We start from the raw sequence: 122,500 nt of genomic DNA on the forward strand, positions 1-122,500 counted from the left end.
CTCTCTCACTCTCTCTGTCTCTCTCTCTGTCTCTCTCTCTGTCTCACTCTCTCTGTCTCTCTCTCTGTCTCTCTCTCTGTCTCTCTCTCTGTCTCACTCTCTGTCTCACTCTCTCTGTTTTTCTCTCTCCGTCTCTCTCTCCTCCAGCTGATGGATGGCTCCAGCGAGTGGCGATTGTCGGATCTGAGGCTCATGTGATCGAGGAAATCCAGCTGTTTGATTGGCCGCAACCAGTCGACAGTCTGACCATCTCGCACAGCAAGGTAACACACACACACACACACACACACACACACACACACACACATGCAGCAAGATATGAATCTAATTTGGTTTCTTATCTGATCTCAACAGTGTTGTTTCTCTCTCTCTCTGTGTGTGTGTGTGTGTGTGTGTGTGTGTGTGTGTGTGTGTGTGTGTTCAGAAGTACTTGTATATCGGCTCTCGGTCGGAGGTGTTGCAGTTGCCCTTGGCTAACTGCAGTCGTTATCACTCTCAGCCGGACTGCTGGCTGTCCCGAGATCCGTACTGCGCCTGGGACAGCGAGGGACGAGCCTGCGTCCGCATCGACCTCCACCGCGGGTACACACACACACACACACACACACAGTTTTACACACACAGACACGCACACACGCAGTTGCAAACACACACAGACACACACACACAGTTACAAACACACACAAGCAAGCTGAGTGTTTGATGACACGCCACTTGGCTCCATCACTCAGCATCATCCTGTACAGACGTACGCATTCATCTTCTCTTTCCCTCTCTCTCCTCTTTCCTTCTCTTTCCCTCTCTCTTCTCTTTCCCTCTCTCTTCTCTTTCCTTCTCTTTCCCTCTCTCTTCTCTTTCCCTCTCTCTCCTCTTTCCTTCTCTCTTCTCTTTCCTTCTCTCTCCTCTTTCCTTCTCTTTCCCTCTCTCTCCTCTTTCCTTCTCTTTCCCTCTCTCTCCTCCTTCCCTCTCTCTCCTCTTTCCTTCTCTCTTCTCTTTCCCTCTCTCTCCTCTTTCCCTCTCTCTCCTCTTTCCCTCTCTTTCCTTCTCTCTCCTCTTTCCTTCTCTCTTCTCTTTCCCTCTCTCTCCTCTTTCCCTCTCTTTCCTTCTCTCTCCTCTTTCCTTCTCTTTCCCTCTCTCTCCTCTTTCCTTCTCTCTTCTCTTTCCCTCTCTCTTCTCTTTCCTTCTCTTTCCCTCTCTCTCCTCTTTCCTTCTCTCTTCTCTTTCCCTCTCTCTTCTCTTTCCTTCTCTTTCCCTCTCTCTTCTCTTTCCTTCTCTCTCCTCTTTCCCTCTCTTTCCTTCTCTCTTCTCTTTCCTTCTCTTTCCCTCTCTCTCCTCCTTCCCTCTCTCTTCTCTTTCCCTCTCTTTCCTTCTCTCTTCTCTTTCCCTCTCTCTCCTCTTTCCTTCTCCCTTCTCTTTCCTTCTCTTTCCCTCTCTCTTCTCTTTCCCTCTCTTTCCTTCTCTCTTCTCTTTCCCTCTCTCTCCTCTTTCCTTCTCTCTTCTCTTTCCCTCTCTTTCCCTCTCTCTTCTCCTTCCCTCTCTCTTCTCTTTCCCTCTCTCTCCTCTTTCCCTCTCTCTTCTCTTTCCCTCTCTCTCCTCTTTCCTTCTCTTTCCCTCTCTCTTCTCTTTCCCTCTCTTTCCTTCTCTCTTCTCTTTCCCTCTCTCTCCTCTTTCCTTCTCTTTCCCTCTCTCTCCTCTTTCCTTCTCCCTTCTCTTTCCCTCTCTTTCCCTCTCTCTTCTCTTTCCTTCTCTTTCCCTCTCTTCTCTTTCCTTCTCTTTCCCTCTCTCTTCTCTTTCCTTCTCTTTCCCTCTCTCTTCTCTTTCCCTCTCTCTCCTCTTTCCCTCTCTCTCCTCTTTCCCTCTCTTTCCCTCTCTCTCCTCTTTCCCTCTCTCTCCTCTTTCCCTCTCTCTTCTCTTTCCTTCTCTTTCCTTCTCTCTTCTCTTTCCTTCTCTCTTCTCTTTCCTTCTCTTTCCTTCTCTTTCCTTCTCTCTTCTCTTTCCTTCTCTCTTCACGTTGTTTTCTCCTTTTATTTCTGTTTCTTCCCCCAGCTTCTTTTCATTTCCTCCCTTTCTTCCCCCATTTTTTTCCTTTCTCCTCGCACCTCCTCTTCTTTTTTCTTCGCACTTCTCTTCTTTCCTCTCCGCTTTTCTTTTTTTCCTCTTCCCTTCCTTTTCTCCTCTCGTCTCATTTTCCCATTTTCTTTTCACTCCTCTTTTCATTCCTGTTTTTTTCCCCTCTTCATTCGTCTCCTCTTCTCTTCGTGTCTCTTCTCCTCTCTTGTTTTCTTTTCTCTTCTTTTCTTTACTTTCTCTTCTTAATTGACTTTTCTTCTCTCCCCTGGTGCAGCGAGTGTGTGTGTGTGTGTGTGTGTGTGTGTGTGGCGAGTGTATTAGAGTGTAATGGATGTCTCTCATCCCCCGTGCAGGTCCACGTCGACTCTCACTCAGGATCTCACGCTGGAGAGGTTCAATCGAGGGTCAAAGGCGAAGTTTGATAAGCCGGTGTCCATCCCGAGTCCGGGTGAGTCTCGGTCCTCAGGCCACCGCCCCCTGCTGGCCACTTGTCTGATGCTACAAATAATCCGGAGATTTTTATTTCATGACCTGTTCCATGTTTTCCAGAACATTCCCGGCTGAGGAATGTGACCGTGGTGGTGGGTTCGGACCTCGTCCTGCCGTGCCAGCTGGTCTCGAACCTGGCGCGTCCGTCGTGGGCGCTGAACGAGCGCGAGTTGTTGCTCTCGTCTGACTCGGATACTTCGGGTCCCCGTTTCGACCGCGCCCTTCGTGCCCTGGTCATCCCCCGGGCGGGGACCCACCAGGGCGGACGCTACGTGTGCTACTCCGAAGAGCAGGGAGTGAAGTTCCAGACGGAGCGCTACCTGGTGGTGGTGGTGACCAGCGCGCCGGTGTTTATGGAAGCACGAGAGCCGGATGCCAGCATGGGGCTTTTCTGGGTGCTCGTGATTGCGTTAGGCGTCACTTGTCTGGTGCTGCTCATCGGCGCCCTCTACCTGCGGCGGAGGCTGAAATTAGCGCTGGGGAAAGCGGGAACTGCCGAGATGAAGCCGTTAGAGAGTACGCTGGTCTACCCGATCACGCTGCCCAAGGAGACGCCGAGCTTCGTGCCTAGCAAGATGCCCACCAGCTCAAACAACGACGAGGATCGCTTCTGGGAAACCGGAGCCAATTTTTACTATTCGGACGGATCGTTGAAGATCGTGCCTGGACACGCGTCCTCGTCTTCGCCGAGCGCCATTCCCGGGCAGCCGCTGCACTCGCCGAGCCGCCTGAGCCTCACGAACATCCGGAACTCCGGCACCAACGGGTACGTTCGACTCAGCCTGAGCGTGGCGGGCGAGGACCGGCCGAACGGAGGGATGAGCGCGGGAGGAGTGGGAGGAGTTGGAGGAAAGCTGGGGATCGGCGCCAGGGAGAACGACTACACCAGCCCTTTTAAGGAGGAGCTACGGAGGACACTGCAGCAGAGAAGCGTCCTGCCTGACGCAAACCCGGAAGAGTCGTCAGTGTAGAGCACAAACAGAGACGCCAAACAGTCGCCTACCTCCCTCCTTCACGGAGAAACATCCTTCCTCTCTCTTTCACTATCTCGCTCCTTCCTTTCTTCCATCGGACACATCTTCTCTCTCTCTCTCTCTCTCTCTCTCTCTCTCTCTCTCTCTCTCTCTCTCACCCTCTCTCTCACTCTCTCTCGGCTAACGCCATCGACCCAATCCAGCAAGTGGCATGCTAATGCTAAGACAGCGTCATGATCTCTCCATCAACAAAACGGTTATCATTTCATCGTGACGTCTAACCGGGGGGGGGGAGGCTTTAGCTGTCACTCAAACAAGTGGGAGGAGCCACACCTATTTTTTGCGTTCTGTTTCAGGATTGGACGAGGAAGAGAGGGAGGGAGGGAGTGAGGGAGGAAAAAAATTTTCAGCAAGACGACAATCATACTTTTTGAAACAAAAAAGTGTGAAAGCGAAGAGAGAGGACAAAGTAAAAAAAAAAAAAAAAAAAAAATGAAGGGAGCTGTAAAAGAACGACAAACTTTATACTTCAGACTTTCTGAACAGCTCGTGTGTTTTTTTTTATTATTATTGTTGTTTTATTTTGAATTTTTTGGTTTTCTTTCTCCTGAGAATGTCTTCAGACTCAAAGCACTAATATATTGCGACGTTTGTAATTTAAAGATTTTTCCGCGTATTTCTGAGACTTTTTCCGAAACGACGGAGAAGGACGCACGGACGTTGCGTCGCCTCGGGTGGAATGTGAAAAGCAGAACGGGCGGTGTCCTTTATCTCGCCGTCCTTCATCCACGGAGCCGAGCGTTTGACGCCGACTTGGGGAAACTGATGAACTGCGCTCGTGCTAAGCCAACAACTGTACATCATCACTGTAAAAAAAAAAAAACAAGAAAACAAGGATGTTTCAACAAGTGCATTACTGCGTATAAATCACTTCTGGATATTTACTTCGCCGTGGATAAGCTGACCCTGATTGGACGCCAAAGGCTGGATTGATGCCACATTATCCGATCAGAGCCTGCGCCCGATTCGACACGGGTAAGCGTTCCGAAAAGCTAGCTAGTAAACTAGCTCACGTTTGCTACACGAGTCGGTTTTTGTTTTTAACTGTTAGAATCTTGTGAGTTATTTAACAACAGCCGGACCTGTCGAAGCATAAGGTTACCATGACAACCACCATTTTGTTCCGTACCAACTTTCAGTACTACCCTCTGACGTTGGCTAGCTTACTACTAAATTAGCTGACATTTCTGACACGAGTGGGATTCCAGTATTAGAGTCTTGTGATTTACAGTCCAACCCGTTGAAACAGTGTTACCATGACAACCAACAGCTATTTGGCTAGCTAACAGCTAGTGCACTAGCTTACCTTTGTTATCCGATATCACTCTCCGTATGTTTGAAGATTGATTTAACAGCCAAATATCTCAGAATATAATGTTACTATGACAACTGCCCTTTTGTTCATGCCTAACATTAGCTAACTTTGCTACTTGGCTAGCTAACCTCTACTAAACAAGCTCTAATTTCTTACACAAGTGGACTAACCTGGCCAGAGTCTCAGTTCTCATTCGTAACTTTTGCATCCTTTTGATTCAGCCTGTTGAAACCTAATGTTACCATGACAACTGCCATTTCGTTCACCACTGACATTAGTTAACTTAGCTGGACAGCTAGCTAACAGCTAGGAAATTTAGCTAATTTGTTACACGAGTGGGTTTTCAGTATTCGAGTGGTGTGATTTATTTGTCAACAGCCAAACCTTTCCAGACATGTTACCGTGACAACCGCCATTTTGTCCAACGCTGTTAGTAAATAACTTTTCTAGTTGGCTAGCGAACCGCTAATAGATTAGCTCGCGGTTGTTATACGAGTAGGATTTTAATATCAGAACCTCGGATTTGTCATTTTCTTAGGAATTTATTTAACCGCAGCCAAAACCTGTCGAAACGTAATGTTACCATGACAACCAGCATTTTCCTCATCATTACCAATAGCTAACTTAGCGAGCTGATTAAACTAACACACGTTTGTTCCACAGGTAGTATTGTAATATCAGAGACTCGGATTTGCCTTGTCCGAGTGTAATGTTACCATGACGACCACCATTTTGTTCATCACTAACATTAGCTAGCTTTTCTAGTTGGCTAGCTAACCGCTAGTAGTCTAGCTCATATTTGTTACACGATGGTATTTCGATGTAAGGGTCTCGATCTGCATCATCCTTTTCTTAAAGATTTATTTAACGGAAACCGAACATGTCCAAAATTGAACGTTGCCATGACAACCACTATCATTAGCTAACTTAGCTAGTCATCTAGCTCACTGCTAATAACCCAGCTCACATTTGTTACAGAACTAAAATTTCGGTATCAGAGTTCCGATTCGAGTCATCTCAAAATATAATGTTATATAACGAATATACATCGCTAACATTAGCTAACCTAGCTAGCCATCAAGCTAACCACTAACAGACTAGCGACAGAGTCACATTCGTTACCGGTTTCTGTCTCGATTCGCGTCAGACGTTTTTTTCCCGTTCTTTTTATTTAACCGCAGGCAAACTTCGAAAAGATATTTTTTTTAAATAACGTCACCGTGACAACGACTAACTTCAGCTAAATCGGCTAGCTTTGCGCAAAAGGTTCTGCGATTCCAAACCGTCGCCAAGGATCCTACACGCGTTTGATCTAAAGCTTATTTACAGGAAGTGAGGTCATCCATAGCCCCGCCCCCCCCCACACACACCAGTTTCATGCAGAAGTCTCTGGAAACTCAGTGACTATGTTTACATGGACAGCAGTAATCTAATTATTGAGCTTATTCTGAATAAGACAATATTGTGATTAAGGTGTTTACATGAGTCGCTTTTAGAATATTCCTTTCATGTTCCTGTGTTACATGATATAGAACATAGATCGATTAACAGCACACGTCATTACGTCCCCACGTCACGCCGTCCGACGGCCCTCCAGAACATACAGTTGGTCTTCGTTATGGGACCGTATACAGTTTTGGGTGTTTTTATTTAAAAATTTTACGAACTCTTCGAGTGCGGTTAATTATTTGTCGTGCTGTACGTGCAAATAGACGACTGCTTGAAGCTGTGGGCTGCGTCCCGAACCGCATACTTACCGTCTATATAGTAGCCGAGATACATGTATTTCTCCTACTACAGGCCTATAGTAGGCAAGTACGCGGTTTGGGACGCAGCCGTGCTCTCTCGTTTGCCGTCAGACGGTTGAGCGCTGCCGTGTGTGATCGTGTCCTGTCGTAAAAATGTGGTGAAAACTTTCACACGACGTTAATAGTGTGATCAAAGTGTGAACATGTCTGTAACGTGACTAAAACAGGAATACTCCACACGTCTTAATCCGAGTTGTGTTTACTTCGAGTAGGACTTTAGTCGGATTAAGGAAATGAAAAATCGCTGTTTACGTGCTAGTTTCTTAATCAGAGTATCGTCTAAATCGGAGTAATATCGGATTATCGTTGTCCATGTAAACGCGCTGAGTGTTACGCAGTGGAGCATGGCTCAGATTTAACAACAAATCCCTATCATCTGAATCAGGGTCCAGGAGAAGTGCTTAAACATCAGGTTTTAACGTGTCAGAGCTTCCGGTATAAACGATGTCAATAAATCTGTCTGTCTCTCTCTTTTTCAGTGTCTCACACCTCACAGACTCAACCGCCAGACAAAAGACAAGGACATTTTCTCATTTGCGTATAATAGTTGCTGATGTACAACCGAAGGAGACGTGGGGTCATAAATCCGTGAGGAGGTACTACAGCGGACTCTGGCGCCGGTCTCCACTTTCTTGCATGACGTTCTACAAGCCGGCGATTTTTTTCTCTTTTTTTTTCCCGAAGTGCATAAGTTCACCAAGTCTTACTCATGACTCAGACTCTTGGAAGAAAAATAATAATAATAAAAAGACCTTGTGATTTGTTTTTGATTTTGTTCATTTCGCTGTGCCTCTTCAGCATGGGCTAAGCCAAAGTAGACTGCAGATGGTTTTCTTCTTCTCTTTCTTCTATCCATTTTTTTTTTTTATCATTCCTTTATATTTAAGTCCGTCCACTGCACAGAAAAGAACTGTTCTGCTACAGAAGCGTACCGAGTGTTTGCTTTTTTTTTATTAATCTCTTTTTTTGATGGAGAAAAAAAAAAATCAATATATTTCGTGGCATGACAGCTTTATTTTTTATTTTTTATTTTTTTTCCCTCCAAGCAGCTCTCCGTTCTGTTGTCCAAACGTCAGACGCGATAAAGGGAAAGAAAAGGAAAGAAAGGAACTCAAAAGTAACGGGAATCCGATGGAGAATCTATTGTTGCCTTTCGGCCGAAGATTGCTGTTTCTTAATTTGTTGTTTGTGCGCGCGCTTAAAAATAACGGAACGATTTGTCAGGGTGGGGCTTTTTTTACACGTCTTCAGACTCGACGCGCGCTACAGGCAGGCGTGTGCCGATCGTGAAATATAATCGTTATTACGTGGTTATTAAATAATTATTGCGTCACACTTGTGTGAGCGCTTCAGAATAGGTGACCGTTTGGGTGTTTTATTTCTCTTATACCGCCGGGACATGATTTACACTTTCTGTTTATTTAAAGAACGTTAGTAAGACGCGATGATGTTGTTATTGTTAAGTTTCGGTAGCATTATTAACACTGTTACAGAAAAACCGCGAGGAAGTGTGAACTCTGTTCTTAAAGCTACAGCTGTACTGTTACAAAGCGCTGACGCCGGAGACTCCTTCCATAATGGAAAACTTCGGCGTGTCAACGTTTGTCCCCCCAAACAGTTCCCGTCGAACGACGAGTTTTTTCCGATCAGTTCACGTGGAACGACGTTTTTTTCCCCGATCAGTTCACGTGGAACGACATTCCCCCCCCCCCGATCAGTTCACGTGGAACGGCGTTTTTTTCTGATCAGTTCACGTGGAATGACGTTTTTCCGATCAGTTCACGTGGAACGACGTTTTTTCCCCCGATCAGTTCACGTGGAACGACATTCCCCCCCCCCCGATCAGTTCACGTGGAATGACGTTTTTCCGATCAGTTCACGTGGAACGGCGTTTTTTTCTGATCAGTTCACGTGGAATGACGTTTTTCCGATCAGTTCACGTGGAACGACGTTTTTTTCCCCGATCAGTTCACGTGGAACGACATTTCCCCCCCCCCCCCGATCAGTTCACGTGGAATGACTATTTTCCGATCAGTTCACGTGGAACGGCGTTTTTTTCTGATCAGTTCACGTGGAATGACGTTTTTCCGATCAGTTCACGTGGAACGACGTTTTTTTCCCCGATCAGTTCAAGTGGAACGACATGTTTTCCCCCCGATCAGTTCACGTGGAATGACGTTTTTCCGAACAGTTCACGTGGAACGGCGGTTTTTTTCTGATCAGTTCACGTTGAATGACTTTTTCCCCGATCAGTTCACGTGGAATGACGTTTTTTCCGATCAGTTCACGTGGAATGACGTTTTCCGATCAGTTCGCGTGGAATGACGTTTTTTTCCCCGATCAGTTCACGTGGAATGATGTTTTTATTTTTCCGATCAGCTCACGTGGAACGCCTTTTTTTTCCGATCAGTTCACGTTGAACGACGTTTTTTTTTCTCCAAACGGTTCACGTGGAATGACTGCCGTTCAAGTCCCCGTCACAGCGCTGTTACTATAGAAAGGCTAACGTATTAGCACGAGCGCGCTAATATAAACCTGCGCCACCGCCACCGTCACTGCTGTTATAGAAAACGAGCGTATTTTCCGACCAATCAGAATCGAGAACGCAGTGGTTTAACTGCTTTCGTTCACGTGTACGCGAAATAGTTGCCGAGTTCCCTAAATCGCGTCACGCATATGCAAGTCTTCTGGATCTTTTAAATCGGTAAACGTATTTCTGTTGGTCTCGTGGCAGCAATCACGACAACGGCGGAAAGTTGTAAAGGAGTCCGTGTACAACGAATGTGCGTCCGGGGATAGGTCATAGTACGGAATCGCTCGACTGTTCGCTGGTCGTCATGGCGACCAGTGGAGATCGCTTTTCGTTTTTCGAGAGGTACAAAAGGTACGCAGGGAGCAAGGCTACAGCAAGCCGAAAGCCACCGGTTTAGCTTCGGTTATTTGTTTGCGACTTCCTTGTGGAACTTCAAACGCCGAGCGTGTCCATGCTAATCGACTACGTTTGGCACAAAGAAAATGTAAGTATATCTCGTAATATATCGGTAATATCGGCACACGCCAAGCCACGAGGTGGGTTCAGTTTTGAAGGATTGTTTAACGCCGCTGCCATTTCCTTGATCGAGAACTAATCTGTACAACAACGTGGCCATATTTATTACTGCGTTTAGTGCACTACAGTTGGTTTCCCCTAGCAACGGTGCCACGAGGGCCTGTGATTGGTTAAGGATCTTAAGGATGCTCCAGTTAGTTCAGGTTAGTCGAATTGCAATTGCATGCAAGTCATGTGTGCAAAAACTACAGCCGTTTCTCATTCAAGTAATGTAGCGTACTGGCGTTTGGGACGCAGCCCTGCAGTGTGCTAAAGTGTACGACGAGGTGACCGATTTAGTAGAAGAGCGACGGCGATTGAGACGCGGCCTGAGTGCCGCTCAGCCACGTTTACAAAGAGGCCGACTCTCATCGAGTCGTCGAGTGGACTTCAGTCACTAATTAGGAGGTGGTGCGGGGCACTTTAAGGGGTCAAGTGCAGAAGGGAACTCGGAAAACCCTCGCGTCTCGTTCGTCCACTTTTACAGCGCGACTGACTTTTTAAAGTGCCCTACGTTTACTTTTTAAGAAGTAATAGAGGGCACGTCACAGGTGGCAAAGGAAGAGGATTCGGGATTGAGACACAGCCTCAGTTTTCGGTATTCCTGGTCCGTGTTTATAAAGCGACTTTAAGGTTAGCAAGTGCGCTATATGCTGCTGATTCTGTAGTGAGGTGGGGGGCGGAGGATTGAAACACAGCCCATGTGCTAAGTAAAGACGTTGGAAATTCTGGCCATTTTTTGAACCGTACTGACTTTCTCACAAGTGTTTCTCTCTCTCGCTCACACACACACACACACACACACACACACACACACACACACGCATCGCATGGCCTGTGTCATGTTATAAAGACACCATTTCTGCTCTTCTTTTGTGGCCAAATGTTAATCTGCTCTTTTACGGTTCCTGTTGTTGTTGTTTTGTTTTTGTTTTGTTTTTACGCTTGTTTGTTTGTTTTTACTTTATTGCCTGCTTTTTTAATAAATCTGTCTCGTGATTGTTTTTTTGTTTTTTTAACTATTATTATTATTTTATAATTTTAAGTATAATGTTTAGTAACTTATTTCGCTTGTACAAAAACTCCAAATGTCGATATTTATTATTAATGTACATATGTCCTTATTTTTTATATATATATGTACATATTCACATGAAATAAAGTTCAGTTCGCTAAGCGTGAGACGCGTTCTGCAAACGTGGGTCGCGTCTCATTACAACATCCGAGCCTCCACACGTCCCTAGGGCTCTGCCGACGCTAGCTGTGCGACGATATGATGTTTACGATGACGTACAATCCTGTTTGTTTGTTTGTTTGTTTATTCATCCTTTATTTATCCGGGAAGAAACCGGGAAGTTGAGTTAGCGCTGGTCCTGGATTGGGATGGAGCATTTCCCCGATAGTAAAAGCAAAAGGAAAAAACTAACCATGTTCTCCTCGCCGTACCGACGGTAGAATCCTCCCGAAGGATCGGTTAGGATGAAAGGAAGCAACAAACGACGTATTTCTAAACATTTCCCCAATGGCGTCCTGTCCCGAATTCGTCAGTTCCTGCACTCCTGGCTGCAGGAAGACGTGACCGATTTTTGAAGACAGGTCGAGCGTAGGAAAATGCGTGTAGAAGATATTTCCGTATGATTTTGCAAGTCGAGTGATGCTCTGACGTGATAGCTGGCGATCACGGTGTTCAACTCACGATGAAAACCTCCTTCACGTCACGTGGAAGCCTTGCACAGATGAAGAACCGTCAAATAAAGTCAGTACTAGGACGACGGACACGTTAAGTACGTTATCGACTATTTCTGACTGAAGAATGTAAAAGAAATCGTATGTAATAGCTGTTCTTGAGGTTAATAAGACGGGGGGAAGGGGAAGGGGGGTAGGAGCGTAGCTTGTCGTGTTACCAAGGAACCGCAAAGGAAAAAAAAAAAAAAACGTACAGATTTTATTTACATCGAAGAGGTACGAAGTGCTGACACCGGAGACTCCTTTCTAACACGTTCGATAAAAGTCTTATCGTATAAACACCAGGGCTGTTTCATTAAAATGAACCCCTTTTTGCCATTTCTTTGCCCAGGTAAAAATGTTGGTGCCAAAATATAAAAGAATTCAATTTTCCATGCGAGCATGAGAACCGTTAGTGTTTTAGAAATAACACTGAAATGCAAACGTTTCATTTTCTTCATCGTATGGGGAATTTCATGGCCAGAATTCACACCAACTAAAACGCTAATAGGAAGAAGAAAATGTAGCTTTGCATTTTCTTAAAGTCCCCGTGGAGTGCCTTGAAATGCGTAGCGTTATTAAACGTGTCTGTGTGAGTTTCCACTGAAACAGGAAGTCAGGGCGGGACATACAGGAAGTCAGGGCGGTGCCAATAGCGTTCAGCGTACCTCACAGCAAGGAAACTTACAACTGTTGGAGGCGGGACACTTCAGGTTCTAGGTAGAACACAGCTAACCTAAAAAAAATAAAAAATAAAAAAAAAACCCTGATACTGGCTAGTACAGTTAGCATAGCATTTCCTTCCAGCCCGAGATCAGAGCTGACCGTGATCCGTGGCCTGCGAGATGGCTGTTGGTTTTCAGGATGTAAGAATTACAAACCTTTCGGTCCTGATCCGCATGGTTCAATTACAGCGGGCTTTTTGTTTTAGATCTCGGCCATCGATGTCACTCCGACAATATCACGCCTTCACTCATTCTCACAACCAGTCTAACGTGACCGCTGTGCGATCCGTTTTCATTACCCCCCCTCCTCCATCCATCCCTCCCTCCCTCCTTCTCTCCGTCTGTCCGTCTCTCCATGGTAGCTTTATTGACGTGACGTTGTAGAGTACAGTGTGACTACGGATGTTCTGCTAGCATGTTTAATCCTAATTATTAGCTCACGATGATACACGCACACAAACCATCATGATCTCCTCTTTAGGAGTGCGAGTGTTCTAGAAAAGAAAGAAAGAGATTCAGGTTGGTGCTTGGCTTCATAGCAGATGAAATATCTGCCTTTATATATATATATATATATATATATATATATATATATATATATATATATATATATATATATATATATGTCTGACTCTTTTCCCCCTGGTGTGCAGGTCATTTATTTACTCTTCACTGAGCTGCCAGACACGATTACCCTCAACCTGCAACACAGGACTTGGCTCGTTAGTCCGGATGTTGACTTTTTGGCAAACTCAGGACGCTAGCGCAGACTGACCAGAGGGTATGGAGGTGAAAAAGACCATCAGTGTTGTGGTGACCCTCGAATGGTGCATTACCCCGCAGGGAACGTCCTGTAGAGCCAAGAACACCTCATCATGCAATCAGTGGTGTATTTGCGCCAAGCCATCGAATTTGTTGAGCAGCGCTTCTCACTATTTGGTTCCCTGCATGCATCGAATGGGCGTTCGGATGGGAATGCCAAGCAGAGCTGGCTTGCAGGTGGTTGGGATGCAATCGGATCCTCCTCCTCACCCAGCAAGGTCAATTGGTCCTCGAACACGGTGAAATTAATCCCACGGTGACCAGCCACATCCCTGCATTTGGGATGTCGGACATGAGATCAGATTTGTATTGACTTAGACTTGTCTCAGATTAGTTGACGTTTTTACTTGGATTTTTCTCACTAAATATGGTCTTGGTCCTGACTTGAGGGTTTGTAAAAAAAAATAATGCTAGTTCAAGATTCGGCCTCGAAAAAGGATTCAGCCTCGCTTTCAATTCGACTCGATCTTGACTCGGCCTCGACCCTTTTAAGACTCGTTCTGCGTCCTAATTCGCCTACTTGGCACCATATCATGCATACTCTCTTTGTGAAGAAAAAGTACATACTTTTGAGTGTGTCGCAAAAGAGTACGCAAGTACTGGGACATACTAACCCGTCGTGTAACGGAAGAGAACGCTGTTGCCTAGTTACGCACACCCTCACCACATTTCAGCTGTTCTTCATTCGTTATACCTTATATTATAGAATTTATACTATTCTTTCTACACAACGTCCAACCCTTAATCTTACACGACGATACAAAAAACAAAAAAAACTTTGGTTAGTTCTTAACATTTAAAGTTCTTACACTTAAATACCGAGGCATCTCCGACGTTACCGACGTGTTTGCTGGTTCAATTCAGTGACGCAAACCGTCACAAAAACACGTTTTGGGCAAAATTTTCTGAAAAAGTGTCCACGGATCCACACTTTGAAAACGGTGGTCTTGGCGACAGCCCTATCCGCAAGGTCCTAAATATCTACTTTTAAGTGCAGATGGAGCCTCATGTGGATCACAATCCCCTCAAATTTTAGGTTATATCTCCAGTGTTATTGCGACTGAAGACAGAAATATTCTGTCAATACAGGCGTGACAGAAAAGTGTTTGCTCTATCATTATGAGATCTCGAATTCGAATCCTGACGGTGCTACAGCCATCTGTGGCTGGGAGTCCAAGACAGCGAATCCAACCAATCGGGGTCTTCCATGAGCTTCCGTGTGCAGAAGAGGGTCATTAGTGCTATCCTCTGACCGTTAAGCTGCTCTACTACGTAGCATGAACAGCAGCGCACCATGTTCGTCCAAGGATGCATGTTAGCCTCGGAATTAACAACCGACCTAATTTGGAGAATATGAAGTAAAAATCCAAGAAGAGAAAGAAATGCTACCTATCTATCACTCTCAACTGTCTTTATCTCTCGCTCTGTCTCTCTTATTGGTCTCCATCGCTCAATTACTGCAGACTCGGTTTCCTCTTTAGTCATTCGCCAGACGTACGCACCAATCTAACATGACCACTGTGCAATCCGTCCTCATTAGCCTCTCTCTCTCTCTCTCTCTTTCTCTTTTAACAGTGGATTTATTGAAGTGACTGTGCAGAATACAGTATGACTACAAATGCTACACACACACACACACACACACACACACACACACACAGCGCATGATGACCCAGCTGCCACATGCTGTGTGAGTGTGGTGGTCACAGCTGTGTGAATTAGCAGAGCAAAAAGTCGCACTGAACACAGCTGGAGCTCCACCTGACCTAATCACCCCTGAGAGAGAGAAAGAGAGAGATGGAGGGATAGCACAAGAGAGAGAGAGGGACAGAGAGAGGAATGTAAAGGGAAGGTGTAGGGAAATGCATATAATTCAAAAATGGAGAGAGAGAGAGAGAGAGAGAGAGAGAGACAGTTAGAACAAGGAGAAGAACAAACCGGATGGAGGAAGAAAGAGAGAGAGAGACAGAGAAAGAGAGATGGCGGGATAGCACGAGAGAGAGAGAGAGAGAGGGACAAAGAGAGGAATGTAAATGGAAAGTGTAGGAAAATTCTTATCATTCAAAAATGGAGAGATAAACAAAGGGGAGAGAGAGAGAGAGAGAGACTGAGAGAGACAGTTATAACAAGGAGAAGAACAAACCGGATGGAGGAAGAAAGAGAGAGCGAGAGAGAGAAAGAGAGGGACGGAAAGAGAACGAGAGAGAGAGAGCGAGAGAGAGAGAGAGAGAGAGAGAAATATAAAGAGAACGAGCAGGAGAAATGTATAGAAGAAAGAGAGATAAACGAAGGAGAGGGAGAGAACGAGAGAGACGATTATAACAAGGGGAAGATAAAGCTGGATGGAGGGAGAAAGAGAGCGAGATGGAGGGATAGAGAGAGCACGAGTAAGAAAGAGGAATGTAGAGAGGGTGAGAAATGGAAAAAGAGTCGAATGAAGGACATAGAAAGGAGAGAGCGGAAAGAAAGGAAGAAGGAAAGACAGATGGGAGAAGGAGGGAGAGCAAGAGAGAGTGGGCCATAGAGATACAGAAAGAGACATGGAAAGAGAGAGACAAATGAATGAGGCACAGAGAGAGAGAGAGAGCGAGAGAGAGAGAGAGAGCGAGAGAGAGAGAGAGAAGCATCGATGCTAATCTCTTCTGTTACTCTCAGTAGCATGCTAATGTTAGTGTTCATTTACCATACTGGGTGGCAAACTAGTGTAACGTCTGATTCCACATCTAGCTAGCTTGTGTTAGCTTGTTACCTCAGCTAGCTAGCATCACAATGAGTGTAGCTAGCTAGCTAGGTAGTTCACTGCATAAGGGTACTATCAATATTACTTTAAAATAAATAGCTAGCTAATATATTTAGGTCATGTGGTTTTATACTTGAATTCATGGAGTAACAGTATGTATTTAACCAGGTTGGAGTAGCTTATTATCTCAGCAAGCTAGCATCAAAATAAGCTTAGTTAGCTGGCTAGCTTTTTAGTTAGCTACACGCTGTTACTCTATTATATAAAGTATAAAATTGCACTAGCTACAGTAAATAAACCTACTGAAGCTAGCTAATGTTTCATAGAGACATACAAAATGGCTGTGAATTTCTGGTGCATATTTGTGTGTGTGTGTGTGTGTGTGTGTGTGGCAGAACAGGTGCACAGAAACAAAAAGTGCTAGCTAAGATGCTAACAAAGTATTGTTCATTCTCTGCTGTAACAGCTTGCCTTGTTTTATTTATCTGTATTTTTACAGGAAAGTGCTGTAGCATGCTAATGTGTCGTGTGAAATAATGGCTGTGAATTACTTCTAAAGACCTTCTGATGATGATGGGTGAATGCGAGAGCATGTGTGGGGAAAAACTGAGGGGGGAAAAAAAGAAGAAAATGTTCTCTGCTGCTTGACGTAAACAGGCCAGGCTGAGTTAGTGAGCTGCTCTTCTCAAACAGCAAAATCCAGCTTATTCATAAGTGTTTTTTAATCTGAGCTCTGATTGAGGAGAGAAAAACTGACGGAGAGAGAGAGAAAGAGAGAGGTAAAGGTAGAGACAGACGGGGAAACATGGACAGATAAAGAGAGAGAGAGATGAAATGAGATGAGAGGGTGGAAAGAGTTTGAAGAAGACAAAGAGACAGAAAGATATAGATGGATATAGAAGGAGAGACCAAGAAAGAGAGGCCGCTTTGGGGAGAGAGACAGACTGAGAAAGATTAAGGTGGAGATAAAAACAGACGATGGAGAGAAAGAGTGATGGAAAGAAGTGGAGAGGGGAAGAGAGATTTTGAGGGAGGGAGAGAGACTTTTAGAAGGAGAGAGAGAGAAAGAGAGACTGGAGTAAGGAGAGATGGAGAGGGAGATGGGTAAAAGGAGAGAGAGAGACAGGTAGAAGGAGAGAGAGACAGAAAGAGAGACAGGCGTAAGGAGAGATGGAGAGAGAGATGGATAGAAGGAGAGAGAGAGCGACAGGTAGAAAGAAAGAGAGATAGGCGTAAGGAGCGATGGAGAGAGGGAAGGATAGAAGGAGAGAGAGACAGGTAGAAGGAGAGAGAGATAGGCGTAAGGAGTGATAGAGAGAGGGAAGGATGGGTAGAAGGGGAGAGAGCGACAGATAGAAAGAGAGAGAGAGAGACAGGTATAAGGAGAGATGTGAGAGAGACAGGTATAAGGAGAGATGAGCGAGAGACAGGTAGAAAGAGAGAGAGAGACAGGTGTAAGGAGAGACAGAGAGAGAGACAGGTAGAAGGAGAGAGAGGCATAAGTAGAGATGAGAGAGATATGGGTAGAAGGAGAGAGAGACAGGCATAAGGAGAGAGGGAGAGACAGGTAGAAGAAGAGAGAGACAGGTAGAACGAGAGAGAGAGAGATATGGGTAGAAGGAGAGAGAGACAGGCATAAGGAGAGAGGGAGAGATGGGTAGAAGGAGAGAGACAGGTAGAACGAGAGAGAGAGAGATATGGGTAGAAGGAGAGAGAGACAGGCATAAGGAGAGAGGGAGAGATGGGTAGAAGGAGAGAGAGACAGGTAGAACGAGAGAGAGAGGCATAAGTAGAGATGGAGAGAGATATGGGTAGAAGGAGAGAGAGACAGGCATAAGGAGAGATGGAGAGAGATATGGGTAGAAGGAGAGAGAGACAGGCATAAGGAGAGAGGGAGAGAGAGATGGGTAGAAGGAGAGAGAGACAGGCATAAGGAGAGAGGGAGAGATGGGTAGAAGGAGAGAGAGACAGGTAGAAGGAGAGAGAGAGGCATAAGTAGAGATGGAGAGAGAGATGGGTAGAAGGAGAGAGAGACAGGCATAAGGAGAGAGGGAGAGAGATATTTGTAGAAGGAGAGAGAGACAGGCATAAAGAGAGAGGGAGAGAGATATGGGTAGAAGGAGAGAGAGACAGGCATAAGTAGAGATGAAGAGAGATATGGGTAGAAGGAGAGAGAGACAGGCATAAGGAGAGAGGGAGAGATGGGTAGAAGGAGAGAGAGACAGGTAGAAGGAGAGAGAGAGGCATAAGTAGAGATGGAGAGAGAGATGGGTAGAAGGAGAGAGAGACAGGCATAAGGAGAGAGGGAGAGATGGGTAGAAGGAGAGAGAGAGGCATAAGTAGAGATGGAGAGAGATATGGGTAGAAGGAGAGAGAGACAGGCATAAGGAGAGAGGGAGAGATGGGTAGAAGGAGAGAGAGACAGGTAGAAGGAGAGAGAGGCATAAGTAGAGATGGAGAGAGATATGGGTAGAAGGAGAGAGAGACAGGCATAAGGAGAGGGGGAGAGATGGGTAGAAGGAGAGAGAGACAGGCATAAGGACAGAGGGAGAGATGGGTAGAAGGAGAGAGAGAGGCATAAATAGAGATGGAGAGAGATATGGGTAGAAGGAGAGAGAGACAGGCATAAGGAGAGGGGGAGAGATGGGTAGAAGGAGAGAGAGAGAGACAGGTGGAAGGAGAGATGGAGAGACAGCAGTAGTTGTAAAACTGAAGGAGTAAAGCCGTCATGGCTGATGGACTGCGTGTGGATTAACAGGAACATTGTGTTTGATTTTTTACCGAACGGTTCTTTCAACTAGTTCATAAAGTGTGTGACACCATGACTCAGTGTGTGTGTGTGTGTGTGTGTGTGTGTGTGTGTGTGTGTGTGTGAGCTGCAGAGGGTCTCATGTGGGATCTTTAACACAGTACCACGTCTCACGGACATATTATCACTCTGCTCCTGTAAACGCAGCTTCCCACGAGGCGGCCGTTCACGTTTTCACCGTCACTCTGCCGCACTTCTAATAAAAGCTGCAGTAATGGCCAGGAGGTTATGAGTTCAAATCCCAGGAGAGCCGCTACTGAGCCACTGAGAGAGAGCTTTAAGATCGGTGCTTGGAGGAGATTTTGCCTCGATGTCTCAGAGAAGGATGGAGAGAGATTTTATGGGAAAACAGATGGAAGGAGAGAGACAAATGGAAGAATATAAAGACAGGTGGAAAGAGAGATATAGGTCGAGGGAGACAGGAGGAAGGAAAGAGATAGGGAGGGATGGAGAGATGAGAGGAAGAAGAGAGATGGATGGTGAGAGAAACAAGTAGAAAGCGGAAAGTGAAAATGGATGGAGAGAGACACTTTAGGGGGAATAATATAAAAGGAGAGAAAGCCAGATGGAAGAATAGAAAGACAGATAGAAAGTGAAATGAGGAAAATAGACAGATTGAGGGAGGGGGAGAGACAGGTGGAAGGAAAGAGATGAATGGAGAGAGGTCGAAAAGAGAGATGGAGTCAGAGAGATTGTAGGAGAAATGGGTATAGAAAGATAGACAGGTGGAAGGAGAGAAATGCATGGAGATACTGTATAGCTGGAAGATGAGAGAGAGAGAGAGAGAGAGAGAGAGAGAGAGAGAGACAGGTGGACGAATAGAAAGACATCTGGAAAGAGAGATACATGGAGAGTATAGATGGAAGGGGGGGAGAGAGACAGGAGGAAGGAAAAAGATGGAAGGACAGAGACAGGGGAGGGAAAGAGATGGATGGAGAGAGAGCTTATGGATAAACAGATGGAAGAATAGAAAGATATAAGGGAAGAGATGGAGAGAGACAGACAGAAGCAAAAAAGAGACAGACGAAAGGAACGAGATGGAAGGATAGAGATACAAGAGGAAGGAACGAGATGGACAATCAGAGAGAGACAGTTGGGGGGGGCAGATGGAAGAATGGAAAGATAGATGGATAGACGTGATGGATAGAACAGAAAGATATAAGGGAAGAGATGGAGAGAGACAGACAGAAGCAAAAAAGAGACAGACGAAAGGAACGAGATGGAAGGATAGAGATACAAGAGGAAGGAACGAGATGGACAATCAGAGAGAGACAGTTGGGGGGGGCAGATGGAAGAATGGAAAGATAGATGGATAGACGTGATGGATAGAACAGAAAGATATAAGGGAAGAGATGGAGAGAGACAGATGAAAGAAAAAAAGAGACAGACGAAAGGAACGAGATGGAAGGATAGAGATACAAGAGGAAGGAAAGAGATGGACAATCAGAGAGAGACAGTTTGGGGGGCAGATGGAAGAATGGAAAGATAGATGGATAGACGTGATGGATAGAACAGAAAGATATAAGGGAAGAGATAGAGAGAGACAGACGGAAGAAAAAAGAGACAGACGAAAGGAACGAGATGGAAGGATAGAGATACAAGAGGAAGGAACGAGATGGACAATCAGAGAGAGACAGTTTGGGGGGGGGGCAGATGGAAGAATGGAAAGATAGATGGATAGACGTGATGGATAGAACAGATTATTTATCTGCTTGGGGACTTTTATTTATTTGTAAACTCCTGGTCTAGTTTGTCATGCATCTAACTAAATAACTAACTAGTTTGGAAACGAACGAGAAGACTTCAGCTAACCGCTGATTGGGTGTTGAACAACACGTGATTAAAATCTCGCGTACGATTGGTTCATTCATATCAAAGGCGGAAGTGGCTGTGCAGCTGCTGTCCACCGTTAGTTTAGTTATGTTGGATTGGATTGGATTGTTGGAGTTTGCGAACTTTAAAGAATATTATTAATGTTTTTATGAGCTGTTTGGTAACAGAAGAGGTTGTTTTAACTTTGGTTTGCAGCTGTGTTGTAAGTTTACTCGGAGGCGGAAGACCGGTTTGAGTGGCGAATCACCGACGCTGTGGCTGTAAACGTCCGGTATGGAGCCAATTTTGAAATTTAGCCCCGTTAGCTTAGCATAGTTGTGGTTCAGCTCAGACAGATTGTCAACAGTTAAACCATGCTAGCGAAATAATATACAGTTTCTCGATTAGTGATGATACAAATGATCAACTTTAATGCACCGGGGCTTAATTAAGCTTTATTAGATGATAAATTATTTACCTATACTGTATTTGTGCATTTATTTGTAATATTAGACTCCTTAAATTAGCTAGCTAGTCAGCTAGGCCGAAAAGAACAAAACATAAGACTAAATATAAAATATAATATTATCTTTATATCTTACCGGTGCAAATAATAAGACATGGATATATAAGTATGTCTAGGTCTTTATGAATGCACTCCTGTATGTGTTTATTTCTTAGCTTGTCCTACCGTTCAGTGCAAAAGTTTGTGCACCCTCGTTTTCACGTTCCACAATTATAGTTCTGAATACATTTCACTCGAGAGTCTAAACATCTTTTCAGATCTCATGCTGCTTACTGAAGGAGCAAGAGACAGGTAGAAGAAGAAGAGAGAGAGAGACAGGTAGAAGAAGAGAGAGAGAGACAGGTAGAAGAAGAGAGTGAGAGACAGGTAGAAGGAGAGAGAGGCATAAGTAGAGATGAGAAAGATATGGGTAGAAGGAGAGAGAGAGAGAGACAGGTAGAAGAAGGAGAGAGAGAGACAGGTAGAAGAAGGGAGAGAGAGAGGGACAGGTAGAAGAAGAGAGAGAGGGACAGGTAGAAGAAGAAGAGAGAGAGACAGGTAGAAGAAGGGAGAGAGAGAGGGACAGGTAGAAGAAGAGAGAGAGAGACAAGAAGAAGAGAGAGAGAGACAGGTAGAAGAAGAGAGAGACAGGTAGAAGGGGGAAGAGAGATGGGTTGGAGGGGAGAGAGGCAAAAGGACAGAGAGACAGGTAGAAGAAGAGAGAGAGACAGGTAGAAGAAGGGAGAGAGAGAGGGACAGGTAGAAGAAGAGAGAGGGACAGGTAGAAGAAGAGAGAGAGACAGGTAGAAGAAGAGAGAGAGGGACAGGTAGAAGAAGAAGAGAGAGAGAGACAGGTAGAAGAAGAGAGAGACAGGTAGAAGAAGAGAGAGAGACAGGTAGAAGGGGGAAGAGAGATGGGTTGGAGGGGAGAGAGGCAAAAGGACAGAGAGACAGGTGGCAGGACAGAGAGACAGGTAGAAGAAGAGAGAGGGACAGGTAGAAGGGGGAAGAGAGATGGGTTGGAGGGGAGAGAGGCAAAAGGACAGAGAGACAGGTGGCAGGACAGAGAGACAGGTAGAAGAAGAGAGAGAGACAGGTAGAAGGGGAGAGAGATGGGTAGAAGAAGAGAGAGAGACAGGTAGAAAGGGGAAGAGAGATGGGTTGGAGGGGAGAGAGGCAAAAGGACAGAGAGACAGGTGGCAGGACAGAGACAGGTAGAAGAAGGGAGAGAGACAGGTAGAAGAAGGGAGAGAGAGAGAGACAGGTAGAAGGGGGAAGAGAGATGGGTTGGAGGGGAGAGAGGCAAAAGGACAGAGAGACAGGTGGCAGGACAGAGAGACAGGTAGAAGAAGAGAGAGAGACAGGTAGAAGGGGAGAGAGATGGGTAGAAGAAGAGAGAGACAGGTAGAAAGGGGAAGAGAGATGGGTTGGAGGGGAGAGAGGCAAAAGGACAGAGAGACAGGTGGCAGGACAGAGACAGGTAGAAGAAGGGAGAGAGACAGGTAGAAGAAGAGAGAGAGAGAGGGACAGGTAGAAGAAGAGAGAGAGAGAGGGACAGGTAGAAGAAGAGAGAGAGACAGGTAGAAGAAGAGAGAGAGAGACAGGTAGAAGGGGGAAGAGAGATGGGTTGGAGGGGAGAGAGGCAAAAGGACAGAGAGACAGGTGGCAGGACAGAGAGACAGGTAGAAGAAGAGAGAGAGACAGGTAGAAGGGGAGAGAGATGGGTAGAAGAAGAGAGAGACAGGTAGAAAGGGGAAGAGAGATGGGTTGGAGGGGAGAGAGGCAAAAGGACAGAGAGACAGGTGGCAGGACAGAGACAGGTAGAAGAAGGGAGAGAGACAGGTAGAAGAAGAGAGAGAGAGAGGGACAGGTAGAAGGAAAGAGAGAGAGGGACAGGTAGAAGAAGAGAGAGAGAGACAGGTAGAAGAAGAGAGAGAGAGACAGGTAGAAGGGGGAAGAGAGATGGGTTGGAGGGGAGAGAGGCAAAAGGACAGAGAGACAGGTGGCAGGACAGAGAGACAGGTAGAAGAAGAGAGAGAGACAGGTAGAAGGGGAGAGAGATGGGTAGAAGAAGAGAGAGACAGGTAGAAAGGGGAAGAGAGATGGGTTGGAGGGGAGAGAGGCAAAAGGACAGAGAGACAGGTGGCAGGACAGAGACAGGTAGAAGAAGGGAGAGAGACAGGTAGAAGAAGAGAGAGAGAGGGGGACAGGTAGAAGGAGAGAGAGAGAGGGACAGGTAGAAGAAGAGAGAGAGAGACAGGTAGAAGAAGAGAGAGAGAGACAGGTAGAAGAAGAGAGAGAGAGACAGGTAGAAGGGGGAAGAGAGATGGGTTGGAGGGGAGAGAGGCAAAAGGACAGAGAGACAGGTGGCAGGACAGAGAGACGGGTAGAAGAAGAGAGAGAGACAGGTAGAAGGGGAGAGAGATGGGTGGGAGAGAGAGAGGGACAGGTAGAAGAAGAGAGAGAGAGACAGGTAGAAGAGGGAAGACAGATGGGTTGGAGGGGAGAGAGGCAAAAGGACAGAGAGACAGGTGGCAGGACAGAGAGACAGGTAGAAGAAGAGAGAGAGACAGGTAGAAGGGGAGAGAGATGGGTGGGAGAGAGAGGGACAGGTAGAAGAAGAGAGAGAGAGACAGGTAGAAGAGGGAAGAGAGATGGGTTGGAGGGGAGAGAGGCAAAAGGACAGAGAGACAGGTGGCAGGACAGAGAGACAGGTAGAAGAAGAGAGAGAGACAGGTAGAAGGGGAGAGAGATGGGTAGAAGAAGAGAGAGAGACAGGTAGAAAGGGGAAGAGAGATGGGTTGGAGGGGAGAGAGGCAAAAGGACAGAGAGACAGGCGGCAGGACAGAGAGACAGGCGGCAGGACAGAGAGACAGGCGGCAGGACAGAGAGACAGACAAAAGGGGGGAGAGAGACAGGTAGAAGGAGAGAGAGAGAGAGACAGGTAGAAGGGGGGAGAGAGACAGGTAGAAGGGGGGGGAGATGGGTTGGAGGGGAGAGAGACAGACAGGTAGAAGGGGAGAGAGATGGCTTGGAGGGGAGAGAGACAGACAGGCAAAAGGGGAGAGAGATCGGTTGGAGGGGAGAGACGCAAAAGGACAGAGAGACTGGTGGCAGGACAGAGAGACAGACAAAAGGGGGGAGAGAGACGGGTAGAAGAAGAGAGAGAGAGACAGGTAGAAGGGGGGAGAGAGATGGGTTGGAGGGGAGAGAGGCAAAAGGACAGAGAGACAGGTGGCAGGACAGACAGGCAAAAGGGGGGGGAATGGAGAGACAGGCAGGACAGAGAGAGAGACAGGCTGAGGGGGAGAGAGCGCGACAGGTGTAAGGAGTGAGAGAAAGAGAGAGAGAGACAGGCTCATGTCCTAGTCGTGCTCCTGAGTGTGTGTAAATTTACACATAAGAAGACAAGCTAAAGGAGGTCTGGACTTGATTGGTTTCAGATCGTATGTTTGCATGCTGCACTTCTGTATCTGGAAGATTCCGTCGAGGTTAAACTGGTCTGTCTTCATCCAGTGAGGTTCATATCTGAGCGCCTGCGTTAAAGTTTCAAAATGGCCTCCTTCTGTGATGTTTGTTTGTTTTGTAATGCACATCAGTTTTCACGGTTCTGTCTGTTCGTCTTTAAGAATTCTGTTCTGGTTAAAACCCCCGCCTCTGAATCCTGGCCGTGTTTGTTTCTGTACATCGATCGGGTCGCGCTGCGGTATCTTTCCACTGAAATACGCTCCTGGGTTTGTATCCGGTCCACCATTTTGATGACCTCTGACCTCCAGAATATCAATACGGGATACCAAGACTGTTCATGAAAATTCCTACGACTCGGTTGCTGTAATATTTATACAAAGCACTAATTGATTTTATTTGATTTATTTATTTATTTTTAACCCACAAACCAAGAAGAAATGCAAATTTCAGCACTGAAGTGTACATACTCCAGGCGAAGAGAAAGAAACCCTCAGACTGTACTGACCCGTCTGTTCGCCTCTCTCTCTCTCTCTCTCTCTCTCTCTCTCTCTCTCTCTCTCTCTCTCTATTCAAATACACATTGATTTTGTTTTCAGCATGGAGAGCGAGGCGGGCATGGAGAACCGGTCGCCGCTGGGCCCACTCACGCCCTCGCAGCAGAATGGTGAAAGCGGGGCTCTGGATTTCTCCAAACTCACGGCGCTTCAGTACGGCATTACGCCAAACAGTTTCACAGCGTTCCCCAAATACAAAGGTGAAAGAAAACGGAGAACGTCCTGAGACTTATCCTCTTGGTAAAGTAACGTAACGTGAATCTCGTATCTCGTGCACATGTTTTTTTTTAAACCCCAGATAAATCCAGAATGGCTCAGCTGAAGGCGAGGAGGAGGTCCACGATCGGCGTGAGAGGATCCCCTGAAACAAATTCTCTTATCTGCTTCAGAGCCAAGCAGGTCATGAAGACTCCTCCTCGCACCCCTCAGGTGTGTGCTTAATTACCCTGTCACTTACCCCCCACGGGTCTCTTTACACTCTCTTCTTTTCCTCTCTTTCTCCTTTCCCTTTCCTTCCTTTATTTCCTTCTTTCTTTCCTTCTCTTCCCTTCATCCTGCCCTCTCTTTCTCCCTTCCCTTTCCTTCTTTCTCCCTTCTCTTCCCCCATTCCTCCCTCTCTTTCTCTCTTCCCCCTTTCCTTCCTTTATTTCCTTCCTTCTCTTCCCTCCATTCCTCCCTCTCTTCCTCCCTTTCCTTCCTTTATTTCCTTCTTTCTTTCCTTCTCTTCCCTTCATCCTGCCGTCTCTTTCTCCCTTCCCTTTCCTTCTTTCTCCCTTCTCTTCCCCATTCCTCCCTCTCTTCCTCCCTTTCCTTCCTTTATTACCTTCTTTCTTTCCTTCTCTTCCCTTCATCCTGCCCTCTCTTTCTCCCTTCCCTTTCCTTCTTTCTCCCTTCTCTTCCCCCATTCCTCCCTCTCTTTCTCTCTTTCCCCCTTTCCTTCCTTTATTTCCTTCCTTCTCTTCCCTCCATTCCTCCCTCTCTTCCTCCCTTTCCTTCCTTTATTACCTTCTTTCCTTCCTTCTCTTCCCTCCCTCTCTTCATCTCATCCCTTCCTTCTATTCCCCTCCATTTTCTTCCTTCCATCCTCTCTTCCTTTCCTTCTCTTCCCTCCCTCCCTCCCTATCTTCGTCCCTTTCTCCCTTCTTTCTCCCTTTCCTTTCTTTCCTTCCTTTCTCCCTTCTCTTCCCTCCATTCCTCCCTCTTTTCATCTCTTTCCTTTCCTTCCTTTATTTCCTTCTTTCCTTCCTTCTCTCCCCCCTCTCTTCATCTCTTCCCCTCCTTTTTCTTCCTTCCACTTTTTTGCAGTTGGAGTTGTAGTAGGAACTAGAGGGGAAAAAAAAGATCAACTATGAGTGTTATGTGAACTTTAGATTTTTGAGTTGTGTGTGTGTGTGTGTGTGTGTGTGTGTGTTTGGTCTCCGTGTCCTTGTAAAGCACTTGCTAGAGAATCCGCTGTTTTCGGGCCACGACTCCCTAAAGCAGAAGATGGCCGCTTTCCAGCGCGTGATGGAGACGGACGAGGAGAATACGGAACGATCCGTCTCGCCCGTGAAGGAGGGGAAGGAAGAGGAGGGAGCGAGACACACTCAGTCTGGTCAGTTTATTTCTGTAAATCAGCTCGTGTTTATTAAAGCGTGGGGGGGTGGGGCTACGCTATTTTCACATCAGCGTTAACGCGCGGCGAACTTTTCACAACATCTCCGAGTTTGTTTTTCTTTCTTTCCGTTTCTGCAGACCTTGACGGCGGTTCGGAGGAGAGGGAGAACCGACTCCCTCCTCTAACCCCTCCTCTATCGAAGAGACGCCGCAGGGGAACTCCTCACCGGAGTTTATGGGAGGAGCAGTTCGAAGAAGAGACGCTTTCCGAGCAGGTCAGCGCGCAAAACACTGTTCTAGGAAAACAATCAACTCGAAGACCGTAACAGATAACTCTCGGGGTCCCTTACGCCGCTCCAATCTACCGACACGTCACGAGTCCTCTGCAGGGCCGGGCGATGTGACACAAATATCATATCGCGATTCTTCTACCATACACAATACAAAAACTGTTCGATATTTACATTTATTTACGCTGTTTTTAAATGGTTTTTTTTTTTTTTTACGTCAGCTGCTTTTTAGAAAAGTAAAAATATCTCCTTTAGAAGGGATGTCTGAGAAAAAAAAGCGTGTTACGGCTAAACGGCGTCATTATATTTGATGTATCACACTTCACACATGTTGTAAATGAACTAAACGTCTTGTTCCGGAGAACCTCACCGTATCGACACACTATCCCTGCGAGCGAGCGGTCGCTATAGAAACCATAACGTACCAGAAAGAGGGCGCAAATTATATAGGACGAATCGATTCCGACCAATCAGAAGCCAGGATTCAAAAGCGCGATGATCATCTAATATGAACTGCAGCAGTTCCAGATTTATTAGAGCTGAAAGAAGCAGCACAGACGTCCTGTAAAGTCCTGCACGATACGTCTTTGGGGAAATCTCTTCCGGTCTGGTTTATGATTTTAGACCCCACAAAATAAATATTAGCTTTTGTCGCGTTTCTTCGCAGAACTTTTCTTATGAGCTCCAGCTCCAGGAAATGTCATTCAAATGGCAGGAATAAAGCTCATTTTGAAGCAGTGCCGAGACTGCGTCCGTGCGTCCGGTTGAAAAGCACAGAGCCGTTTTTATTTTCTAATCGTCTCCGCTTGAAGAACAACGCGCCGTCCTAGCTGCCTAATTAGCAGTGAGTTATAATCGAAACAAATCAGGGATGACGTTTCACCCTGGGAGTTTGGGCTCGAGGGTTCGTGTGTAATTTGCGAAGAAAGAATTATAACTGTCAAGAATCACACCAGGATAACATTCAGCGCTAAGCGTCGGTCTACGTTTTTCATGTCTAATTCGCGTTTTCAACAAAAAGAAATGGTCATGAACGCAACAGGACGGCGTTTCTACGACGCACATTCAAAGCAAGGCACGTTCTGGCGAAACCTGACAGTAATGGAGGCCTAACGAAGCTCCTCAGACAGAATTCCAGAGTCTTTTCTTTTTAATAATGAAACAGGCGGTACAGAAGAGCACTAAGTAAGCCGTAAAACACATCAAGGCATGCTGTTATGGGAAAATAATCCAAGATGGCGTGACGAGAAGTGGAGTGAGTCTCCCTGATGGATGATTAGTTTCCTCTAACGCCACGGCCTGAAGTGTTCTATTCCTCGTTATACCACAGCGATTCGCTCACTTTTATCCGTTTAGGTTTACGTTTGATTTTGTACGTCAAGTTAGTTCCTGTTCTCGCTTGCGTTAGAGAAGCCGTGACGGTAACAAGATAAACGAGTTTAAACGTGCACGCCAGATTTCAGTAAGTAGTAGTAATAAACAAACAAACAAGCAAACAAAAACCCTGCGAGATCCAGGTGAATAAATCCCGGTCGTTTTTTTCGAGCATAGCACGGTCGGTGAGCAGCAAGGGCGTTATCTCGGCTCGCTCTGTTATCCGAGTTAGTGGAAATAAACAAGCTGACCTATAAAAGTTATGCATCAATAAAAGGACAACACGGGACACAGATTGTGTGGGTTTGTTCTCGGTACACGTTGCATCACACGACGATGATTTATCTCCCTTTAACGTGCGCTGGCCTCGGTGGAGTCGAACATACGGAGCAGATGGGCTGAGCTGGCACAAAGTAGAGCAAAGCTCAAGCAGAGTAAAGAAATTCATTAATATCTAGCATAGTCGTTGTTCTTATTATTTTATTCTCCCCCCGCAAACTAGGTGGAGTTCAAAAGCCCGAAGATGGCGCCGAGTTTGGGTTTGGACTCGCAGTCTCGGCTCATGTCTTTACCCATGCTGTCGAATCCTGAGCTGGTCAAAACCGGTACGTCAGACACGGAAAGAAGAAATAATGCTCTCTTTTCCTCCTTTACTAAAGATTATTATAATGTAGGACTAGACCACTGTGGCCCTAGCAACACCCCAACCTCGCCCACCCATTTCATAGAAGTGTTTTCTGTGCTTTCAGGTGACGTCGAGGTCTCGCACGCGTCCAAAAAGAAACGTGTTCATTTCGGCGCACCCCTCTCCCCGGAGTTCTTCGATAAAAACCTCCCCCCCAGCACCCCGCTCCAGAAAGGTGCCACGCCCGCCCTCCCGCCGTCATCCACAGGGCGCAAACACTCCCTCCTTAAAACACCACAGAGGTTCGAGTTTCCTCCGCCTCAGCCCGATTTCAGCAGCCCTGATCGAAACGGAGCATCGCCGGTCCTACCAACAACACGCACGTACAGCCACGGGGGCGTGGCCAGCGACGAGGTGGCTCTGGACAATCAAAAGGTTTTGATGTTTACCGTTTTCAAACAAATTTGGGATCCAGTTGTCACTGAAGTGCCATGTGTCTAACGTGAACATCCGTTATTGTACCAAAGACGTAAAAAAAAAAAACACAGTTTCTGCACTCGCAAACACTTTTCTCTTTAATCATCACAACGTTTTGCTGAGACAGCGATCGTTTAAACCTCGTTAAAAGCAGCTTGATCGAAAAAGCCGGACGTGCCTCGTGAGCTTCTTGTTGTTATGGTGACGCTGGCACAAAACCCTGCTCCGTAACGCACGTGTAAATGACACGTGAAGGAAGTTGGGGTGCAGGGTGAGCGGTTTAGGTGACGTGTAAACAGGACAGTGGGAATCTGCCAAGGGAATGAAACCGGTTAACCAGAACGTGTCCTGTATATGATGATCAGTTTTTATGTAATATTGGTGTAAATGCTCGATCTGCCATTCTGTCTGCTCTTAGATCGCCTTCCCCAACATGGATGAGGAGTATGATGATCCACCACTGGACAGTAAAGGTAATTTGTTCAATTATTTGTAAACCTTGGTAGGGCTGGGCAATATGAAGATATAATATCAATACCGTGATCGATCGCGTCGGTTTTTAAGTTGTACCGTGATCGATCGCGTCGCTTTTTACGAGGTACCGTGATCGATCGCGTCGTTTTTAAGGGGTACCGTGATCGATCGCGTCGGTTTTTAAGAGGTACCGTGATCGATCGCGTCGTTTTTAAGAGGTACCGTGATCGATCGCGTCGGTTTTTAAGAGGTACCGTGATCGATCGCGTCGCTTTTAAGAGGTACCGTGATCGATCGCGTCGGTTTTTAAGAGGTACCGTGATCGATCGCGTCGGTTTTTAAGAGGTACCGTGATCGATCGCGTCGGTTTTTAAGAGGTACCGTGATCGATCGCGTCGGTTTTTAAGAGGTACCGTGATCGATCGCGTCGGTTTTTAAGAGGTACCGTGATCGATCGCGTCGGTTTTTAAGAGGTACCGTGATCGATCGCGTCGGTTTTTAAGTTGTACCGTGATGGATCGCGTCGGTTTTTACGAGGTACCGTGATGGATCGCGTCGTTTTTAAGAGGTACCGTGATCGATCGCGTCGCTTTTTACGAGGTACCGTGATCGATCGCGTCGCTTTTTACGAGGTACCGTGATCGATCGCGTCGCTTTTTAAGAGGTACCGTGATCGATCGCGTCGCTTTTTAAGTTGTACCGTGATCGATCGCGTCGTTTTTACGAGGTACCGTGATCGATCGCGTCGTTTTTACGAGGTACCGTGATCGATCGCGTCGCTTTTTAAGAGGTACCGTGATCGATCGCGTCGTTTTTAAGAGGTACCGTGATTGATCGCGTCGCTTTTTAAGAGGTACCGTGATCGATCGCGTCGGTTTTTAAGTTGTACCGTGATGGATCGCGTCGCTTTTTACGAGGTACCGTGATCGATCGCGTCGCTTTTTACGAGGTACCGTGATCGATCGCGTCGGCTTTTACGAGGTACCGTGATGGATCGCGTCGGTTTTTACGAGGTACCGTGATCGATCGCGTCGCTTTTTACGAGGTACCGTGATCGATCGCGTCGCTTTTACGAGGTACCGTGATCGATCGCGTCGCTTTTACGAGGTACCGTGATCGATCGCGTCGCTTTTACGAGGTACCGTGATCGATCGCGTCGCTTTTTACGAGGTACCGTGATCGATCGCGTCGGTTTTAAGGGGTACCGTGATCGATCGCGTCGGTTTTTAAGAGGTACTGTGATCGATCACGTCGTTTTTACGAGGTACTGTGATCGATCGCGTTGCTTTTTAAGAGGTACCGTGATCGATCGCGTCGTTTTTAAGAGGTACCGTGATCGATCGCGTCGGTTTTTAAGAGGTACCGTGATCGATCGCGTCGCTTTTAAGAGGTACCGTGATCGATCGCGTCGGTTTTTAAGAGGTACCGTGATCGATCGCGTCGGTTTTTAAGAGGTACCGTGATCGATCGCGTCGGTTTTTAAGAGGTACCGTGATCGATCGCGTCGGTTTTTAAGAGGTACCGTGATCGATCGCGTCGGTTTTTAAGAGGTACCGTGATCGATCGCGTCGGTTTTTAAGAGGTACCGTGATCGATCGCGTCGGTTTTTAAGTTGTACCGTGATCGATCGCGTCGTTTTTACGAGGTACCGTGATCGATCGCGTCGTTTTTACGAGGTACCGTGATCGATCGCGTCGGTTTTTAAGAGGTACCGTGATCGATCGCGTCGTTTTTAAGAGGTACCGTGATCGATCGCGTCGCTTTTTAAGAGGTACCGTGATCGATCGCGTCGGTTTTTAAGTTGTACCGTGATGGATCGCGTCGCTTTTTACGAGGTACCGTGATCGATCGCGTCGCTTTTAAGAGGTACCGTGATCGATCGCGTCGGTTTTTAAGAGGTACCGTGATCGATCGCGTCGGTTTTTAAGAGGTACCGTGATCGATCGCGTCGGTTTTTAAGAGGTACCGTGATCGATCGCGTCGGTTTTTAAGAGGTACCGTGATCGATCGCGTCGGTTTTTAAGTTGTACCGTGATCGATCGCGTCGTTTTTACGAGGTACCGTGATCGATCGCGTCGTTTTTACGAGGTACCGTGATCGATCGCGTCGGTTTTTACGAGGTACCGTGATTGATCGCGTCGTTTTTAAGAGGTACCGTGATCGATCGCGTCGGTTTTTAAGTTGTACCGTGATGGATCGCGTCGGTTTTTACGAGGTACCGTGATGGATCGCGTCGTTTTTAAGAGGTACCGTGATCGATCGCGTCGCTTTTTACGAGGTACCGTGATCGATCGCGTCGCTTTTTACGAGGTACCGTGATCGATCGCGTCGCTTTTTAAGAGGTACCGTGATCGATCGCGTCGCTTTTTAAGTTGTACCGTGATCGATCGCGTCGTTTTTACGAGGTACCGTGATCGATCGCGTCGTTTTTACGAGGTACCGTGATCGATCGCGTCGCTTTTTAAGAGGTACCGTGATCGATCGCGTCGTTTTTAAGAGGTACCGTGATTGATCGCGTCGCTTTTTAAGAGGTACCGTGATCGATCGCGTCGGTTTTTAAGTTGTACCGTGATGGATCGCGTCGCTTTTTACGAGGTACCGTGATCGATCGCGTCGCTTTTTACGAGGTACCGTGATCGATCGCGTCGCTTTTACGAGGTACCGTGATCGATCGCGTCGCTTTTACGAGGTACCGTGATCGATCGCGTCGCTTTTACGAGGTACCGTGATCGATCGCGTCGCTTTTTACGAGGTACCGTGATCGATCGCGTCGGTTTTAAGGGGTACCGTGATCGATCGCGTCGGTTTTTAAGAGGTACCGTGATCGATCGCGTCGCTTTTTACGAGGTACCGTGATCGATCGCGTCGGTTTTAAGGGGTACCGTGATCGATCGCGTCGTTTTTAAGAGGTACCGTGATCGATCGCGTCGGTTTTTAAGAGGTACCGTGATCGATCGCGTCGCTTTTAAGAGGTACCGTGATCGATCGCGTCGGTTTTTAAGAGGTACCGTGATCGATCGCGTCGGTTTTTAAGAGGTACCGTGATCGATCGCGTCGGTTTTTAAGAGGTACCGTGATCGATCGCGTCGCTTTTACGAGGTACCGTGATCGATCGCGTCGCTTTTACGAGGTACCGTGATCGATCGCGTCGCTTTTACGAGGTACCGTGATCGATCGCGTCGCTTTTTACGAGGTACCGTGATCGATCGCGTCGGTTTTAAGGGGTACCGTGATCGATCGCGTCGGTTTTTAAGAGGTACCGTGATCGATCGCGTCGCTTTTTACGAGGTACCGTGATCGATCGCGTCGGTTTTAAGGGGTACCGTGATCGATCGCGTCGTTTTTAAGAGGTACCGTGATCGATCGCGTCGGTTTTTAAGAGGTACCGTGATCGATCGCGTCGCTTTTAAGAGGTACCGTGATCGATCGCGTCGGTTTTTAAGAGGTACCGTGATCGATCGCGTCGGTTTTTAAGAGGTACCGTGATCGATCGCGTCGGTTTTTAAGAGGTACCGTGATCGATCGCGTCGGTTTTTAAGAGGTACCGTGATCGATCGCGTCGGTTTTTAAGAGGTACCGTGATCGATCGCGTCGGTTTTTAAGTTGTACCGTGATCGATCGCGTCGTTTTTACGAGGTACCGTGATCGATCGCGTCGTTTTTACGAGGTACCGTGATCGATCGCGTCGGTTTTTACGAGGTACCGTGATTGATCGCGTCGTTTTTAAGAGGTACCGTGATCGATCGCGTCGGTTTTTAAGTTGTACCGTGATGGATCGCGTCGGTTTTTACGAGGTACCGTGATGGATCGCGTCGTTTTTAAGAGGTACCGTGATCGATCGCGTCGCTTTTTACGAGGTACCGTGATCGATCGCGTCGCTTTTTACGAGGTACCGTGATCGATCGCGTCGCTTTTTAAGAGGTACCGTGATCGATCGCGTCGCTTTTTAAGTTGTACCGTGATCGATCGCGTCGTTTTTACGAGGTACCGTGATCGATCGCGTCGTTTTTACGAGGTACCGTGATCGATCGCGTCGCTTTTTAAGAGGTACCGTGATCGATCGCGTCGTTTTTAAGAGGTACCGTGATTGATCGCGTCGCTTTTTAAGAGGTACCGTGATCGATCGCGTCGGTTTTTAAGTTGTACCGTGATGGATCGCGTCGCTTTTTACGAGGTACCGTGATCGATCGCGTCGCTTTTTACGAGGTACCGTGATCGATCGCGTCGGCTTTTACGAGGTACCGTGATGGATCGCGTCGGTTTTTACGAGGTACCGTGATCGATCGCGTCGCTTTTTACGAGGTACCGTGATCGATCGCGTCGCTTTTACGAGGTACCGTGATCGATCGCGTCGCTTTTACGAGGTACCGTGATCGATCGCGTCGCTTTTACGAGGTACCGTGATCGATCGCGTCGCTTTTTACGAGGTACCGTGATCGATCGCGTCGGTTTTTACGAGGTACCGTGATCGATCGCGTCGCTTTTTAAGAGGTACCGTGATCGATCGCGTCGCTTTTGCGAGGTACGATATCTTTTTTTATTATTATTTATTAATTTTTTAAAACATTTTATTTTTAAAGCGCAATGATCGAAAAGTATCATAAAATATTTTCAAGTTATTTCTAGAATTTGTTAAAGTTATTTGTTTATGTTTTAAATCAGCTTATTTCATTTATTTGTTTATTTTTGCAACGTTACTGTTTTTTTGGGCGGTTGGTTACCGTATCCTTCGTACCGTGATACATTTCCTGTAATCGTTAATTAAAAACGGTCGCTGTGCTTCGACAGACTCGTCTGACTTCGGCGAGGTCACAGCGCATCACGAGCCACTCGTTAAAGACCCTGAAATCACGGACGAAACCCGGCTTTCCGTTACTGCTACTCCTGACCGTCCAGCACATCCTCCAACAGGTGACGTGATCACACCTGTAATGGAACTCCCGTGTGTGTGTGTGTGTGTGTGTGTGTGTGTGTGTGTGTGTGTGTGTGTGTGTGTGTGTGTGTGTGTGTGTGTGTGTGTGTGTGTGTAAATTTACACATAACAAGTAAGAAGAAATGTATTATCAGCTCAGATTGACACAATAAATTGCTTTTTTGTTTGTTTTTTTTTAAGACGCATTCTCACAGCACTATTTCCCCCAAACTCATTTGTCCTAGAATCGATTTTCATCACTCCCCCCCCCACCACCCCCCCAACCACACACACACTTCTCGGGTTAATGATAATCGGGAGGATGCACAGGAAGCCGAAACGATCTAGCGCTCTGCTCGACACCTCCGTTCTCCTCGCTCCCAGACAGAACGAGGTGTTTTGAGATTGCACTTCTTATCGTCTTCTCCAGCACCCCTTACTTTAAGTCATCAAGCCTCTGAATCAGACGCAGCCAGGATCGGGGAAGATCGGTTTAGCACAACATGCACGATGCACCTTTTCAATCACGTTCTCAACCCCGATGCTCTGCTGGGTTCGAGAAGGAGGTCGAGTGTAGACGGGTTTACGCCGCGTGTTTCTGCTGTAGGATAAATCATCGAACGTGAGTGTGCGTGTGTGTGAGCGCTGCTAAGTCTAAAATCCACCAATAGGAGGACGGGATAGGATAGCACCAAACTCGCAGGATAGCTACAAATACACTTGTGATGATGGTCAGATGTACATGAAACAAAAATATAGAAGTCGGTCTGGATAAGGGCGTCTGCTTAAATGCCATAAATGTCTTACTTGCAGCAGAACCAGAGCTCAGCACCGAACAAGACCAGCATCAGACGCCGAAGACTGCAGAGTCCTCTGCTGAAGCTCCTCGCTCTCGTGGGAGGAAGAAGAAGGTACGTCTATTCGCCTTTTCAGACTCTCCCTTAAAGATAACTTGGTTTCCTTATTTAACCTCAATTTGAAGTGTTTTTACTGCAGTTCTGAATATATCCAGTAGGTGGCGATATTAATGACATGTTAACGCGAACGACTGGACAGCTGAAATAACAGCAGCGTACAAGTGTGAACAAAATACAAGCAAATAATTATAAACGTAGAACAATAAGAAGATACGGCACTGATCCGAGCCCGTTACGTTAATTAGTTTGTTTTTGTTTGTTTATTTATTTTGCTTAAAGTTCTTATTTTCTTCATTTAGTACTACCCTTCAATAACTACATAAGATATTGACGTGTTTATAAACAATAGACAAAATTATTTATAAATAAATAAAGACAAAATAATAATTTACACCCATCATCCTGTTCAAAAGTTTACACCCCCCTGGCTCTTAACGTGACGTGTTGTTTCATGAGCATGAGTGCCGAGAGAATAGAACGGCTTCCTCGTACTCCCTTCCTCTGCTCGGATTTGTGAATGTTTGGATATCTGGACTTTTGTGTGGTGAAAGAAGTGGAAACTTAAATTAAATGTGACTCAGTGTTTTATTTGATATTACATACTTTTGTACGAATTAAAAATGAGTGAATTTCCAGTTCTAGTGAGGTTTCGTCGTTTCCATCTATAAACAAAACAACGGATGGACTCGACGTACACGGACCCGCAACCGGTGTTGCTTTACGTAAGCCGCTGTTAAAAAATAAATAAATAAGTCTCAACATTCCAGGTGTGTCCTGATTGTCTAATATACCACCACGTCTGCACGTGAAGTGGCCTGAAGTCCAGCGTAACCACGACAGATTTCCACCATACTGATGTCGAATCACAACAAAAATACGCCTCTAATTCCACCTACGGTTGACATCCGTGACAAATCAGTACCTCGGTGTATACTATCAAACTGTTTTAGGATATTTAGGATAATAATAATAATGTTTAGAATATTTGTAAATATTATAAAGATTTATGTCTCTTGCTGTAGCGTTTCATCTCATCCCAGGACTCTTATTCACTCTTATCTGCTCACACTGAACATCAGGGCTGGGCGATATCACGGTATAACTTCAATATTGTGATAAAATATGAAACGATATATTTTTCAGAAAAAAAAAAAAGACTATTTATTTATTTATTTATTTATTTAATTTTTTTTTTAATAATTACAGTCTGACTGGACACTGTTAATTTGGTGTAAAATATTGAACTTAATGATTTATTTATATAAATAATAATAATATATGGGGCAGTGTGTATTGTTAACATGACTATGCAGATGAGTCAAAGCTTTTAATTAAACAAATGCAAATAAAGATTTAAAACCGTCTATAAAAAGTTTCTCACGCGCGCAGCCTGCCTGTGTGTTTCAGCAGCCAGCGGCGAGCGAGACGATGGAGACCAGAAGGAGCTCTCGCTCCGCCGCCCAGTCCGCCAAGGGCAAAATGAAGGTACGCGGACTTCCTGTGCGCTTTTAATTCCCCTCTCGTCGTTTCCTCATTCCGCACTGTGTTTAACGAGCTCTGGATCGCGGCGGAAACGAGCGCCATCGCGTGTTTATACAGCGCTGTACGTCTTCCTTCCTTACGTGGCTGTACAGTTATGTTTTCAGTTTCCATATAAATATATACAGTACTTTTCTTTTTTTTAATTTTCTTATTTTTTTAAATTTAGATACAGTGTTTGAGAAAGTATTCACCCCTCTTGGTGTTTTTCCTATTTTGCCGCCGTATAACCTGGAATTAAAATGGATTTTGTGGGGGGGGGCTGATTGGGAGATGCTCGCAGGGAAGGAACCGCGTGTTGCCGAAATTTATTGTTGCACAAGGGGCTCACACCAGCAAAGGTGCACATACTTTTACCACTCACAGATATGTAATATCGGATCGTTTTCCTCGATAAATAAATGACCTAGTATAATATTTTTGTCTCATTTGTTTAACTGGGTTCTCTTTATCTACTTTAGGACCTGTGTGAACATCTGGTGAGGTTTTAAGTCAGTGGTCAGGGCAAGGCCCCCCAGATGGCATTAACATTTGACCGAGGCCCCCCTTTTGCAAGATGTCTTTAAAACACATCAAAAATACAGAATTCTGAATATATCCCCCTTGTTTTTATTAATAATTACATCTTACATCTTTACACTATATTAGGATTTGAGTGTGTGTGTGTGTGTGTGTGTGTGTGTGGTTGTCTGAGAGTGAGAATTTATTTTTCACACCAAATTGTTGAGGGGGCCCCCAAAAGGGCCCCCGCTTTGAAAACCACTGTTTTAAGTCATATTTATGCAGAAATGTGGAAAATTCTTCAAATCTTTTACGCTAATCCGACACTCCTGTTTCGTTTCAAGACCTCGTCGGCGAAGAAGAGATTCTGGACTAAGGAGGTGGACCGCTCGCTCTACGGCAAGAGAGACTACGCCTCCAAAAACCCTCTTCTCAGCCCCATCGTGGAGTCAGCCGCGTCCAGCCTGAGCAACACCCTGACACAACCACGTACAGGCAGGAGCACACCTGACCCAGATAATGCATGTCATAACCTACGGGCGCGTTGATCCAAACCCGTCATTTGCAGCCGCGCTCCTGTCAGAGCTGCTGTTATTGAAACCGAATCGACACCTTCCGACCAATCAGAATTGAGCCGCAGCGTACAATAAAAATAGCGCCCGTCGCGTGCTCCTCCATAGCCGAAGTACCCGAACGAAGCGTCTCTCTATCTCGGTCTCGTTCGACAGACGCTCCGTTAAGGTCTCGGCTTTTCACCGTGTCTCTGTTCGAATTAAAATCACTGGACCTGAACTTCAATTATAGTCCCGTATGAGATTTCTGTTTTATTCAGATCTTCTATTCTAATTCCCCCGTGTGAAAGACGGTCACAGCCGTCACGCTATCAGCTGCCAAGCGTCTGTTCCGTCACGTCCTGAGCTCTTTATTTAAATCCGTCTGAACCCCGAGGTTAAACATTGACTGTTAAATGAACTTTTACTAAACGTTATCGCCGTCGCTGCTGGTGCTTTTGAATTTTTTGGTGGTAAACAGACTATAAAATGGCAGCTGTTTCCATGCGGTCGAGATGTGCATGAGGAATACGGATGAAAAGGGCAACGCTTTTTTACAGTGTGTGTTTGACTTGGACAGATTTTCTGTTGATTCGATCCTTTTATTTTTTTCTGGATATTTTTCAGCCTGCAGAAAAGGTTTTTGGTTTTTTTTTAATTTCAAAAAAAAAAAAAATTAATATATGTCTCTTTATTATTCTAGTTGTTATCTTTACTGTTATTATTAATTAATTTATTTTTAATTATAAAAAATGGTAATGACATTTTGCGTGTTCTTGACCTAACAGCCCGCACTTCACCTAATAGGCCTGTAGGTGGCACTTGGACGTCATTTAAACAACTTTGATCGTTTCATGAAACGGTGAAGTAATACAACGTGCAGTACGTACTGTAAGTGAGTAAAACCGAACTTACCGTTAACACGACTTCCAAATACGCTGATGCGTCTGTCTGTCCGGACAGGAAAGAACGGTACTCGTCGTTTTTACTTTTTTCTTCTTTTGTTAAAATAATAAACAGTCTGGCTACGTAGTTTTCGACCGACTTACGAATTAGACGGGGAAATTACCGCGCTGCTGTTTCGTGATTCCTTTTTTTTTTTCCCTGCTGTTGAGCCGTAGCCAATCACTGAAAGAGCCGTACGTGCCGCAGGTTCCCGACCCCTGCTCTGCAGTAGACGTTGATCAATCGTGGGGCAGAGCCCTCTCGTGGTCAAAACGGGAACTGCAACAAGCGCTAATAATCAATCCGTAAAGGATTTCGCTGATTTGTTTGTTTATTTATTTATTTATTTAGTTAGTTAGTTAGTTAGTGATTGTTACGGCCAAAAATGCTTGATTTTGCTGCGGCTATTTATTTATTTATTTATTTGCGACTTGCAGAGGTTTTGTACTTTTCTTTCGGAAAGCTAGTTGAATCTGCAAAATCTGCAAAAGCCCAAAACTGCGAGCTCATCTGAATACTGCGGCGTTTGCTTGATTTTGCATCGATTTCCACAATTGCAAAATCCTGGAGCGACTGAACAGACATCCGTAGGAGCAGCTTTTTTTTTTTTTTTTTTTTTCCTCCCCCGATGATCGTTCTATGAACATTCCAGTTTAAGAGAAGCGAACAGGACAGATAATGACCGTGTCGGCAGATTTGGGCTACTTTTAAAACTACTCCGCGTTCCCCCATGATCCTGTTTTATATCAAATAATCTGAATGAAACGTAACACGTAATCTCTTTAAAAGTTTTTATAGTTCTAGTACTGAATGTACAGGAAGTAACCGCTACTCTGTCATCCTTCACAGGTGAGAATCCCGACTGTAGTCCTGCTATAGCTCCCAGCGCTAACCCGATCACAACCGCGCCGGCTGATCTGGTGGCTGCGGCTGCTCTGTGGCGCCGTCGCTTCTTGCGTCAGGGCAAAGACAGCGACTCGGACGGTAACCTGGCCGACGGGAGCGAGCGCTCTGTCCGTACGGACGCTCCTGTCCAATCGGAAGCCTCCGCGAAGCCTTCGGTCGCGTCTGCCGATAAACGAGCAAGCACGGGTAGAGCCAGAGGAAGACGGGGCGCGGCGAGCCGGAGCTGGAGCGGCGCCGAGGCGAAGGACGGGGGTGAGGGCGGAGAACGGAAAACTGAGGGCCATCAATCGGAATCCATCCAGGAGGAGAATCCATCAGGAGAGCAGTCCACGTCTGAGGAGTTAAATCGGAGCGCAGAGAGGAAAGCAGAACCGGAAACTCGGAGAGGACGGAAGAGCGCTAGGACGAGAAATAGCTCTGTGGCGGAGGAAGAGGAACAGTTCGAGCAAAGAGGATTAGAGAAGACGTGCGAGGACACGGTGGAATCTTCGGGAAGCGAGAGAGGAGAAGTGGAGAAGAACGACGAGGACATGAGACAGACATCAGGACGTGAAGTAGAGGAGAAGAACGACGAGGACTCGAATCCATCTTTAGCCCCCGTAGAAAACCTCGAGCCCTGGCAGCAGCCGGACTTCTTCTGCATTGAAGACGTCCTGAAGCCTGTAGCGAAGGCTCGCGGCTCAGTGAGACGCAGCCTGAGACACCGCAGGAGCGTGGACGTCCTGGCCGAAGGTCTAGCCTGGGTGGAGCACACGTCCCCGCAGAGGATCACTACAAACAAGAGGAGGAGGACATGCACACTGAGCGCCGTCTCTCAGCCTCCTCCGTTTCCTGATTCCGACGACCAGTAACCAGTCTCCGAACTTTTTTTTTTTTAAACATGAATTTTGCTTAGATTTTAGATCTGATCTGATGTTTGAGAAGTTATTCTGAATCCACACTTTCAGTTTAAATCCCTCGTGATTCAGATTGGGCTTCTTCGGGATGTTGACGACGCGATCGCTCGTTAGAGGAATCTCACGTAGGTCACTTTTTTCATTCCTTGTCGTGTTTCTGTGTAAGATTGTATACGTGGTGCTTTTTTTTTTTTTTTTTTTTTTTTTTTTTTTTTTTTTTTTTTAAAATATATATAAATAAGTTCCGTAACACTTCCATATAACATGTACAACTACATCAAACAGATTAAACAAAATTCTGAAAAAATATGGAAAAAAGAACAAGTTTGTATGTGTTTTAATAAAATAGATTTAAATAAATATTCTTTCATTCGTTCCTCTTTTTTTTCTATTCCTTAGTGTTTTTTTGTTTAATTTTAGCACAGCTAATTCTTTTTTTCTTCCCTTCATTCCCTTCCGTTCTTTTCATTTGTTCCTTTTCTTGCCTCTTTTTTTTTTTTTAACATTTATTATTTAATTTTTTTTTTAAACCCAAACTCCATCATTTATTTTTTTCTTCTTCTTAGATTTCATTCCTTTTGCTCCTTTTTTATTTTATTGATTTTTTAAAAAATTACTTTTTGTTCTGTTTACGGATTAAAACAAGGCTAAATTTTTAGCTCCTTTCTTTTTTAGAATTTTTTCATTTCATTCCTTTATTTTTGCTTTTTTGTCCGTTCTTGCGTTCATGTTCTAAATTTCGGTGCTGTATTAGTTTTTTTATTATTATTATTCTTTGCCTTTGCTCTTCTTTTTTTCGTTCACATTCTTTGTCGCTTTCTTTTATTCCTTATTTCACTCTATTGTTATGTTATTTTTTTAAATTGCCCTTATTGTTTATTTTATTTATTATTATTTTTAAAAATTATTTTCTTAGTTTCTTGTGTAATGTCGGGCTCGGACCAGCAGAGGGCGATCTGGACCTTAAAATGTAGAAGCTGTGGCTGTGTGTTCTGTGTTTTAGGGGTCTAGCAGTAACTATACCAGTGTGTGATGGGGTGATTAATAACATTTATTCTAACGAGGTCCAAAGAAAATGTTTTGACACAAAATGAAATGAAAACGACACAAATACGTTCGAATATATCAGATAAATCACGACAGTACGTTAAAATATTTTGAATAATAGTTTCATTACTATTTGTGCCACAGACAAACTTCCGACAATCCGAAAATAACGTTTATTCACGGTTTGTTTCTCTTTTTTTGTTGTTGCTGCCTGTGTCATTTATATCATAACACGACGACATGTTTTAATTACATCCCGAGATGACGAGAGAACAACTGCTGCTCTTTCTAAAATCCCACAATGCAGTTCGAGCTCTAAGCATAAAGCCAGTCCTGTTACAGAATACCCATAATGCATTGCGGTGCTCGGAAGGGACATGGGATTAAATTAAGGAGTCGTTTTGGACAAAGGATCGGTTTAACGAATGACAGCATCCTGTTCAGACTTCTGAGACGGAGAAACATTGCCACCTAGTGGACTGAAGGGACGTGAATAAACTTTTATTAGAAGAATTGTTTGGGCAAATGAATATTTTTACCGTGGTTGTCGAAGAGCGCCATCTAGTGGACTGAAAGAGCCTCAACGCTCTTGGGATTGAACCTACAACCTTACGTAGGTTTTAAAAATACAGTGTGTATAAAATTAGGGGTTTTAAAATGTGCTTTAAGTTTGTAATGTATAATAATGCAAACTTAAAATAAAATGATTTACTTTGTGCTCACTGATGTTTAATTCATTCATAAAGTATTCGTTCAGAGTGCGATTTGTTTCCTGAGACGTCTGGTCTTGCGTGCCCTCTGAGGAGTGTGTGTGTGTGTGTGTCGCACCGTTGGAGTCCTAATGGTTGTACTAACTGTTTGTTCCCATCCAGAGTGGGATGGATGGACAGAGGGAGGGAAGGAGGGCGTGAGGGAGGGTGAAGGCGGCTTAGCGCCAGAACAATGAACCTTTTGACCGGAGAGAAGCCCTCAAGACATGTGGCCTCCTGTCACCGTGGCAACAAGCACCGTCCCACCCCGCGACCCCCCTCATGGGACGGCGTGCTAGCTGACAGCTGGAGAAGGAGACGAAAATGGAGTCTCTTTCACAAGGAGCGTCCTCCACTTTGTTGTGTCTCATGATTTTCCCGCCTCGAAGAGACACCTGATTCGTCTCGTCCGCAAGGGCATTAGCGAAAAGATAAACTCGTAAGGAAAGTCTCACGCACACATACACACGTTTATTTCTTTAAATATCCGGCTCAGACCACATCCAGTTCACACAGACGTGCTGAGATCTGAGATCATGTGACGTTCTCAGCAGCGGCCGGTTTTCCAGCAGTGCGAGACATCGGCTACGGTGTTTGTCCGGGCTCTGACCGTGTATTCTTTAGTAAAGGATGCTTGAAAAAGGGAAGAGTATCCAAGGGGCGGGACATATACAGTCTTACAGAGCGTTTAATTGGATGAAAACAACATTAGTACAGGTATCTGTCATCAAATAATTTCCAAGAAGTGATGAACTTTAAAAATGATATCAGGAGTAGCTCCTAAACTTTTTTAAAAATTTTTTTATGTATTTATATATATATTTTTCTACATATACTATAGTATTTGGTGTCCATAACACTTAAGGGTACAAACAGCTCTGCAACACCCATTTTGATATCAGGAGCACTTTGTACATTTAATTTGGGGACAAATTATTCCTTTAAGCTCTGCTCCTGAAAACACTGATGTTAATTTAATACCAGCCTCAGGCCTCGATCCTCCAAGGGCTCATTTAACAAACTTAACTTGAGCTGATAAAGAACTGAGCCAACCCTTAAGATGATAGCAGGGATTCCCTCGAGGGGAATGGAGAAGGCAAGTCTTTAATAACAGGATTGGAGTGACGCGAGAGTGTCAAAGGCTTTCATTCGAGCAGTTTAAAAAGTTCCCAGGGCGTGTTGTCTTGTCTCGCCGAAAGACCTCGATTCCAGCCCTCGTGATTTTCCTGCACATATCACTGATCACAAGTCCGATCAGGAAAGCACTTAAATGCGCCGTGTATCGTATTGAACTGAAATATAGTAGCGGTCGTCCTCCGAGGAAAAACCTGTCTTACGTTCTCCAGTGCTCTCAAGAATTATTGCCATCCTTCATAAAAATAAGCAAATATTATTGTAGAAAATAAACATTTACATACAATAGGAGGAACTATAAATTACTAGAGGAAAGCCGTAAATAGTTAGTACGTCACCAGCATGTCTTTTATATGGATAATTAACTAATTAAAATAACTGTTGAGGCGAAATCACAACACAAGCATCGACATTTCCAGTCAGACGTGTCGATTAATAACTAGGGGAAGACTCTGTACTATTAAAATGACACTTTAATTACACTTAGCATCAATCACCAGCTAGTATTTACCCAATAAAACTTTTATACGGGCTGCGTAAAGGCACCGTGACTGAAAACATGACAAAAGCACTGGGAATGTCAACATTTCCCTCAGATATCTCAGCAAAATACTAGGAAAAGACTCCGTACTACTAAATTTACACTTTAATTGCGCTTAGTATAAATTGCTAGCTATTATTTAACCCATTCTTTTTTCTTTATGGTCGATATAAAGGCTGGGTGACTGCGGGAATGAGATGAAACCATCAGGAATGTCAACATTTCCCTCAGATCTGTTGGTAAATTATTGTTTAAAGAAGAAAAAAAAAGCCGTAGCTAGCTAGTATGTAATCATTAAGTCTTTTATATGGCTGTTTAACGACAGTGACTGGGGAAATGAGAGAAAACCAGAAAGAACATAAAATTTTCCCCTCAGGTGTGTTGGTTGTTTACTAGAGAAAAAAAAAACTACTCAAATGACACTTTCATTGCATTTAGCATGAATCACTAGCTTGTATTTACCCAATAAGACTTTTATATGGACAGCGTAAAGGCATAGTGACTGGAAGTGAGACAAAACTATCACAACCATCTTTTCCCTCAGATATGTTGGTTACAGACTAGAAAAAGACTCTGTATGACTAAAATGACACTGGGCGTTGATTGCTAGCTAGTGCTTAGCCCTACGTGACTTTTTACACGACTGAAAATATGACTAAACATCAACGTTTCCCTCAGGTGTGGTGTTCAAGTGTCTGTGGAAAGGAGACAAAACTATCACAACCATCTTTTCCCTCAGATATGTTGGTTACAGACTAGAAAAAGACTCTGTATGACTAAAATGACACTGGGCGTTGATTGCTAGCTAGTGCTTAGCCCTATGTGACTTTTTACACAACTGAAAATATGACTAAACATCAACGTTTCCCTCAGGTGTGGTGTTCAAGTGTCTGTGGAAATGAGACAAAACTATTAGTCATGTCATCTTTTCCCTCAGATATGTTTTTAAATGACTACTAAAAGGCTATGTACTACTAAAATTAGATTTTAATTGCACGTAGCATCGTTTGCTAGTAATTATTTAGCCCGTACGGCTTTTATATGGATAGTGTAAAGGCACAATGACTGTAAAGATATGACAAAATCATCAGGAACATCAACATTTTCCTCAGATGTGTTGGTAAATTACTATTTAAAGGCTCAGTACTAATAAACGTACACTTTAATTTAACTTAGCATCGATCGCAAGCTAGTACTTGGTGCGTAAGTCTTTTATATGGACAATGTAAAGGCACGATAACTGTAAAGACATGACAACATCAACATTTCCCTCAGATGTGTCGGTAAAGTACTAGGAAAAGTCTCTGTACTACTAAAACGATACCTTGATTGAACTTAGCGTTGACTGCTAGTTAGGACTTAGCTCATAAGTCTTTTATATGGACAATGTAGAGAAAGGCAGGTGAGAATGAAACGAAACCATCAGGAATGTCAACATTTTCCTCAGATGTGTTAGTAAATTACGTACAAAACTTATTAGCTAGCGAGCACACAGCCATCGCGTCGTTTATACACACAATTAGCAGTTAGAACCAACCGCTAGCTAGGTTAACGTTGTTAAGAAACGCCAACGTTACTAACGTCACAACGTTTAGCTGTCGGAAAATACTGTAAACATGAGAAGGTTGTTCTGTTCTTGTTAGATCTTGTAAGCAAAGTGAACATTTCTACAGTTATACTATGTTATATTATATTATATCATATAGTAGTAACGTAGCTAACAATACCATCGTGTCATACCATAACTTCTACCCTTAGCGTGGATGTTTCTCTCAGACAGGTAGCGGAAGGCAAAGCAACTCTTTGGGTTTGTTATTTCCAGAGATCAAAGGTCACTGTGCCTCAGGCTCTGCTGTCTGTGTGAGAACGAGATTTAATGATACCCTTTCAAATCAAAGTCTTCTGCTCAGTCATGGTTATCGTCCCAGCACCACTGTCTACGTCACCGTAATTACCCAGTTCTCTAATTAGCTCTCTGGTCTTTATGTAACTTATCTGTGAGCTACAGGAAGAGTGTTTTTTAAACTTGCTTTTGTGAACAAAATCAATTGTTTTTAAGAAAAGAATCACGTCGAGGCACCGATTCAGACATCTCGTGTCAGGAATGGATCGTTTTCTGGTAATTGCCGCAATTAAATTAAAGATGCATCTCGCTGAGTTTTAACTCCAGTTTCTGAGTAATTAGTCTTCATCAGAGTGACGGCGGATCCTCGAAGGATTCGTGCTGATTAGCAACTCCGGTAATGAGACGACAAAATTCTACACACATGCACGCGCTGAGATTTACCAAAGCAGAAACGTTAGCTCGGTGGTTAATTGGAATCGTTCGCAAAGAAATCCGATTTGTACGATTTTTCCCCGTTCCTCTAACACGTGATGTTTCCTTCTTTCCTTTCATAAAGTTTTAATGTTCCTTCACCTAAAATACTCTTTACACCAAAAGCATGGCATTGTTTGTTTAGCACAAAGTTAGCCGGAAAAAAAAAAAGTGTGAATTTTTCTTTCTGTTAATTTTATTTTTAAAACGCGTAGCAGCTGACGGTTTAAACTTGTCTTCATCAGTGGTGTTCTGTCTAGATTCAGCTTTAAACAGATGAGTGTTAGATCTTCCTTTGTGGCTTCCTGCTGCATGGAAACTTTATATATTTCTAAATTTGGACCATTTTGTCTTATTATTTATTTATTTTATTTTATTTTTCCTTGCCACGGCTAAATGCTGAGCGTGCGTTATGTTCTCTCGAAGTGTCTCTTTTATTGTGTCCTCTTCAGGTGACCAGGCAGACCGTGACATTAATTAACTAATTAAATAAATAAGTAAATAAATAAATAAATAGACCCACAGATGCTTCATAATATTCGACAAATTCTGCAGCACTGTGGAAGTCTCCGTTACTGTTTGTTTTGGAGGTTTTGGCGTATCTAGTGGACAGAAAACCACAAAAATGTTCGACCGTGTATGTGTGTATGAGTGTGCAGAGGAGCAAAACAATCCCTCTGAGTCAGAGTGAAACATCATCTTCATCATCATTTCCATTCACTCTCTGGCTCGTGTATGCACGAACACCGGTGTTTAGCTAACATTTCAGAAGAAATCAAACTATATCTAGATAACTCCATAATATCCATCCCGGACCAGGTTTTTGCTCTCTAACATCTTTCGACATACCAGAACCAATAGGTTTACGTACATATTAAAGGCAGAACACACTTTTTAAGGACTGTGGTGAGATATCTCATGTGTATGTATGTGTGTAAACGTCTTAATCATCACTTTAAAGGTGTTTGTAGACCCAGAATTTTCAGGATACTTTAGAATATATATATATATATATATATATATATATATATGCACGGCATCATGGGTTTATATTAACACGCTCGATCTGGGACCTGTACAGCGGACACTAATCTAATCTAATCTAATCTAATCCAAGGCAAATAAAGAATGGATGTAAAAACTTGTCGTTTCAGAAAGAAAATCCTAGAATTTGTTAATATGGTGAATATGTTTAACGTTTATGGAAGGAGTCTCCAGTGTCAGCGTTTCGTAACAGTCAAAGGTAAATCTGTGCATTTTGCGGTTTCTTTGTAACAAGCTGCGTTTGTGTGTGTGTGTGTGTGTGTGTGTGTGTGTGTGTGTGTGTGTGTCTTAGTAACACAATATTGAATGTAACTATAAATGGATAAAATAAAAACTACGATGTGTATCGTTCTTCAATTTGAACAGTTCTTTAAAAACCATTGGCAAATTGCTGCAGTATAAGAGGAATAAAAACACGTCGTGATGTAACAGTAACTCAGCTTCACATTGGCCGCATCACACCACCCAGACACTGCGTGCTTTCTGCTCGGTTTAATTGGTGGTTTAATTGGTGGTGCCGGTGGTGCCTGGTGGTGCCCTGCGGTCCAACAAACATCACTCGTGCATGAGACCTATGTATATATATATATATATATACTTCTTACCTTTGTAAGGGGTCCAGGCACTGAAATTGCTGGCACCCTATTGTACTGTAGTGAATCTAAATTTTCTTTTAAAGTACAAAGTACATGAGCTACAACCATGATTGCTTGTTTTTTTAGAGGGCCAGGCCCACAAGTTGCAGGAACCACAGAGAGACTATGAGTCATCTGATTAGGGGTCATAACTCATAGGGGTAGTATCCATCAGTGGTCTTTATATATATATATATATATATATATAAATACCCTGTCCAGGGTGTACCCCGCCTTGTGCCCGATGCTCCCTGGGATAGGCTCCAGGTTCCCCGTGACCCTGAAAAGGATAAAGCGGTATAGAAGATGGATGGATGGATGGATATATAAAACACTGCCGCTGTGTTTTTGTTTTTGTAGGTGATGTTATGCTGACTTACTGTGTTTTTTTTAATCCATAAATTCGTACAGTGTAGCATTAACTAGTTTGGCTTCCAAAGCAGATCTCTTTGAAGAAGCACACAAATGGGCTTACAATCAGACTGATTAACGTTTTCAAATGAGATCTGAAATAAATCTTCCGTCGTGTACATTTAAAAAAGGGCTCTGAAACTTTCAACTCCTCTGTTGTGGAAAGTGCATATGGCAACGTGATCATGCAAGCCAACCCATGCAGCCATCCATCTCCAGAAAGCGACAGGAGAACCGAGAAGGAACCACAACTGGAGCACAGCTCCTTGAGGCCTAGGTGAAGGGGTCTGCATGGAGAGGGGGAGAGAGAGAGAGAGAGAGAGAGAGAGAGAGAGAGAACGGGGGAGGGGAATCCCTGACTCATGGAGCTGGAGTGAGGAAATGAAGGAGAAAAGGAAGGGGGTGTTGGAGAAAGACAGAGAGAGTGGGAGGTGGACAGAGAAGAGGGGGTAGATCATGTCTGCTCAAAGGGAGAAAAAAAAAGATCCCGCCAACAAACCCTGGAGGAATGCAAGAGGGTCTTGTGGCTTTCCTTGAACATTTTGGACATTTTTTGACTATGAGTTAAAAATTATTCGACTTTTTCCTAAAGTTGAACCTGCACTGTGAATCTGAGGGCCAAGAATGAAGTGCGCTTGAATAAAGAAGGTATTCTCAAGGGTTCTTTGAGTAGTCAAGGATTCTTAGCTTTATTCCTGGAGCACTCTCTGACAGGGATACCCTCTTTTTTAGTATTAAGGGACAAGCTGAAGAACCCTTAGTGGTTTTATAGCTAACCTTTTTCCCTAAGAGTGTACTTGTAACTGGATAGTAGTCTTGGTTATTAGTACACTCTTAGGAAGGAAAAAAAGTTTCCTTATAGAACCTTTTGACGGCTCTATCTCTCCCCTTTATCCCCCTGTAAGTGCAGCCGCAATTGTAGTATTGTTTTAGATGATAGTTGGCTATAGCTAGCTTTAACTGAGTACCATTCTGTATAGTAGTATAAAAAAATATGAGTACACTTTAAGAGAAAAAATAGTTCCTTGAGGGTGTGTCTTGAATGTAATTGATCTAATACCTGAAAGTAAATTGCTTACCTAAATTTAAATCCCAGCTAACAAACATACGTTTTGCTAACGTTCCCATTAAGTTATGAAAACGTTATTCTGTCCAGTTTTTTTTCTCCTTGGTTGTTTGTTCCTTATACATGTGTCTTTTGACTTCATGTTTCAAATTCTCAAACACTAACGTTCAAAAACGTTCCACGAACGATGTACAAATAACGATTTGAGAACGTATTTAAATACGCTGTAACTTTGAACCAACGTTCTATTAATGTTACTGGAAGAATGTTTGCTCGTAGCTTTGATAGAACCTTGTCAGAGCGTTATACAAGGTTCTGAGAGCGTTCCCTGTTAGCTGGGACGCACTCACCTGATAAGAATATCAGATTATACCAATAGTACGGTATGGTATCAGTAAAAACCTAGCTATATCCATCCCCAGCTAGCTAGCTAGCTAGCAGCAGTTAGGCTAGGACCTACTTAGCTACTTGAGTTATTCGCGAAGTTCTCCGCTGACTACCGAAAACGTTTCGGTCTTCGAATTGCTTGGTTGTAATAGCAGCTCTTTTAAGGTTGACCCACAATGACTGAAGATCAAATATAATCTTCTACGGTATCCAAATCCATAGCATGTGTTAAACATGTAACGCTTTGTGTTTTTGACTGTTTTTCAAACGCATACTGCCTGAGTTTTATGCGCTGAAGTGCTAAATGTGAGGTTACGATGGCGACAAATCCGTTCAGCCCTGTTGCTTAGCACTACTTTATACGCTACTATACAGTACAGCGGATGTAAAATGTCTACACACCCCTTTGGAACATTTTTCTTCATCTCCAACTGTCTAACAGAGGCCTGCAGGTGTTGTTTCAAAATAGTTTGGTATTTAGAGCTGTCCAGGATTGACTAGAGTGCCAGTCCCAGCTGAAGAGAAGCAGCAGCATAGTGTGATGCCGCCACCACCGTGCTTCACCGTAGACATGGTCACGTTTAGGTGATAAACTGTCTAATCAGACCATAATGAGAGATTGTTGCTACATACGGGGAAAGTCCAGATGTTCCTGCAGCCTCCACGGATTACTTTTCTTCTTGTCCTGTCGTAAATTTCGGAGAGACGTCCTGTTCGTGGTGACGTCACTGCGGGGCTCCGTTTGTCGATGATGGCCTTCGCCGTGTTCCACGGTACAGCTAACGTTTCGACACCTTTTTGACCGTGAGATCCCATACATGCTTTGTCTGAAACATCCGATCTTTATTCACGGGGTTAATCAGAATCTCTTCATTGATGGCAGGTGTATGATAATTACTTCTGAACATGAGTTTGAACGTGATCAGTTATTTCTGAGCACGGTGACGTGGCCTGTTATAGAAGGGTGCGTTTTCGTTTTCTTTATTAACGTGATCAAATCAGCTGTTCCTCCATCTTGTGTCCTTCATGTAGCAACGTTTTCTGATCTAAATCTAATCTAGATTTAAAAATAAATTGATTAAATAAATAAAAAGTTCTGATAAAAGATTTAATAAAAGTGCCACGGGCACTACGGGCCACGGGCACTACGGGCCAGCCCCGCCCGACCGCTAGAGCAGAGACTCTCGGAGAAGGAGAAATTAGACCTAAAACCTCCAACTTTAGTGAGATCTCACGTGAGAGTGAGGGAAAGTTTCGGTTTCTTGCGCTTGATGGAAACTCTTCAGTGGTTTTGTGTGAGTCAGAAGTGTTTGGGTTGATTTGTGAACAGACAACAGAAGACAAGGCTACGGTGTCTCCACAGGGACAAACTTCCTCAGTGTGGACACAGACACAGGTGGGTGATCAGGGTGGGGGGCTTGGCATTCTGTAAATTTCCGTTGTAAGCGTCAGTCTGTTTGAGGAAGGGAGCGGTGTGTGTGTGTGTGTGTGTGTGTGTGTGTGTGTGTGTAGGGTTGGGTTCGGGGCTTTGGCTAAGTGCCAGCCCCAGCAGGATGCTCTGTAGTTCACATGGACAAAAGCAGTAATGGCTGGTTTTATGGACGTCCCTGGTGGACACAACGCCTATGATGTAACTCCTCCCTCAAAACACAATCTCTCTCGCTCTCATTTCACTTCCTTTCTCTTTATCTCCCTTCTTCTTTTCTTTCTCTCTTTCGCATTTTTTCCACTCTCTTCCTTCTCTTGCATTCCTATCTTTTTCTCTGCTTTTTCCCCCCCTCAATTTTCTTTCTTTCTTTCCTTCTTTCTTTCTCTGTCCTGTTTCCATTTCTTTCTTTCTTTCTTTCTTTTTTCTTTTGACAAACATCAAAAAACAAAAAACTCAATAACGATAAATAGTACTTTTATTAAAAGTTAAAGTGCTAAATAACAGCAGCAGATATCATAATAATAATAATAATAAAAATAATAATAATAAGCGATGGTTATAATGGACATTATAGCAATATGTATAGCAGAACAAAATCCCACTGCCTCTCTCTCTCTCTCTCTCTCTCTCTTTCTCTCTCCCTCCCTCTCTCTCTTTCTGTCTCTCTCTCCCTCCCTCTCTCTCTCTGTCTCTCTCTCCCTCCCTCTCTCTCTCTGTCTCTCTCTTTCTCTCTCTCCCTCTGTCTCCCTCCCTCTCTCTCTGTCTCTCTCTGTCTCTCTCTCTTTCTCTCTCCCTCCCTCTTTCTCTCTGTCTCTCTCTCTTTCTCTCTCTCTCTCTGTCCCTCTCTCTCCCCCTCTCTTTCTCTCCCTCCCTCTGTCTCCCTCCCTCTCTCTCTGTCTCTCTCTCTCTCTTTCTCTCTCCCTCCCTCTCTCTCTCTCTCTCTTTCTCTCTCCCTCTCTCTCTCTGTCTCTCTCTCTCTTTCTCCCTCCCTCCCTCTCTCTCTCTCTCTTTCTCTCTCTCTGTCCCTCTCTCTCCCTCCCTCTCTTTCTCTCTCCCTCTCTCTGTCCCTCTTTCTCCCCCTCTCTCTCCCCACTCTCTCTCTCTCTCTCTCTCTCTCTCTCTCCCTCCCCCCCCCCCCCCCTCTCTCTCTCTCCCCTCCTCATGTTAGAGCAGTAATTCTCTGTAATTAGCCGAGTTTATGATTTATGAAGTTGATTAATTTGGGAAATGACTCTGTGGCCGATGTCTCAATGTCTTCACTGGAGTCTTTATACCTTCAACTCACCATGTATGAAGAAAAATAATTTGATATATTTTTATATTTGTCTTTGTTGAAAATGATATGATGTTATTTTTATATTTAGGTTTTTTTTTGGTCACAGTTGGGTTTTACTGTCGCGCTCTTACATAACTCATAACATACACACATTCTTCATGCTTTATGAGTCAAGTTCCCTCATGTTGCACAACACTACACACATTCTTCTCTGTGTGTGTGTGTGTGTGTGTGTGTGTGTGTGTGAGAGAGAGAGAGAGAGAGAGTAACACTCATTATAAGTCATTTAGATGTTCAGCTCAACTCTGATGTTCAGTCCTCTGAATTATAACATTCATATAAATATTAAAGGTGTCAGTAAACTTATTATTGTTTTTATTACTATTGTGAAACTATTGTTTTTGCTAATTTTTTTTTTTATAGATTTCTTTCTTTCCCACTTTCTTACTGTAATTATTTAATTGTTTTTGTTTTGACTTAAATTAATGCTTTGCTCTAAATGTATATATATATATATATATATATAAAATTAGTAATGACAATAATAAAAACAAATATAATTTTATGTATATAATGTATAATAATAATATAATAATATAACAATAATATATATAACGTGTGTGTATTTTCATAATTGTCTATTTAAAAGTTTTGAATGTGCTTAAATTAATGCCAAAAAAATAGACATACTTTATATTATTTTTCAGAGACGGTGGATGAAATCCGGCTAGGTTTCGTGTTCAGATAGAATTCTACAGGTTTTGTTTTTTTTTAAATAAAGAACAGAAAGGTGTGTGCTGTACACAGTGGTGTAACCTGTAATGACCTGCTGCAGGTTCGCATGTTTGCTAACGGATTTATAACCGGTATTAACCAGCCCCTGGAAATATGTCTTTAAATTTAACAGCTTTTTATTTATTTATTTATTTATTTTTAAACGCATAATTTTATTTTTCTACACACGCAAAAATAATGTCAAGAATTCGAAAGAATTTGTGTATCATTAATGTGTGTTCATTATTTATAAACCACTGTCCTGAGGAATGGCCAATAAAAATAAAAGTGACATTTTGTTCACAGTTAGGACTAGTAGGTCAACAATATCTCAAATATATATATATATATACTGTATATATTTACTTTTTTCATGTTCCTGCTTAAAAGAGCACATAATTGCAGTGCAGAGTTGCAGTGGAGAAATGCCACTAGAGTGTTAAATGGAAAGCAGAAAAAAAAAACCCCTATTCCCCGAGGATATCATGGTATTATTGTATTAAAGTGACATATTTTAATTGTGATTTTTAATTATAGCTTTTATGCCTGTCAGTCCACCGTGATTTGGATATGACGTTCACACTTCGGCGTGATCACGTGGATGTGTTTTCATTGTTTGTGTAATTGCAATGCCATGGGAACGCTGTAATGACGGTAATCACTTAACGCCGCCGGTTAGGACGCTCTCTCTCTCTCTCTCTCTCTCTCTCTCAGAGGACTGAACTGCTAATCAGATTAGACCCGCTCGCAGCTTCAGATAATTCAATCCGCCGAACAGGGATTATTATGACCCCCGTGTCTGTGCTCGAATTCTAAAAATCTAAATATTTGAGCTGGGAGTAAGATCGACCCGAGTCCTGACCCGAGGCCATGTGTTCCTCAGGATCCATCCATCCATCCATCCATCTTCTATACCGCTTTATCCTTTTCAGGCTCACGGGGAAACCTGGAGCCTATCCCAGGGAGCATGGGGCACAAGGCGGGGTACACCCTGGACAGGGTGCCGATCCATCGCAGGTGTTCCTCAGGATTATTTCCGGTTTTAAACTGTAGAGCGTAAAGACAGAATTCTTCCGCGCCAAAATCACGGCGTATTAATGTGCTCGTCGTGCTAATACGTTCTAGCATCGTTTCTATAGCGACAGCTGGTTCACAGGGGCTCGTACGGTCGACGTTTTCTGTAAAGGAAAGTGTCTTTAACCCTTTATGGAAGGAGTCTCCAGTGTCAGCGCTTTGGAACGAGTCAGACGTCTTCAGGACTGTGTGCAGCTGCTGGAACGTACGTGAGAACAGGAACTACTCAGTTTCACCGATGAAAAAGCACAACGTCGTTCTTTAATAAAAATAAAGATGTTGGAAAATTGCAGACGGATAAAACACTTGACGGCATACTGTTCTAGGAAAATAATCAACCCCGGCGTGGCGACATTGACTCCTCTTCATCAACCGTCCTGTTTTGGATTATTTTCCCATAACAGCATGACACGGAGTGTTTCATTCCTTAACTTTACTTCCTTGGACAATTTCATGGTCGCTTGTGCCTCGTTTCTTCATCAAATCGGATAAAAAAACGAAAAAAGAACCCAAATGTACGACTCTGAATCACAATTCGAACCTATTTTCCCAGTCCGAAGCTGGCGATGACGTCATAACCCTCGCCATAACGCGCGCGTGCGGCGTCAGTAATGAGAAACGGCCCGTGTGTTCAATCGTCTAAGCGATTAACCTGACTTTAATTACAGGACTAACAAACTAAATAGGAATAAAACAGGATCACTAGCACATTTTATTACTCGCCACGTTCAAACAAGCCTTCAGCCTTCTAACGCAAATGTAAATCATACTCTAATGAACGTGGGATCAATTACGAAGTTAATGAACTCTGGCAAATTGGTATTACTGATTGTTTTCTTTTTTTGAATTTTTTTTTTTTTTTAAAGAATATAAATGAGTACGGTGGCTGAAGTGTGTGTAAAATTGATGCACTCCAACTCCAGAGGCAATTATTAACATTAAAACAATAATGATAGCCTGAGAGTGCTGCGTAGTGGCGTGAGTCATTTCCATTAGAGTTCAGTGGTTTATAGGGTAATAAACAAATTAAAGTGATTACTAAATCAATTCTCCGGCGCTGCTGAAAATGATTCACGAATTCAGACGCTTGAGTAGATCTATCGCGATCTCTTTCTCGTACGTAGTAGTGAAGGTGTCGTCGGTGTTTATGGACTGGTTTATTGTTGGCTAATAAAGTCTTTGACCCTGGCAGCTGTATTGAGTATGATATGTGTGTGTGTGTGTGTGTGCGTGTGTGTGTGTGTGTGTGTGCACTATTTCTTTATTTCTTACCTTCTTCCTTCATTTTTTGGGTTCATCGTCTAAACATCTTCTAACACTTCTCGAGAGCCACCATGTACGATTCTGCGTGTTGATGTATTTCCTTTCCAAACAGGAAGTCCGGGGGAACGTGTGTGGATGAGCTCGAGCGATTTCTACGACAGCCAATAGCATTCGATTCTCAGAACCTGGCAGCGAATCGAAACAAACCGAGCGATGTCTCAGGAAAGCGGCTAAATAAGAAAGGCGCACGAAGATTTCGTTTATTCGAGATATTAGAGCGTTTTACTCCCGACTTTTCCGCTCGTCCGGACGTAGATTTGAAACACGTCGTATGATATTAACGGCGCTTCCTGGTTTTATCGTATTTTTCTGCAGATGCATTAAAACGAACAATGTTCGGCCCTGACCTGCGGAAAATCTGCGGTAATTTTTTAAAAAATTGCACGCTCTTCCTGAATATTACGGAGTTTGCGTGATTTTGCGTTCATTTCTGTGATCGTAAAATCCTAGACGGACTTGGTGATCACTACTACTGCTGTGTGATTGAAAAAAAAAGCAATACACTCAGGTACTCCCTGGTTATATGGACCCCGCTTTGAGAACCACGGTTCTAGAGCACAGTGTCGCGGATTGGTGCCGATCCATGGCTCGTGTGTTACCGCTTATTTACAAAAAGATTCACCAACTTACTAGAAATCCTAATCTGTAAACGTGTAATAAGAATATAGTACAACAGTAGGTCCAAACATCTAGCGAACGTCTAGTTTACAGCCACTTGGGCATAAAACCTGACGTCAGATCGTCAAATCCATCGTCGGAACATGTGCTTCAACGGAGGAAATAGTGCTGCGTTTGACTAAAGGTTGTAACTCCGACTAGGAAAAACCAAAGAACAGTCTCCCTCAACTTGGAATTCCTACTCAGGAACTCAGGACGGTCTGCTCAACTCCGAGTTCAGCAAGTGACATCGGATCAACATGGCCGCTCACGGCATCAACAGTAAACAAAGTCGCACATCTCACCTTTAAATAAGTTACAATGTATATACACAAGTAGATTTCAATTAACGTACTATAAATCACTCATCGCAGTTCGCTGCTTGCTTACCAAAGATGAATACGGAGGCATCCATGTTTTTCTTTTCCGCCTACTTTGTATCTCGAGCGCACGGAGGTCGAAAACGACGTATTTATGAGCTCCGACTTCCCGCTTCTGAGGTAAATCGAATGCAACAAATGTGTTTAGCGACCCATGAATATGGAATATTAAAGATGTCATGGTTTAAATATTTTCAGATTCTAAAACTTTCTCTTTATTTCCAGTTTTGAATGAAATTTTGTTTAAAAATTTTCAGTTCAGTCCTGACCATCACACCCGTATATGTTTCTTTCCAAAACTGTTTCCACAAAGTAAGAAGCACACAATTGTATAGAACGGTTTCGGTACGCTGTAGCGTTGTATACGATTTCCCTTCACTGGAACTAAGACGCTCAAACCCTGTTCCAGCATCGTGATGCCGCTGTGCGCAAAGCCAGCTCCGTGAAGACGTGGTGTGTGAAGGTTGGCTAGAAGGTAGAAGAACTCGAGTGTCCTGGACAGAGCCCTGACCTCAATCAACCCCACTGAACACCTTTTGGGATGAACTGGAGCCTCCTCGACATCCCAACATCAGCAACTGCCTGATCTCAACCTTGCTAACGCTCATGTATTTCTGAATGAATCCAAATCCGCACAACCACACCCCAAAATCTAGTGGAAAGCCTTCCCAGAAGAATGAGTGGAGCTTATTATTATTATAACAGGAAGGGGGGGGGGGTAAATCTGGAATGAGATGTACAACAAGAACATATAGCAGTGATGGTCAGGTGTCTACAAACCTTTGGCTGTATAGTGTACATTAAACATCAATACTGGTTGTTGTTTTTTTACGTTGGCAGCAGCAACTTGGAAAATCGTGACGGTCCCTAAGCACACATTGCCATTACACGCGCGTTAGTAGAATTAAAGAAAACACACACATATTAATTTCTTGGGTAAATATCTGCAATCTTATTATATTTTTTATTCTTAAATTTGTTCAGAATATTCGTGGTTGAGAGGAAAGATCATCGCCCTGATCCCTTGTCGGTGTCTGCAGTCGGGGTGTTTTGGTCGCTGCAGTGAGAGGGTGTGAACATTCAGACGGTCCCTGAGTATCCGCCCCTCCCCCTCGCGAGCGAGCGCATCGCTCCTGTTTCACTCAAAGATGGCGGCAGCTCTCGAGCCACCGCTCTCTCCGCCTGCGCTTTCGGGCTCGTCGTTGTCGTCGCGCGCGTCTCTTGTGCTTTTTGCCACGTCCTTCCCGGCGGCTCGATCCCAGATTCCGGTGAGTCGCTGCGGTTAATCCGATTCTGATTTGTTTTTAAAACGCTGTGGGTTTTTTTTTTGTTGTTTTTTTTTTTTTTTTAATGGCGGAAGGAGTGTGTATATGTATGTGTATGTGTGTATGCGCGCGCGCGCGCTCTCTCCCTCGCGCGTGTGCGCGTTTGAGAAGGGGGGGGTTAGGAGCCGTAACTGGATCCCGCGCGCGCGCGCTGTCTTTCAGGGAAGCGCGCGAGCGAGGAAGAGCGAGAGAGGAGATGGATGGAGCGCTCGCGCGCGGTGGAGGGGTGGGGGTATAAATAGGGGCTAGGGAAGGCAGAGGAAAGGAGGGAGGACGAGTTTCGAGGCCCTTATTTAGACTACGATAAAGATCACTATATAACTTTTTCTTTAACTGTCTTATTTATCTCATATGTTTATTTTAATCGTTAGAACATATCGTATACTGCTCCGTCTCCATCTCAAGACAATGACATGCTGCTAAAAACAAACCGAAAAACAACCACGGACAACACAACAAGGACGATTAATACAATAAAGTATAAAGTAAATACCATTGCTGGTATAAAAACACACACACACACACACATGTAAACAATGAATGTAGAAAAATAAAATAAAATTCGCTTTGGGAAGGTGGTGGTGTTGGAGGCCTTGTCCGTTTCCCCGCCACCACCGCGCCATCGGCGGGCGCTCTGCGGGAGGGAGGGAGGGGGAGCGCGGGGGAAGGAAGTAGGAAAATGGGAGGATGCGGCCGCGCTTTGCGTCAAGGCGCACAATGCTACGAGGAAAGGCTCCTCCGCGTAACACGACGACACGATTTGCCTATTTATTTGTTTCTCTAAACCACAAGCAACGCGAGCTAGTTAAAACGTAAGTCACACGACAAGAAAAAAAAAAAAAACACGATATTTTCTCGCTTTGCTTTTGTATTGTCTGGCTTTCCCAGGCCGCGGGTTTCTCAGTGGGAGATCTTAGCTAAAGTGGGTTAGCTTAGCCTTGCTACAACGGCTAGGAATGGAAGGAGGAAAAAAAACAAAACAAAACCAAATAACGATGTTATTGATTTTATTGATCTGATCTGCCGTGGTTTGCGAATTTGTACAGAATTGCTGTTTTATTTTAAGAACGTTTATTGCGCCTTTTTTTTGTTTATTTATTTAATAAAATCGTTTCTGAAAGCCATGCGAATGTAAACAGTTTGCTAGCAAAACAAGCAGCTAGCTTAGCCAGCGCGGAAAAAAAAAGTTGGACGTAAACTAGTCTTATAACCTGTGATTCCTTAGATTCAAGGTATGTGGAACGCTTTAAAAACCACTCCTAGACATGTTTATAAAACATAAAGTATTTATTCAAACGCGTACGGTCGACTTATTGTCATTTCTTCACTGCTATCGTAGCCTCATGTCGAAATATTTTGTTTACGACACCTTGTTTACGTTTTAGCTCCTTAATTTGACGGCAGTTTGACTTTTTGTGAATCTTATCAATTTTTTTATTGCAAAAACATTGTGTTTATATAAATTAAAAGGTAACTTCAGGTTTTATGTCTATAACAGTGTTGTAGTTGCATGTAAACAAGCTAAAAACAAGCCCAAAATCTAACACAATTTGTTTGTACATTTTTAAGTACTATAATTATGCATATTGTTATTAATATTGTATCAATATTATAATGATATATCTTGTTAAATTTAGTGTAAACACTGTGTGTAGGTTGTTTCCTGGTGGTCGTTGTTGTTGTTGTTGGTTGCAGATTCCATGCTTGAGGATGCAGCTGTATGGAAATGACGTAAAGCCAAAAATAGACACTAACTAATATTCGGCTTTGTTTCGATTTCCGTGGTGCTCTGAGGTTTTATATTGACTTTAAGACGTTCGTTTGTTCGGCTTGAAGCCGTAATATCCGCTTATTAATCTCACACCAGGTCATGAACATGGTGGAGAAGCTCCATCTTTCAAAGGCAGGACTTGTACAGCGGACGCGCCACGTGGACGGATTAAAATAACGCGTGTAATCACAGATACGGCGACGCTTCCTGTGAGAAGACTTCCGTTTAACGTTTATGGAAGGAGTCTCCAGTGTCGGTGGTAAAGCAGTAGGTAACTCTACTGTAACTCCACCACGTCGCTGAATATTCCTTGCGTTAAAGCCCGGTTTCTGACTGATTCGACGCGCTGTCTCGTTTTATTCTTTCTGAAGACGGAATCAGACGGATGAAGAGCGCCGCATCACCGCTAGATGGGAATAGAAGCTTTATTAGCAGTTTGAGGGGCAATAAAGCAGCTGTATTAATATACGATGCGTGTTATGGATGTAAGCATGCACTACCGGTCAAAAGTTTAGACGCACTTTCTTTACTTTTATTCCCCCCCGACATTTTAGAATAATTAATAAAGTCATCAAAACTCTGGAGTAACACAAATGGAACGTGTACAAATGTGTCCTTGGCGTCTTCTCGAGCGATTTCTTGAGGAATTTCCCTGAGATGATTTTTTTAAACAGTATTAAAGGAGTTCACACCGACGCCGGACACTCAGCGGCTGCTTTTCACAATATTTCTCCCCGAGTCGTCCGTTTAAAAATATCTACTTTTTTTGTCAATAAAACGTTAGTTTTCTAATGAAAGAAACGAATATGTTGGCGCGGTTATGTTTTTGTCACTGGATTCAAACATTTAATCACACACCTTCAGATCAAAAGCTTTTTACGGTCGTGAGAAACATTTCAGTCGAGTGTGTACAAACTTTTGAGCGGTAGTGTAGGTGCGGTGATGTCCGATACAGAATGAGGGGGGACGAGCTCAAGCTACACGCTGGTGAAATTCGGATGCGTGTCTGTTGGTTTGAAACTGTCGGATCGTCGGACCTCGCGCTTGTTCAGTAGTCTGACCGGAACGTCGACGTGAGAGGAGTTTTGGGGCGTGTTCGCTTCTTTTTTTGGGGCGCTGTTAGGACTGTTAAAGTTTTCCTGTCCTGCTACGACCCTGCATTTACGTTTAAAGGTGCGTCGAAACATTCTGTTTTTTCAGTCTGAGTACTTGTGTGTATGCGTATGTTTTCAACTCGTCGATACTGACACTTGACAAACGTTTGTAATTACAGTAATTTTTTTTGTGTGTAATGTTCAGATTTCTGAATTTTATAGTTAAAGGTCAAGGAACACATCACGCCCGATAAAGGAATTTTTTAAAGTCGTCACAGCACAATGATCATGCTTAAATGGAAATATGACCATCACGTTGTGTCTCCACCAGCTGCAGGGGTGTATGCGGGGGTGGTGTATGCAGGGGTGTCCGGGTGTATGCAGGGGTGTCCGGGTGTATGCAGGGGTGTCCGGGTGTATGCAGGGGTGTCCGGGTGTATGCAGGGGTGTCCAGGTGTATGCAGGGGTGTCCAGGCGCATACAGGGTCGTGCAGATGTATCCACAGAGAAGCGAATCATATTTGCACAAATAATTTCGTAAGCGTTCGCTCAAACGGAAGTAAATGACACATGGACAGTTTTTGTTTTTATTTCCGGCTGGAGGAGGAACGTGGTTGCGGTCTTTAAGAAATGAACCCTGCACATTTTAGGTCTCGTACATTCGTGCCTAATTTGCTTCCTCACTAATGTTGATGTGAAAGACCGTACCTGCCCAGGCGTGGGGTTTTCCTCAGGATTGATCCGCCAGGCCCGTTCCGGATTCACGCCCAAATATATAACGCTTCGATATTTATCTGGAATGCAGCCGGTTAATAGTGTAGCAAGCGTCTCAGGTCGCCACTAAAATGTCTCCGGGGACCTTTTTTAAAAGGTCGTATAAAAGACGAAGCGGAATTTCGCTGGAACTTACGGATACAGCGTCGTTATGATGCGTCACGGGTCCAGGTTACATTAACGAGACTTGAGCAGGAGCAGGGACGGAGATGAACGATGACCCGATGGTAGACGGTGATCATTTATTCTCTCTCTCTGTCTGCCTGTCTGTGTCTGTTGTGTTCGTTCTTGTTTACGGACAGGAAGTGTGTGACGGATGGATTTATCCGAGGTGTCGTGCGGCGTGTAACAAACAGTTCGGCTGCCAGGATCCTGCTTTGAGTCACGCAGAGCAAAATTAGCGAATCGTGACGTTGACTGTCAGGACAGCTGTGTGCGTCTCCTCCAAGCAATAAAACCTGTCGTGCGGTGTACGTCCCTGACGTCAGCTCCTTTCCTACAACAGTACGTTTATAGTTACTACTAAAACAAGTTCCTGTTCTCGGTTACGCTATAGCATCTTTCCTTCACCAGCCCCCCCCCCCCCCCCCCCCCCATGATCATGATGATGATAGAAGAAACCTCAAAGCGGTTACACTGGAGACTCCTTCCATAAACGTTTCCTTACAGAACACGTCACCATGCCGACCGTTTCACACGTTGTTGTTGTTGTTGTTGTTGTTGTTGTTTATTTTTTCCTTCAAGTCTCTGTGAACGAGCTGTTACTATAGCGACTACAACGTATCGGAGCTGTTTAAGAAAATACTTCCCGACCAATCAGAATTCAGCAGCGTGATCACGCAGCAGTGTCGTATCACAAAGACAAGATAACGAGGGACACGCTAGCAAGTGACCAGACGAGCGAAACGTGACGTGCGGAGCGTAATGTTTACTTTTTAAAAACTTTTTTTATTGTGTTTTTTTTTTTTTTTTTTTTTTTTTTTTTTTAAAAATAAATATTACAATAAAAAGCAACATGAAAGAACGCGGTTGTACTTTTTTTTTTTATTATTATTATTATTATTTCTGCTTCTACGAGACGAAGCTACGTTCTGAGACGGCGGGCGTAGGTTTAGTTTTTGGGATAAAATTGGAACGTGAGTTTATGAGAGTGTGTTTGTGTGTTACTCACTTCTTTCTCCTGCTTTTTCTTCTTCTTTCGTTCTTTCAGGGTTCAAGAGCAGCCGAAGCGCGTTTGCCGTGAAGGCGATCGTCCATCGCTACACCTGGGACCGAGAGCTCCGTTCTGAATCTTCTAAACCCTACAGAGAAAACGAGAACTGCTGGATGAAACTCTTTCTTCTCCGGATTGATTCCTTTTTTTTTTTGTGTTCGTGTTTCCTTTTTTTTTTTTTTTTTTTTCTTTTTTTTCCCCCCGCCTCTTATCATAATTTTTACACTACGTTATTTTTACACTACACTGGATGACACTACAAACCGGGTCCAGATTGATTAAATGATCGTACGGGGGCTGGTGTGGAGTTTGCAGGTTTGAGTGGAGTTTTCACGGGATTTCTGAATTCCCTGGGAATCTTTACGTGGAAAGAGAGGCTTTCCGGGATTTTTGGGATCTACTTCTTCGGGGTGGGGTGGGGTCTCAGGGGGAGTTTATGCTATGGTGATCAGCCTACTTTCTGATTCTTTTCGCTGCGGCTTTGAGGGGTTCACCACACGGGACAAAGGATAGTAAACTAGGGTGGAGGAAAGAAGAGGAAGAGGCGGCTCCAGGGCTGCCGAGGCCTCTGCGAGTGTGTGTGAGAGTGAGTGAGTGTGTGTGTGTGTTTTAGTGTGTGCCAGGCCCAAACGCAGCCATGGTGAAGCTGGCGAACCCTCTGTACACGGCCTGGATCCTGGAGGCCATCAAGAAGGTGAAGAAGCAGAAGCAGCGTCCGTCGGAGGAGCGCATCTGCAACGCCGTGTCCACGTCGCACGGCCTCGACCGCCAGACCGTTCTCGAGCAGCTCGAGCTCAGCGTTCAGGATGGCACCGTCCTCAAGGTCTCCAACAAGGGCCTCAACTCCTACAAAGACCCCGATAACCCCGGGCGCCTGGTCCCGCCCAAGCCCAAGGGTGGCGTCAGTACAGGAGGAAGCGGGGCTTCCAAGAAAGCGGCGCTGGACTGGAACAAGCTGATCCGACGCGCCTTGGAGGGGCTGCACGAGTCCGGAGGGTCGTCTCTCAGGAGCATCGAACGCTTCCTGAAGTGCCAGGCGGATGTAGCGAGCCAGCTAACGGGTACGGCGGCGCCCAGGATCTTCCACCAGCAGCTCAGGCTCGCGCTGAAACGGGCCGTCGGGCACGGGCGTGTCCTTAAACACGGCCCGCTGTTCCGGCTCGCAAGCAGCAACGACGGAAGCGACGCTGGTGACGGACGCGTAGCGCTGGAGTCTCTGCCTCCTGTACGCCCGCTGCCTCACGAGAAAGATCGGGTAAGAGCAGGAGCTAAACGCACCACGCGCGGCACAACAACTTCCCAATTTTCTAAGCCTTTATTGCATTACGCTTCCTTACGATACGATGCGATTTCAGTTCGTCAGGTAAGGATTAGATATGACCAATAACACTTCAGACCGATTCAGCACCCAGTTTGATTCAATTCGTGCACAGATATGATTCGGTTCAGTACTGATATGATTTGAATCATGCCCAACTAACACCGATACGTTGCGATTCAGGGTTGCGATATGATTCGCTTCAGGCCCAGTCTCCCATCACTTTGCACAGTTTACGATGTGGTCTCTTATTGTTTTTCTGGCACGGTTTTGTAATGTTTAGGAGTTGAACTGAACCGTTCAGTTTAGGAATTGTAGCTTGTACACTTATCACTATCATCATTTTTCACAGTACCCATGTATCAGTCAGCTCTAAATGTTTCTTCACACACCCTTTAGAAGCGGTATTTTAAAGCATTAAATCTCTCACACGCTCCTTTAAAAAGGCGGAAGAAGCGTCTGTGGTACTCGAGGGAAGTTTCTTGTTCCCTTGATGGAAAAAGCTGCTTCGCTTAAACCACATGAGAACGGCAGAGGCGGACGTGGCGTGGCATTCAGCTCCCACGCGCAGACCTTTTTCATCGCTAAATACGCACGCACTCGCATGCTTTATAGTTTCGTTTTCACTCAGGCTGCAGCGAAGTTTCACTTCCTGCTTGATAATCAGATTAAAGGTGCGGTCTGAAGTTTGTCAGAGGGATTTAATTATTAATAATTGATAACGATTGAACGACCTTTAAAGGTGCTGTAGGGGAAACTGGATAAACTGCGTCACAGTGCAGTGTGTAGGTTTTTTTTTATATATATATAATATATACGCCTTTGTTTGCGAGTTTTCTGGCCCTGAAATCAACCGACATGGACAGCGCTGTAGGAAAAATCCATGGCATTGTATTGACTTAAATTGTGCCACACAAAGCCGTATACACTTATTTACGAACATTGCGTAACTCGCCAGTGATGTTCGTCAGGCGTTTATTTTACTCTGCGGTTATTAACGATAAGAAGACGGCGTTGTATTGATGGAGTGATCATTATGGGATGTCCAGGTTCACGTTTCCACAATAAGGGCGATGAGCTCCATTTAAGCTTTTAGTTTGGTAGTCACGCTCGGCCCCGGGCCACGTTTAAGCGACCGTTTAGTTCCGTTCACCTCCGTTTGCATCTTGTTTTCATTTTCTGTTCACTCGTAAAAATACGTGAGGTCTGACATGCAAATTTGTTCAGAAACCCGTCGCTGCTCGCTGCTTCTTTAAATAAACACAGAGGAATCGGTTGCTTTCGTACACCGTCGACGTCCTCTTTATCTACCGAGCGGTAGAAAAGCTGTAATGTACAACCCCAATTCCGAAAAAGTTGGGACGGTGTGGGAAATGCTAATAAATAAAAACAGAGGAGTGATTTTGTAAATGTACTTCGACTTCTATTTAAATAGAAAAAAAAAAGATGTTTTATGTAATCAACTGCGTAGTTTTTTGACGCTAAACGTTTATTTTGAAATTGATGCATGCAGCACGTATCAGAAAAGTAGGGACGGGCGATTTAGGACTAATGGTGATGTGTGAGGTTGAAGTAAGAAGGTGATGTGAAACAGGTGAGGAAATCGTCTAATCACGGTATATAAGGAGTCTCCATAAAAGGTCTAGTCCTTCAAGAAGGACGGGTCGAGGCTCGGACAATCTGTTAACAGACGAGTCAGGAAATAATCCAACGCAAAGACAAGTCGGTAGGATTTTGGGCATTTCACCTTCTACACTGTGCAATATAAATAAAAGATTCAATGAACCCGGTCAAATCTGTGCGTGAAGGGCGAGGCCGAAGACCACTTCTGAGTGCGCGTGATCTCTGATCCCTCAGACGTCACTGTCTTAAAAACCGTCGTGAGTCTGTAATGAAGATCCTGAGATGAGCTCAGGAATACTTTGGTAAACCTGTGTCTGTCGACACCATTTGCCGCTGCATCCACAGATGCAAGTTAATGTATGGCTTCTGCTTTGCATAGTAAAGCTTTAACACTGTCCAGAAGCTCCACCCACTTCTCTGGGTTCGGTCTCATCTGAGATGGACCGGAGCACAGTGGAATCGTGTTTTGTGGTCCGATGAGTCGAAATTTCAGATAGTTTCTGGACAAAACAGCCATCGTTTTCTCCAGGCCAAAGAGGAAAGGGACAGTGCCCATGGTGTGGGGGCGTGTCGGTGCCCATGGTGTGGGGGCGTGTCGGTGCCCATGGTATGGGGGGCGTGTCGGTGCCCATGGTATGGGGGGCGTGTCGGTGCCCATGGTAGGGGGGCGTGTCGGTGCCCATGGTAGGGGGGCGTGTCGGTGCCCATGGTAGGGGGGCGTGTCAGTGCCCATGGTAGGGGGGTGTGTCAGTGCCCATGGTATGGGGGCGTGTCAGTGGTGTGTCAGTGCCGAGCGTATAGGGGTGTGTCAGTGGCGTGTCGGTGCCCATGGTATGGGGGCGTGTCAGTGCCCACGGCATGGGTAACTCACACATCTGTGGGGGCAGCATTAATGCAGAAAGATATGAACACATTTTTGGAGCAACATATGCTGCCATCCAGAGCAGGACAACGCCACACCACATTGTGCCCGGATTACAAGCGCATGGTTGCGTAAGCAGAGAGTGCGGGTGCTAGCATGGCCTGCTGCAGTCCTGACCTGTCTCCCGTTGAGAATGTGTGGCGCATTATGAAGCTCAAAATAAGGCAAAGAAGGCCCCATACAGTCGCTCAGCTGAAGAAATACATAATGGATGAATGTGGGAAAATTCCACTCGCTTAACTTAACCAACTGGTGTCTTCACTCGGCGTCCAAACGCTTAATAAGTGTTATTTAAAAAAAGCTGATATTACACAGCGGTAAACAGTCGACTGTCCCGACTTTTTCGGACTGCGTTGCAGTCATCAGATTTGATTTGAATGTATATTTTCAGAAATTAAATAAATTCACAAAGTAACACATCGAATAATGTGTTTTCAATAGAGTAAAGTGTGAATTGAATTTTCAAATGATTCTTTTTGTTTTTTTGTCTTTGCATGTTTCAAACCGTCCCAACTTTTTCGGAATTGTGGTTGTGATCCCAAGTGACGATACACGATCAGGTTTCTGATGATACAGTACACCTTTTGATATGTTGCATATGATACGATGCAAAAACAATGAGTCGACTCTGCAACAATATGATTTGATTTGATTCAGCACCGATATGACTATTCAGGTCCAATTTGATTCGGTTCAGGAACACTACGATTCAGTTAAACACCAATAAGATTCAATTCCGGTCCAAACTCGTTCTGTTAAGCAGCGACAGGACTCGAATGTTATTTGGTTAAAAAATGATATGATTTTGTTTGATTCAGGTTCAGCACTGATATGACTCGATTCAGGTCCAAAATGATTCTGTTCTGCTCTGGTATGACTCTGCTCAGACCCAACATGATTCAGCTCACCACCGCTATGACTCCATTCAGGTTCAATTTGATTTTAAGTTACGTTACATGATTTGCTTTGATTCACATCCAGTATAATTTGGTTCTGCTCTGGTATGATTCGATTCGATTCAGACCCAACATGATTCGGTTCAGTTTATCTACAGAAACGCACTGTACAGAAAATAAATGGATAAACACCACTTCTGTCCCTGAGTGTCGTGGGATTTGTATACTCTGCTCTGAATTATTCTATTATACCTCCCTATTCAATTCCGATTCCCCAGTGTGTGTGTCTCTCTCTCTCTCTCTCTCTCTCTCTCTCTCTCTCTCTCTCTCACACACACAGACACTCGCTTGCTCAGTCTCTCATATGGGGTCACTGCCAGGGCAGAGGAGGGGGTTGCGAGTCAAACTGAGGTCATGGATACACATATAGAAAATCTCATAGCTGTTTTTCCTGGTGTGTGCTTCTGTGTCTGTCACATTAAGATGATGCCGTGTGTGTCATGTTAAAAGCGTGTAGGCAGTAATAGTCGTCAGTATGAGTGTCTGTAACCTCAGAGTCACCCCTCACAGCTGCCAGCGTTCGGGTCAATCTGCGGACGTGAGAAAGTCCTGACTATGAATGATCACACCACCACGTTACGTAACGACGCCGCGGCTTCATCAGCAGCGCTGTTGGATTTACAGCCCTCCGAATCAATCCCCGAAATAATTCCTAATCTCTCCTTCACCGATCAAATCGGTCTTAAATCAGAGAAAGTTTATAATCAGCATGTCTCAGTTCTGTGTTTGGCTTGTGAGATCAAGGAGAGAGGGAAGGGGGGAGAGGGACAGAGAGAAACTGAAAGAAATTGGGAAAGCGTGAGAGACTGGGATGGAGAGATGAGAAGAGACTATGGAGGAAAAGAGATGATTAGAAGGAGTCGAAGAGAGACAGGTTGAGACTAGGGGTAAGAAATGGAGAGATGGAGGCGGGAGAGAGATGGAGACTGGGAGGAGAGACCGAGCCAGAGAGAGTGTGGAAGATGGGGAGAGAGAGAGAGAGAGATGGAGGAGACACTGAGGGATATGGAGAATGGGAGGGAGAGAGATGGAGCAGGCAGGGAGATATGGAGGGATATGGAGAATGGGAGGGAGAGATGGAGGAGTGCGGGAGACACGGAGGGTTATGGAGAATGAGAGCGAGAGATGGAGGAGAGCGGGAGATGCAGAGGGGTATGGTGAATGGGAGTGAGAGATGGAGGAGAGAGGGAGACATGGAAGGTTATGAAGAAGGGGGAGAGAGGGAGACGTGGAGGGATATGGAGATGGGGAGAGAGTGTGGAAGATGGAGGGAGAGACAGAGAGAGATGGAGGAGACAGGGAGACATGGAAGGATACGGAGAGAAGGAGGAGAGGGAGAGAGGGAAGAGAGAGGGAGATACAGGGATATGGATGGATGGACAGAGAGATGGAGCAGGAGACTGGGATGGATGGACAGACAGACCAAGGAAGAGAGGGAGCCATGGAGGGATACGGAGAATGGAAGAGAGAGAAGGAGGAGAGGGAGACATTGAGGGATACGGAGATGGGGGGGGGATACAGGGATATGGATGGAGGGAGAGAGTGAGGAGACAGGGAGACATGGAGGAATATGGAGACAGTGAGAGAGATGGAGGAGAGAGGGAGACATGGAGGGCTATGGAGAGGGATGGAGAAGTGAGGGAGACTGGGGAGGATGGGCCAAGAGAGAGGGAGACATGGAGAGCTGGAGACTGGGTGGGGGAGAGAGAGAGATGGAGAAGAGCAGAGAGGGATGGGATGGACAGAGAGAGAGGAGAGAGATGGAGAAGAGCAGAGAGGGATGGGATGGACAGAGAGAGGAGAGAGATGGAGAAGAGCAGAGAGGGATGGGATGGACAGAGAGAGGAGAGAGATGGAGAAGAGCAGAGAGGGATGGGATGGACAGAGAGAGGAGAGAGATGGAGAAGAGCAGAGAGGGATGGGATGGACAGACAGAGAGAGATGGAGAAGAGCAGAGAGGGATGGGATGGACAGAGAGAGAGGAGAGAGATGGAGAAGAGCAGAGAGGGATGGGATGGACAGAGAGAGGAGAGAGATGGAGAAGAGCAGAGAGGGATGGGATGGACAGAGAGAGAGGAGAGAGATGGAGAAGAGCAGAGAGGGATGGGATGGACAGAGAGAGGAGAGAGATGGAGAAGAGCAGAGAGGGATGGGATGGACAGAGAGAGAGATGGAGGAGACTGGGAGGGACGGACAGAGAGAGGAGAGAGATGGAGAAGAGCAGAGAGGGATGGGATGGACAGACAGAGAGAGAGAGAGAGGAGAGAGATGGAGAAGAGCAGAGAGGGATGGGATGGACAGAGAGAGGAGAGAGATGGAGAAGAGCAGAGAGGGATGGGATGGACAGAGAGAGGAGAGAGATGGAGAAGAGCAGAGAGGGATGGGATGGACAGAGAGAGGAGAGAGATGGAGAAGAGCAGAGAGGGATGGGATGGACAGAGAGAGAGAGATGGAGGAGACTGGGAGGGACGGACGGAGAGATGGAGAACAGAATGAGACTGGAAGGGATAGACAGATGGCGGGGAGAAGGAGACTGGGAGGGATAGACAGACAGAGAGAGAGTGTGTCATTAGTATTGGCACCCTTGATGATCGCTCGTTTTGTTGACACACAGCCTGTAACGCGTCCTCACTCTGTGCAGAACCTCTCCGTGAACCCACCATGATGGATTTGAGGAGGGCAGCTGAACACATGATCTGACTGATGTGTGCGTGCGCGCTCTCTCTCTCTCTCTCTCTCTCACTCACACACACACACACACACACACACACACACACACACACACACACACTGTCAGAGGTTCATTACCTCTTGATAGGCGTGTAAGTTACGCTCCATAGTCTAAAAGCGGATGAATGTCTAGCAGTCGCTGTAAATCCGAACCCTTCAACTGATTGTGCTAATGTGTAATGTGGCGTGTCCCAATTCTCTCTCTCTCTCTCGTACGCATGCACACACACAAGTATGTTCATTAGTTTGAAAAAGACAAAACAAAACATATAAAGTATTAGATGCCGCTGTAGAAAATGAATCAACAGCTTCTGACCAATCAGGATCCAGGATTCAGCAGCGCTCGGTGTAGAGTATAATGATGGAGTGTAAGTGATGGAGTGTGAGTATTTTGTGTTTATAGCAGCAAGTGATAGAGTGGAAAATTTGTACACTGTGTGTGTGTGTGTGTGTGTGTGTGTGTGTAAAGGCCATGTTGATTAAATGAGTGTTGAAAGTGCCGCTTCTGTATGTGGTGTAAAGACAGACGGGTGAAAATATGGAGATGGAGGAGGAGAAGAAGAGAGAGGTGATGAGTTTCACATGTTAATGAGAGACCTTGACTGGAGACGAGCCAAGGACGATCTCTCTCTGTCTGTATCACTCTCTCTGTCTCTCTCTCTCTCTCTCTCTCTCTCTTTCTCTCTGTCTGTATCACTCTCTCTGTCTCTCTCTCTCTCTCTCTCTCTCTTTCCCTCTGTCTGTATCTCTATCTCTCTGTCTGTCTGTATCTCTGTCTCTCTCTCTCTTTTTCCCTCTTTCTGTATCTCTCTCTCTCTCTCTGTCTGTATCTCTCTCTCTCTCTGTCTCTGTCTGTATCTCTGTCTCTCTCTCTCTCTTTTTGCCTCTTTCTGTATCTCTATCTCTCTCTCTGTCTCTCTGTCTGTATCTCTCTCTCTCTCTCTCTCTTTGTCTCTGTCTCTCTCTGTATCTCTCTCTCTCGGTCTGTCAGTCTGTATCTCTCTCAGTCTGTATCTATCTCTCTCTTTCCCTCTGTCTGTCTCTGTATCTCCATCTCTTTCTCTCTCTCACTCTCTCTCTCTCTGTCTGTGTCTCTCTCTCACTCTCTCTCTCTCTTTGTGTTGTTTTTATGTTAAACTGTGTGCACGTGTGTTTACTGTTAACCAGTAGGGTTGTGTCTCTTCTTTTCCTTCCTTGTTCCCCCTTTTCCTGTTCTTCCTTGAGGTGGTATTCTCTCTCTCTCTCTCTCTCTCTCTCTCTCTCTCTCTCTCTCTCTCTCTCTCTGTGTGTATGTGTGTGTGTGAGCTTGCGCAAAGTCAGACTCGGAGAAATGAACCCGATAAATCATTCTCTGTGGCCTGTCTCTTCCCTGCCTGGACCTGTTCAACACACACACCTGCCGTTCTTACACACACACACACACACACACACACACACACACACACTCTCTCTCTCTCTCTCTCTCTCTCTCTCTCTCTCTCTCTCTCTCTCTCCTCTGTCCAACAACCTGACTCACACACATGCAACCTCTCTTTTGTCTTTTTCTTGTCTAGACCTGCTTGTATTAACTGCTGTATGTAACCAAGCAGGAACACGAACACACACACACACACACACACACACACACACACACACACTACTCATTACGCACTCAGGACTCCTGTATAATGTGTATTAATGAGTTATGCCTCATACACCACGTTATCGTGTCCTAATGCGTTTAGCCAGATGAGGTGTGTTTTAGGCCACGCCTCCGTTACTTAGACTATCAGAGGCCACGCCTCCTTTACGGAAACCGACACTTATTGACTGATTGATCATTCTCCTGTAACGGCACGACACGCCGAAGGTTTTATTCCTTATTTATACATGGATCGAAGTTCTTCATCACTGCAGACAATTATTGTCACTGATACTCTCTCTCACACTCACACACTTCACATATGCTGTGTGTATTGAACCCCTGTGAGGAGGACAGGTGACAGGTGAGGTTTCCTCTCCGATGATGAACTCATCACTGTGTTAAAATATCAGCTCTGTGAGGAAGAACAGAATCTGATGCTGGAAACGGACCCGAGAGACGCTCTGATTGGCTGCTGCGAGCTACAAGCCACACACACACACACACACACACACACACACACACACACACACACCACTTCCTGTTGCAGTGAACTAAAAATAGCACACTGTCTTCACCACATGCAGTCTCTGTTAGTTACCCCACACACACACACACACACACACACACACACTGCAGTAGCGCTTTATCTAAAGCGCAAAGTCTAAATGTTATTTTATATAAATATATTATTTTTACAAAAGCATCGTGCTTGAAGCCATGTCTCCATCTTTCTTTTCTCTTCTCGTTTTATTCTTCTCGTTTATTTCTCCTTCATGTTTTCATTCATCTTTTCTCATTTTGTGTTTATGGTCCTTGTTTGTCTGATTTTTATTTATTTATTTATTTATTTCCTTTTGTTTCCTTTCCTCCGCTTTAATTTGTTTCTCTCAGTACTTCCGTGTTCTTTTCACGTGTTGATTTTTTTTATTTTTTATTTCTTTTATTTAAACCTTTATCAACAGGGTTGTCGGACCTCCGTGTGTGTGTGTGTCCTCGTTTCGAATGGTGCAAATGGTCAAATATCGTGCCATTAATCGGTTAAAGCATCGCTCTCGTTTCCGATCTAAAAGCAGCGTCTGGTTTCCGAAGCTATAAATAAAGACTCCGCGCCGTTATCCAGGACGTGTTCGGTGTCTGAAGTTTGCACTTTTTTTTTTTTTGGCCCTGGAGCTGAGAGGCTGATTCAGCTGAGACGTTAAGGGACACTTATAGGTAATGCACATCACCTTCAGGATGGAGGCGCGGCGTTGTCTTTTCATTTTGTGTAGCATAGGGAGGTGAAGTTAACGCGCTTATAGAAATACATTTCAGTCAGAATTCGTATGTAGATTTTTCCTTCGGATTTTAATTGTTTACACAAACGGGTCCCGTAGGACGAGTGGAGCTGAATGTATATAAATGGAGGAAAGGTGCTATCAGAAACGCCCGCAGGTCGCAGAGCTCGTTAACACGCTCGTTAATCCAGTTACCGGTGTGTAATCCCTCGCTGGCTTGAGCGCATCTTTACGCTCGGGCTGGGCAGTATTTATTGCGATGACAATGTCGGTGACGATGTATAAATATAGTACCGTTCTGCACTGGGGGGGGTAAGACACACACTCTTATTCAAATGGAAAACCGGATTGTTTTTCTTCCCTCATTGGCAGATCATTTTTCTTGTTTTAAGCAAAAACTCGATTTAGTTTTTTTTTCCTTTCAGAAAACAAGATTTTACACTGCCGGTCAAAAGTTTAGACACACTCGTCCTTTCTTGTTATTTTATTTCCCACATGTTTTAGAATAATAATAAAGTCATCAAAACTCTGGACGAACACAATTGGAACGATGGGAATTATGTTTTATTTATTTATTTATTTATTTATTTTTTAAACAACTAAATAAATCAAACTAATTTAGTATTTTAGCATCTTCAAAAAAAAAAGAAAGAAAGTAGACACCCTTTCCATCTAGAATTTCCAGGAATGTATTCTCGGCGTCTTCTCGAGCGATTTCTTGAGGAATTTCCCCGAGATGATTTTTAAACAGTATTAAAGGAGTTCACACCGACGCCGGACTCTCATCGCCTGCTTTTCGGAATGTTTCGCTCCGAGTCGTCCGTTTTTTTAAAAAAAAAAAAAAAAAAAAAAAAAAAGAGAGAGAGAGATTTTTTTGTAAATAAAACGTTAGCTTTCTAATGAAAGAAATGAACACGTCGGCACGATTATATTTTTATTTACGACACCGATTTCACACGTTTAATCACACACCTTCAGATCAACAGCTTTTTAACATCATGAGAAACATTTAACTCAAGTGTCCACAAACTTTTGACCGGTAGCGTACAGGCCATTTTCCATTTATTTATTTATTTATTTATTTGTTTGTTTATTTATATAAATATTTAGAGAGAGCATTTAAAGCATTTTTATTTGCAGTAAAGGTTAAGCTTATATTTGAGTAAGCTCAAGCTTCCGAAGATGCCGTGTAGATGCCGTGTAGATGCCGTGTAGATGCCGTGTAGATGCCGTGTAGACGCCGTGTAGACGCCGGCCCGAGCGAGACAGTCTTGTCCACGTGTTCCGAGTGACTGCTCGTACTATATTCGCTCCGCTGTCCGTTATCAGGCACACCTGTTTCTCCACGTCTAAATCCCGTTCTTGCAGCGTTTTCACCCGTGTGGTCATGTGGAAGACAACTTTGTCTGGACGCAACGGTCACTGCTTACGTTTATGTGGTGGACCGCGAGGTTAACGTCTCCAGACTTTCTCCATACTCGGGTTTGTGTCTGCGATGGCGGAATAAATTGGAAGTGTTTCCACCTTTTGTAACCAGACCGTTGAATTATTTTGGGTAAAGTTTGCATATTCCGGTCATTCTCCCGCACGTGTGATTTTCTGTAACTGAACCAGTTCCAGATTGTAGAGGTAGCTCCGCGTTCAGCCGTTAAACTCCTCCTCCGCTTCACGTCCACCTTCCGCTGGTTTCACTCTGCACGCGAGCGGTGAACGGGTCTCAGACTGTCGCTCTCACACGTACATCATCAACTAGACTTTATCGTTATTATCTCTCAAGCTAATTCTTATTGTGGGGAGAATTTCTACCGATATCATCCATCCCTACTTTACACCTCTACTGACTCACTGCTGTTTATATCCAACCACGAGTCTGTTCACTGACTGTCTGTCTCTCTCTCTCTCTCTCTCTCTCTCTCTCTCTCTCTCTCTCGTGCTCTGTCTCTCTGTTTTTCTGTCTCTCTTACTGTCTCTTTGCTCTGTTTGTCTTTCTCTCAATCTCCCTTGTGCTCTCTCTCTTTCTCTTCGCCCCCCTTTCTGTCTTTTTACGTTCTCATTCTGTCTCTATCTTTCTGCCTCTCTCTCTCGCTCCGTCTTTGTGTGTCTCCCTCTCTCTCTCTCTCTCTCAGCCCGTGGCCGAGCCCATCCCCATCTGCAGCTTCTGTTTGGGGACCAAGGAGCAGAATCGGGTCAAAGAGCCGGAGGAGCTCATCTCCTGCGCCGACTGCGGAAACAGCGGTGAGTTACTCGGAGGAAGATGTTCCGCCGTCGCGAGGAGAAGAGAACAGAGAAGTTCGTTGATGAACTTGAGGTGGACTTGAACGTTCGGCGTGACCGTGTCTCGATCCGTTTTTCTGATTTGACGCTGTGTGTCTGTGGCTTTTCTCCTCCTCAGGTCATCCGTCCTGTCTGAAGTTCTCCCCGGAGCTGACGGCTCGAGTTAAAGCTCTGTGGTGGCAGTGCATCGAGTGTAAAACCTGCAGCAGCTGTCAGGACCAGGGCAAAAACGCGGTACCTTATTATTTACACACACCGATTTTATGTACTGTATGTACTCCTTCCTCAGTGGTGCAGATCTGGCAACCTTAAAGTCCCTATGAAATGAACGTTTTGGGGTGTTTAGTGTGAATACATCAGCCGTAAGGTTACCTGTACGCTGATTTGCTCCAAAACGAGGACAAAATTCATCGAACGTCGGAGTACACCGTTCAAAAAGGCATTTTTTTTTTCTTCTCCAATGAAAACTCTCCGATCTGTACCGACGCCCTGGAAGCCCCGCCCCGTTCCGTATATTTCACATTAGTAATCTTTCAGTGCTCTGCTGTAGTACAGAAGGTGGAAATGGAAATTGAAGTGTGTGTGTGTGTGTGTACAGGAAAATCTGTTGCTGTGTGACTCCTGCGATCGAGGTTTCCACATGGAGTGTTGTGACCCCCCACTGACACGAATGCCGAAAGGTATCACCACACACGCTCGCACGCTCTCTCTCGCTCGCGCGCTCTCACACATCACGTGCCTGTAGTGTTCAAAGGTCCTGTCTCTGGCACATAAATATATATTTATACTTTTTATTTTTTATCATCATACACATTCATTATTGAGCTTTATCGTCTAAACGTCACGCGTAAACTTTTAAAAAAAAATTTATTATTATTTTTTGTAAAAAAAATTCTTTCCCTCCGCAGGTATGTGGATCTGTCAGATCTGCAGGCCGAGGAAAAAGGGACGAAACGTCTTGCACGAAAAAGCAGCACAAATCAAGCGGCGGTACAACGCCCCCCTGAGTCGACAGAAGGGCAGGTAACGTCACGTCACGCGCTCTTACCGTGTTTACTCCTCATCTGTCCCACTCGCAAAACCTCGGGGTGTTTCAAAAAGAACAACTTCAGCTTCTTTTTGTGTTGTTTTTGTTTTTAACTTTAGCTGTTGCTTTAAAATTCTTCCCACACAATCAACCCATAAATCATAAAATCCCTTAAATAAGTTTTATTTACCCACAGGACCGTTTTTACAGACGCCACGTGCGTTACAAAATGTCGTCATGTGAAAATACAAACGCGTATGCGAGCGTAAGCCCCTCCCTCCTCACGCCACGGGTCTGTTTTTGGTTTTTGTGTTACAGTTACGTATTTATTAAATAATGCACTTTATTTATTTATTCGTTTACTTGTTTATATTCCAATCATCTGCTTTGTGACTGTTTATCAAATTCGATTTGTTTCACTGTTCCATGTTTGTTTGTTTGTTTGTTTGTTTATTTATTTATTATTTGAACTTTAATTTATTACAGACTTATTTTTTTACATTTACTCAGTTTGCTTGTGAAATTAGGTTTGTTTATTTATTTGGTGTTTGTTTATTTTTGTTTTGTATTGTTTTTATTGATTTGATTTTTTTTTAAATATATTTTTGTTTTGTTTATTTGCATTCTAATTGCGATCTCAGATTATTAGATTAGATGGAGGAAAAAACAAACCTGTTTTTTTGTATTTGTTTGTTCCAGATTTATTTATGTCAACATTTGATCTTTGAAACCGTGCCTATTAATAAATGAGCTTTTTCCATCATTTACTCAACAGACATATCAATAGATGTGAGATTCTTCTGTGGAAAAAGTAAGTACACCCCTGGCTTCAGAAGCTAGTATTGCCCCCTTTAGCAGAAATAACTTCTTGCAGACGTTTTGCATAATTGTCCACCAGGCTTTCTGGAATTCTTGACCACTCTTCCATGCAATACACTTTCAGCTGCGAGATGTTTTAGGGTTTTCTTGCATGTACTGCTTGTTTCAGTTAATCCGGGCTTTGACTAGGCCTTACCATAACCCTCCATATCTTCTTTCTGAGCCGTTCCTTGCTGGATTTGCTTGTGCCCGAAGGAAAAAGTCCACTTTCGGTTCAACTTTCAGACAGACGGCCTCACATAATCTTCAAGCACTCCTTGATATGATGCAGAATTCATTGTTGAATCAGTGAATGCAAGCTGTCCAGTCCCTGATGCAGTGAAGCAGCCCCAAACCGTAACATTTCCACCACCGTGCTTCACAGTTGGTATGAGGTGCTTCTCCTGAAAAGCTGTCTTTGGTCTGTGCCGATCACGTCTGCTGTTACTTTGTCCAATCAACTCTCTTTGATTCGTCTGTCCAGAGCGCATTATTCCAAAAGGCCCGGTCTTTGTCTATATGCTCATCGGCAAACTGTAGTCTCGCTCGAATGTTCTTTTTAGCCGGCAAAGCCTTTTCCCTGGGACGCCTCCAATGCAGGTCAGAACTCTTTCTGATTGTAGAAGCATGCACTTTGACACCAAGAGCTGCAAGCCTTCCTAGCAGATCCTGTGATGATTCTGGGGTTCCTGGAGACTTGTTTTTTTGCATCAGACGGTCTGATCTTGGGCTGAATTTTGCTGAGACGGCCAGTCCTGAACAGATTTTGAAATCGGCGCCATTTGTAGGTGATATTTTCCTTAGAGTGAAACGATGTGTTTCAAATAATTCAGAGGTCTTTTTAAATCCCGCGCCAGACTCGTAGGCATCCGCAAGCTTTTCTTTTTTTCTTTTCTTTTTCTTTTTGAAGGCCTTATATATCTCTTTAGATCCTGGCATGAAGACACCACACACCTCAATAACAAAGGGAGCACCAGACACTAGATATGAGAGGGGTGTAAAGAAGTCACTCCCTAAGCAGGTTCTAATCCTTGGCACGCGATCTTCAACACCTGATTCTAATTTTATGGATTTGAAGGTGTTATTAAATCTAGGGTTGTGCTTACTTTTCCCATGTGACCGATCTGTGTTTTGTTCATTTGAATTCAGTTTTGAAAATTACACACGTCGTTTTATATCTAATAAATATAATTTAATGACACATTCGAGCACCATAATGTGTGTGTTTTCATTTTCTTAACAACTTTCGCCGTTTAAAAAAAAAAAAAAAAAAAACACCTATAATTTTTGTGATTGTTTTTTCGCTACTAGCGTATATTAGCGTGTGGGTGAAACGGACCAGAGACCTGAACGCGTGTAAATTATTATAAATTATTAACGTAGTGAAATGTTAGGACCGTAATATTATCATTAAACACCAGTTCTCGTGTGTGCCTGCAGGCCGGGTCGCCCCTTTAAGAAACTTCGAGGGAGTGGGCGTGGCCGACGGCGGCGAGGCCCTGGAGCGAGTCACTCACGAGGCTCTGCCTCCCCTCACTCGTCCTCGAGTTCGTCGTGCGACGGTTACCTGGGTGACGGTTACCCGGGCGACGACCGGCTGCTGTTCTCGCGGCGGGATGATGAGGACGAGTCTCAGGGCGCGGCACGCTTCAACAGGAAGACCAAAGGGCTGATCGACGCCCTGAGTAAGTTTTTCACTCCGTCACCGGACGGACGCAAATCCCGCACCGAGTCGCTCGACTACGCAGAGCAACACCGCATCCGCAAGAAGAGCGGCCGGAAATCAGACGCGCACCAGCGCGCAGGGGGTGAGCACCAACAGCACCAACAGAAGATGTTGTTTTTATCGTTTTAGCGTGTTCATTAACTACAATTATACCACAGCCAGTATCGCGTTCTGATTGGTCAGGAGGTGTTGATTTCAATGTTCTGGCGGTAGTGCAGCCGCAAATCAGTTACCGGTTTATATCAATGCGCTTGCGTTAGCGTTTCCATAGTAATCGTCGATACGCAGATGTTTTGTTTATCGTTTATGGAAGGCGTCTCCAGTGTCGGCGCTTCGTAGCGGTCAGATCTCAAGCTGTAACGTTAAGTTTCAAGACCTCTTCAGGGCAGAGAACAGGGGCTACAGGAACTTGTTTCGTGGGACAGTTCCAGAACGTTAAACTATAACCGGATAAAAATGAAATAATTCATTGGAATTGTTGGCAAGTTGATGTGGTGTAGGGCGTGCTTTTCGGGACATGCTGGTGACGGTAACGCTGCTTTGTCACACTGCACCCCGTCGCTGATTTATTTCCTAGAACTGCACCACGCGGAGGGGTTTGTTCCGTACGTGCTAGGCCACGTTCACACCTGGCTTTAAGGTGCATCCTGTGTAATCTGGGATTTCTTTGTTGCTGCTATCTACAACTAATTTACCGTGTGTGTGTGTGTGTGTGTGTGTGTGCCGCACCCACAGACAATCAAGATTGTAGCGATGATTGGAAGGAGGATGAGGAGAAGCTGCCGGGACACGAGAACCTGACGGAGAAGGACATGGAACTTTTCAGACACATCCAGGAGCTGGCACTACAGGTATGGAGGGAAGGATGAAAGAAAAGATGGATGGAAAGCAAGGAACAGGTGACGTGACAGGAAGGAAGGGAGGAAAGAAAGGCGTTGCCATAGCAACCATGTTTCAGTCCGTCGCTAACGTAACGTAAGCTCGGCTGGCTTTCTGCGTACGCCGTCTTTCTCTATCCTGTGATGATTTGCATATCGAACTGCAATTGGCCCGGCGCTGTCGTGCTGATATTATGACGTCACAGTGTTGTACACAGCCCCGCCCCCTGAGTCAGGTTTAAAGCTTTTCATTCTCATAAAAAAATTAACAAATGAAAAGGATATTATGATTAAGATGTCTAATTGCTAGTTTTTCTGATCTTTTCTTCTCTGAGACGAGGGTCACGTTCTGCAAAACTGAGTTTTTATGGTGTGTGTGTGAGAAGGTTCAGTGTGGAAGCTGCCTGTGAACTTGCCTGAGACTCTTAAGTCTTCCATGGAGAAACACACACCCACACACACACACAGGCCTTTTTGAAAAGGTTCATTTCAGTAGCAGCTGGCAGACAGGACCGCTCTAAACCAGTCAGACAATAGAACTCTGCGTAAGTGATATTTACAACATGGCCGCTGTGGCTTTATTTATTTATTTAGCCATAACCAACTTCTGCTTAAAGGAACGGTTCCGTTAAAAACGTAATGTAACTCCCTTTCACAGTTTTCTCGCGCTGAAACACATTGAATGTGTTTTATATTGAAATAAAATGCTGATCTGTTTGGAGGAGAGAGAGCAGGACAGACTCCAAGGAATAAAGTGCCGCTGCATCACTCTCTCTAGGTTGAGATGAAGCAGGGCCACACGGTGTACCGGTCCTACAGTCGTATCGTGATACTTTTAACCGCAAGTAACGTTGTACGTGCGGCGTGTCCCACCGCATCGCCGTCATATCAGCAGGTAGTCAAACGGCATTGTGGGAAACATAGGAAATGGTTCACCAAAGTGGAAATGGAACCACACACCCATGGAAAAAAAAAAAAAATCAACTCTGAGCCACGTGTTAATTATGAAGATTTAATATGCGGATCGTTGCGGTGGATTTTTTTTTTCTTTCTTAACGCGAGAGCAGTCAGCCGGCCGAGACGCGTTTCATGTAGGGCTGCAGCTAACGATTATTTTCATACTCGATTAGTTGGTCGATTTTATTTTTTTTTTCGGTTAATCGGACGGGAGGCGAAGCAAACTTTCAGTACCTTTTTTTTTTCGTTTATTTAGAATAAAATCCACAAACTGAGTTACAAATATCGTGTTATAATTATCACTACTTCTACTATTAATACAACAAGCACAAGACTCTGTCTGAGAGAGAAGAGCTCTGTGTGTGTGTGTGTGTGTGTGTGTGTGTGTGTGTGTGTGTGTGTGTGTGTGTGTTTGCTCCCAACCCCAGTTTTTAACTTATCCCCCACCCCGTATTATCTCTCGGCCTCTGCAGAAAGTCGGTGTGACGGGGCCTCCTGACCCACAGATGCGCTGTCCCGCCGTCATCGAGTTCGGGAAGTACGAGATCCAGACGTGGTACTCGTCACCGTACCCTCAGGAGTACAGCAGGTAACGTCTGCACACCACGTGATTTTTATTTAACCTCCCGACCAATCAGGTTGCAAGAAAACCAAACGTGGAGGACGTAGTGCTGGTGAAAAGTTATTCACAAATCTAATCCAGAGAGCAAGCTAAGCTAGTTCGTGAGCCTCTATTAGCTAGGACAAGAGCGTTGTTATGGTTACGGAGTCACGTTTAGTTTGATTTGTTTAGCGCATGTTTTGTTGTTTTTTCCCTTGTGGTGTATTGTTCTTGGTAATTGAATGTTTCCTGTTTTTGAGTGTTGTAATAAGTACTTCTAGTAATAGCGAGTGTGCACGTGTGTGTGTGTGTGCTCCTCCTCCCAGACTTCCTAAGCTGTACCTGTGCGAGTTCTGCCTGCGCTACATGAAGAGCCGCAGCATCCTGTACCAGCACATGCGCAAGTGCACGTGGTTTCACCCGCCCGCCAACGAGATCTACAGGAAGGACGACGTCTCTGTGTTCGAGGTGAGGCTTCGGGACTTCCTCCCAGCCACAAACCACTCACACACATACAGAACACACACACAGAAGCACACAGGGCCCGTCTGCGGCCGACGCCCATATCCTGTTCTTTAGAGCTGCTGTAATGACACATCACAGAGAGCCATGCAAGAGCAGTTTAGGGATTTATTTATTTTTTTCTTAATGTTCTATAAATAAATAAAGCGTCCTCTATAATTATCACTGTGAGACTGAGGGATACAGAAGCAGCTCTGTCTTCATCTCAGGCCTTGCCTGAAGGAAAAATAAATGGTTACCCCAGCATCGGTGCCGTATTCGTGATGTTAAAAAGCGAAGCTGGTAGCTGGGGCCTACTGTTTAGTATTGTTTATAGTATACTGGCAGCCCATCTGTCTGAATGTGGACACTCCTTTTATACACACACACACACACACACACACACACACACACACAGGTTTGCGAGGCTGGTTTCAAGAGGCTCAGGTTTCTGACTCAGCAGCATTAACAGGTCTGGCTGTTTGTTGGGTTTTTTTTCTTTTTCTTTTTTCTCCTCCCCCCACCCTCCAGAAGCAGTGGTTTAACTGCTTCATGTCACCGTGGTACAACCCACACAACAATTACACATCGCAAATAATATACGCCCGCTATCACAGACAAGTGATGAACGCAGAACAACACACAGGAAGGTATAAATTCTTACACCCGCAGACGATAAATCGCAGCATCACAAAATATAACGGCACAGAACAACAGGAGTGTTTTTGTTCCTCTTGTACCACAGCGGCGGTTTACAGGTGCATCTCAGAACGTTTGAGTATCGTGGAAAAGTTTGTTTTTTCCCGTAATTTAATTCAAAACGTTGGAACTTTTCATATATTGTAGATTCACTACATGTAAAGTGAAATATTTCAAGCCTGTGTTTTGTTTTAATCCCGATGATTGATTACGGCTCACGGAAATCAAAACTCTGGTATCTCAGAATATTAGAATGAAGAATTTGTAATACAGAAATGTCAACCTTGTGAAAAGTATGTTAATTTGTGCACTCGGTACCCGGTCTGGACGGCGTGGCCGAGAGTCCGGATGAGAGTGGGTCATGGGAGTACATCCACGAGCAGGAAGAGGTGGAAGATGAGGATGAGGAAGACTAGGTGGGGGTGGGGGAGAGAATTCGGGAGAGAATTAAAACGAAAATACAAAGACAGGAAAAAAGCAACGAGGAGGGAACTTTTAGAGGGCGGAAGATAGGGGCGCACAAAATCGCAAGTAATTTAAAAAAAATAATCATTTGTTTGCTTTTGTTCAGGTTGATGGGAACGTCAGCACAATATACTGTCAAAACCTCTGTCTGCTCGCCAAGCTCTTTCTGGACCACAAGACTCTGTACTACGACGTGGAACCGTTCCTTTTTTACGTGCTCACGCAGAACGACTCCAAGGGGTGTCATCTGGTCGGATACTTCTCCAAGGTGAGCTCAAGTCGTCTGCCGGAGAATCGATTTTCCTGTTCGGAAACCGTTCCTAACCCCCCCCCGTGCCTTTCGCTTCTTCACAGGAGAAACATTGCCAGCAAAAGTACAACGTGTCCTGCATCATGATTCTTCCACAGTACCAGCGCAAGGGCTACGGACGCTTCCTCATCGACTTCAGTAGGTCTCATGTTGTTTTTCTGAACCTGTGAGCATGCAGGAGTGGAAGTAGTTTGCTGTTTAGTTAGTGTTTGTGTAAATGTGGAGCTGTATGATAGTTATTTGGTTAGCCAGTCACAAGCTAGATTCATTTCTTCCATCCGTCCGTTCATCTAACCATCTGTCCATCCTCATTTCCTTTCCATCCATTCAATCTGCCTTTACATCATCCAAATGTCTGTCTATCAATGTTTTTCTCATGTCCATTCATCCAACCATCCAATATTCCTTCACATCCATCCATCCACCCATCCAGTTTTCTTTCACATCATCCTCAGATCCTTCAATCCATACAGTCATCCTTCCTTTCATTCCATTTTTTTCCATTTCTCTTTCCTCTATAGAATAACTTTGTGCGTGCGTCTGTCTGTCTGTGTGCGTGTGTAGGTTACCTGTTGTCAAAGCGGGAAGGCCAGCCCGGTTCTCCAGAGAAGCCTCTGTCCGATCTGGGCCGCCTCTCCTACATGGCTTACTGGCGGAGCGTCGTGCTCGAGTGCCTACACGAGGTGCGAGACCGAAAGCTCACCATCCGCCGCCTCAGCAAGATCACCGGCATCTGTCCTCAGGACATCACGGCCACGCTACAGAATCTAAACATGCTGGAGCACCGGGGGGATCGGTAAGGGAGAAAGACTGCACATGTACATTAGGGCTGCAATTAACGATTATTTTCATAATCGATTAATTGGCCGATTATTTTTATTTATTTATTTATTTTGATTAATCGGATGGGGGCGGGGCAAGATTTCAGTACCCTTTTTTTTGTTTATTTGAAATAAAATCCACAAACTGTGTTACAAATATAAACTTCAGACTAAAACTTTGCACAATTGTTTGTCCAAAACAGAAAAGAACCCAATACACACACACACCAGAATATATATTATTAATGTAGGACTGTAGTTTAATTGGGTGCTTTTTGTGCATCCATAAACAATGTATAAATACTATAAAATAAATTTTATATTTATTTTATAAAATATAAAACTCACTTTCACTGCACCTTGTGGTTTCTGTTACTCACTGTCTTTAGGAATATTATTTTACTTGTTAGTTTATTAGTTTACTTTTGACCAAAATATTTTAATTAGACATTGCAGATCTTACTTGCGCTCCCTCTCTGTTTCAGCGCGTGATCAGCAACGTGGCCTCGTTACTAATAGATCACTTCCGTTATAATAAACGACAGAATTTACACTGCAAGTGCGCAAATACAGCATATAATGACAATAAACTTAAATTAAACTAAACATTTTAAGCAGCTTGCACCAGTTTCCCCTGCCCCTTACACACAGTGGAGCATTTTGGATATAAATTCACACATTAGATGGTAGTGCAGAGTGCATAGTGTAAGTGTACAGTACTTCATTTGGGACAAAACTTTAGTATTTACTTCCCAAGCGTTTTCGGAGCTGAAGTAACGTAATGGGTAAATGTACCCCGTGCCACGCGCAGACCAACTAATCCATAATGAGATTAGTTGACAACGATTTTCATAATCAGTTATTATTGATTTTATCGATTAATTGTTGCAGGTCTAATATACATGCTCAAGCTGCAGGAATGTTTATCAACCTCACTGGTAGAAGATAAAACTTTTGGTTTGGTTGGTTCAGAGAGCAAATAAAATTAATCCATCATTAGAAAGGAGTTAAAACTGGATTTTTAAAAAAAGTGCTTTAAGGACATGTTTGAGGCAAAAGAAAACGCAGGAAAACGCAACTTGCTTCTAAAACATGTTAAATAGTACTCGTTGTTTACACTGGTAAAAGATGGGCTTGGGGGGGGGTGTTTTGAAATAGTCTAACTCCCTCCCCTTATCTTGTCTGTCCAGGCTGATTCTGGTTCGCAGGGAAAAGCTGGTGTCGACTCACATGGCCCGTCTCCATGCCCGACCTCGGCTCCTGGAAGTCGACCCGGACTGCCTACGGTGGACACCCGTTATTGTCGCCAACCCAGTTGTGTCTGACGAAGATGGGGATGAAGATGACGACGAGGACGAAGAAGAGGACGGAGAGAAAGAAAACAACAAAGACGTGAGTAATGACCGTAGCCTGTTTTTCAAGTCTTTCAAACGTCCGTGTGATCGCTTATCGTTCATTTATATTTAACATGTATCGAGCTCACTTAAATAACCACTTTGTTTTGCGTGCCGCAGATGAAATCAAATCGCAAAAGTTCCCCGCTGCCATGGAATACAAGAGTAGACAAGGAGGATAACGAAGAAAAAAAGTGCTTCCCAACATTCCCCAAGAATCAAAGCTCTCTGCCTTCATCCCCCATACGCAACAGTCTCCCAAGCCCTGAAGCCACACCTCTTCAAGCAAATGGGGAGCGTCGGGGTCGCGGACGGCCTCCTAAAAACTGGCCGTGGGGCAAAGTCAAGGATCAACCTCGTCCCGGACCGGGACGGCCCCGGAAAACCAGGCCCAAAGAGGATGATGACGAAGAATATCCATCTCAAAACAAAATGACACCGGTATCCTTGTCTCCATCTCCTCTCTTCGCTTCTGAGAAGGAGCCGAACTGCACTGAGCGGCTATTTGGGGCTTCAAGGCACTCTGCAATTCCTCCCCCACGCAACAGAGGGCGCCCCGCACGGAAAAGGGGAGGCCCCAAGCGTAGGCTGAACGAGGAGTCGGGGGATGACGTGCCCTCGTTAACCACGGCACCTAGGCTAAGCGAGTCGCCGGTCCCTCATTCCTGCTCGAGTGAAAGCAGTGAGGATGACGATGATGACGATGACTACAATGAAGAGATGGGTACCCGCTCCCCTCCTATTCTTACCAAGCCAACGTTAGGGCTCAAAAGCAAGGTGGGTGGAATTCTGATATAAGAACTTTTTTTGTTGTTGTTGTTTCCTTTGTACATTCTGTGATCTAAAGAATTAAAGCTATCCTAGTAATCGCAGATTTTGGAGGTTGTAAGTGAAATGATATGGGGACGTAACGGAATGCATTTGGGGGATTGCATTTTGAATAAATTCCACCATTTTTTTTTTTCCCCAGAAGCTCCCACGGAAAAGGCGCATACGTCAGCGTAGCCACCCACACAGCAGTGTGGTGACGGAAACCATTTCTGAGACTACAGAAGTTCTCGATGAGCCGTTTGTAGACTCGGATTCCGAGAGACCCATGCCCCGGTTAGAGGAGGAGACGCCGTTTGGCCATAGCCTCCGCTGTTACCCACCTGCTCGCAAACACTTGGACTCTACGCTTAAAATGATTCGCCCTACCAATCTCTCGGAGTCTGATGAGGATGGTTAGTAATATCCTGGTTTCTCCCTGTTCTGTTATTTTCTTCACTGTGTGTCTGTAATATATACATTGTAATATATACACTGTCTGTAATATAAACACTGTAATATATACACTCTGTAATATATACACTGTGTGTGTGTGTGTGTGTGTGTGTGTGTGTGTATATATATATTTATTTTATCTTTTTTTTCTCTCACCCAGATCACACTCCTGTGCTGAAACCAGTCAGTGGCCTGAGAAGGCCAGAGACTGCGGCATTAGAAGGAGAGGAGCCCTCTACTGTGACGCCGGAGGTCCCTTTGAAGAAGAAGAAAGGCTGGCCTAAGGGAAAGAGCCGTAAGCCGCAGCACTGGAAAAAGGGCCCTGGGAGAAAGCCGGGAAGTGGGACGACCAACCAGGTTGCCGACACCGGTTTGACAGCCCAGTCCTCGGAGGAAACTCCGAGACAAAGCGTCCAGAGCAAACCAGGCAGGAAGCGTCGGAATTATTACCCACAGCAGACCAAGGAAGAGGGTGCCCGGGCAGAGCTGGACAGAAGCCACTTGTCTCAATTACAGTTAGAAAAGCCAGAGGACCGAACCTTCAAGAGGAGACCTCTGACGTCAGACTTCGACTGTGAAAAGCGCAAGGACTCTGACGAGGAAGGCATTTTCCCTCAACAAACGAGAGAACAGCCTAAACCCAGGAGACGAGGCCGACCACCGAAAAAAGCAAATCTCGAGCCCCCTGTTTCCAAACCTGCACCCGTTTCTGAGCCGGAGGAGGAGGAGGAGGATCAAACATGGTCTGAAGAGAAGCCAAGCCGTTCACCTTCTTGCAACTTATCCCAGGCCTCCGGTTCCCGAGTCCCTCAGAACAGAGATGGTGACATGGCGGACCAAGAGGAGGATGAGGAAAGAGAGGATGAGGCTCATAACTCGGGCAGCAGGAGGACAGGGGCTATATCTGGCTCAGGAAGCCGGCGAAGCGATGATCACGATGCGGATGACGAAGGAGATGGTCGCCTGGAGGAGAAAAGTGATTCTGACAAGAGGAGAAAAAACCAGGACTCTGAGGATGATGATGATGAAGAGCTAGAAGATGGGGAGGAGGAACCATCATCTCCTCCTCGATCACCGCCTGTTAAAGAAGAACCGCAGAGTGGGGAAGGTTTTTTAGACATGCAGGAGAGTGGGTCACGGGAGTACATCCACAAGCAGGAAGAGGTGGAAGATGAGGATGAGGAAGACGAGGTCCGAGAGGTAAAGACCCGCTCGGTTGACTCCCAGGATGAAAGGCGGCGACGGGAGCTGGAGGAATCTGCAGCTGCAGCTGCTGCAGTTGAGACTGTGACCTCCATTGCAATTCCTTCTGATCCACCACACATGCAGTCAATGGATAGCAAATCTGACCTGCTGATGGAGACAGGACACCCTCACGCAAACTCTGAATTCAAGGATGAGTTGAGCCACCATCCGCATGACCACCACCACAGCAGTGAGTTGGACCTCGAGACAGTCCAGGCTGTCCAGTCCCTTACACAAGGAGAGGCCCAGGATGAGGAAGCTGAGCCACACGGCGCTTACCAGGACTGCGAGGAGACACTAGCTGCCTGTCGAACCCTGCAGAACTATAGCCATGGGGAGGGAGAGGAGGAATCTCTTGCCATGGTGGAAGACTGTGGTGCCTCTCAACATAGTAGCCCCATGCCCAACCCTCCCATGCCCCCTTTAGCCAGTCAATCTGTACGTTCCGTCAATAGCCCAGGAATGACTCCAGGACCTCTTGAAACGGGACCAGGTGTGTCTGGTCCAGCAGGTGGAAACGGGGGAGGCTACACCCAAATAACTCCAGAGCACCCTAGCTCGCTTTCTGCACCATCGTTGCAGAACATGGAGACGTCACCCATGATGGACGTGCCGTCCGTGTCAGACCATTCTCAACAGGTGGTGGACAGTGGTTTCAGTGACTTGGGCAGCATCGAGAGTACCACAGAGAACTATGACAACCCCAGTAGTTATGACTCCACTATGGGCGGAGGAGGTGGCAGTGGGGGAAACAGTGGCAGTGGAAGCAGCATGTCTGTTACAGTGGCAGCTGTCTCGTCTGCATCTTCTTCATCGTCCACTCCATCCTCTTCTTCCTCACAAGGCAATAGCTGTTCCTTTGTGTCCACCCCTGGTATGTCGTCTTCCAGTGCTTCTGTGGGATCTCAACTTGCTATGGGCAGCTGCAGCTTGATTCAGCAGGCTGGTCCTGGTCCAAACGGTGGTCCTGGCTCGAATAGTGGTAGTACTGTCCCTCAACCACCACCTCCACCTCCTCCACCCTCAGCTAACACCCCAGGCTGTGGCATCAAGTCCCCCCAAAGCTGTGTAATTGAAAGACCTCCAAGTGCAAGCCAGCAGCAGCAGCAAAAGAAGGTTCCTCAACAGCAGCAACCGCCAAACCCTCAGCCCCAGCCTGCACCTTCAGCACCCCCACCTCCTCCTCCTCAGCAGCAGGCGCTTTCCCAATGCAGCATGGGAAATAGCTTTGCTTCCACGCCCATGATCATGGAGATTCCTGAGAGTGCAGGAAGTGGCGGAAGTGGTCGAAGCATTTACGACCGAATGGGCCAGGACTTTGGTGCAGGCAGCTATGCTCAACCGTCAGCCACCTTCAGCTTGGCCAAACTCCAGCAGCTTACCAACACAATCATGGACCCTCACGCCATGTCTTACTCTCACTCTGCTGCCGTTACGTCTTACGCCACAAGCGCCACTTTGCCCAATCCCAGCTTGGCGCAGCTTACTTCCTCCCCCCATCCTCCTCTGCCTCAGGCTCAGGCAACCATGACTCCACCTCCCAATCTCAGCTCTAGCTCCATGAACCTTGGCACTTCCTTAATCCAGTGCAACATGCCAGGAGCCAACATCGGCCTACCTCCTCCACCCCACACCCAGCGCCTTCAGGGTCAAATGGCCACTGTGAAAGGCCACATCTCTATTCGCTCCAAGGCTTCCCAAATCCAGGCCGGTTCCCCACACCAGCAGCAGATCTATGGCCGAAGCTCAATGCAAGGGTCCCCACGAACCCTGGCAGTGCAACGAGGCATGATGACCAACCTCATGCCCACTCCGGCCGCTTACAACTCCATGAACATGAACCCGCTCAACGCAGCCATGTCAGCCGGCTACCGCATGCCCCAGCCCATGATGAACAGCGGGTACCACAGCAACTACATGAACCAGCCTGCCCAGTACCCCATGCAAATGCAGATGGGCATGATGGGCGGTCAGGCCTATCCACAGCAGCCTATGCAGCCCAATCACCATGGCAACATGATGTACGCCGGTCCCTCGCACCACAGCTACGCCGGTGTCCCCAAACAGTCGCCTTACATGAGCAGATGAGCAAGGGAGTAGATATGCAGAGACAAACAAGAGAGTAAAGACAAAGACATTCAACCCCTTCCAGAAACAGACTCGCGCAAATACTCTGTGTCGTTACCGGAGTGCACATACTTTCCCTGAGATCTGGAAAACAGCGTTAGCGTGGCGGAACAGGACGGTGCCGCAACTGGAGAGGTGGTTTTACTTTACATGTCTTTTACTCGTACGTTACGGTGGAGAAGTTTTCGCTCGTTTTTGCCCTACCGAAGCTGTGCAGCCGTAATCGAGCCGATCAGGGTAACGATGTGAGGTGTGAACAAAAATGTCCGCATCATGCAAAATCGGGCACTCCTTTCCTTCCCCTGGTGTTCATTGGTTAACGCAGGGGTGAAGAAGAAGAAGAAGAAGAAACAAAGCAGCTGCAAGATATAAATAAATAAAGAATTGAGGAACAAACATCTGACGTTCTTAATGGACGCAACCTGGGTCATGCACAGTCTTTGGAATTGACATAGGAAGCCTTACGTAAAAAAAAGGAAAAAATAACGGTTGTAGATGAACTTGGCTCTTATTATTATTATTATTATTATTATTACCACCACATTTTTTTTGTTCTTTTTTTTCCTTTTTTTTTTTTTTTTTTAAATTTATTTTGGGATGACCGTTAAAATGCTTGTGTTTTCAGTCCAGCCTCATGCTTAGTTTAAATATATAAGTGTGTGTGTGTGTGTGTGTGGTTATACGGGGGGGCGTGGGGGGGGGGTGATCCACACATTTTTGCTCTTACAAACATTCACATGCACACAATCGGACACAAACACTCGCACACACGTTTCGTTAGCCACTTCAGAGTCAAGGTGGAGGCACTTCAGCGTGTGTGACACAGAGCTACTATGGAGACACCGTAAGACGTATCTAGTAATCCGTGTCTTCCCAGTTCTCAGTATAGGACCGCATGTATTAAGATTCAGAGGGACTGAGAGACTCTATGTAGATGTGCAAAAGTAGCAAGAAAGTACCGGTAGCCTGAATGGGACTAGAGCTCCTGTGAACCTTCTAGATGTAAATATTCTGATACTTCCTGATTCACAGCACAGGCTCCAGAGCTGCAAGGCCAGCGAGCGCCCCCTCTGGTCGCATAAATACACTCCACTCAGTCCACTAGAGGGCACTCTAATCAAGGGAGAGTTGATTATTATTATTATTATTATTATTATTATTATTTTTATTATTATTATTCCCCCCCTCCCTTTTTTAACTTCATACTGCACAGTATACCACAGGAGCGGAAAGGTTTTTTAAAAACCACACTAATACCGATGACACTCTGTGTATACGCGTCGACTCCTACTGACACATGACCAGTCACGGACCTTCAAAGCTTCAGCTGGTAATACAGTTCTGTTAGCATTTAGCAATGAAGGGGAGGTGGACAGTAATTCGCATTGGCGTGAAACACAAACCAAGACACGCACTAACATCTTGGTTAAAGTGCATGTCGTACAGGGACGGATACCAGTATAGGACAAGGGGCAAAGAAACTCCTTCGTATGTCCAGTATTCAATGTCAATATGAGGATTCTTAAAAGAGCTGATGTTTTCGTATATTATTTGTGTGTATTTGTTTTTTGTTTTGTTTTTTTTATTTTTTTGTTCTTTTTGTTTACATTTTTTTCTGAATTTTATCAGACTGGGCAGCTTTCTTTTATGACACAAGCTGACTCTTTTTGACTTTAGTAAACTTATTGTAGAGAAAATGTTTTTTCTATAATATAAAAACGAAAAAATTGACATGGATATTGGTACTGTCATTTTTCACTTCTGTTTCAGGAACAACAAAAAAAAATATCCTACATATTTTTTAGCTCAACTTGGGGTAATATTATTAAGAAATTCAAAACAAAAAAAATTGCAGCTCACTTCTAGTGAATACGATGCCTTTAACCTTTCCATTCCATCTCATCTCTAGAGTTTTCTATCTTTGTGTAGTATATTAATGCTATTTTAAAACAAAAGGAGACGACGAATATCTAAAGGTCATTTAGCCGTTCTTTTTTTCCCTTTTTTTTTTTTTCCTTCCTCCCACTCGGTTTTTTCTTTTCTTCCATGTGTGTATAGGACGATTTCCATTTAAGAGGCATGTAAAAATGAGCTTCGTATGTTTGTCTGTTTATATTGCTTCCCTTTTTTTGTATCCTTTGTAATTGTACATGGTGAGTTGTAAGCTAAGAGAGAGCGCGGTAGACGGAGAGAGTGAGTGCGTAGCGTCAGCGTGCCCGCCTCCTTCTCTCTCCTCTCTATTTCCTCCCTGTATGTATTTCCATTTATTTGTTTCTTATATTTTTCTTTCTTAGCAAGTACTTTCAAAGAACTCTGTACATTTTAACATGAAACAAAAATAAATTATGTTGAGCCGTTTTACTAGTTTCTGCGTTACTATTCCTTCTATGATCCTGTGATGGAAGAGATCAGTTCATCAGTGGAACGACGCGTAAAAGGACTTCAAAGCTAAAAGTATAAGGGACAAAAACGAAAGGTGCCCTTTTGATCCTGGAGCTATTTTATGAATGTAATCCAAAAATGCAGACATTCTGTGTCATTTATGTAAATTTTAGCTTTTTTATTATTATTTTTTAATAAAGTTAAGCTTTAGATTAAACCCATTTAAGTGACCATATCAACTTGGCTTCCAATTATACTAACAACTACAACACCTTTTTATTCATGGTTGATCCTGATCTCCACCACTGCAATACCATAAAAAAATTTAAATAAATAAAATCCTAGCTAGGTTATGAGCGAAATATGGACAATCAAGTATGTGAACCTTCAAGAAAAGTTGTGTGAATAGGAAATGGACTACCTTCATTATGTGACGACCGTTTCACATTACTTTCCTCCGAATGTCCCTAATCAACGTGACGATTTTGTGAAAATGAATGTAAACCCGATCCCCGGATCGATCCTGAGTTCGGGTTACTGTGAGCATGGAGTTTCGCGTGTTCTTCCCGTGCCTGTATAGGGTTCCAGCTCATGTAAGGTTTGCTGGTTTTTCTCCCACCTCCCAAAAATAAGCCGGTCTGTGCTATGCGCTCGACTGCCGTTCCATCCAGTGTTCCTGGGATAGGCTCCGGATTCACCGCCACCCTGACCAGGATAACAAGGTTACTGTAGACGAGTGAATGAATGGCTGTATAACTCATTTTATCAGTTGATTTTATTTTGATAAATGTTTTATTATTAATTTTCTGTCCTGAGGGTCATGGTAGCTTAGTGGTTAACATGTTTGCCTCACACCTCCAGAGTTGGGGGTTCGAATCCCGCCTCCACCCTGTGAGCGCGGCGTTTGCGTGTTCTTCCCGCACTTCATGGGTTTCCTCCCTCAGTCCAAAATTCATGCATTGTAGGCTGATTGACATCTCTAAATTGTCTGTCGTCTGAGTGTGTGCAATTGTGCCCTGGGATGGGTTGGCACCCTGTCCAGGGTGTCACGCGCCTCGTGCCCCCAGTCCCCTGGCATGATAGGCTCCAGGCGCTCCGTGACCCTGTGTAGGATGAGCAGTACTGAAAATCAGATGGATTTTCTAAACTACCTTGTCATATGATGATCCTGAACTATTTTTTCTACATTTTTCACAGTTAAATCTGTGTAAAAACACATGTAATGAAGTTTACTTTAATTCTGTAAGTAGTGTACTTGTACAGTACATGTAGAAAGTACTGTAGGGGGCTTCACTCGTCTCTTTCTAAAAACATATTCGTTTATTCTTAAGGAAGACGATGATTTCCTTGTTTATATAGCCTTGTTGGATGGATGAGTCCTGTTATTTAAGTCAGACAGTCTTCTTAATAAAGTTGTCTTCCAAAAATACCCTTTTATTCACTTTTTTAAACTATCAGAATGTGTTTTAACACGTTGGGCAGCTTGTATTATATTAATACTATTATTTTATAATTAATAATAATTATTTGTGGTCCAAAAAGCTGCACTGTGGCCCTTTTTTTATTTTTTTTTTAAGTAATTAAAATTCTGACGCCATTTTTAACGTCCATCTTTGCTCCTGCTTGACATAATCCAGGCGGTTGAATTCAAAATGACTCCTTGTTGGTATTCAAGTACACTACTTAGGGTGCACCAGACGTTATTTCATACCCTGCATCGTACACTTGTGTAGGAAGCAGGAAGCCATTTTGAGACCCGGCCAGCGAAAAGCCATTGAGATTACTTCCGTGATGTACACCAATCGTATTCAGCGAGGGGCGAGATTAACCAGGCAGCGTGCCTTACTATTGGTTGATGCAAACGTCTGTCACGCGTTTCCCCCGAAACCTGAATAACGGCGAAGGAAAGGGATATTTCTCATCTCCGCTTGTTTTTGTTGTTTTTTAAAAAAAATATATATATATACTAAAGGATAAGAGAAGAAGAGAGAAATCTAAACATATCTACTGGATTGTTGTAAGTCTTTCGCTTTTAAAAAAATAACCTTTGTATTTGTTGTACAGGTATTTAAAAAAAAGAAGAAGAGGAAAATACGTGAAAATGTCGTGTTATGGTCATAGGATGAGAGGCGCAAATGGTCACGAGACCATCCTGTGATGCCAAGTAGAGGATTAAATAAGAGGGGAAAGAGTGTACAGCTATATGGATAAATATATATATGTAGTGTATATATGAGCTACAGAAGTTAGGCATTATTAAATATTAAATGACGGATCAGATTTCCATGAATAGAGAGAGTACAGGTGTCACCAAGGCCGTGTATGGAGCTCCTATAATGCATAGGGGTGCCAAAACTATTACCAAAAAAAACAAAAACATTATTCCTAGCATTTTACCCAACAGTGGAACGTGTATTAACTTTTATTGACCTATTGAATACATTTTTAAAGCGTTTATGTATGTATGTATGTATGTATTTATTTATTTATTTATATTTGTGCAAGTTTGGATTGATATAGATTATAAATATAGACCGCACACATATATAAAGTATAACCTGGTCCAGAAAAAGCAAAAAAAAAAAAAAAAGCCATTAAAAATAATTGTGATATGAATTATGATTTAAAATGTTCACGCTACGATAATCTAGTCTTAAAAATATCACAATATTAATCCACAGTATAAAAACAGGTGGTGAAATGAAAGGGGATATTTATTTACGAAATTGCGTAAAGTATCTTTACATCCTTATTGTGTGTATATATATATATATATATATATATATATATATATATATATATATATATATATATATATATATAAAGAAACCAGAAGGAGTCCAAAAAGATCAAATCCCTGAAGTGTTTTTTTAAGGAAATGGCTCTTCCGTACAGTCTCGTACGCTGGAAAAGCCTCCTAGCTGTAAACGAACGCAAAATTGTTATCGCCAAAAAGTGACTCAAAACAACTTCCACTTCTTCAGATGCGTGTAAATCTATCACGTGAGACCTTTAAAACGAAATTAGGCGCGTTTCAAGGTCCCGCCGGTTCTCTGACGCAGCACCACAGCGTTGGGTTACGGTACTCCTGAGATTTCCACCTGCCGCCGGTTGTGACGTTGTAATCGCTCTGTTGTTTCGATTCCAGGCCAGTAGCGTTGTTGAAGATGATCCACAGTTTGTTCCTGGTGAACTCCACGGGAGACATCTTCCTGGAGAAGCACTGGAAGAGCGTGGTGAGCCGCTCGGTGTGCGATTACTTTTTCGAGGCGCAGGAGCGAGCCAGCGAGCCGGAGAACGTTCCGCCGGTGATCCCGACGCCGCACCACTACCTCATCAACGTGCTCCGGCATCGCATCTACTTCGTGGCTGTGATCCAGAGCGAGGTTCCTCCTCTGTTCGTCATCGAGTTCCTGCATCGTGTCGTCGACACTTTTCAGGTTTGTGTGTGTGTGGTTTCATCTAATGAATTTTTTCGCCTAGGGTTTCCAGAAATGTATTCTCTGCGTTTTTCTCACCCGAATTCTTGAGGAATTCTCCTGAGATGCTTTTTAAACAGTATTAAAGGAGTTCCCGCCTGCGCCGGACTCTTAAAGACGGCCACCGAGTGTACAGACGTTATTGGAAGGATGTTAATGTTAGATCAGATAGACTGTTGTACCGCTATTTGATTCCAAGATGGAAAGGAAACATCACCGCTCAGGTGACTCAGTGTAGAGAGTCGAGCTGTCGTGATTGCAGCCGTGATAACGAACGAACCCGATCCCCAGGACTATTTCGGCGTGTGCTCCGAGGCGGCCGTCAAAGACAACGTGGTGGTGGTGTACGAGCTGCTGGAGGAGATGCTGGATAACGGCTTCCCCCTGGCCACCGAGTCCAACATCCTGAAAGAGCTGATTAAACCTCCGACCATCCTGCGCACCGTCGTCAACACCATCACAGGTAACCGCCATGACTCTATAACGGCAGCTCTGACGTTAGCGCAGGTTTACGTCAGCGTTTACGTCAAACGTTATCGTTTCTATAGTGACGGCACATTCACACGCCGGACGCTCCACGTAGATTTAAAACACGCGTAGTTGTTGATACGGTGACGTTTTCTGTAAGGAGACATTTGTGTCACATTTATGGAAGGAGTCTCCAGTGTCAGCATTTGTGTAACCGTCAGAGGTAAAGCTGGAACTTTTTCCGACATCTTCAGGGCTGAGAAGTTTACGCCTTTTTTTTTTATGGTTTCTATCTGACAAGCTGCGATTTATTTATTTGTTTATTTATTTATTTATAGCAAAAAAATTTAAATAAACGCACTATTCAGGAGGAGCGTGCAATTTTTCAGGTTTTCCGCAGATTCGGGTCGAGACGTTCAGTCAAAGCCCTCTTCGATTCACGTGCGTCGAACACGAGTACGGCTGAAAGGTCTCGTTTACCAACAGACATCGCCGCGAAAGAGCGTGAAACCATTACGTGCCATTGCGATTTCGCCGATTTAAAAATAAATAAATAAATAAAAAACTCCGGCACTTGCATCGCAAATTTTGCAAAACGACGCAGCAGAATCGAGCTTTTATGGCCGCAGCGATCACAAACACGGACGGAAGCGAGAACCACGACATTAAACGTCATCACAAACGGTTTAAATGTAAAAGTTTACAATGAACCACTTACACGTCTTGTTGCTGACCCGTACTTAAATCTTGATCTAGATTTTTCCTTATTTTTTTAAACAGGAAGCACTAATGTTGGAGAGCAGCTCCCCACAGGTCAGCTCTCGGTGGTGCCATGGAGACGCACCGGGGTCAAATACACCAACAACGAGGCTTACTTCGATGTGGTGGAGGAGATCGACGCCATCATCGACAAGTCAGGTACACGACCTCGTCACGACCTCGTCACACTCGAGCGTGTTCTGTGCGAACGCTGTGTTTATACATCGGGCCAGGACGCAAAATAACAAAGACCATCTTTAACCATGACCGTTAAAGATTCACTAACAGGGTTATTGTTAAAAACGAGGTGTTATTAATACCCAGTGGTGCGAAAGTAATAAATGTGACTTCACCTTTGCGTGAAAAATGTCTTATTAGTTGTTTATTAGTTTTAATAGTGCGTAATTAGCGTCAATAGTGCGTAGTTAGCGTCAATAGTGCGTTGTTAGCGTCACTAGTGCGTTGTTAGCGTCACTAGTGCGTAGTTAGCGTCATTAGTGCGTTGTTAGCGTCATTAGTGCGTAGTTAGCGTCAATAGTGCGTTGTTAGCGTCATTAGTGCGTTGTTAGCGTCATTAGTGTGTAGTTAGCGTCAATAGTGCGTAGTTAGCGTCGTTAGTGCGTTGTTAGCGTCATTAGTGCGTAGTTAGCGTCACTAGTGCGTTGTTAGCGTCAATAGTGCGTTGTTAGCGTCATTAGTGCGTAGTTAGCGTCACTAGTGCGTAGTTAGCGTCACTAGTGCGTTGTTAGCGTCACTAGTGCGTAGTTAGCGTCATTAGTGCGTAGTTAGCGTCACTAGTGCGTTGTTAGCGTCATTAGTGCGTAGTTAGCGTCAATAGTGCGTTGTTAGCGTCACTAGTGCGTTGTTAGCGTCACTAGTGCGTTGTTAGCGTCAATAGTGCGTTGTTAGCGTCAATAGTGCGTTATTAGCATCAATAATAACGTCTCGGTGCTCAGTGCTCGCAGAAGTGAAGTGAAATCTTCCTCACACACAACAGTTTGTTTGTGCTCTCGCGTCACTCGCCAATACCTTTGTGCTGTTATCATTATTGTTATTATTATTAGTAGTAGTAGTAGTAGTAGTAGTTGTTGAGTGTCTTCTCCTCCGTTCTTCAGGTTCCACGATCACGGCAGAGATTCAGGGTGTTATTGATGCGTGTGTGAAGCTGACGGGAATGCCGGATCTCACGCTGTCGTTTATGGTGAGTCCGATCGCACGATTAATTTCGCACACAGCCAAGTGGCTAAACGATATCTCACTATATCTGAATGTATCTGACTCTAGTTCCAGATGTTAGCGATAACACATGGGCGGGGCTAGCGTCGTAAAAAGATTGAGCGAAGTAGTTTGAAGGCTACCATTAGGACTTGATGGCCAGTGGTGTGTGTGTGTGTATGTGTGTGTGTGTTTTCCCCCGTGAGTGTGAAGCATATTCGTTCCTCTTTGCGGTCCCTGAGCCGAGCGATGAGACTACAAACCCGAAGTGTTTCATTTCCCCAGAACACGACTACGCCGGTGTTTTAGTTATCGAACTTTGTAAAATAGACGGCGTTATTTGTGACCATTGAAAGGTTGTAAGCTTTTCTATAACAGAACGCTACGTTTTTAATTATTTAAAGGTTTATCTGGTTATTTCATCCCTCGCTCTCTCTCTCTCTCTCTCTCTCTCTCTCTCTTTCAGAATCCCCGGCTGTTGGACGATGTGAGTTTCCACCCGTGTGTCCGCTTTAAACGTTGGGAGGCCGAGCGAATTCTGTCCTTCATCCCTCCGGACGGAAACTTCCGGCTGCTCTCCTACCACGTCAGCTCTCAGAAGTGAGAGAAACTTCTTCCCTTTCTTTTTTCAGATCCGTTTTCAGATGGGTTTTTTTTTTTTTTCTTCTTCTTTCAGCTCTTTGCCTCCTCACACAAGGGATTTACGGCACAAATTTTTGGATGAATAAGAACACAAAGTTTAGAGCAGGAAAGATTTTAAATGAACCCTTGAGGGTCCCTCCAGGGGTTCGCGATTGCGGATAGTGTGCGCTTTTTCCAAATTACCGAGACGAGTCACGTGACGTCATCGCGTGCTACAGCTTGTTTACACTACAAAAATTGGCAAAGAAAATTTATATTAATTATATTAATTTTAAAAAATATTGTTTTTGTAGCATTGTTATAAAAAAAAAAAAACATTACACGATTAATCACATGGGTGTAATCGGTGACCTCTGAGCGTTAAGGTATCACACTGTATCATCAATTTTGATGGCTTTAAATCTCTCTCTCTCTCTCTCTCTCTCTCTCCCCCTCTCCCTCTCTCTCCTCAGTCTGGTGGCCATCCCGGTGTACGTCAAGCACAACATCTCGTTCCGCGAGGGCAGCTCTCAGGGCCGCTTCGACCTGACGCTCGGCCCCAAACAGACCATGGGGAAGGCCGTGGAGTCGGTGCTGGTGAGCAGTCAGCTCCCGCGCAGCGTCCTCAACGCCAGCCTCAACCCTTCACAGGGCACCTACACCTTCGACCCCGTCACCAAGGTACCAGCGTACCTAACGCGAGCCGGGCCGGGCCAGCCACCGCGCATTAGTTAGCTTGCTCAAACTACCACGGTATATCTCCTGCTAGATACGGCAGGTGCGTTCAAACGGGAACGTGCTAGCTAACGACGCTGGCGTTTATACAGTCGTAAACATCAGCGTTCTTTCTCTGATCTGTTGGTAAATTACTCAGAAATGACTCCGTACGACAAGAATTATGCCGTCATTACACCTCGCGTATATCCGACGTCCTGCCATATGGAGAAATTCCGAAATGGTAAGTATTGTTTACGTCTTAGCTGGCTGACGTTATCACCGGATTGTCTTTTGGTAAATTAACCAGCTGCTTAATGTTGTTAAACATGTTGTAGTTAGATCGTGTAGCGTTCGGTGCTTAGCAACACATCAAAGTGTTGACGATGTCACGCGATGAACCTAATCTCCCAAAATCAGAATGCGCCTCAGTCAATTTGGGCTCGTTGGAATATTAGGCCACGCCCAGTTTCGGGTTAGGTCAGCATTATTTAACTGGTGTTTTGTTTGTTTTATTTAAAGTTTGCTTGCCACCACTTGCCCTGGGACTATACGAATGAAATATTGTGCGTTTGTGCAGCTCTTGACGTGGGACGTGGGGAAGATCAACCCACAGAAGCTGCCCAGTCTGAAGGGCACCATGTGTCTGCAGGCCGGAGCCTCCAAACCAGACGAGAACCCGACCATCAACATCCAGTTTAAGATCCAGCAGATGGCCATCTCGGGTACGACTGACTATCAGATGTTCATGCACACTCGTGTGTCTCGTACGATTTGGATTCGGGCCGGTGCGGTCACACGGAACGTTCTCCGTATTCACAGTCGGGTCACGTCGCCGCTTACGTCCATTTCCTTCGGCCCCCGTTCGGAATATTAAGTGAGTTCGTAGTTCACGTCTCCGAGGTTACATGTTTCATGAGTACAGATGACCCAAGCAGGGTTTTCGATTAAATCTAACATTTTATTTATTAAAGAATGACGCATCATACGTTTTATCCGTTTTAATGCTGCGGAACGTCCGAGAAACAGGTCGTTTCCTGTTCTCGCTTACGTTATAGCAGCTGTAATCACTCGTTTCCTCACCGGCCTGCGTTTTATTCTCTCGCTTTAGACAAAAGTTGGGAGAGAGAAAAAAAACGCAGCTTACCGAGAAACCACAAAAAACTTGCGTAAAATCCTCTTCCATAAATGTTAAATAAGCATGTTACTATAGAAACGATAACACCCGCCAGGTTATAGAAAACGAATCGACAGTCATCTGACCAGTCAGAATCACGATATTGGTGATTTTGCAACGCTGTGATTTGACCACTAGGTGGTGCACTCGTCCTCCTCGTCGTCTCGGCTCCGTTGGCGTTCCGAACGCCGGGTCTTCGCAGGTCGTCTGGGTTCACGTGCAGACATAGCTTCCGCGTGTCGCATCCCGGCACCATGGTAACGTATTATACAGTACAGACTCTCAGTGACACTTTGTTCTCTTTCCTCTTTTGTCCCAAAGGCCTGAAGGTAAATCGGTTGGACATGTACGGCGAGAAATACAAACCGTTCAAAGGCATCAAGTACATGACCAAGGCGGGGAAATTCCAGGTGCGGACCTAGAGACTGACCTCTCCAGCTTCCAGACGACAGCAAACGCACGGCGGGACGTTACAGTGTGTGTGTGTGTGTGTGTGTGTGTGTGTGTGTGTGTGTGTGTGTGTGTGTGTGTGTGGGGCGGAATCAGCAGGGGCTTGGAAACGAAGAATATGAGCACAGGGTTGATTTTAAGTAGGAGCATATTTTTCAGGATTTAAAGGAATGCTTTGGCGGAAAATGCTGATAATGCTAACGTCATTCCTATACGTGCATCATAGCAGCGTTAGCATTCCTCAGGTAAAAGTTTTCCTCTAAACATAGCAACTGTTTTCTCGTGTGGATGATGAAGGAAATATGCAAGTCGTGTCTGTGTGTGTGTGTGTGTGTGTGTGTGTGTGTGTGTGTGTGTGTATACAGTCTGAAGAACACACTGATCTTCCTAGCGTGTCGTTTAGCCTTACATAGCTTTAATTACAAGGTTCATTAGAAATCCGACAAAATTCGCTCCGTCCTCGGACTTCCTAGGAATTATCGTCTTAAAGACGTCCCGCTCCTCTTTTATCGCCTCTTCGTCAGTTTATTTATTATATATGTCGTGGAATTGTCTGTTCTTATTTATTTATAAGCTAGAATTATTGAGATACAACAAGGAAACGTATATGAAAACGAGAACACGGTTTAAAATTTAGGGAAACAAAATAGTACTTGATGGATATCTTGTGCATGTGACCGTAACCCTACGCTCCTATTGGTCACGCACTTAGCGCTCCGTTTTACTCACGGCTTCACCGCTGAAACACTACCGTTACCAAGCCAACATCGGTGCTGTATCCTGACCCACGTTATCCCCCAACATACAGCTCCCAAACACATCTGGACAGATTCGACACACACACACACACACACACACACACATGCATATTAGATCCAGAATGTGTGTCTGAGGGGAAATTCTATAACCACTGTTTCACTGATTGGTGAATGTCCAATCTAAGTTCAGGACCAATTAAATACACTGATGTTTGTTTGTCACTGGATATTGTTGTTGTTGTTGTTGTTTTGTTTGCCGTGTTTGTTTCTCCTTTTCCTGGTTTTACAATGATTTGCGAAAATAATAAAAACATGTTAAAAAGTCTGAACTTCCACAAAACAAAACAGAACATGTCATTGCTATGTGCTTTAAATAAACAAGAACTCCCAGCGCAGCCGGGTCGAGGTTGTTGTTCCCCCCCCCCAGGATCTGGACTTCCATAAGACTGCTGAGTGATGAGTTCCCCCAAAGCTCTGACTCTTCATAGGCCGTGGACTCTCCGTAAATTCCCATTTGTACGTAAGCAAGGACGAGCCGTCGGTTCTGACCCGCGACGAATCAAAACAAGTTCCGAGTCTCGGCAAGCGCTGACTCTTTATATGGTCCTATAAACGGTGAACACACAAGCTCTGAATATTCATCATTTCTCCCTCTATACAAGTTTTATCCTTTAAACTCTGACTCTATATAAAGTCTGACTCGATAAGCGTTTACTCCTCGCAAGCTCTGACTCTTTCTGCAAACTCTGATTTTCCATAAGCTCTGACTCATTTAAGAGCCTGACTCGACATAAGTTCAGACTCCAAGCTCTGACTCTCCACAAGCGCTGACTCTACATGAGCCCTGACTCTGTAAACTGAGTCTTTATAAGTTCTGACTGTCTACAAACGCTGACTCTACATGAGCCCTGACTCTGTAAACTGAGTCTTTATAAGTTCTGACTTTCCACAAGCTGTGACTCTACATGAGCCCTGACTCTGAAAACTGAGTCTTCATAAATTCTGACTCATGAGCCCTGACTCTGTAAACTGAGTCTTTATAAGTTCTGACTCTCCACAAACGCTGATTCTACATGAGCCCTGACTCTGTAAACTGAGTCTATAAGTTCTGACTCTCTACAAGTGCTGACTCTACATGAGCCCTGACTCTGTAAACTGAGTCTATAAGTTCTGACTCTCTACAAGTGCTGACTCTACATGAGCCCTGACTCTGTAAACAGAGTCTGATTAAGTACTGACTCTCTACAAACGCTGACTCTATATGAGCCCTGACTCTGTAAACTGAGTCTTTATAAGTTCTGACTCTCCACAAGCGCTGACTCTACATGAGCCCTGACTCTGTAAACTGAGTCTTCATAAATTCTGACTCTACATGAGCCCTGACTCTGTAAACTGAGTCTTCATAAATTCTGACTCTACATGAGCCCTGACTCTGTAAACTGAGTCTTCATAAATTCTGACTCTACATGAGCCCTGACTCTGTAAACTGAGTCTTTATACGTTCTGACTCTCCACAAGCTGTGACTCTACATGAACCCTGACTCTGTAAATAGTCTTTATAAGTTCTGACTCTCCACAAGCGCTGACTCTACATGAGCCCTGACTCTGTAAACAGAGTCTGATTAAGTACTGACTCTCTACAAACGCTGACTCTATATGAGCCCTGACTCTGTAAACTGAGTCTTTATAAGTTCTGACTCTCCACAAGCGCTGACTCTACATGAGCCCTGACTCTGTAAACTGAGTCTTCATAAATTCTGACTCTACATGAGCCCTGACTCTGTAAACTGAGTCTTCATAAATTCTGACTCTACATGAGCCCTGACTCTGTAAACTGAGTCTTTATACGTTCTGACTCTCCACAAGCTGTGACTCTACATGAACCCTGACTCTGTAAATAGTCTTTATAAGTTCTGACTCTCCACAAGCGCTGACTCTACACGAGCCCTGACTCTGTAAACTGAGTCTTTATAAGTTCTGACTCTCCACAAGCGCTGACTCCGCATCATTCCTCACCCGCCGTAAACTCTATCGGCTCTGACTCTCTCTCTAGTCTTCGACTCCTCGGAAAATTGGACTCTTCATACATTCAAAACAGGACCAAATAAGCTCAGCTTCAACATATCCTCTGACTCACCACCCTAAAGCTCCCATTCTCGATCATTTCTAGCTCTCGATACAGACGACTCGCCTTAAAACTGACTTAATCCAGCCCCAACTCCACATAAATACCAACTTATAAGTTCTCCACGAGCTCCTAACCTCATAAACCCCATGACTCTCCACAGGTTTTCACTGCATAAGCCTGGGCTCTCCAAACTCTCCACAAGCTCGGACTCTGGATATCCTCTGACGCTCTAGAAGCTCTGAATGTTACCTTTTCTCCATTTTGCCCTAGGACCAAATTCTAGTCTCATTTAAATCAGTTTTTTGTTTCCTGAATGCACTCGTTGGCATTTCTCAGTAAAGTTTTGTTTATTCTCTTTCTTTATTTCAACAGGGAATTTGTACCTGAGGCTGCAGCTCTATATTACTTGGCAGAATGACAATTACTGCAACCTGCTGCTTTCAGACCATTTATCTTGCCGCGGAATCTTTCCGTGCTCATCTCTACGTACATCTTAACCAGACAAGCAGTTTGATTAGACGTAATTAGACATGTATTTATTTTTCTAAAGAAGGTAACACGTGGGCGTTTCGTCTGTTTGATCGTCATTAACCCATCGTAACGGTCAGAATAAGTAACACGTGACAGATTTAAGACATCGCATTCATATAAAACGCAAACAGATAACAGCTATGAGGCGCAAACAAAAAGGCTGTATTCGTTTTATTATAAACGTTTCGATAGTAAATAATTATATAACGCTTCACATCTGCGTCTTGGGCACAGAATGATACGTTTCCGAGAAGATTTCCGTGGATTTTATTTGTTATATTTGTATAGTATTATAGTATTTATGCCATCATGACACAGCAGGGTTTTAAAACCTGTGTTTGTTTGTTTATTTATTTATTTATTTATTTATGGCTGTGTAGGCGTGTCTAAAATCCTAACATCTCACCACTCCTGCACATTTTAACCCCCTCTGCTCCCATAAAACTCCACTCCACACTTTCCTTCAGCCCCACAGCCCCAGCCCTTCCTCCTCCTCCTCCTCTTTTTTTTTTTTTTTAAAAAACTCTAAGAGCAATGGACACTAAAGGAGGGGGCTCAGATGGACAGAAACCTTTTTTTTTTCTTCCCTCCATGTGATTTTTAGTCTTGAATGAATTTGCACTGTCACGTTTTTGGCCAGCAGCTCATCACTGCTATGCATTCTTCTTGACTCAGCTTCTTTATTTCTCATGCTTCTTTAATCTCCTGTAGAAACTTTATTTTTTAGTTTTTCTTTTACTTCAAGAATTTAGAGAATTAAAAAAGAAAAGAAAAGGAAAGAAAAATAAGCTAAGCATATGCAAATGCAAACAGGACTCCTTGGTGAGTACACTTTCTATTTTCCTGTTGCCCTTTTGATGTGTCTTTAAGCACATGGGGAGTGTGTGTGTGTGTGTGTGTGTATTCCTACTAGGGAAAGTGATTAACTCATCACTGCTGCAATTAGTCCAATACACATCGATTGCTGATTATCTGATCTTAACTCTCCTGTCCTGAGTCCTGTATACCTTTTTATTTGTTTGTTTGTTTGTTTGGTTGTTTGTTTGTTTTTGCAGTATTTGTTTTGCTGATCGATGCGCGAGCTGCTTATTCTTCTTCTTCTTTTTTTTTTTTTTTTTTTTTTGAAATCTTTCTTTCCTCTCCCAGGTTTGTGTTGTTATTTACTGACTGTTTGCTGGTGTGAGTTGTGACACGTTCTGACCATCTACACACGCAAACTGCGGGGTGCTTTATCCCGGAGCGTGTCGCGTTCTTCACCTTGTCGCGTGCTTGATAAACATTAGAGGAACGCCAGCTTTAATTGCAGTTGCGTAAACGGTTAACACTTTGTGGGCACGTGGGGTATCAAATAAATAAATAAATAAATAAATAAATAAATAAATCATAGCTAAACGCATTCCTTAGCTTCATTATATGCTGTTCGCATATACGCGCGAGACCTGAAATCCATTTGTTCGCCACACTTATTGGTTTTATATCTTACAACATGGCTGTAAGCGCGCGACCGTTGGTGACGTCCTCTTTTTTGTTTTTTTAACATCACATCCTGCATAGTAAAATAGTGTGTGCGGTTTGGGATGTGCCCCCCCCCCCGGCATTTAACTCGTCGGGAAGGGGGGGGGGGGGTGTTGCATGTGATACTTTCTCTCTCTCTTTCTCTCGCTCTCTCTCTCTCTCTCTCTCTCTCTCTTTTTTTAACAAGCCACGTGCTCCGAGTCGTAACGCGTGCATTTCAAGGTGCATCTCATTCAGGTTTGCTGCATTTATTTTTTATTATTATTATTATTATTATTATTATTATTATTATTATTATTGTTGTTGTTGTTGTTGTTGTTATTATTATTATTAACACAGACAGCATGAAGGAAATACTTCCTGCTCATTGTTGTTATTTGTTTGCCATGTTGTTGTTTGCTCGGTTTTCGCGCACGAGTTAGAGTTGGTAAGAGTCCCAGCCTGTGGAGGTCGTCCATGTGTAGGCTGTGTGTGGATATTTGTACTAAAATAATAGTAAATAAATACAGATAGTTTGTTTGTTGATCAGAATGCAGCAACTTACAGCTGACTGCAAAGTGTAAGGATTTCACGAGAACTGTGTAAGCTGCATGAAGTTACATTTGAGAAACTTTCAGTCGAGGCTTCGTGGTAGTGTGTGTGTGTGTGTGTGAGAGAGAGAGAGAGAGAGAGAGAGAATGAATATCAAATATCAAAAAATTGCAACTAGGTTTTTCTTTTAAAGTAACACCAACATGTGTACCAGTGGAAAATGTATAAATGGACTCTCTGCAATGATTTCTTGCTAGCTATAGGCTACAGCTACTCCAGTGCAGGTGATTTAAATTCATCTGTAGTGATGGTGCGGTTTATCCATCCATCCATCCATCCATTTTCCGTACTGCTTATCCTACACAGGGTCGCAGGGAACCTGGAGCCTATCCCAGGGAACTCGGGGCACAGTGTAGGGGGCACAATGTAGGGGACACCCTTGGACGGGGTACCAACCCATCACAGGGCACAATCACACACACATTCACACGCTACGGACAATTTGGACACGCCAGTCAGCCTACACCGCATATCTGGACTGTGGGAGGAAACCGGAGAACCCGGAGGAACTGCTTTGTAACTGCTTTTGTACACACCTTAAACTGCATGTGATGTAAAACATAGCCACTATATAAATATCACTTTATATATATATATATATATATATATATATATATATATATATATATATATATATATATACCGTTTATAAACTCTGTAAGTCAACTGATATAACCGTATCATTGCACTTGCTTAGTCTTAAAGAGAGGCCATGCTGACTCACACGTGCTCCTAATGCTTTGTAAACAAACCGTAACCTTTATATAGCCGACATTACGGTTTATAAAGCCTGCAAGGATGCACAGGCGATAATAAAACCCACGTGATATGACGTGGCCATAATATCACGTGGGTTTATTTATCACTACACACAGTTTCCAAATGTAGAGTTTAGACTCCGTTATTAATGATCATTAATGTTCATTGGTTGCCAGATTGGGTGAATTTATTGCTGTTAGGTTTACTAAAAATTTACGTAGATTCGCAAAACGTGACCTGGATTAGTCTGTAGGTTCCGTTCAGTTTATAATAAAAAAGAGACATTTAAAAAAAATAATAATATTCGTATTCGCTATAGGTGAAATCTAGTGCTTCCAATCTGGCAACCCAACTCACATGGTTTCCTGAGTGAAATAGTTATACTACTACACCATACTGAAAAATAAACCTTTAATGGAAGTGGTTCTGATGGATTATTATTATTATTATTATTATTATTATTATTATTATTATTATTATTATTATTATCTAAATCTGTGTTGTTTATCTTTAGTTATTTATTTATTTCAAGTGACATACATATTTCTTTTTCACACAGCATTGCTCAGATCATAAGGGCATGCATAACACGGAGAAATGAAACGCAACTTCACACGACACCCCCCCCCCCCCACACACACTCTTTTTATTCTTTTTATATTACACGTGGCAAATATATGTCCACGTGGAAAATGCACGAGAACGGACTCGTGTAAAGTGCACTAGGGTATGAACTAGGTCTAAAACAGCAGGATATGTAGTGCACTATATGTCCAGTAGGGATGCGCGTGAATTACTCCACACCAGCGGGGTGGGTGTAAAATTAAACCCTTTGTAGTGCACTACATGTCCAATTAGAATCGAGCCACGAGTTTTCTTCTCTTCTTTTCTTTTCTTTTTCGGTCCTTGAAGAACAGAGGTCGTTGTTTACTACCAAATAAATAAATAGATAAATAAATAAATAGTTGAATAAAATGCAGGCGCGAGTATGAGGTCTGCGTTATTATCGCGGGCGCGAGTCCAAGACTGGAACGTGCGGGACGGCAGACAAAGGAACGCGCGCGCGTTGGTTCCGCGCGTGGGCAGACGCGCCATTGCGAATGCGCGGTTTGTCACACGTCTCACGGAGTACAGGCGCGTGATGAGGGTGTGAGCTGGGTGTGGTGTGTGTGTGTGTGTGCCGCTGCCCAGTTTTGCTGATGAATCAGGAACCGTCGCGGCTCTACAGACCTCCCTGAAGTTCCGTTCTTTAGACTTGTGCGCGCGCGTACACCACCACCTCCTCCACTTCCACCAGCACACATGCACGCGCTTATGCACTGCACGGATATGAACCCCCGTGAGCTCCAAACTTAGCACTCAGCTTTGTGTCTGTGAAACGGTAATGACTAAATAATAACTAACACCTAGCAGTGTTCTTTACAACAGGCACTCTGTAAATAAGCATGGATAACGGAAAAGACTCCTGGTGCTCCTCAGACCCCAGTTCGAGTACCATAAATGTACATTATGGGTGAGACGGGGATTACAAATTTTGTACAAATCTTGTAATTTTTTCTACCGGTGACATTAACTCGCATAGCTAGTTCACATTTTTCACAATAAGATAAGTGTAAAAACGAGGTGGACATGGATCACGGCTGTCTTCACACCGGAGAACAGCGGGGTACCGCGCGGTGGGGGTGGGACTTCAGGTCCAGACATTCTAGACCATTTCTGGGAACAAGTTCGGGAAAATAAATGTTCCGATGTAGAATCAAAAATCAGCCCGATGCCATAGGAGAACCTTGAAGTTACGCAAAGAACCTTTTACTCTCAAGTTCCTTAGAGGACCGTCTATTCACCGGTGCTTTAAAGAACCCCAAAACGGTTCTTCAAAGCAGTGCCACAAGGGAAAAAAAAAAACCAAAACACCTTAGTAAGCGCTTTAAGGAACCAAAGAAGGTTCTCAACAGTGATGCCAATCAAGAGACCCACAAAGAACCTTCCTTATACAATAGGGTCAAGGGATGATACCGTGAAGAACCGACACACTGCTCTGAAGAGCCTACCGTATAATGAACCCTAAAGAACTTCTTTAAAAGAACCATATAGCTCAACTCAAGAACCCTGTACGATGAAAAATGATTCTTGACAAGAAGAAAGTTCTCAAACCATTGAAGAACCTTTTATTTTTAAGAGTGGACGGGTGTAATGATCAGGTGTCCACAAACGTGTATATACGGTATATATATGTATATATAGACACCTTTTATGGGCATCAGTACAGTGCTGTTCCTGCTAAAATAAAATAAAAAAAATGATATGTTTTAAGCAGTAATTACATCATAACGAGACCTCGTTACGATTCCATTTCATCGAAACGATCCAGACGTGAAATGAGCACCTCCTTTAGGTTGTACCTTACGTTTAATTGGCTACCGGCTGCTATAATGAGAAACAGGATTAACCAATCAGGATCATGCATTTTTTCCCCCCATGTTTCCGGAGTACATCGAGGTGATGCTCGACCTATTATTTCTCCACAGATTGTAGTTTTCGATGGGCGTAAAAATAAATAAAATCTTAGCCACTGAGGGACTTTGACGATTTGTTTATTTTATCCTTGCCTTGTGTACAAAAATCGACGACCTCTACATGTCCCTACAAGCGCACCGAAATGACTTCCTGGATTCTCACGAACGGTTATGAGCCTTATCCTGGCTTAATTGCAGTTCCTCGGACTGACGTTTCTTCAGTTCCCCGCTCACAACCTGCAGTCAGTTCTCGTTTACTGTTTGACGCGCAAGAAAATCAGAAAAGAAAAATGTACGACCGTGGTTTCGTCTTCCGATTCCGTCTACGACCTCGCATTAAATGCGTGTAGAGACGCTCTGAAGATGGGAGTGGAGATCGTACGGTGATTAGCAGAACAGTAGCGGTCACTACACATTCACAAGGAACAAACTACAAGCGTCGTGAGGGACTTGTGACTTGCTAGCGTGAACGCAGGGTTAGCTGTCGAGGATGATTTATTTGACTGTCATTTTTTTTTAAACACTGTTTACTCTTTTCTCTTGTGCTGCAGTCCATCGCTGGCCGGAGGAGCGCTGAAGTGAAATGGCTCCTGTGAAGCTGCCGAGGTTAGACCGGACCGTCGCGTTGCCGTACGGAGAGACGATCGCCGTCTCCTACATCCGCTCGACGCCTGTCTATACAGGTGAATGAGAATGAGCATCAGGTTTCTCTCACGGTAGCAGTAACATCTGTCCCGGCTCTGCTGCTTTCCTTCCCTCTTTCCCTCATTCTCTAAACCCCCTCAGACTTACCCCCCTCACCACTGACCGTATGGACTCCTCCGTGCTGTGGTGACCTTTTGAATTCCTTGTACACCACCGACCACCAGTCCCAGGCTGGAGAACAGAAGATTTCCCAGCATGCACAAGCCTCAGAACGGGCTCGCCCCCCCGGCACCAGACGTATACGAATTCTCCCTGGACGAGGAGGACGCCAAAGTATTCCAGAGACCCGGGGGAGCGAGCTTGGTGTCTCCTCTGAGCCAGTACATCCAAACCGAACACCAGCATGCGGGACTCTTCTCCATGCCCCAGCATCCTGTGAGGAAGAAGAGGAAAAGGTGTGGCATATGTGGGCCCTGCATGCGCACGGAGAACTGCGGCACCTGCCACAGCTGCATCAACAGGAAGGTCGCACATCAGATCTGTAAACTCAGGAAGTGTGAAGAACTCAAGAAGAGGAGGGTCACCTGGCAGGTAAGAGGCTGAAGTAACAAGTTAGATGACACCGACACACACAGCTCAGTCTCAGCGAAGGAGGCGTGTCCAATATGACTTGGTGTAACTGAGTGTTTCTCGGTACAGATCGGACCAATCGTAATCCAACATGCAGATTATTAGATCTCAACAACATAGTAGAAAGACGCTTTCGGCTATCTGCACGCTACGATAGCTAGCTAACCTAGCTAACGTTCTATTAGCCTGTTAAGTTCTAGACTTATATTTTTGACAGGTTTGGCTACGTTTATATAAAGGGTGAAAAAAAATCGGTTTAAGAATTTAAACGGAAGAAAATGTCGAAAGAAAACGTAAACATGCCTAACTTTTTGCATGTAAATTTAGTCATGTGTACTATAGCTAATTTACAGCAGTGAGACCACGTCGGTTATGAAAATTGCTGAGAAATGTTTTTGTTTTTTCTATAGTAGTTTCTATAGTGTTTTAACAAGCTCCAGTTCTTAAATTGTTAATTATTCGTCAGGACAAAATGTCTTAAAGTGCACCTATTATGGTTTTGAAACATGCCTAATTTTGTTTTAAAGCTCTCATACGGTAGATTTTCATGCATCCGAGGTCAAAAAATACTTTAACGTGCTCATGATTTAAACAGCAGCGTTACATTTTTACCCCCAGTGTCACAAACGACTCATTCGATGATCCGTTCTAAATGATTCGTTCTAAACTCCTCCTTTCAGAGAGCATACTCTGCTCTGATCGGTCAGACGTCCCAGTCTGTCGTGATTGGTCAGCGAGCGGCCAATGAAGACCAGAGGCGGGGCTTTTTGTTACAAACCTACATAGGTTAGTACAGGAAGTGAGTCTGGAATCACTAACGACTCGATTCAACTGTTCAGAATCGATTCCTTCTTTTGTGAGTCGATAACTCCGTTTGTCGTGCGCTTTGATTTTTTGAACTTTGCAGACTCTTTTTACGCTCACAAACAGTATAACGTATATACACGACGTCTATAACACGCTACGTGAAAGGTAACATTTGAAAAACCATAATAGGTGCACTTTAAATGGATTTTTCATATTCAGTTCTTTCTGAACTGGTTTGTTATGTCCATTTTTTAACACATCGCTTGTGTGCACTCATACACGTCATGTTTCAATTAAAACGAAATCCGATCCTATGGGTTGGAATTTCACCACGGTCGGAGCGTTTTAAGAGTGAAAACACACCTGAGCCGAATGGTTCCTGGCGCGTTTTCAGGCAACCGGATTTCACCCAAGCGTCGTAGCGTTTTTCTCAAGCGAGAGAGATTCTGATGGATTTAACCCTAAATCGTTCATGACGTCACACACGAGTCGGGTCATGCGGGGCCTTCAGATCTGTCGGTTTTTAAACGACGTCGAGATTGACGGATCTGCAGGAAGGGACGCGTTCTTAAACCACGACTCGTCGTAGATCCTCCTTGCTTTTGATCTTTCCGCGAGACATTCCTCATCCGTCCCATCCAAACTCGTCCTCCGAACACGTCCTGTCTGTCCTGACCTGCTTTACCTAGTGAGTTCCTGCTCGACGTCACAGCTGAGGTCTGGCTCAACCACAACACCATAAATGACACAGTTCCACCTAGGACTAATTGCTTTGTCGTTATTAGATTGAATCAGGTTTGCTTTGAGGGGGAAGACCATAAAACCGTGCTACTGAGAGTCACCCTGTTTAACAGACCTTGTTAAAGAGATTTGCTCGATTTAGCTTCCGGCTCTTTCTTTACCCCTGATAAGACTTACCCAATTCTAGATGGTTGGGGACTTCCAGGGCTATCAGGGCAACGTGGCATTTTGATCATCACAGCTCGACGTAAAGCCAAAAGAACGTGTTCATGGACATGATTCGCTAGAGTTGCTCTGATTGACAGGGGTGGAGTTATTATTGTCCCTCCAGTATGGCTTTCTTGGACTCCCAAGCAGGAATCTGTATTCCCAATATCCTCTGGAACACTATCCCGGAGTTCCGGGGTGATAGAAGAACATCATCGTCCGGGGTTGGGGGTTTGATTCTCCTATTTTGCATGTTCTCCCCGTACTTCGGGGGTTTCCTCCGGGTACTTCGGTTTCCTCCTCCAGTCCAAAGACGTGCATTGCAGGCTGATTAGCATTTATAAATTGTCCGCAGTGTGTGAAGGAGTGTGTGGTTGTGACTTGTGCCCCGAGTTCCCTGGGATAGGCGGTACAGAAAACGGATGGATGGATGGATGGATGGATCTACGTCCTGCAGTCGATCTTAGGAATCGGTAGTGAACCTGACTCGACTGAACCAAGCTCTCGACATGGGTGATACCGTTTCAGGAGATTAGTAAGAGCTGCCCGAGCGGAACGGTTTTATCGTTTATCATTAACCGCGCGTCGTTATAACGAAACTTTTTAGTCAGTGTGAAACTTCAATTGAAGGCAGCCCGCTTGAGTAATGCGAACCGACTTTCTTTTCCTGGTAAAGGACACGGGCTGCAGCATTCAGAAGTAGTTTCCGAATTAGTCGATGCTGATTTAAGTTCGACGGCCCTCCGGAAAGCTAGCAATGCTGAGCTAAGAGGCAGTGGAAACGAAGTGGGGGTTAACACGAAATGTTCTCGTCAACACGACTTTGTAATATCATCCGTACGCCGTGGTGAGTGCTACGACGAGTCGTTTATTTCCAGAAAGATTTTTTGTGTCCACTGTGGTAGCTTTGAAGCTTGTTCGTCTCGATACGAACGGTAGCGTGATGTCAGAGATACAAAAATGGATGTTGTCGAGGAAGAAGTCTTCGGAAGTTGCGTTAGAATCGCTGTGCGTTTTCTTCCAGCTCCTGTTCGCCCAAGCCACCGAACCAGATGGTGCAGCCTTTGTTTTGCTGTTTGCTTTAAGCTGTTTGTTGAGTGGCAGTTGTTAGTGGTGTGTGTGTGTGTGTGAGCGTGAGCGGAGAGTGGTTGCTACGCTAGAACCAGACAACACAAAGTACTCGCATAGGGACAAGCAGACTTTTGAAAAGACTTTTGAACTTTGTAAAACCCGAGTGAGAAACCGCCGCAGGATTAGCTCGCTTTGCTAACACAGCGCGTGCTGTAAGACGGCCCGTTGTTGTTTTCGTTGTTGTCGCAGGACTAAGCACGCGCGTGCAAACTGTTGATTCTTGGTTTTAAAGGCCCGGTTTATTAAACACGGATTAAGTCTTGTGTTGGAGGAATCCAGTCCAGGATTTAGCTTTGTGTCCGGTAAACAAACCAGATGTGATTTTGTGGTTTTAAAGCAAAGCCCGAGAGCGGCGTTGGTCCCGTGCACGTGTTTGAGCATTGAACTGAAAGATGAACGTGTAAATTGTTCAGAGGTAACAATCCCCAGGGATGAGTTCACTGCTACGTTCACACTAGAAACAGAGAAACGTAGAGGAACGGGACTTTTCATTTGATGGAGCGCTGACGTCCTGGCAACTCTTTTATTCGTTTTCCTTCTTTCTTTCTTTCTTTTTCTTTCTCTTTTCTTTCATTCCTTCGTTCAGACTCATCTTCTTTCTTTTCTTCCTTTCTTTCAGTCTCTTACCTTCTTTTCTGTCTTTTTTCTTTCAGTCTCTTATCTTCTTTTTTCTTTCTTTCTTTCAGTCTCGTACCTTCTTTCTTTCTTTCTTCCTTTCTTTTTCTTTCTTTCAGACTTGTACCGTTGCGATCAAAATTGTTCAAGCCCCAGTGCAAATCAGGTTTACTGTCAGAATGTAGAGACTTTCGGCTGTTTGCGATGAACAGATCAAACAAAAGCGATTGAAATAGTTCATCACGACGAGCGCTTCAAGCGGTTTCCACAAATTCAACTGAAAATGCAACTTGTAATGATTTCTCCAGTCTCAGAATAGTATTTAGTAGAGCTCCTTTTGCTGTTATGACCTGCTGCAAACGAGATGCAGAGCTTCTGGCAGCGTTCCTGAGGAATCTTCTCCCGTTCCTCATGAGCAACGGCCTCCAGTTCAGTAATATTCTTGGGTTTGCGTGCTGCAACCGCCTTCTTCAAATCCCACCAGAGATTTTCTACGGGGTTCAAGTCAGGTGACTGTGATGGCCCTGTAGAATCTTCCAGAACTTCTTCTGCAACCAAGCCTTGGTGGAATTTGAGGTATGCTTGAGATCATTGTCCTGTTGGAAGGTCCAGTGACGCCCAAGCTTCAGCTTCCTCACAGACGGCGTGATGTTTTCTCCTAGGATTTCCTGATACTTCACTGAATCCATCTCGCCTTCCACACGCTGCAGGTTTCCAGTGCCAGAGGATGCAAAGCAGCCGCAGAGCATCACCGAGCCACCACCATGCTCGACTGTGGACAGAGTGTTCTTTCTTCTTCCTCCAGACATACCGCTGATCCATCGTGCCGAAAAGTTCCAGTTTTGTTTCATCGCTCCACAGAACAGAATCCCAAAACTTCTGTGGATTATTTATATGATTTTTGAGCGATTTTCTTGTGCTTTTGGGTCAGTAATGGTGAACGTCTTGGAGTTCTGGCATGGGAACCTTCTGCGTTTAGTACGCTCCTTACTGTGCTCACTGAAACCTCAGTGTCTGTTACACCAAGTCTCGCTGCAGGTCTTCTGCAGTCACTCGAGGGTTTTTCACACCCTGCCTTCTCAGAAATCTGCTTGCAGCCGTCGATAGCTTCCTTTTTTTCTACTCTGTCCAAGTATTTCATACATTTTCTACCCCTAGCCAGTTCAGGTATTTCATGTGTTCCAGCTCAAGCACACCTGGTGCAACTAATGAAGCCCTTGAGACAACACCTGTTCTGCATATCTGTGCTGTTGTGAGGGATTCTATTCAGGGGGTGAATACTTTTGAGACTGGAGAAATCATTATAAGTTGCATTTTCAGTTGAATTTTGGGAAACCGCTTGAAGCGTTCGTCGTGATGAACTGTTTCGATCGCTTTTGTTTGATCTGTTCGTCGCAAACAGCTGAACGTCTGTACATTCTGACAATAAACCTGATTTGCACTGGGGCTTGAACAAGTTTGATTGCAGCTGCATCTTTCTTTCTTTCAGTCTCTTATCTTCTTTCTTTCCTTCTCTCCTTTCTTTTTCTTTCTGACGCGTACCTTCTTCCTTTTATTTCAGTCTCTTACCTTTTTTCTTTCTTTTGCTTTTCTTTTCCTTCTTCTTTCTTTCAGTCTTTTTTTCTGATAAAACTGCCTGTGTTTTTTTGTTGTTGTTATATCCTCATATTTTTACGTGCGTACATAAACTGTTACAATAAATCTGATCTGCTTCTAATCCACACCTCGTGCCCCGGTGTTCCAGGGATAGACTCCGGATCCACTCGTACCCTGATGTGGTTACCGCGGTAACTGAACGCTAAATTATGGAGCTAATTTTCCACAGCAGGAACTACTGGAACCGAGTTCCCTTTTTGTTTTTTTGTTTTGTTTTATTGCTTCCTTTTCTTTTCAAGTGACTTTAGTTGCACTCAGTCGACTTTATTGCTCTTTTTTTTCATTAATTTTATTTATTTTTATTGATCTGTCACTGGAAGATTAGAAACAGAAAAAACCCCCACATTAAGTTGCATTCGGGTCTCAGTCCTGCGTTTTTATCACTCGTTGTCTTTCTCTCGTCACTTCGGCTGTTCGGAAGCTGTTTTTCTATCCTGTTTGTAGCCGGAGTCGTTGTTTATTTCCGAGCTGAGCTTTAGGCCTAATTGTCTTCGTCTTGAACAGCTTAGCGTTAAAGGTCCGTGCTCAGCAGTGCCGAATTCCTCCCACCTGCTCTGTGTGCACTGCTGCCTGACCTTTAACCTCAGGAGGCGCTCCCGTGACTCGTACGGGATTTGACCTGAGACACAAAGAGCTCTCTTCTTTGTTTCTTCCCTTTATGTGGAGCGCCTCACTTCTCCGTTCATTCGTTGCCTCGGTTATTTATTCATCGTTTTACACCAACACCGGTCTGTGATTACAGTCCTAGCAAAGCTCTTGTTCCTTTTCTTTTTCCATGTCCCCCTTTCTCTCTCTCTCTCTCTCTTGCTTTTTTCATTTCTACCTTTTTTTTATTTCTTATTTGCTTTCTTTCTTTTCACATCTTCTCTGTTTCTATATTGTCTTTCTCTTTCATTCTTTCTTACCGTCTTGACATGCGCTTCCAGTTGTGCTGTCTCTATGCTCTTTTTTTTTTTTTTAGTAAAGTGTGTGGAATGTAAAGAATGAGGGTGAAGCGGGGGCGAGACGAGTAAACACTCGGAGAGAAACAGGACAGAAAGAGTGTAAATACAAACAGGACTGATGGGGCTCAGGAAAGCCGGGTTGGTGTTGGGTGGAGGAGGAAGGAACCCATCCTTCTACACGTGTCTCCTGTTTTTGTGAGCACGCGCCCGTGCGTGTGTGCGTGTGTGTGTGTGTGTGACCCTCAGTCACAAAGAAGCTGGACTCCTCCTTCATATCCTCCAAATCCATCATCGGATTTTATGCACTCCCAGAATCACGGTTAATGTACCGAGGTACAAATGTACAAAAGGTACAACAGTGAAGTTTTAAAAGAGCATTACGTCATCATGATCCTCTAAATAAAGGTATAAAGAACACTCTTGTGGCAAAGCGTGACGGAAATATGACTACAGAGTCTCAATATCACACACTATGTAAATATTTGTGTGTGTGTGTGTGTGTGTGTGTGTGTGTGTGAGATGAAGATATGAAGCTCTGCCCTTCCCCCACTCATACCTCCTCACTCCACTGACCTGAAAGGGCAACACACACACACACACACACACACACACGTGTCTGATTGACAGTTTTGTTCTTTAGATCTTTATTTCTTCTTTAATGTGTAACGGGTTTCCTGTTTGCCTTTACGAGGACAGCAGAGACACGATATCATCTAATATTTACGCACGGTACAAAATATTCTAAAATAAACTGAATTCGGACGCTGAAATTCAGTTCCCTCTTTGACGTTAACGTCAAAAGTGCAGCGCCCTCCGCAAGTATTGGCACCCTTGGTAAATATGAGCAAGGAAGGCTGTGAAAAATGGTCTTTATTGTTCAACCTTTAAATTCATTTTTTTTTTTTTAAATCACAAAAATACTCTGCTCTCATTGATATCAAACAATTGCAATCACAATGTGTATATATATATATATATATATATATATATATATATATATATATATATATATATATAAAATCTTTGTTAAATATAGGTGTGCAACAATTATTGGCCCCCTTTTATTCAGTACTTTGTGCTCCCTCACTTTGGCGAGATAACCTGAAGATGAGTCTTCTCCTATAACGCCTGATGAGGTTGGAGAATACATGGCGAGGGATCTGAGAGCGTTCCTCCATACAGAACCTCTCCAGATCCTTCACATTTCGAGGTCCACGCTGGTGGACTCTCCTCTTCAGTTCACCACACAGGTTTTCTATGGGGTTCGGGTCAGGGGACTGGGAGGGTCATGGCAGGATATATATATATATATATATATATATATATATATATATATATATATATATACACACACATTAGTGGAGGATTAAATATCACTGTGTTTGTTTTACGAGACCTCAGTGTCTGATCTCAGAGCAGTTTTAGTGTTCTTTTTAGCGAACGGCGTTGCTCATTAGTGGCGAGTGCGGTGGTCAGGAAGGCCATATTTCATTGTCCCCTTCTCCTGACCCCTGCAATCCCCTGCTGCCTGACTCCCTGTCGCCTAGCAACCACATCTCATTATATCCCCGAACTCACCAACCAGGGCTCGGCAAAGCATACCATGCTCACGCTGTGCACTCAATAATGCCAATGATGCTAAAACCAGGGCATCGATTACACGAGTGTGACGCTCTCAATAGCCGATTTACAGAAGAGCTTTCACTTGAGCGTTAAAGGAAATATCGTTTTTTTTAATTAAACCGAATTATAAACCCCTGCACGAACGTCGCCGGACATCGCAGCCGTAACAGATAGGAAATCGGATATAGACCAGAGCTTGGTTTATTTTAAAACCAGCTTCACACACGTCCCTCGTGAAGAAGTGCGAACGGTGGTTGAAGCTCGCGTCACATCACATCACATTACATCAACATTCAACAAGTATCGGCCCCCTTTGACAGAGAAATACCCCTTTGGACAGTGAGCCAGAGAATGGGCATGGGTGTGTATGGGACATCTGTTTTGTCTGTGTGGGAGAGTGAGGTATAGAGTCTTGGGGGAGTGTGAGTGTGTGTGTGAGAGAGAGAGACTGAGTAGGAGTGTGGATTTGGAGGCTTTAGTCAGGCCGTTGTTGGTATAGTGGGAGGCGGAGAGGGTTAATTAGGATCGTTAATTCTGCTGTTATTACAGCAATGCTCAATCACTGACACACACATATGCAGGTGCAAGTTCTCACAACTCTTTAGCGATGCAGCCTTAATGATCCCTCTGTAGGGGTGGTGTGAAACAGTGTGTGGACCGAGTGCGAGTGTGTGTGATTACTGTATTCAGCCTGACGCAGCTTTTCTGATTTGCTCGCTCGAGCCGGTCAGAAGAGACCAGGTGTCCTCGTGTTCTTTACATTTTAAGTGCACATATATAAGGCGTACGACGGCGGCGCTGCGATTCCGTGTTTTTCCGTCCCTCCGGGGTTTCGCGCTCGCGGAAACGAACGCGAAATGCGATTTTTCAAAATCACCGCAGATCCGGGCCGAGAAGCGTCACGTGACGTGACGTGACGTGACGTCAACCTTACGATTCACGCGCGTCGTGTACACGAGTACGGCTAAGAGGTCTCGTCTATCAACAGACATCAGTGCGAAAGAGCGCACGGAACCATTCCGTGCGATTGCGATTTCGCCGGTTCGAGTAGTTTTCCACAAAAGAAAAAAAAAAAAAGCACAAATTTTTTTTTTTAAATCCTCAGCAAAATCAGAAAAAAAGAAACTTTTGCAGTTACATTATTTTACATTACATTATTAAATATTTATCAAATCAGCTCGTCTCATTTTCTGTAAGAACCGAGTGTGTGCTGTACAGCGCGTGTCATTTTTATTACGGAATACGATCAGATTATGGATTTCATGACTTTAGAGCGGTGGTTCTCAACCCGAGGTGATGGAGGGATCGGAAAGGGGGGTGCAAATTGTTTTCAAGAAAACAGACACGGGGACGCACGGTGGCTTAGTGGTTAGCACGTTCGCCTCACACCTCTAGGGTGGGGGGGTTCGATTCCCACTGTGGCCCTGTGTGTGGAGTTTGCATGTTCTCCCCGTGCTGCGGGGGTTTCCTCCGGGTACTCCGGTTTCCTCCCCCAGTCCAAAGACATGCATGGTAGGCTGATTGGCGTGTCCAAAGTGTCTGTAGTGTATGAATGGGTGTGAGTGTGTATGTGATTGTGCCCTGCGATGGATTGGCACCCTGTCCAGGGTGTACCCCACCTTGTGCCCCATGCTGCCTGGGATAATCTCCAGGTTCTCCCGTGACCCTGAAAAGGATAAAGCGGTATAGAAGATGGATGGATGGAAAACAGACACTTGGTGATTTGTGTACTCGGTGTATTTTATTGCTTTTCAAATAGAATGTGCAGAAATGAAAAACCACGCGTTCCCTCTCCCTCTGTATTTTGTTTTTGCTGGAGAGAGGCGGAGTTTAGCTGCCTTTTATCTAGACTTAGCGACCAACTTAGCGACTTTTCACACCCCTTGTAGCGACTTTTTCGTTGTTGCAAAAAGTCATAAAAAAGCGCCTAGTGACAAATGTAGCGACTTTATGGACAAACGTTAGCGACTTTCGGAATATCAGCAGCACTGTCCTGCAAGCGCGCAGTCTTGCTCTCCCGCTGCACTCGCACCTCTCTCTGCGCCCGCTCTGTTCAGCGAGGGGCCGAGAGCCGGAGATTTAACAACGTCATGGATAACGAGACGCGCGTTGAGCACGAGTACAGCTAAAAAAAAACATCGCTGCGAAAGAGCGCGCAGAAGCACCTTCGTCCGAGTAGTTTTCAGCGAAAATCGTCGAAAATATAACGAACTCGGCGAAATCCTGTACAGACGGTTAACGCTGTGTTCCTTTCTCTTTTCTTAATAGTCGTTTTACATTACATTACATCGAATCCTGGACTTTTTAATCCGATATTTCTTTCCTACGAAGACTCCTGTCCATTTTTTATGTAAAGTCTCCTGTCTTTCGTGTGAACAGTCTTGTCCTCTCGTCTCCTCTTCTCTTTCGGACGAACCGTCTTATTTACGGGAAGACCCGTTATTCATTTAGATCGAT

At 44.5% G+C, this 122,500-nt stretch overlaps 6 protein-coding genes across 21 annotated transcripts in view; 5 read left to right on the top strand and 1 right to left on the bottom strand.

The window, feature by feature from the left end:
• LOC128599335 (trichohyalin-like) overlaps positions 1-2,429 on the bottom strand; it is a 4,727-nt gene extending 2,298 nt beyond the window's left edge. For 2 of the 7 annotated variants that reach the window (XM_053610865.1, XM_053610866.1), the window contains exons 1-2: positions 431-2,429; positions 98-242 (exon numbers count right to left, since the gene is read on the bottom strand). In XM_053610865.1, the coding sequence (XP_053466840.1) occupies positions 757-2,412 (1,656 nt within the window). In that variant the 5' untranslated portion in view covers positions 2,413-2,429 and the 3' untranslated portion in view covers positions 98-242; positions 431-756. Of the gene's footprint in view, positions 251-430 lie in introns of all 7 variants that reach the window. The other 5 variants (XM_053610859.1, XM_053610862.1, XM_053610864.1 and 2 more) reach the window with 4 other exon arrangements.
• Positions 1-7,393, top strand: part of sema4c (sema domain, immunoglobulin domain (Ig), transmembrane domain (TM) and short cytoplasmic domain, (semaphorin) 4C) — an 81,196-nt gene extending 73,803 nt beyond the window's left edge. For all 3 annotated transcript variants that reach the window (XM_053610858.1, XM_053610856.1, XM_053610857.1), the window contains 5 exons: positions 148-263; positions 425-582; positions 2,424-2,518; positions 2,620-4,568; positions 7,196-7,393. In XM_053610858.1, the coding sequence (XP_053466833.1) occupies positions 148-263; positions 425-582; positions 2,424-2,518; positions 2,620-3,530 (1,280 nt within the window). In that variant the 3' untranslated portion in view covers positions 3,531-4,568; positions 7,196-7,393. The remainder of the gene's footprint in view (positions 1-147; positions 264-424; positions 583-2,423; positions 2,519-2,619; positions 4,569-7,195) is intronic.
• Positions 7,394-20,243: 12,850 nt separating this feature from the next.
• On the top strand, positions 20,244-43,442 carry cdca2 (cell division cycle associated 2). Its single transcript, XM_053610833.1, has 13 exons — positions 20,244-20,729; positions 25,007-25,164; positions 25,263-25,393; positions 26,399-26,558; positions 26,699-26,835; positions 28,727-28,829; positions 28,974-29,284; positions 29,745-29,799; positions 34,589-34,773; positions 35,462-35,623; positions 37,037-37,114; positions 38,014-38,194; positions 39,955-43,442. Exons 2-13 carry the CDS (start codon positions 25,008-25,010, stop codon positions 40,920-40,922), a joined length of 2,628 nt encoding a protein of 875 aa, XP_053466808.1. The 5' UTR covers positions 20,244-20,729; position 25,007; the 3' UTR covers positions 40,923-43,442.
• A 14,746-nt stretch (positions 43,443-58,188) lies between these two features.
• Positions 58,189-93,339, top strand: kat6a (K(lysine) acetyltransferase 6A). Of its 8 annotated transcripts, none has more exons than XM_053653890.1 (18): positions 58,189-58,479; positions 63,386-64,643; positions 75,962-76,124; positions 76,228-76,343; positions 76,708-76,789; positions 77,018-77,132; positions 77,912-77,947; positions 79,435-79,802; positions 80,456-80,571; positions 82,029-82,144; positions 82,483-82,624; positions 83,928-84,089; positions 84,176-84,269; positions 84,696-84,927; positions 86,143-86,344; positions 86,467-87,123; positions 87,317-87,569; positions 87,770-93,339. In XM_053653890.1, the coding sequence occupies exons 2-18, from the start codon at positions 64,026-64,028 to the stop codon at positions 90,940-90,942; spliced, it is 6,645 nt and encodes a 2,214-aa protein (XP_053509865.1). In that variant the 5' UTR covers positions 58,189-58,479; positions 63,386-64,025; the 3' UTR covers positions 90,943-93,339. The 8 variants fall into 8 exon arrangements, with proteins under 8 accessions (XP_053509865.1, XP_053509868.1, XP_053509870.1 ...); XM_053653893.1 differs by having other exon boundaries at positions 87,320-87,569; XM_053653895.1 differs by having other exon boundaries at positions 75,962-76,070.
• A 1,284-nt stretch (positions 93,340-94,623) lies between these two features.
• ap3m2 (adaptor related protein complex 3 subunit mu 2) lies at positions 94,624-103,399 on the top strand. The gene is made up of 9 exons (XM_053653898.1): positions 94,624-95,380; positions 96,512-96,803; positions 97,134-97,305; positions 98,091-98,228; positions 99,185-99,270; positions 99,751-99,884; positions 100,379-100,586; positions 101,200-101,344; positions 102,118-103,399. Exons 2-9 carry the CDS (start codon positions 96,531-96,533, stop codon positions 102,216-102,218), a joined length of 1,257 nt encoding a protein of 418 aa, XP_053509873.1. The 5' UTR covers positions 94,624-95,380; positions 96,512-96,530; the 3' UTR covers positions 102,219-103,399.
• Positions 103,400-122,216: 18,817 nt separating this feature from the next.
• tet3 (tet methylcytosine dioxygenase 3) overlaps positions 122,217-122,500 on the top strand; it is a 32,842-nt gene continuing 32,558 nt past the window's right edge. The window contains 1 exon segment of the mRNA XM_053653875.1: positions 122,217-122,500. This exon segment is cut by the window's right edge and continues 2,527 nt beyond it. The gene's annotated coding sequence lies outside the window, so the exon portion shown is untranslated.

Source organism: Ictalurus furcatus, chromosome 22 (genome assembly GCF_023375685.1).
Source record: "Ictalurus furcatus strain D&B chromosome 22, Billie_1.0, whole genome shotgun sequence".
NCBI lineage: Eukaryota > Metazoa > Chordata > Actinopteri > Siluriformes > Ictaluridae > Ictalurus > Ictalurus furcatus.

What these genes read in the sequence shown, in the direction of transcription:
- cdca2 (XM_053610833.1), top strand. Translation starts at nt 25,008, where the DNA reads ATGGAGAGCGAGGCGGGCATGGAGAACCGGTCGCCGCTGGGCCCACTC. An exon ending in TGGCTCTGGACAATCAAAAG is followed by an intron (nt 29,285 to 29,744) that starts GTTTTGATGTTT and finishes GTCTGCTCTTAG; the next exon opens with ATCGCCTTCCCCAACATGGA. An exon ending in ACCTGACCCAGATAATGCAT is followed by an intron (nt 38,195 to 39,954) that starts GTCATAACCTAC and finishes TCTCTTTAAAAG; the next exon opens with TTTTTATAGTTCTAGTACTG.
- kat6a (XM_053653890.1), top strand. Translation starts at nt 64,026, where the DNA reads ATGGTGAAGCTGGCGAACCCTCTGTACACGGCCTGGATCCTGGAGGCC. An exon ending in TCCAGGAGCTGGCACTACAG is followed by an intron (nt 80,572 to 82,028) that starts GTATGGAGGGAA and finishes CGGCCTCTGCAG; the next exon opens with AAAGTCGGTGTGACGGGGCC. An exon ending in ACGCTTCCTCATCGACTTCA is followed by an intron (nt 84,270 to 84,695) that starts GTAGGTCTCATG and finishes GTGCGTGTGTAG; the next exon opens with GTTACCTGTTGTCAAAGCGG.
- ap3m2 (XM_053653898.1), top strand. Translation starts at nt 96,531, where the DNA reads ATGATCCACAGTTTGTTCCTGGTGAACTCCACGGGAGACATCTTCCTG. An exon ending in GTGTCGTCGACACTTTTCAG is followed by an intron (nt 96,804 to 97,133) that starts GTTTGTGTGTGT and finishes CCCGATCCCCAG; the next exon opens with GACTATTTCGGCGTGTGCTC. An exon ending in CCAGCAGATGGCCATCTCGG is followed by an intron (nt 101,345 to 102,117) that starts GTACGACTGACT and finishes TTTGTCCCAAAG; the next exon opens with GCCTGAAGGTAAATCGGTTG.